The sequence below is a fragment of the Bombina bombina genome, chromosome 3, assembly GCF_027579735.1.
Source record: "Bombina bombina isolate aBomBom1 chromosome 3, aBomBom1.pri, whole genome shotgun sequence".
NCBI lineage: Eukaryota > Metazoa > Chordata > Amphibia > Anura > Bombinatoridae > Bombina > Bombina bombina.
The window spans coordinates 456,116,355-456,260,533 of NC_069501.1; positions in this window are offsets into that span (position 1 = coordinate 456,116,355).

Genomic DNA, 144,179 nt, shown 5'->3' on the forward strand with positions numbered 1-144,179 from the left:
TTTACAGACCAGGTATCAGTGGTCAGATGGACCCTTGCCCCAACACTGTGTGCCAGACATGCCATTACTTCCTTTCGCACAATCGAGTACAGGTTGGGGATTGCCTTTTGTGCACAGAAATTTCGACCGGGTACCTTCCACTGCGGTGTCCCAATAGTTACAAATTTTTTGAACGCCTCAGACTCCACCAGCTTGTATGGTAAAAGCTGGCGGGCTAAGAGTTCAGACAAGCCAGATGTCAGATGCCGGGCAAGGGGGTGACTTTGTGACATTGACTTCTTACGCTCAAACATGTCCTTGACAGACACCTGACTGTGGGCTGATTAGCAGGAACTGCTCAAGGCGAGAGACGGAGTGGCGGATGGTTGAGAGGGGGAAAGGAGTACAGCAGTGGTTGACGTGGCTGAAGATGCTGGACCAGGAGGAGGATGGCGGCTTTGAGATTGTGTGCTGCTTCTACTCATGTGTTGATCCCATAGGCGTTTGTGATGTGCGATCATGTGCCTTCGCAAAGCAGTTGTACCTAGGTGGGTGTTGGACTTCCCACGACTCAGTTTCTTTTGGCACAGGTTGCAAATGGCATTGCTGTTGTCAGAGGCAGACACACACAAAAATGCCACACTGCTGAGCTCTGCGATGACGGCATTCTGGTTGTGGCAACAGCATGCGTTGATTGGCGTGCTGTCTGGCTGACCCCGGGTGCCAATGCATGCTGTCTGACTGTGCCACTAGCTCCTTGCGACGACCTCCCCCTGCTTCCAACTCGTCTCCTCCTCCTCCTCTCTGTCTCCCCATCTGAACTTTCCCCCTGTTCTTCTTCTCTTCTAGCGGGCACCCACGTGACATCAATGGAGTCCACGGACGCATCGTCATCATCAACCGCTTCACTTGTATCTGACAACTCAACAAAGGAAGCAGCAGCGGGTACAACATCATCATCATCATCACACCGTACGTCCATGTCTGTAATGCTGCCTGACTGAGACATATCACTGTTATCTACATCCTCTGTCAATGATGGTTGCACATCACTCATTTCTTCACACTGAGGTGTAAATAACTCCTCTGTTTGTAGAAGAGATACTCAAAGCGCAAACAAACACCTATAAGCCTGGAGAAGATGAAACCTAGCTCTCACCTAAAAATGAACTACAAAGAAAAGGGGTCCCAGGCGCCAACTGACGGAGGCTAGGTGTAGTGCAATAAGGGGATTTATTATTACAATAAGATTAAAACAATTAATTTAAAACAATTAAAAACAGTGTGTTCTCATGGATCCATGGTACAAATGCAATGTGATAAAAATAAAAATAAAATACAATGCAAGGAACAAAAAGGAATAACAAATATTAAAATGCTAAACCAATGAAAGGAAGTATCAAGAATTCATAAGAAACGGTACGCTACAGTAGGTCAAGGTAGGTTATCCACTCCGGTGGATATTATGATACCGAGTGGGTAGCAGACCCTTAAGTGTCCAGGTTGGAAAAAATTCTGGTGATGAAAAATGAGGAAAAAATAAATAAAAAGGTGTCCAAAAAGATAAGTAAAAAATGTGGATAGCACAAAAATTATATGAAAAATATATAAAAAATAACGATATGCACAAATAAAATAACTCCAAATGTCACAGAATTCACTATGCTCCAAAGGTTAATAAACAATAAACAGTTGTAGTCCACAAATGGATAATAGTCTGTGTAAAGATTTAAAATGCAGAAATTCTGTGCGAAAAATGCGTGAAAAAACAAGGATAATCCAAAGTGTGTGTTAGTGCTTAGAACTTAGAGCAAACAGGCTCCATTGGTGCGAGGTAATCAATTCTGGCAGTGTTATGGGATTCGAGACAACGGTCTCCTTGGTGTAGGGGATTCACTTCTAGTGTAGGAGAAAGAAACTTCAAAACAAACCTGTGAAAAAACAAACAAAATACAATGTGCAGCAAATTCTAAATGATCAACCTTAAATGAAATTAGACTCACCAGTACAGGTCTACGCGTTTCAGCCCTTATAGGCCTTTATCAAGACTGGTTATTTATGTGTATTGGCAGCCTTTTATAGTGTTTATTCTATCAGGACCCGGATGTAGGGATTACTTATCACTTCCGGTAATCTGTTTTCAGTACGATATGAAACAAACCTTAATAATAGTGTATGCTCCTCTATTTGGAACGTTATAATAATCTTAACTCATATATCTATATGTTGTTTAAAATTATGTTGTTTAAAATTATATCGATGGTGACTGAAATGATCGAGAATAGCCTCCGTCTGTTTAGTGACGTCACTTCCGGTCGGCAAAAAACTGCCGTGATTTGCAGCTCTTTCTAGTATTATAATTTGTGATCTTTACTGTCTCATTACTAGATATTGCTATTTTAATAAGATTGATTCCGAAAACTTGATAAAATTATATATAGAGAGAAGGTCACTTTACTCTAAAAACCTGCGCTAACTTACTGATTCAATAATAGGCTTAAAAGCACACTAAAGAAGTACAATTTCTTTCACAAATATGAATTGATATTTGTTCTCTTTATTGTCTTTTAATATTAAAAAATCTGTGATTTACTTTTCTTTAATATTATTTACTCATATATTTGTTATATATAATTTAATTTGGTATCTATTGTCACTAGTTAATCTATTAGTAGCCTTGAGACTTAAAACAAGTTAATATTTTCTTACTAAAAGTGTTATACATATAAAATCAATTCCATAAAAATAATAATCATCATCTCTTGTGTATATACTGATATAATCTCACCTTAGTGTCTCTGGGAGTATGGTAGAAGTTGAATATGCACTCTTTGTGTCTTTAACTTATATCCGGATCTCCCAACTTCCTTTTGAGTGTGGTGCAGCTTCACGGTTCACTGAACTTTGCAGAGTGTTTCAGAATCGGTAGAACAATAAAACAAAAAGAAGAGAGAGCGCAACCACGACTCAAGGTAAAAGTATTTAATTCCACTTTGCGCTTATGAATATACTGCACTTACAGGATTATAAAGTTAACAAGCGTCTCTAAAGATCACATACAGTCCTCGATTCTCCGGTCTCTCTCAGTTGTAGCTGTGTCTTTGTTCGTTTCCGTTTCCGGCTTGAGGGCTTGATTATTAATTTCTATACCCAATGCAGGAGAAAATTCAACCTTTCCTTTCCAGATATTGTTTTCTAACTGGATCTACTTGCGTCTACGCGTTTCGTCCGTCTTCTGCGGACTTTCTCAAGACTTCTGGTAAGTGTATCTTTTTCGCGGGGATCCTCCGTTTAAGAACTGTATGCTCCTCCTACCTCTCTGTCCCAATGCAATCCGTTACAGGGTAATTATCACACCCTCTTTCACCATATGTTGCATGTATTAACGTCAAAAGAGAGAGGGAAGGAAACAAAGTATAACGCTCAATTATTACGTATATTCACCTCCTAGTGTTCTCATTTTCCATTCTCTAATAGTCCAATCTGTGTTGCCACAGTTTCTCACATTAAAATTCATATACATTCTTTATTTATATACATTCTTTAAAATCATTCTTAATGATTAAAACTTTAATACATATTCTGCCGTTAGTGTTCGACTAACACCTAAACTGATACAATACAAATACTGTTATATTTGCATATTATTAAAATTGCATATACACATTTCAAAATAAAACAAATTTTTTTTATTTTACAACACCCATATACACATAATCATAAGGATCTATGTATTCATATTTTATCCATATTTTAATGGGATCAAAAATAGATCACTTTAAATTCATATTATCCACACTCTCAACTTTACTCAATACTTGAAACAACACTGATTATCTTAACCTATATGTATAATTCATCTGTGACTAATACCTCTAGATATTCTACCTGTTTACTTAGAGCATAAACGCCTGCAGGTCAATATCTATATTTAACCCTTTAGGAGTCAGGCTTTCTAATTGTTGGATCCATTTGGTTTCTTTTTTTCTTAAAGAGATAAGTCTCTGATGGGGATTTGAACCTGCTGGTACTATTTCTAGGATACTTATTCGTAAGCTGCTGGGATCTTTATTGTGATAAATTCTAAAGTGCTCTGACACACTATGGCCTAGATTTGGAGTTCGGCGGTAGATGGGCTGTTAACGCTCCGCAGGCTTTTTTCTAGCCGCACCATAAATTTAACTCTTGTATCGAGAGTTCAAACAAATGCTGCGTTAGGCTCCAAAAAAGGAGCGTAGAGCATTTTTACCGCAAATGCAACTCTCGATACCAGAGTTGCTTACGGACGCGGCCAGCCTCAAAAACGTGCTCGTGCACGATATCCCCATAGGAAACAATGGGGCTGTTTGAGCTGAAAAAAAACCTAACACCTGCAAAAAAGCAGCGTTCAGCTCCTAACGCAGCCCCATTGTTTCCTATGGGGAAACACTTCCTACGTCTGCACCTAACACTCTAACATGTACCCCGAGTCTAAACACCCCTAACCTTACACTTATTAACCCCTAATCTGCCGCTCCCGCTATCGCTGACCCCTGCATATTTTTTTTGACCCCTAATCTGCCGCTCCGTAAACCGCCGCAACCTATGTTATCCCTATGTACCCCTAATCTGCTGCCCTAACATCGCCGACCCCTATATTATATTTATTAACCCCTAATCTGCCCCCCACAACGTCGCCGACACCTGCCTACACTTATTAACCCCTAATCTGCCGAGCGGACCACACCGCTACTATAATAAAGTTCTTAACCCCTAACCCGCCTCACTAACCCTATCATAAATAGTATTAACCCCTAATCTGCCCTCCCTAACATCGCCGACACCTAACTTCAATTATTAACCCCTAATCTGACCACCGGAGCTCATCGCTACTATAATGAATGGATTAACCCCTAAAGCTAAGTCTAACCCTAACACTAACACCCCCCTAACTTAAATATAATTTACATCTAACGAAATTAATTAACTCTTATTAAATAAATTATTCCTATTTAAAGATAAATACTTACCTGTAAAATAAATCCTAATATAGCTACAATATAAATTATAATTATATTATAGCTATTTTAGGATTAATATTTATTTTACAGGTAACTTTGTAATTATTTTAACCAGGTACAATAGCTATTAAATAGTTAAGAACTATTTAATAGTTACCTAGTTAAAATAATAACAAATTTACCTGTAAAATAAATCCTAACCTAAGATATAATTAAACCTAACACTACCCTATCAATAAATTAATTAAATAAACTACCTATAATTACCTACAATTAACCTAACACTACACTATCAATAAATTAATTAAACACAATTCCTACAAATAAATACAATTAAATAAACTAGCTAAAGTACAAAAAATAAAAAAGAACTAAGTTACAAAAAATAAAAAAATATTTACAAACATCAGAAAATTATTACAACAATTTTAAACTAATTACACCTACTCTAAGCCCCCTAATAAAATAACAAAGACCCCCAAAATAAAAAATTCCCTACCCTATTCTAAATTAAAAAAGTTAAAAGCTCTTTTACCTTACCAGCCCTGAACAGGGCCCTTTGCGGGGCATGCCCCAAGAATTTCAGCTCTTTTGCCTGTAAAAAAAACACATACAATACCCCCCCCCCAACATTACAACCCACCACCCACATACCCCTAATCTAACCCAAACCCCCCTTAAATAAACCTAACACTAAGCCCCTGAAGATCTTCCTACCTTGTCTTCACCATCCAGGTATCACCGATCCGTCCTGGCTCCAACATCTTCATCCAACCCAAGCGGGGGTTGGCGATCCATCATCCGGTGGCTGAAGAGGTCCAGAAGAGGCTCCAAAGTCTTCCTCCTATCCGGCAAGAAGAGGACATCCGGACCGGCAAACATCTTCTCCAAGCGGCATCTTCGATCTTCTTGCATCCGGTGCGGAGCGGGTCCATCTTGAAGCAGGCGACGCGGATCCATCCTCTTCTTCCGTTGTCTCCCGACGAATGACGGTTCCTTTAAGGGACGTCATCCAAGATGGCGTCCCTTGAATTCCGATTGGCTGATAGGATTCTATCAGCCAATCGGAATTAAGGTAGGAATATTCTGATTGGCTGATGGAATCAGCCAATCAGAATCAAGTTCAATCCGATTGGCTGATCCAATCAGCCAATCAGATTGAGCTCGCATTCTATTGGCTGTTCCGATCAGCCAATAGAATGCGAGCTCAATCTGATTGGCTGATTGGATCAGCCAATAGGATTGAACTTGATTCTGATTGGCTGATTCCATCAGCCAATCAGAATATTCCTACCTTAATTCCGATTGGCTGATAGAATCCTATCAGCCAATCGGAATTCAAGGGACGCCATCTTGGATGACGTCCCTTAAAGGAACCGTCATTCGTCGGGAGACAACGGAAGAAGAGGATGGATCCGCGTCGCCTGCTTCAAGATGGACCCGCTCCGCACCGGATGCAAGAAGATCGAAGATGCCGCTTGGAGAAGATGTTTGCCGGTCCGGATGTCCTCTTCTTGCCGGATAGGAGGAAGACTTTGGAGCCTCTTCTGGACCTCTTCAGCCACCGGATGATGGATCGCCAACCCCCGCTTGGGTTGGATGAAGATGTTGGAGCCAGGACGGATCGGTGATACCTGGATGGTGAAGACAAGGTAGGAAGATCTTCAGGGGCTTAGTGTTAGGTTTATTTAAGGGGGGTTTGGGTTAGATTAGGGGTATGTGGGTGGTGGGTTGTAATGTTGGGGGGGGGGTATTGTATGTGTTTTTTTTACAGGCAAAAGAGCTGAAATTCTTGGGGCATGCCCCGCAAAGGGCCCTGTTCAGGGCTGGTATGGTAAAAGAGCTTTTAACTTTTTTAATTTAGAATAGGGTAGGGAATTTTTTATTTTGGGGGTCTTTGTTATTTTATTAGGGGGCTTAGAGTAGGTGTAATTAGTTTAAAATTGTTGTAATAATTTTCTGATGTTTGTAAATATTTTTTTATTTTTTGTAACTTAGTTCTTTTTTATTTTTTGTACTTTAGCTAGTTTATTTAATTGTATTTATTTGTAGGAATTGTGTTTAATTAATTTATTGATAGTGTAGTGTTAGTTTAATTGTAGGTAATTGTAGGTAGTTTATTTAATTAATTTATTGATAGGGTAGTGTTAGGTTTAATTATATCTTAGGTTAGGATTTATTTTACAGGTAAATTTGTTATTATTTTAACTAGGTAACTATTAAATAGTTCTTAACTATTTAATAGCTATTGTACCTGGTTAAAATAATTACAAAGTTGCCTGTAAAATAAATATTAATCCTAAAATAGCTATAATATAATTATAATTTATATTGTAGCTATATTAGGATTTATTTTACAGGTAAGTATTTAGCTTTAAATAGGAATAAGTTATTTAATAAGAGTTAATTAATTTCGTTAGATGTAAATTATATTTAAGTTAGGGGGGTGTTAGTGTTAGGGTTAGACTTAGCTTTAGGGGTTAATCCATTTATTATAGTAGCGATGAGCTCCGGTCGTCAGATTAGGGGTTAATAATTGAAGGTAGGTGTCGGCGATGTTAGGGAGGGCAGATTAGGGGTTAATACTATTTATGATAGGGTTAGTGAGGCGGATTAGGGGTTAATAACTTTATTATAGTAGCGCTCAGGTCCGCTCGGCAGATTAGGGGTTAATAAGTGTAGGCAGGTGTCGGCGACGTTGAGGGGGGCAGATTAGGGGTTAATAAATATAATATAGGGGTCGGCGGTGTTAGGGGCAGCAGATTAGGGGTACATAAGGATAACGTAGGTGGCGGTGCTTTGCGGTCGGGAGATTAGAGGTTAATTATTGTAAGTAGCTGGCGGCGACGTTGTGGGGGGCAGGTTAGGGGTTAATAAATGTAATACAGGGGTCGGCGGGGTTAGGGGCAGCAGATTAGGGGTACATAAGGATAACGTAGGTGGCGGTCGGCAGATTAGGGGTTAAAAAATTTAAATCGAGTGGCGGCGATGTGGGGGGACCTCGGTTTAGGGGTACATAGGTAGTTTATGGGTGTTAGTGTACTTTAGGGTACAGTAGTTAAGAGCTTTATGAACCGGTGTTAGCCCAGAAAGCTCTTAACTCCTGCTATTTTCCGGCGGCTGGAGTTTTGTCGTTAGAGCTCTAACGCTCACTTCAGAAACGACTCTAAATACCAGCGTTAGAAAGATCCCATTGAAAAGATAGGATACGCAATTGACGTAAGGGGATCTGCGGTATGGAAAAGTCGCGGCTGAAAAGTGAGCGTTAGACCCTTTAATCACTGACTCCAAATACCGGCGGTAGCCTAAAACCAGCGTTAGGAGCCTCTAACGCTGGTTTTCACGGCTAACGCCAAACTCCAAATCTAGGCCTATGGGTTTTAAGACCTAACTCAATATTGTTAATGTGTTCGTAACATCTCTGTTTCACTTTTCTCTTTGTTCTTCCTATATAAATACTCCCACATTTGCATGTCAAACTGTATACTGCATATGTAGACTGACATGTGCCTCTGGATTTGATTGGTACTGTTTTAGTGTTATTCCAATTTGAAATTGAATCTTTGTTCCAAATAATTGGACACATGCAGCAATTCTTTCTCCCACATTTATATGTTCCCGGTTTCCCTGCAACCCATCTATCTAAAGTGCCTGTTCTAATGTCTGTCATTCCCTTTTGATCTATAAGTTTTGATGGAGCTAGAAGATTTTTGAGATTCCTATTCTTTTTGAATACCACATTTGGTTTGTTCTCCAAACTATCTTTTAGGAATGGGTCTGACTTTAGGATGGCCCAATGTTTATGTAATACTTTTTTAATGAATCCTGACCCTTCATTAAATGTTGTAATGAACCTCACTTTGTTGTCTCCCTTATTGTGATTATCTAGACCCTGTTCTTTAGGAAATAAAAGTTCTTGTCTGTTACATATAGCATTCTTTTCTCTTAAAGTGATCTATTTTTGATCCCATTAAAATATGGATAAAATATGAATACATAGATCCTTATGATTATGTGTATATGGGTGTTGTAAAATAAAAAAAAATTGTTTTATTTTGAAATGTGTATATGCAATTTTAATAATATGCAAATATAACAGTATTTGTATTGTATCAGTTTAGGTGTTAGTCGAACACTAACGGCAGAATATGTATTAAAGTTTTAATCATTAAGAATGATTTTAAAGAATGTATATAAATAAAGAATGTATATGAATTTTAATGTGAGAAACTGTGGCAACACAGATTGGACTATTAGAGAATGGAAAATGAGAACACTAGGAGGTGAATATACGTAATAATTGAGCGTTATACTTTGTTTCCTTCCCTCTCTCTTTTGACGTTAATACATGCAACATATGGTGAAAGAGGGTGTGATAATTACCCTGTAACGGATTGGATTGGGACAGAGAGGTAGGAGGAGCATACAGTTCTTAAACGGAGGATCCCCGCGAAAAAGATACACTTACCAGAAGTCTTGAGAAAGTCCGCAGAAGACGGACGAAACGCGTAGACGCAAGTAGATCCAGTTAGAAAACAATATCTGGAAAGGAAAGGTTGAATTTTCTCCTGCATTGGGTAAAGAAATTAATAATCAAGCCCTCAAGCCGGAAACGGAAACGAACAAAGACACAGCTACAACTGAGAGAGACCGGAGAATCGAGGACTGTATGTGATCTTTAGAGACGCTTGTTAACTTTATAATCCTGTAAGTGCAGTATATTCATAAGCGCAAAGTGGAATTAAATACTTTTACCTTGAGTCATGGTTGCGCTCTCTCTTCTTTTTGTTTTATAGAGAGAAGGTCATTAGACCTTTTTCGCGATCATAGTCAAAATTTTCTTAGTGATCCGATTGGTCATGACGTCACTCTTGGCCATTGCTATAGTAAGATGTAATCTTTTAGAAATGTCCATTTTTTAGTGGAGAGGAGTTAGTTAAGTGTACCCTTTGATATATGTTACATGCTTATGTGTCATTATACGTCTTCAAGAAGATCGCGGTTTCATGCGATCCAGTAATTATATTTGTTACATGCTTATGTGTCATTATACGTCTTCAAGAAGATCGCGGTTTCATGCGATCCAGTAATTATGTTTGGTAACAGTACCCATAGAGCACATTCTATTGTTGGTGAAATCATCGTCATCCCCTGTCCTAATAGGATGTGTATAAAGGCATATGTCACCAAATTTAGTGGTGAGAGAGAGAATGTGTATGTTACAAACCTGATTACATACCTTATTAAAAAATGTACCTTATTCAAAAAAATGTATGCAAAGATGTAAGATACTTAATATGATGATAAGAAAGAGAGAGAGTATATGTTCCATGTGTATTGCATACCTTAATTTAGGATATGTCTTGTTTAAACAGAGGATAATTATTTATTTTGCTGTGCTTAACGATCTAGTAGATATATTAAATTTCAGGTATCAATAAAACTCAAGAGATTCCTTAATGTCAGTTTTACTTTTCTTACGCTAACGACGTTCTCAGTTTTTTTGGGGTGTATTGTGGGTATGATGTCTAAGATTTATTATAATACCAGTATTGTCAACCCTAGACATACCAGTGCTGATGATTAACTGGAGAATCAACTAGTAGTTCTACTCTATATCCCTAAAGAATATATAATAATAGAGCGCCCTAAAAAGTATTTTGTCATTATCCGTATCAAATGATAGTCAATCTGTAAGCTGTATCTAAAGCTGTTTTGGACTTATGGGTGTTAGGAGGGTCCGTTATCTTGGAGATTCTTTACAAGCTGTAGAAAACCTCCATCTATGTGCTATTCTGATTTAGACAAAAGGACAGCTATTCATCAACCAATGCATCTGCAATTATTCGTGTTGCAGATGCATGTGTCAGTTATAGTATACTTTACTAAAACCAGGCTTATTGCAACCCTAACCTATGTGTTCATATGGCAAAAGTATGTGTGTAAATTATAGCTTACTTCAATAGATTGGGTATAACCTATCTCAAATCGGTGAAAATCTTCTATGTGGCCTTTGGTAGCACTTCTAGCCTAAGTATAGGAAAAGACAATGATACTGTTCTTGGTTTCCTAATTTGGAGATCTAGTAACTTTATAGTCTTTTACATCTCGATGAAGTGGTCTCTTACACTAGGGGATGGGTCTCCTTGGGATCTAATATTAGATCCTTGGTGTTCCTAAGGGTATAGGCCTAGTCACCATGTTTAAGGACATTGTGGATAAGAGGTGGAGTAGATAAAGGGGAGATTGACACTTATAAATTAAAATAATAGTCGGAGTGATTTTTTAGAGAGAGGATTTTGTGTTTTGGTATATAATTTTTTAAAAAAATTTAAAACTTTAAAATATTGGACTTATGATTTTCTGGGTCCAAAAATAGCGGAAGAATCTACACTTCACTATATAACTGGGAAGAGGCTTTATCATGTAATAGAAGAAGGAAAAGGAAGGGACATCTATATTGATTTTTTGTATTCCCCTTGGATTGGGACTGGTGATACATTCTTGCTGAATCTCATTAATGACTTTCTCATATGTGTTTTCTGTGTTTTTTTGAACCCAAACAATTCGTTGATGCGCTTACTTTCTCATTATATGATCTGTGAGAGTTAGTACAATCTATGTTTAGATCAATTTTATTGGATCAATTTTTTAGATCAGTTTTTTAGACTACCAGTATACTGACTATAACATTTTAGAGTCGGGATACTAAGATAGAGATTTCTGACGGTTTAGACAGGATGGATCAGCCATGTGCTTAATTTCTGATGGTTAATATCATCAAGTAGTTCAGTGGGTTTGATAGGGTAGGTCAGCCATGTGCTTCATTCATGATTATTAATACCATCTGGTAATTAAAGTTACAAGGATGGTTAGATGTATAAACAGGAATTGGAGGCCTTCTTGTTGCTTTATAGCTGGTCCTTCTTGGTGTCAACTGATGTTAAATAGATGGGAGAGGTCCTCTTTGTTATTTAATCCTTTTGGAAAAAGGCAATCGAGATCAAAAATCCAATTTGATTCCATAATGCGCATTTTGTTGGTATAGTTTCCGCCTCTCCAGCATTTTGTTACTTTTTGAATACCCATAAAGGATAGATCCTTTATATTCCCTTGATGTTTGGTTGAGAAATGTCGGTAGAGTGCTGTATCCATATTTAATTTCTCAATGAGGAGTAAATGTTCCCGGATTCTATCCCTTAGGGTCCGGGACGTTTGGCCCACATATTGGAGTCCGCAGGTACATTCTAGCAGGTAGATTACTCCGCTATCCCGGCATCTAATCAAGTCATGGATCTTATACTTTTCATTCGTATGATGACAACTAAAGGTTGCGGATTTTGTACCATGTTTGCATGCCTTGCATGATGGGCAAGGAAAAAATCCTTTTATCTCATTCCCATAGACATCCTTGACACCTGATATCTTCTTTTTCTGTAGACTAGGGGCTAGCTTGCTTTTCAGGTTCCTCGTCTTCCTATAGATGAACCTTGGTTTTGAAGGAAGTTTCTCACCGATGATGTCATCGTCCTTCAACAGTGACCAATGTTTTTGAATTATCCTCTCAATAATACTCTTATTCCCACTGTATTCAGTGATCATATTTATGTTAAGCATATCGTCTTCTGGTTGTTTCTCTTTTCTTTTATATTTCATCAACTCTGTTCTTTCGATATGGCTGATTTCCTGTACTTTTTGTTCCTATTCATTCTCATTATATCCTCTGTCTAAGAACTTGTTCTTAATAATTTCTGCTTGTTGTTCCCATTTTTCCTTGGTGGAACGATTCTTCCTTATTCTTAATAATTGTCCTGTCGGGATATTATCCTTCCAGGACTTATGATGACAACTCATTCTGTGGATAAAGTTATTGCTATCCACTTTCTTGAAAAACGTGGAAGTTTCTATTTTGTCATCTATTATTTCTATTTTGAGATCCAGAAAAACCAAATTGGTCCTACTCCAGATGTATGTATTTCAGGTTTTCAGTACTCCTGTTCATCACCTCAAAGGTGTAGTCCAGATCCTCTTGTGTCCCCTTCCATATGATGATGATGTTGTCTATGTATCGGCGATAGAGGACCAGGTCCGCACTCGCTGGGCATGACTCCCAGAAGATGTGTTCCCACTTTCCCATATACAGGTTAGCGTAGCTCGATGCAAACCTGGTCCCCATCGCCGTACCACATATCTGTTGGTAGTACTTCCCTTCATCGCAGAAGTAGTTATGACTCAAGATATATCGAATCCCCTCTAGGATAAACTCCTTTTGTTCACCTTGGAGTTCCCCATCTTTATCCAAGAAAAATTCCACTGCTTTCAGACCATCTTCGTGGGGGATGCATGTGTACAAGGACGTAACGTCGCATGTAGCTAAAATATATCCGTCTTCCCAAGTAATTTCATCTAGGAGATTGAGTACCTGTGTGGAATCCTTTAGGTAGGATGGTAGCTGCCTCACATACTTTTGAAGGTTCAGATCGATATACTCAGATAGATTTGAGCTCAGGGACCCAATACCCGAGATGATAGGTCTTCCCGGTGGTTTCTTCAGCGATTTGTGGATCTTCGGTAGGTGGTAAATGATAGGGGTTATTGGATGACTGATGTTGATGTATTCATACTCTTTATTATTGAGTATCCCCTGTTCCTTGGCTTGATCCAACATCATCAACAACTCCTTTTTATACGTGATTACTGGATTTCCTGGCAATCTCATGTAGGTCTCTTTATCACTTAAAATCCTTGCATTCTCCAAATTGTAGTCCACCTTATCCATGATGACAATCCCCCCTCCCTTATCGGCAGGTTTAATCGTTAGATTATGGTTATCCTCCAGAATCCTGATGGTTCTTATCTGTTGGTTAGAGAGATTATGTCTCTTAATATTCAATTTGTCAGATTGTATCTCTCTGATCTCTTTACACACTATAGTCTCAAATGACTCTATAGCTGTTCCCTTACTGTTTGTGGGGAAAAAAGTCGACCTTGGTTTCAGATCTGTGCGTTTGTAACCATCATCCACCTCACGTGGGACATAGACTGATCTCTCTAGGGCTGATTTAGCAAAGAATCTTTTTAGAGTGAGTTTCCTCACAAACTCCTTTACATTGACGAATGTCTGAAATTTATTTAGACTTCTTGTAGGGGCAAAGGAGAGGCCATATTTAAGAACGGAGGTTTCATCTTTAGAGAGGACATGGGAGCTCAAATTAAAAATACCTTCAGGTTTCTCTTCCCCTACCAGATTGGGATCTGTAGTCTTGTTTTTGTTTTTATTTACTTTGGCTCCACCTCTTCTACCCCGATGGGCTTTTTTCTTCATGATGTTATTCTTTCTGGTCTCGTTTCTCTTTGCGGTCTTGGTTCCCTCTCCTGTTGTGTATATGATCCACCTCTAAAAAAGAAGGTGACCCAATCTCAATGTTGTTTGTCAAGGTTTGAGGTTCTTCTCGTGACTCTGTCTGTTTACTGCCTTGTTGTGTTCTCCATTCATCATGTCCATGACCATTCCTTTGGTCCTTCCTTGATGGAGTATGTCATTCTCTTCTTCGCTGTGTCCTGTAATCTTCTCCTGGGGTCCGATAGATATCATTTCTCCTCATCTGCTTATCATAGTAAGGGAAATCTCTCTCATCCTCATATCTCGACTCAAATCTGTTATGTCTGTACTGATATGGTCGTTCCTCAGCATAGCCTCTGTGCTGATATTCTCTCCTCTCAAAATCTCCTCTTGGTGCATTTCTAAAATTACTCCTATTGTATGGGGTTCTGTTATAGTTATTCTCCCATTTATCTTCCCAGATCTCTCTCCTCCTATCTGGTGAATGTGCCCCTCTCAGATTCATAGTCCTATTGTTAGTCCTGTTAGTATCATAATATCGATTGTATTGGTTATCATATCTTCTGTTATCATAATGGATTTTATTTTGTCTACATGGTGCTCGTGCATAATGATTTGGTCGATAATTTTTTTTCCAGGGGGGTCTCTATTGATTAGATCTCTGGGTAGTGTGGTAGTCGTGTCTATAAGTATGTCCCCTAGGCTCACGAAACACTTCTGAGGGGTATTGAATTCCTTGATGATTATTAGACTTGGTGTGTGGGCCTTTATTCAATATAGTGGTTCTCTCTTTTTCTATATTTAATTCCTGGTTAGTACTAGTTCCATTATTTTCAGGTCTTTCGACTATTACCTCTTTATTCTCTATTTCTCTCATGAGTTTCTTGGTTTTCTTTTGAATTACTTCATCCCTCACTTTCTTTACCTTTTTAAACAGATTATCTTTTCTCTCTGATATATCTTTTGATTCTGGTCCTGAGTGTTCTAGATTAACTAGAATCTCTTCATTTTCTTTGATTTTAGAATATATGTCAAGTGCTAGAAATTCTCTGTACTCAATAATAAGTTAAATAAGTTGCCTTGATGTATTAATCAGAACCCTTTTCCATCTATCAGAGATAGAGTCGGATAAAGGGAAGGCACAATCTTTATGAGTTATAAGGCCTTTTGGGATGATGTCTAGTTTGAGACATTTTTTAAGAAAAGAAATCTCGGCTTTGTACTTAACCTCAGAGGTGAGGAGTTTCTCCAAATCTCTGAATATGAACTGTATATCTACAGTATCATCTTCCTCTGGTCCAATATTAATTGGTTTGGTTTGTTTGTTAATATCTATAAGTACCTCCTGCCGTAATGATGCAAGAGACTCCATACGTGTAAATGAAGAAAAAATGAAGGACTGGAAAAGATGAGAAAAAAAAGTGGCTGCTAGAGTAGTGCTAGGTGTATATAAAAGACTGTTTGTAGAAGAGATACTCAAAGCGCAAACACCTATAAGCCTGGAGAAGATGAAACCTAGCTCTCACCTAAAAATGAACTATAAAGAAAAGGGGTCCCAGGCGCCAACTGACGGAGGCTAGGTGTAGTGCAATAAGGGGATTTATTATTACAATAAGATTAAAACAATTAAAAACAGTGTGTTCTCATGGATCCATGGTACAAATGCAATGTGATATAAATAAAAATAAAATACAATGCAAGGAACAAAAAGGAATAACAAATATTAAAATGCTAAACCAATGAAAGGAAGTATCAAGAATTCATAAGAAACGGTACGCTACAGTAGGTCAAGGTAGGTTATCCACTCCAGTGGATATTATGATACCGAGTGGGTAGCAGACCCTTAAGTGTCCAGGTTGGAAAAAATTCTGGTGATGAAAAATGAGGAAAAAATAAATAAAAAGGTGTCCAAAAAGATAAGTAAAAAATGTGGATAGCACAAAAATTATATGAAAAATATATAAAAAATGACGATATGCACAAATAAAAAAACTCCAAATGTCACAGAATTGTAATAATAAATCCCCTTATTGCACTACACCTAGCCTCCATCAGTTGGCGCCTGGGACCCCTTTTCTTTGTAGTTCATTTTTAGGTGAGAGCTAGGTTTCATCTTCTCCAGGCTTATAGGTGTTTGTTGGCGCTTTGAGTATCTCTTCTACAAACAGTCTTTTATATACACCTAGCACTACTCTAGTAGCCACTTTTTTTTCTCATCTTTTCCAGTCCTTCATTTTTTCTTCATTTACACATATGGAGTCTCTTGCATCATTACGGCAGGAGGTACTTATAGATATTAACAAACAAACCAAACCAATTAATATTGGACCAGAGGAAGATGATACTGTAGATATACAGTTCATATTCAGAGATTTGGAGAAACTCCTCACCTCTGAGGTTAAGTACAAAGCCGAGATTTCTTTTCTTAAAAAATGTCTCAAAGTAGACATCATCCCAAAAGGCCTTATAACTCATAAAGATTGTGCCTTCCCTTTATCCGACTCTATCTCTGATAGATGGAAAAGGGTTCTGATTAATACATCAAGGCAACTTATTAAACTTATTATTGAGTACAGAGAATCTCTAGCACTTGACATAGATTCTAAAATCAAAGAAAATGAAGAGATTCTAGTTAATCTAGAACACTCAGGACAAGAATCAAAAGATATATCAGAGAGAAAAGATAATCTGTTTAAAAAGGTAAAGAAAGTGAGGGATGAAGTAATTCAAAAGAAAACCAAGAAACTCATGAGAGAAATAGAGAATAAAGAGGTAATAGTCGAAAGACCTGAAAATAATGGAACTAGTACTAACCAGGAATTAAATATAGAAAAAGAAAGAACCACTATATTGAATAAAGGCCCACACACCAAGTCTAATAATCATCAAGGAATTCAATACCCCTCAGAAGTGTTTCGTGAGCCTAGGGGACATACTTATAGACACGACTACCACACTACCCAGAGATCTAATCAATAGAGACCCCCCCTGGAAAAAAATATATCAACCAAATCATTATGCACGAGCACCATATAGACAAAATAGAATCCATTATGATAACAGAAGATATGATAACCAAGACAATCGATATTATGATACTAACAGGACTAACGATAGGACTATGAATCTGAGAGGGGCACATTCACCAGATAGGAGGAGAGAGATCTGGGAAGATAAATGGGAGAATAACTATAACAGAACCCCATACAATAGGAGTAATTTTAGAAATGCACCAAGAGGAGATTTTGAGAGGAGAGAATACAGCACAGAGGCTATGCTGAGGAACGACCATATCAGTACAGACATAACAGATTTGAATCGAGATATGAGGATGAGAGAGATTTCCCTTACTATGATAAGCAGATGAGGAGAAATGATATCTATCGGACCCCAGGAGAAGATTACAGGACACAGCGAAGAAGAGAAGTACATACTCCATCAAGGAAGGACCAAAGGAATGGTCATGGACATGATGAATGGAGAACACAACAAGGCAGTAAACAGACGGAGTCACGAGAAGAACCTCAAACCTCGACAAACAACATTGAGATTGGGTCACCTTCTTTTTTAGAGGTGGATCGTATACACAACAGGGAGAAGGAGAGGGAACCAAGACCGCAAAGAGAAACGAGACCAGAAAGAATAACATCATGAAGAAAAAAGCCCATCGGGGTAGAAGAGGTGGAGCCAAAATAAATAAAAACAAAAACAAGACTACAGATCCCAATCTGGTAGGGGAAGAGAAACCTGAAGGTATTTTTAATTTGAGCTCCCATGTCCTCTCTAAAGATGAAACCTCCGTTCTTAAATATGGCCTCTCCTTCGCCCCTACAAGAAGTCTAAATAAATTCCAGACATTCGTCAATGTAAAGGAGTTTGTGAGGAAACTCACTCTAAAAAGATTCTTTGCTAAATCAGCCCTAGAGAGATCAGTCTATGTCCCACGTGAGTTGGATGATGGTTACAAACACACAGATCTGAAACCAAGGTCGACTTTTTACCCCACAAACAGTAAGGGAACAGCTATAGAGTCATTTGAGACTATAGTGTGTAAAGAGGTCAGAGAGATACAATCTGACAAATTGAAGATTAAGAGACATAATATCTCTAACAAACAGATAAGAACCATCAGGTTTCTGGAGGATAACCATAATCTAACGATTAAACCTGCTGATAAGGGAGGGGGGATTGTCATCATGGATAAGGTGGACTACAATTTGGAGAATGCAAGGATTTTAAGTGATAAAGAGACCTACATGAGATTGCCAGGAAATCCAGTAATCACGTATAAAAAGGAGTTGTTGATGATGTTGGATCAAGCCAAGGAACAGGGGATACTCAATAATAAAGAGTATGAATACATCAACATCAGTCATCCAATAACCCCTATCATTTACCACCTACCGAAGATCCACAAATCACTGAAGAAACCACCGGGAAGACTTATCATCTCGGGTATTGGGTCCCTGAGCTCAAATCTATCTGAGTATATCGATCTGAACCTTCAAAAGTATGTGAGGCAGCTACCATCCTACCTAAAGGATTCCACACAGGTACTCAATCTCCTAGATGAATTTACGTGGGAAGACGGATATATTTTAGCTACATGCGACGTTACGTCCTTGTACACATGCATCCCCCACGAAGATGGTCTGAAAGCAGTGGAATTTTTCTTGGATAAAGATGGGGAACTCCAAGGTGAACAAAAGGAGTTTATCCTAGAGGGGATTCGATATATCTTGAGTCATAACTACTTCTGCGATGAAGGGAATTACTACCAATAGATATGTGGTACGGCGATGGGGACCAGGTTCGCACCGAGCTACGCTAACCTGTATATGGGAAAGTGGGAACACATCTTCTGGGAGTCATGCCCAGCGAGTGCGGACCTGGTCCTCTATCGCCGATACATAGACGACATCATCATCATATGGAAGGGGACACAAGAGGATCTGGACTACACCTTTGAGGTGATGAACAGGAGTACTGAAAACCTGAAATTTACATACATCTGGAGTAGGACCGATTTGGTTTTTCTGGATCTCAAAATAGAAATAATAGATGACAAAATAGAAACCTCCACGTTTTTCAAGAAAGTGGATAGCAATAACTTTATCCACAGAATGAGTTGTCATCATAAGTCCTGGAAGGATAATATCCCGACAGGACAATTATTAAGAATAAGGAAGAATTGTTCCACCAAGGAAAAATGGGAACAACAAGTAGAACTTATTAAGAACAAGTTATTAGACAGAGGATATAATGAGAATGAATTGGAACAAAAAGTACAGGAAATCAGCCATATCGAAAGAACAGAGTTGATGAAATATTAAAGAAAAGAGAAACAACCAGAAGACGATATGCTTAACATAAATATGATCACTGAATACAGTGGGAATAAGAGTATTATTGAGAGGATAATTCAAAAACATTGGTCACTGTTGAAGGACGATGACATCATCGGTGAGAAACTTCCTTCAAAACCAAGGTTCATCTATAGGAAGACGAGGAACCTGAAAAGCAAGCTAGCCCCTAGTCTACAGAAAAAGAAGATATCAGGTGTCAAGGATGTCTATGGGAATGAGATAAAAGGATTTTTTCCTTGCCCATCATGCAAGGCATGCAAACATGGTACAAAATCTGCAACCTTTAGTTGTCATCATACGAATGAAAAGTATAAGATCCATGACTTGATTAGATGCCGGGATAGTGGAGTAATCTACCTGCTAGAATGTACCTGCGGACTCCAATATGTGGGCCAAACGTCCCGGACCCTAAGGGATAGAATCCCGGAACATTTACTCCTCATTGAGAAATTAAATATGGATACAGCACTCTACCGACATTTCTCAACCAAACATCAAGGGAATATAAAAGATCTATCCTTTATGGGTATTCAAAAAGTAACAAAATGCTGGAGAGGCGGAAACTATACCAACAAAATGCGCATTATGGAATCAAAGTGGATTTTTGATCTCGATTGCCTTTTTCCAAAAGGATTAAATAACAAAGAGGACCTCTCCCATCTATTTAACATCAGTTGACACCAAGAAGGACCAGCTATAAAGCAACAAGAAGGCCTCCAATTCCTGTTTATACATCTAACCATCCTTGCAACTTTAATTACCAGATGGTATTAATAATCATGAATGAAGCACATGGCTGACCTACCCTATCAAACCCACTGAACTACTTGATGATATTAACCATCAGAAATTAAGCACATGGCTGATCCATCCTGTCTAAACCATCAGAAATCTCTATCTTAGTATCCCGACTCTAAAATGTTATAGTCAATATACTGGTAGTCTAAAAAACTGATCTAAAAAATTGATCCAATAAAATTGATCTAAACATAGATTGTACTAACTCTCACAGATCATATAATGAGAAAGTAAGCGCATCAACGAATTGTTTGGGTTAAAAAAAAACCAGAAAACACATATGAGAAAGTCATTAATGAGATTCAGCAAGAATGTATCACCAGTCCCAATCCAAGGGGAATACAAAAAAATCAATATAGATGTCCCTTCCTTTTCCTTCTTCTATTACATGATAAAGCCTCTTCCCAGTTATATGGTGAAGTGTAGATTCTTCCGCTATTTTTGGACCCAGAAAATCATAAGTCCAATATTTTAAAGTTTTAAATTTTTTTTAAAAATTATATACCAAAACACAAAATCCTCTCTCTAAAAAATCACTCCGAAAATTATTTTAATTTATAAGTGTCAATCTCCCCTTTATCTACTCCACCTCTTATCCACAATGTCCTTAAACATGGTGACTAGGCCTATACCCTTAGGAACACCAAGGATCTAATATTAGATCCCAAGGAGACCCATCCCCTAGTGTAAGAGACCACTTCATCGAGATGTAAAAGACTATAAAGTTACTAGATCTCCAAATTAGGAAACCAAGAACAGTATCATTGTCTTTTCCTATACTTAGGCTAGAAGTGCTACCAAAGGCCACATAGAAGATTTTCACCGATTTAAGATAGGTTATACCCAATCTATTGAAGTAAGCTATAATTTACACACATACTTTTGCCATATGAACACATAGGTTAGGGTTGCAATAAGCCTGGTTTTAGTAAAGTATACTATAACTGACACATGCATCTGCAACACGAATAATTGCAGATGCATTGGTTGATGAATAGCTGTCCTTTTGTCTAAATCAGAATAGCACATAGATGGAGGTTTTCTACAGCTTGTAAAGAATCTCCAAGATAACGGACCCTCCTAACACCCATAAGTCCAAAACAGCTTTAGATACAGCTTACAGATTGACTATCATTTGATACGGATAATGACAAAATACTTTTTAGGGCGCTCTATTATTATATATTCTTTAGGGATATAGAGTAGAACTACTAGTTGATTCTCCAGTTAATCATCAGCACTGGTATGTCTAGGGTTGACAATACTGGTATTATAATAAATCTTAGACATCATACCCACAATACACCCCAAAAAAACTGAGAACGTCGTTAACGTAAGAAAAGTAAAACTGACATTAAGGAATCTCTTGAGTTTTATTGATACCTGAAATTTAATATATCTACTAGATCGTTAAGCACAGGAAAATAAATAATTATCCTCTGTTTAAACAAGACATATCCTAAATTAAGGTATGCAATACACATGGAACATATACTCTCTCTCTCTTTCTTATCATCATATTAAGTATCTTACATCTTTGCATACATTTTTTTGAATAAGGTACATTTTTTAATAAGGTATGTAATCAGGTTTGTAACATACACATTCTGTCTCTCACCACTAAATTTGGTTACATATGCCTTTATACACATCCTATTAGGACAGGGGATGACGATGATGTCACCAACAATAGAATGTGCTCTATGGGTACTGTTACCAAATATAATTACTGGATCGCATGAAACCGCGATCTTCTTGAAGACGTATAATGATACATAAGCTTGTAACAAATATAATTACTGGATCGCATGAAACCGCAATCTTCTTGAAGACGTATAATGACACATAAGCATGTAACATATATCAAAGGGTACACTTAACTAACTCCTCTCCACTAAAAAATGGACATTTCTAAAAGATTACATCTTACTATAGCAATGGCCAAGAGTGACGTCATGACCAATCGGATCACTAAGAAAATTTTGGCTATGATCGCGAAAAAGGTCTAATGACCTTCTCTCTATATATAATTTTATCAAGTTTTCGGAATCAATCTTATTAAAATAGCAATATCTAGTAATGAGACAGTAAAGATCACAAATTATAATACTGGAAAGAGCTGCAAATCACGGCAGTTTTTTGCCGACCGGAAGTGACGTCACTAAACAGACGGAGGCTATTCTCGATCATTTCAGTCACCATCGATATAATTTTAAACAACATAATTTTAAATTTTCAAATCCCATAACACTGCCAGAATTGAATACCTCACACCAATGGAGCCTGTTTGCTCTAAGTTCTAAGCACTGACAGACACTTTGGATTATCCTTGTTTTTTCACGCATTTTTCGCACAGAATTTCTGCATTTTAAATCTTTACGCAGACTATTATCCATTTGTGGACTACCACTGTTTATTGTTTATTAACTTTTGGAGCATAGTGAATTCTGTGACATTTGGAGTTTTTTTATTTGTGCATATCGTCATTTTTTATATATTTTTCATATAATTTTTGTGCTATCCACATTTTTTACTTATCTTTTTGGACACCTTTTTATTTATTTTTTCCTCATTTTTCATCACCAGAATTTTTTCCAACCTGGACACTTAAGGGTCTGCTACCCACTCGGTATCATAATATCCACCGGAGTGGATAACCTACCTTGACCTACTGTAGCGTACCGTTTCTTATGAATTCTTGATACTTCCTTTCATTGGTTTAGCATTTTAATATTTGTTATTCCTTTTTGGCCTTGCATTGTATTTTATTTTTATTTATATCACATTGCATTTGTACCATGGATCCATGAGAACACACTGTTTTCTTATTGTAATAATAAATCCCCTTATTGCACTACACCTAGCCTCTGTCAGTTGACGCCTGGGACCCCTTTTCTTTGTAAATAACTCCTCTGACAGATCAAGTGAAGCGGCTGTGGTGCTAGTGTTGGTGGTGGCGGCAGGCGGGCGAGTGGTAAATTGAGAGGTGCCCGAAGCTAAGCTGGAGGAGGATGGTTCGTCAAGGTTCCAAGCGGAAGCTGTAGAAGATTGGGTGTCCTGTGTTAGCCTGTCAACTATGTCCTCAGAACTTTTCGAGTTCATGGTACGTGGCCTCTGAACACATTATTCTAGGGCCAAAGGGAATCACAGCACCACGACCACGACGGCACCTGCGTGGTGGTCTGCCTCTGCCTGTCATTTTTTTTAAATGTACACTTACATTACTATTAAACAAGATATGAGTGGTGGCACTGGGCAAGTGGGCAGAGTATACGCTGTGAGTCTGACGCAAAAAAGCAGACTGATGTTTCATAGTCAAAAAAGTTTTTTGTTTTTTTTTAAATGTACACTTACACTACTATTTAACAAGATATGAGTGGTGGCACTGGGCAAGTGGGCACAGTATACGCTGTGAGCCTGACACAAAAAGCAGACTGATGTTTCACAGTCCAAAAAGTTTTTTTTTTTTTTTAAATGTACACTTACACTACTATTAAACAAGATATGAGTGGTGGGGGGGCGGAGCTAGCCATTGCAAGGGACAGACGCATATTTTGAGAGCTCCTGCTTATAGTTGATCATTAGACCCAAATCATAGTATATTTTGCCCAAACTACTATCTAAAACCACTGAAAACCTACTAGAATCCAACTTGATGCTAGAATTTGTAAAGATTCGTAACCTATACTGAACATTTGACTGCCTGCACTCTGGTTAAAGCCATGTGGAGGATCTTGCTATAAGACGGGCCTGAGAGCTGATCTGAATCTCTTTGAATGAGTGTACTGCTAGCAATTCAGACTGAGACCTCGCAGTTTTATTATACACCAAGTATGGAGGATATTTTAACAAATATCTCTCTCCTATTCGATGACTTTACATCATTGCTGCAACAACTGGTAGTTTCTGCCCTACAGCGGGCCCAACTTGCGGAGTCGACTCGACAGATGCTGCCACAGGTGGAGGAATTGCCGCAGGGTCAAAGAGCTACATCGACGCTGGAATCCTTATTGTCTACTTCATTTGTTCCTCCGCCAGAGGTGGCGGCCGGACCCCGGCGGGGAGATTTGATTACACGAGAAAATTTCCTTCAGACAGCTGATGAACTCGGATGTGCGACAGGAGATAAGCTTACCGGGGTCTTTGATATGCGGTCTGTAGAACGCATACTAGTGGGGACACTACTATGTGGTGATTTACAGAAGCCTACCTTTTCAAATAGTGTGGCTACAGGCCCAGGAGATTGTACCATAACCCAGCTGGCTGCTATACTACTGTGGTTAGAACGAGACCTTTGGACAGGAGAGCCGCGAAGTTGGTGCCTACAGCAGTTGACAAAAGACATTACCATGCTGCTCAGATTTGACTTTGGATAAGTCCTCTTATAATATCTTCTATCCCCTGGCAACTGCAGGGTTGGACAATGTGGAGCCCTGTAATGCAAGAAGTTTGACAGGATTGACATAGGTCCCTCTGTTTAATAGACGCTAGTTGTATTAGCTCAATATATCTTAACGATTCGTAATTATAGTATTTTCCCGAACCTACTAGGCTGTTTTTAGTGATACCTTGCCCCATAGGCTTAGAGTTTCTATACTATGGACAATGCTCATACAGTTATAGTGGTTGCTACATAGATTGCTTCACTATTAGATATAAGTTCAGATATGTACGATGTGTGCTGGGTTATTCCTAACATATTTACTATTACAGGATTTGCAACTCAGCGATTGCATGCTATATAATATGCTTCATGGAAATTATTAAAGCTCATAAGATATACCTATATGTATATTTGTTTTAAGCCATAACAGTACCCACTAGACTGTAGCGATAATATAGTATTTTAATGGTCCTTCTGCTAACCTCATAATTTTCCTTTACCAGTTAAAGTTTTACAATGATTATTGGGAAGATTTAGGTTGTGTCCTCGGCCTAGGTGTATAGGGCCCGTGCTCCTGGGTAGGGGATATAGTGTACTTTTTGATATATATGACCCTAATCGCTGAAATAATAATATACAATGCTATTAGGTAGTAACTTGCAAGTTTAGTTATAAGGATGTTTCTTTTTGCTTTTCATCTACATTTCTGGGTGTGTATAAACAATAGAAATCAAATTGTGTTGTTCATATAGACAGATACGCTTTATATTGTATATATGGAAATGTTATCCTACATTTTGTGTATTGTATGTTTCTATATGTCTTAGTTACTGGCTTTATGTTTGAATACCATTGCTAGTTGAGCCCTTGAATCCTGTCTATTGGTAGAGACTACATCCCTTAGTGTATTTCAACAAAACAGCCTATCCCATCTTATAGCCGAGAATACTCACTCCAACAAATGCATTGGATTAAATGATGGCACTGTCAGATCAAGCGGTTAGTTAAACATGTTAAGTTGTCCTGTCTTACTCTGATATAGCGTTATATGTGTTAGGTTACACAAATGGGATATAAGGATAGTCCACTGAGAAATGTCTGCAATAACTTTGTGACTATATTTGTATCTCATTAATAGTCAAGGGACGTTAAAGTTTAGTATGAGTGCTAATATATAGTTCTTTCAAAGCTAATTGTATGCACATATATATATTTCTGTAAACCATCAAGGATAGTCCTTAACTGCTTTTACATGGGCATTTATTAGTTATGTTCATGGGTTAGTTGAGAACCTTTTCCCCTCACAGTTCTATTTGTATAGTCTTATAATATTGGCTGTCTGCCTCCGATTTCCCCCCTAAGGGTTTTTCCTTAGTATTTGTTTAACAATTAAACATAGGAACACAGATTCCATTTAATTTCCCTGCTGTTTTACATATGGCTAACACAACGTCGCGGCTAGTAATATTACCATTCCTATAATATATAATGTTAGTCTTACTCTCCTCCCTTTTGATATGCTTATTCTAGTGGTTAGAGATTAGAGTGTGGTCTCTCTAGTTTAAGGAGTGTGCTAGATATAAGGGCTTAAAGGTGGCCCTATATGCTATATATTTGAAAGTTCTACATACATATGGACATTTATAGACCCAAGGGCTTAAAAGTGGCCCTATATGTTAATTTGAAACTCTGAGGTTACTTTCTTTTTTGGCTCTAATAATCATACAGGTAGAATTTCAATACTAGCATATCCTTTAACTTTAGATATTTAACTGTATGTTTTTATCTATGTTTTATGATATTGCGATAATGTTTGATTTATATGCGGTACTGTATACTATTCTTGTTTGCCCTTATGGGTTGAGGGCCTGTGTAAGTGTGTATTTTGTACTGCTCTATATGTTACCTCAATAAAAATTATATTAAAAAAAAAAAAGATATGAGTGGTGGCACTGGGCACAGTATACGCTGTGAGCCTGACACAAGAAAGCAGACTGATGTTTCACAGTCAAAAAAGTTTTTTTTTTTTAAATGTACACTTACACTACTATTAAACAAGATATGAGTGGTGGCACTGGGCAAGTGGGCACAGTATAGGCTGTGAGCCTGACACAAAAAAGCAGACTGATGTTTCACAGTCCAAAAAGTTTTTTTTTTAAATGTACACTTACACTAGTATTAAACAAGATATGAGTGGTACCACTGGGCAAGTGGACACAGTATATGCTGTGAGCCTGACACAAAAAAGCAGACTGATGTTTCACAGTCCAAAAAGTTTTTTTAAAATGTACACTTACACTACTATTAAACAAGATATGAGTGGTGGCACTGGGCAAGTGGGCACAGTTTACGCAGTGAGCCTGACACAAAAAAGCAAACAGACTGATGTTTCACAGTCAAAAAAGTTTTTTTTTTTTAAATGTACACTTACACTACTATTAAACAAGATATGAGTGGTGGCACTGGGCAAGTGGGCACAGTATACGCTGTGAGCCTGACACAAAAAAGCAGACTGATGTTTCACAGTCCAAAAAGTTTTTTTTTAAAATGTACACTTACACTACTATTAAAAAAGATATGAGTGGTGGCACTGGGCAAGTGGGCACAGTATACGCTGTGAGCCTGACACAAAAAGGCAGACTGATGTTTCACATTCCAAAAAGTTTTTTTTTTTAAATGTACACTTACACTACTATTAAGCAAAATATGAGTGGTGCCACTGGGCAAGTGGGCACAGTATACTCTGTGAGCCTGACACAAAAAAGCAGACTGATGTTTCACAGTCCAAAAAGTTTTTTGTTTTTTAAATGTACTCTTACACTACTATTAAACAAGATATGAGTGGTGCCACTGGGCAAGTGGGCACAGTATACGCTGTGAGCCTGACACAAAAAAGCAGACTGATGTTTCACAGTCCAAAAAGTTTTGTTTTTTTTAAATGTACTCTTACACTACTATTAAACAAGATATGAGTGGTGACACTGGGCAAGTGGGCACAGTATACGCTGTGAGCCTGACACAAAAAAGCAGACTGATGTTTCACAGTCCAAAAAGTTTTTTGTTTTTTTAAAATGTACACTTACACTACTATTAAACAAGATATGAGTGGTGGCACTGGGCAAGTGGGCACAGTATACGCTGTGAGCCTGACACAAAAAAGCAGACTGATGTTTCACAGTCAAAAAAGTTTTTTGTTTTTTTTTAAATGTACACTTACACTACTATTAAACAAGATATGAGTGGTGGCACAGGGCAAGTGGGCCCAGTATACGCTGTGAGCCTGACACACACGCTGGCAGGCAGGCAACTGCAATTAGATTACACAAGCAGACTGATGTTTCACAGTCCAAAAAGTTTTTTTTAAATGTACACTTACACTACTATTAAACAAGATATGAGTGGTGGCACTGGGCAAGTGGGCACAGTATACGCTGTGAGCCTGACACAAAGTTTTTTTTTCTTTTAAATTTACACTACTGTTACACCAGATATGAGTGGTGGCACTGGGCAAGTGGGCACATTATACGCTGTGAGCCTGGCACACACGCTGGCAGGTAGGTAACTGCAATTAGATTACACAAGCAGACTGATGTTTCACAGTCACAAAAGTTTTTTATTTTAAATTTACACTACTGTTACACCAGATATGAGTGGTGGCACTGGGCAAGTGGGCACAGTATACACTGTGAGCCTGGCACACATGCTGGCAGGCAGGCAACTGCAATTAGATTACACAGGGGGGAAAAAAAAGCAGCCCTAAAAAGGGCTTTTTGGGGTGCTGTCCTTACAGCAGAGATCAGATGAGTCCTTCAGGACTGTAGTGGACACTGAATACACTAGCCTAGCTATAGATTTCCCTACTAAATCAGCAGCAGCTACACTGTCCCTCCTCTCACTAACAATGCAGCTTCCGAATGAATCTAAAATGGATGCTGTCCAGGAGGTAGGAGTGTCTGGGAGGGAGGGTCTGCTGCTGATTGGCTGGAATGTGCCTGCTGACTGTGAGGTACAGGGTCAAAGTATTACTCAATGATGACGAATAGGGGGCGGATCGAACATCGCATATGTTCGCCCGCCGCAGCGAACGCGAACATGCTATGTTCGCCGGGAACTATTCGCCGGCGAACAATTCGCGACATCACTACTAATACATTATTTTTAAAGCTTTGAAATGAAGACTTTAAATACTAAACAGCATTATAAACCTAATAAAATAATCACACAACACAGAATATATAATTAAACTAAGTTAAATGAACAAAAACATATGCTCAACAGCATTATAAACCTAATAAATAATCACACAACACAGACTTTACTTGCATTTTTTTGCAAACAGTTCTTTCTATGCATTCCAATCTGGACTGATTTATAGACAGGAAGATATTGTTCCTTTGAAAGCTGCTCGATAGCTCAGGTCTAGCTAGCTACACTAATTAATTTCAGCCTGCTTGTGTGCTTGGCTTGCATATCTTTGCTGCAACACAAGTGGACAGCTCCACCTACTGGCTATTTTAATCAATGCACTGCTTCTCAATGCTTTTCAATAGCAGTCACATGACTGAAAAAAAAGGTTGTTATTCCGAAACATTGCAAATTGAACTGTTGTAAACCGAGGGCCACCTGTATTCATTGTAAATGGTTATAGACACACTGGCCTGTTGTGCATTTTAGTAGGAGGGTACTGATGGGTTCTAGGAAAGTAGGTGTTCTGTTTTTTGTTGTTGTTTTTTTGCTCAAAAGGTTTTTGAGTGGAATAGCCACTTTTATATGGATTCTCTCTCCTTCCTAGCAATATAGAACAGGACACTTTGATTGATGTATGTTATTGTATCTCCTAGACCTATTAAAGTGGGGAATTTAATTGTTTTGACTAATTGGGAAGTGGCCATTCTGGACTTATTTTGCACAAATTTATTTTTGGCCAGAACACCCAGTTTTATGTGGATTCTTTGGTGGGTGGGTGTCTCTCCCACCTTGTCTTGTAGAGTATTGCATTTAGTTGGTGTGGCTACTTGGCATTCCTTTGAGCAAAATGTTAAAACTTTGAAAACAAGTATTTCGGATTGTGTGGACAAAACAGTACAGATTCTAGTAAGATTTATTTTTACATTTCTGAGTTGCTGAGCCCTATCTCTAAGATATAGGACCTGATTACGAGTGAACCGCAAATTAATGTTGAGTTGAAAGTAAACTTTTTCGCTCTCGTGCTAACTGGACAAGCTCAAAAAAAAGAAGTTAGAATAGTATGTGCACAGTCACGTGTTCCCCATAGTAGTCAATGGAGAAAAAAAGTGTGAAAACACCCCACTCTTGATCACATATTCAAGTGCTCTAACTCAACATGAAAATATAAATAGTTCACATTCTAATGCTTTTCAAATAACAGAATATGTTCTATATATTCCTAAATACATATTTCTACATATAACTGAAGGTATTTTGGTATAATATATGTATATATACCTATATGAATATACATGATTATATAAAGGTATTGGTATATAAAAATGTATATAGGAATAACTATTTAAAAATACATAAACATATTCTGCTGAGTGCAGAACATTGGAATGTCAAATATTTACAGTATTTATATATATATATATATATATATATATACTGTATAACACTTTATTAAATATGAATATTGCATAAATATAAAACATGTTTTCATCTACTTAATTGTAAACAGCTCCAATGCACTTCTATATATGTCTATGGGGCCCATTTAACAAGCTCTGTAGGGAGCTTGTAGGCCTGTGTTTCTGGCGAGTCTTCAGACTCACCAGAAACACCAGTTATGAAGCATCGGTCTAAAGACCGCTGCTCCATAACCCTGTCCGCCTGCTCTGATGAGGCGGACAGACATCGCCGCAATTCAACCTGATCGAGTATGATCGGGTTGATTGTCAGCAGGGGGCGGCGTTGCACCAGCAGCTCTTGTGAGCTGCTGGTGCAATGCTGAATACGGAGAGCGTATTGCTCTCCGTATTCAGCGAGGTCTGGCGGACCTGATCCGCACTGTCGGATCAGGTCCGCCAGACCTTGTTAAATATAGGCCATTATATGTTTTTATGTGTTTATATGTGTATATATGTCTGTAAATACATATATACACATTTTAATACATAAATACATATGTTTTTATATATATATATATATATATATATATATATATATATATATATATATAGGCTTACCATAATTTTTAGAGGTGAAACTGGGACCACCTGGTGAGGTGCCAGTGGGGGTGTGGTCAGAAGCGTGGTCAAGGGGGCGTGGCAATTACCGGTCCTTTTAAAGTAGTAGCTTTTATGTGTGTAATGTTTCGTGGATACTCTACCCTTCCTCAGTCAAACAAGTGAATCACACAGTTTAAATAGGCCATAACACCACCCCCTAGTGAAAAAGGCACCATTACGTTGTCATGGCAAATAATTCATTAATCTAAATCTCAGATTCTAAATAATGCCAAACATCAAGCATAATTATCAATTTCACAATTTATTATCTGCAGTGTAATATGTGTTTTATGTGTCTAATTAAGGAACAGAGCCAAATACTGATAAGGCATAAATACAACATTGAATGAAAGTAAAAAAGAAACGCGTACCTGCTAAAGCTGTTTAAGAGGCTACTCTATACCATAATGCAGGAAGATTATAGCCAAAATACTATCCTGCATGAAGTAAAGCAAGATCCAGGCCAAAAATCCTGCCTGTCTGTACTTCCTAGCAATACCCATATGATTCCCCTAAAGGTGTATTACCGGCAATGTCACCAGGGGTCGGGGGGTGTTAAATTCTTAGAAAAATAAACCAAGTAGTACAACAAAATTAAAAAAACCCTATGCTGCTTACTCAGCCTGTATTACTAAATGTAAACTTTGAAGGACACGAACGTTAAGCTAAGCAGCGCTGAATGTAACAAAGTACCAGCATCCAACTATGCTGGAGAGCCACAGTCCAGTCATTTTGAATAATGTGTCTGGGTTTCAGGTGGGCTGAAACCCAGACACATGATTTGAAACCTGGAGGTGGCAACCCTACTGGGACAGAATGAACAACTGGGTGGGACTCTGGGACAGTGCCTCCAAACCGGGACAATCCCAGTAAAAGTGGGACTTCTGGTAAGCCTATATATATATATATATATATATATATATATATATTAATATATAAGCAAAGATGGGTGTATGTGCACTCTCACCAACGTTCCACAACTATCAGGGTGCTATACGGTGAACTGTAGAGATGCAAAAAGGAAGCACTCACTGAATTTTCTTCAAAATTTGACAAATTATTTTAACTGCATTAAAATCATTTGTCACATTTTGAAGAAAATTCAGTGAGTGCTTCCTTTTTGAATCTCTATATTAATATATATATATATATATATATATATATATATATATATATATATACATACATGCATAAATACATACATGTTATTTTGCATGTGCCTGCCTTTCTTTTCCTATAACACCTAAGACCTCATATCTTTGAGCCCTTATAACTTTTGTGTGCAATTTTTTATTATTATTCATTTTTAATATATAGAGTTATTATGAATGTAGCTGTACTCTGTAATGTATATTTTTTTTGTGTTTTTTTGCAACTTTTGTGTTTTGCAAAACAGATAACTCAAGGTCTGAAGTTGCAGTAATCATTCTAGCGTAAATTGCGATTGCACTCAAGTGATCTCGTTTACTTTCAACCTGTTATACCAGTGGTAAGCCTGATGAACGCAAACCCCCGCGATAAACTACTTATCGCTCGTGCTCCCCTCGTAATCTGGTTCATTATCTGTAATTGATATTATAATATTCAAATTGCCTGATATATTATGGCTGTATACAAGTTCAAATGAGCATTCTTTGTTAAAGGAATAGTCAAGTCAAAATTAAACTTTCATGATTCAGATAAAGCAGGAAATTTTAAGCAACTTTCTAATTTACTCCTGTTATCATTTTTTCTTCATTCTCTTGGTATCTTTATTTGAAAAAGCAATAATGTAAGCTTAGCAGCCTGCCCATTTTTGGTTCAGCACCTGGGCAGTGCTTTCTGATTAGTGTCTAAATGTAACCACCAATCAGCAAGCGCTGCCCAGGTGCTGAACCAAAAATGGGACGGCTCACAAGCTTACATTCAAATAAAGATACCAAGAGAACGAAGAAAAATTGATAATAGGAGTAAATTAGAAAGTTGCTTAAAATTGCATGCTCTATCTGAATCATGAAAGTTTAATTTTGACTAGACTATTTCTTTAAACCTTGTGCAAAGCCAATACGTGCCCAGTGTCTGGAGGAGCAAACACAAGCTGGTGACAGATTTATCTTGTTAATGTTCATATGTAGTGATCTTGGCAAGTGAAATTATTCCAGCCAATGTCAGAGTCTGCAGTCGACAACCAGATCGGATAACATGTTGAAGTTGCAATACACAGTTAAAGGGAGCTGAGTAGAGAGCTAAATATATATATGTTCAGGTGTTAAGAAGTTTAAGGATTAAATTACTTCTATTAACCCTTCCTTTACTTAACCATTATAAATAAATCAGACAAACAACAGATTAGGAAAAGACTTATTGGGTTGTATTTATTAAATTATAACAGTAACATCAGATATAACTTAAGTGGCAGCAATCAGGTCATATTAACCCATGCACAGATGGTCAGTGGCTATTTGTTGTCACTTAACTGTCCTCTTTCCATTCTTGAGATGTTATCTTTTACAATCTTCCTTAATTTGAAATATCTGTACCTGCAGAGAAGTATGATAGTTTTATTGTTTTTATAGAGAGATTGCCATAAAAAAATACTAGAGATGTCTTTATATAATTAATATTTTTCCCCGTTTCTGAGCACTGACACCACAAAGCAAATAATTCCCTCCCTTTGTAATTTCCCAACTTGATTACTACAATAACCTACTGACTGTCCTTCCTCTCTTCCGTCTCTCCCCCTTCAATCCATCCTAAATGCCTCTACCAGGCTAATTCACATTTCCCATAAATCTGTATCTGCTGTCCCTTCACTGGTTCCACATTCACAGCAGAATTAAATTCAGTATTCCCACTCTGACCCTACAAAGCCCTTACCAATGCTGCCCCCCACTACCTGTCCTCACTAATCAACAAATATACTCCAGCCTGCCCACTAAGATCCAACAATTACCTGCTCCTTTCATCTTTGATTATCACCTCTTCCCACTCTAGACTTCAGGACTTCTCTCCTGTGGCACCTACCCTCTGGAACACTCTCCCCCATGCTGTCAGACTTTCCCCTAATCTGCCTTCTTAAAATTCTCCATAAAGATATTTTTGTTCAGGGAAACATATTACCCTACTCAGTAACAAATTAATCCCACTTACCTAATATTTGCCCTAATCTAACTCTCTAGTAACAACACTCTTACCCTTGAAGTCCTCACCTCCTGTTTCTCACCCTCCTACCCTTCTAGATTGTAAATTTCCATGGGAATAGGCCCTCAGATCCTCCTGGATTTGTCAATATTTGTATTGTCCCTTACAAGTTTTGTATAATTGTTTTATGTAAATAAATTGTACCCATGGACAGTGCTGTGCTTTATAAATAACGTATTATAAGAATCATATAGATTCTTATTTTTTTCTTATTGTTTTTGCTTAAATGTATAGCTTTAACTTACCCAAAATATACTCCTAACACAGTTACTTCTATGACGATGATAATGGGAAGTCCACAAGAAACCAGTAATATGTTTATTCTAGAACTTTTCTTCAATTGCTGGTAAAGTTTTACCAAAGGAAATCTGTGGTCAGAACATCACCATTACCTGGTTGTCTGGCCCTGGACTCCACTAGTTTACTTTCCATATGTACTTTGATGTCATCGTCTGTAATTTTCTGATGAAGTTCTGCAGCAGAAATAAACGGCTAGATTACGAGTTTTTGTCGGTAAGGCTTGCGGTGTTAACGAGCATTTTGTTCTCACCGCTCACTTAAGACAACGCTGGTATTACAGGTTTTTTTAAACCCGGCGTTAGCCGCAAAAAAGTGAGCGGAGAGCAAAATTTAGCTCCACATCTCACCTCAATACCAGCGCTGTTTACTGTAGTGGTGAGCTGGCAAAACGTGCTCGTGCACGATTTCCCCATAGGAATCAATGGGGCAGATTCGGCTGAAAAAAACCTAACACCTGCAAAAAAGCAGCGTTCAGCATCTAACACAGCCCTATTGATTCCTATGGGGAAATACTTTTTATGTCTACACCTAACACCCTAACATGAACCCCGAGTCTAAACACCCCGGCCTAGATTTAGAGTTGGGCGGTAGCCGTCAAAACCATCGTTAGAGGCTCCTAACGCTGGTTTTTACCGCCCGCTGGTATTTGGAGTCAGTCAGGAAAGGGTCTAACGCTCACTTTGCAGCCGCAACTTTTCCATACCCCAGATCCCCCTACGCCATTTGCGTATCCTATCTTTGGGATCTTCCTAACGTCGGTATTTAGAGTCTTGGCTGAAGTGAACGACAAAACTCCAGCCGCAGAAAAAAGTCAGTAGTTAAGAGCTTTCTGGGCTAACGCCGGTTTATAAAGCTCTTAACTACTGTGCTCTAAAGTACACTAACACCCATAAACTACCTATGTACCCCTAAACCGAGGTCCCCCCACATCGTCACCACTCTATTAAAATTTTGTAACCCCTAATCTGCCGCTCCGTACACCGCCGCCAGCTACGTTATCCCTATGTACCCCTAATCTGCTGCCCCTAATATCGCCGACCCCTACATAATATTTATTAACTCCTAATCTGCCGCCCCCGCTATCGCTGACACCTGCATATTTATTAACCCCTAATCTGCCGCCCCCAACGTCGCCTCCACCTACCTACAATTATTAACCCCTAATCTGCCGACCGGACCACACCGCTACTATAATAAATGTATTAACCCCTAAAGCTAAGTCTAACCCTAACACTAACACCCCCTAAATTAAATATAATTTAAATCTAACAAAATAAATTAACTCTTATTAAATAAATTATTCCTATTTAAAGCTAAATACTTACCTGTAAAATAAACCCTAATATAGCTACAATATAAATTATAATTATATTGTAGCTATTATAGGATTAATATTTATTTTACAGGCAACTTTGTAATTATTTTAACCAGGTACAATAGCTAAAATAGTTAAAATAATTACAAAATTACCTGTAAAATAAATCCTAACCTAAGTTACAATTAAACCTAACACTACACTATCAATAAATTAATTAAATACAATACCTACAAATAACTACAATTAAAAAAACTAACTAAAGTACAAAAAATAAAAAAGAACTAAGTTACAAAAAATAAAAAAATATTTACAAACATTAGAAAAATATTACAACAATTTTAAACTAATTACACCTACTCTAAGCCCCCTAATAAAATAACAAAGACCCCCAAAATAAAAAAATGCCCTACCCTATTCTAAATTAAAAAAGTTCAAAGCTCTTTTACCTTACCAGCCCTGAAAAGGGCCATTTGCGGGGCATGCCCCAAATAATTCAGCTCTTTTGCCTGTAAAAACCCCCCCCCAACATTACAACCCACCACCCACATACCCCTAATCTAACCCAAACCCCCCTTAAATAAACCTAACACTAAGCCCCTGAAGATCTTCCTACCTTATCTTCACCTCGCCGGGTTCACCGATCCGTCCACCGAAGTCTTGATCCAAGCCTCCGAAGTCTTGATCCAAGCCCAAGCGGGGGCTGGCGATCCATAATCCGTCTGAAGTCATCTATCAAGCGGTGGCTGAAGTGGTCCAGAAGAGGCTCCAAAGTCTTCATCCTATCCGGGAAGAAGAGGAGATCCGGACCGGCAACCATCTTGATCCAAGCGGCATCTTCTATCTTCATCCGATGACGAACGGCTCCATCTTGAAGACCTCCAGCGCGGATCCATCTTCTTCTTCCGACGTCCAACTGAAGAATGAAGGTTCCTTTAAGGGACGTCATCCAAGATGGCGTCCCTCGAATTCCGATTGGCTGATAGGATTCTATCAGCCAATCGGAATTAAGGTAGGAAAATTCTGATTGGCTGATGGAATCAGCCAATCAGATTCAAGTTCAATCCGATTGGCTGATTGGATCAGCCAATCAGATTGAGCTCGTATTCTATTGGCTGTTCTGATCAAGACTTCGGTGGACGGATCGGTGAACCCGGCGAGGTGAAGATAAGGTAGGAAGATCTTCAGGGGCTTAGTGTTAGGTTTATTTAAGGGGAGTTTGGGTTAGATTAGGGGTATGTGGGTGGTGGATTGTAATGTTGGGGGGGGTATTGTATGTTTTTTTTTTACAGGCAAAAGAGCTGAATTATTTGGGGCATGCCCCGCAAATAGCCCTTTTCAGGGCTGGTAAGGTAAAAGAGCTTTGAACTTTTTTAATTTAGAATAGGGTAGGGCATTTTTTTATTTTGGGGGTCTTTGTTATTTTATTAGGGGGCTTAGAGTAGGTGTAATTAGTTTAAAATTGTTGTAATATTTTTCTAATGTTTGTAAATATTTTTTTATTTTTTGTAACAGTTCTTTTTTATTTTTTGTACTTTAGTTAGTTTATTTAATTGTAGTTATGTGTAGGTATTGTATTTAATTAATTTATTGATAGTGTAGTGTTAGGTTTAATTGTAACTTAGGTTAGGATTTATTTTACAGGTAATTTTGTAATTATTTTAACTATTTTAGCTATTAAATAGTTAATAACTATTTAATAGCTATTGTAACTGGTTAAAATAAATACAAAGTTGCCTGTAAAATAAATATAAATGCTAAAATAGCTACAATATAATTATAATTTATATTGTAGCTATATTAGGGTTTATTTTACAGGTATGGTAGTGAAAGGTATATTTGTGCATGTAACGTCTTAAGGGTTATGCTGCCTGACTGGAATGTAAAGCTGTGCAGTGTGTGAGTTTGCAACAATTGTTGCAATATGTGGGGTGGGGACTCTTACCTGTTATAAAAGTGCATGGATGCTGGAACACTTCCTCTTTCTTGTCTGCAACTGCTGGAGAAAGGTTTTTTCTGTTTTTGCTTGCAAGATGGTGTCAGTCGGTTCCTCCAAAGCGGATGAGGGAATCTTCGCCAGTGACACGGCGAGTATCTGTGAGGGGGAGTGGTGGCAGTTTAGTTAGTGAGGTAGTAGGCCCTAGCCCTTCTCAGGGGGTGGGCCTCACCCCTTCCCGGGATTCTGGGGAGCCCTCGGGTGTGTCTTCCTCCCCTTCCCTTTTCCCGGGGTCCCAGGAGGAGGATCTGGAGGATTCTGGGTTGGTTTCAGGGGGTGGCAGAGGTGATGAGGGGGTGGATAGGTCTCCGGTTGGCTCGATCGGCCTCCCGTAGGTGTTTAGGGCCGGGCAGCTTGAGTCGGGCGGGGGGCCTATTCGGGGCGGGTAGGCCCGGATCGGGGGCGTGTGGCGCAGGGCCGTGGGCCAGTAAGCGGGCCAGTTTTTGGGCCTACAGGGACGCTACTCGCCCGGGAACGTGAGGGCCTAGTCAGGCAGGGTGAGCATGTTGGCCTGACTTCGAGCGGGGGGCCTTCGGGCCTACACCGCGTTTTGCAGGGCGAGCAGGAGGGCCTAACTTTGAGCGGTGGGCCTTCGAGCCTACACCGCGTGGTCGCACCTGGTGGCCCAGTGGTTTCCCCCCCTACCCCGGTGGCTTTAGGTGGCGGAGATTACGGCCTGCAGGGTGCCCCCTCTGTCAGTGGTGGCCCCGGTGGGTCTGCGGCCCCTCCTTGGGACGGGTACTTACCTAACTTACCTGTCCCAGAGGCGGCACGGGCGGCGGTCGTGGCCTTAATCCAGGCCCTTTCGGCGGGAGCGGGTCCGGGTGTCACGGCGGGTGTGGAGCAGTCCGGCATCGTCTACGGTGGTCCGGCGGGGGTTCCGGCGGTCGGCGGCGTGGTCCAGGCTGGAGCGGCGGGCAAGGCTTCTTCCCTCGGTGGAGGCCTTCGGTCGGTGGTAGGCGTGAGTGACGTCACTTCCGGTAGTCGCGCTAGTGACGTCACTTCCGGGCGCCGCGCGTGTGACGGCATTTCCGGTTTCGGGCGTGGCGGAGTACGGGCGACGGATGGAGGTGCGGGAGGTGAGTCGGGAGCCCGGGGATCCGGGAGGGGCAACACCGGACATGCTGCGGCGGTGAGCGGGCATGTGGGGTCAGGCACTTGGCAGTTGGAGACACTTGTGGGGGTGCATGGTAGGCATATGGGTGCTGGCATTAGCGGGCCCGAGCCGCGCGCTGGGACTTCCATGGGCCTTGGGGTTTTTGGTACTAGGGGACCTGTTGGTGCGGGGCACTGGGGTGGGGAGGGCCAGGCAGCTATGGCAATGCCGGGTGTGAGTGGAAGTGGTGGGCCGGAGTTTGGCCCTGCTGTGGGCAGTAACCAGGTGGTTGGCGGGCCGCAAGTTGGGCATGAGCCTCTGGAGAGAGGACAACAGGATGTGATGGGGGAAATTTTCAGGCTGGCCTCGATATTGGCCCAAGGGGCGCACGCGGGTTCTTCTGGGGTGGGGGGGGGGCAGCAGCATACAGTTCAGGTCAGCGCTGGGGGGGTGGATCCTGGTCATGTGGGAGTTGTGGGCAGAGGGAGGGCGGTTGGACACGGGTCAGTGGTTGGAAACGCAGGGGCAGGTGGAACGGGGCAGTTGGGAGCCGGGGTCCAGGTGGGTGGCCAGCAAGGTAGTTCTGTAGTGGGTGGGGGTGGTGCCCGTTTCTTGATCCCTGGTGCTCCCGATTCTGTTTTGTTTCCGCAGGTTAGCGGGGATGCTGTGGTGGCAGTTTGCCAGGATTCTAGGCGAGAGGTGACTCAGAGGACCGGTCCAAGCCAGGAGGCTCTTCCCCCGGCGGCGGCAGGAGCAGGTGAGATTGCATTGTGTGGGGTGCTGGGGGAGGGTGCGGGTGGGTCATCTAGTGACACTGGCTCTGAGAGTGACGACTCCTTAGGGCCAGTGTCTAAACCTCAAAAACAGGTATTGAAATTTCTTTGCAGGTTGGTAGCTGGGCAACAGAGACAGGAGTCGAGGCTAGCTCCGGGTGGGGGAGCGCAGATGGGGGACTCAGTGTGTGTTGGTCAGCAGGTAGGGCCAAGGGCTGTGAGCTTGGCGGTGGCAGACAGGAAAGTGGCGCTGCAAGGAGATGCCTACCCCTGCAATGTGCACTCATTGCATTCTCACCTTAAAGCTAAGACGATCAAAAAAATTAGAGATGGCAAATATGTGCACATTTTCGATCTGTTGCTGGAGGCCCATAAGGCCAAGGAGAGGAGCGAGGACGGCTCAGGTCCAAAAAAGGTCAAGAGACCAGAGACAATGGACGAGTGGCGCACGTGTTTTAGAGTTTTGGCTTCCTGCCTGGTGGAGGTGAAGCCTGAGCTGCGGGTTGACGTGTTAAAATACATGGAAACTATCGAGTTCGACCATAAGACGTATAAGGAAGGGGTGTGGCGGTCTTATTACGCGGATTATAGGCGTAAGATGGTGGGGAACCCTTTGCTGACCTTTGGCACCATGGATGTGCATTTATGGCAGTGTTTGGGTGCGGAGTGCTCTCCCTCCCCCCCTTCAGGTGCAAGGGCCGGGGGGAGTAGGCAGATGGGGGGAGTCAAAAGAAAAGGGCGGGAGTGTTGGAAGTTTAACGACGGGAAGTGTGACCGGGGAGCGAACTGCTCCTTTCGACACTCCTGCATATACTGCGGAGCTGGTCACCCAGGGACCGAATGTGCTAGACGGAAAGAGACAGGGGGCCGCGGAGCCGGCAGAGGGGCTGCTGGGGCGAAGGGCACCAACGCCGTTGAGGGTGGCCGCCCTTGAGCCATGGCTCAGGGCATACCCGGACAGGAGGGCGGGGGAGCTCCTCCTGGCCGGGCTGCGGGAGGGTTTCCTCATTCCAGTGGTAGGTCTGGTGGTCGGGGCGCGTCAGAAGTGGAACCTCAAGTCAGCGTATGACTACCCTGACGTAGTGAGGGATAAACTGGGCAAAGAACTGAGTTTAGGTCGCATGGTGGGCCCCTTTCGGGAGCCACCCATGGAGGGTTTGGTGTTTTCCCCACTGGGGGTTGTGCCGAAGAAGGAAGCGGGGAAATTCCGGTTGATTCAGCATTTATCATACCCGAAAGGTAATTCGGTCAATGATGCAATCAACCCGGAGGTTAGCTCAGTTTTTTATCAGTCGTTTGACCAAGCAATGGTTTTGGTGCAACAGGCTGGTGTTGGGGCACTCTTGGCAAAGCTTGACATTGAGTCGGCCTTCCGCTTGTTGCCTATTCATCCGGCATCCTTTCGGTTGATGGGGTGCTGGTTCGAGGGTGCTTACTATGTGGATCGTTGTCTCCCAATGGGTTGCTCGGTCTCATGCACTTTTTTCGAGATGTTCAGCACATTCTTGCACTGGGCGGTGTTTTCAGAAGCGCGGGGTGGGCTTATAGCCCATTACTTGGACGATTTTCTGCTGATAGGCAGAGCTGGGTCGCTCGAGTGCGAGCGGCTCATGTCGGTGATGAGAACACTATTTGCGCATTTTGGGGTCCCATTGGCAGAGGACAAGACCCAGGGGCCATGCACTTGCCTGACGTTTCTGGGTATCGAGATTGATACTGTAGAAAGGCAGTGCAGGTTGCCAAACGATAAGGTAGTTCGAATGCTGGCCGCGGTTTCTTCGGCCGCAGCGGCTGACCGGCTCTCGATAAAGGAGTTGCAGTCTTTACTGGGTTTGCTCAATTTCGCGTGCAAAGTTATCCCGATGGGCAGAGTATTCAACAGGAGGTTGGAGGGCCCTCTAAAAGGGGATAGCGGGAGCCGCAAGTCATGTGCGGTGTCTCCAGATATGAAGGAGGACTTGAGAATCTGGGAGTTGTTCCTGAAGGATTTCAATGGGGTCTTGTTATGGAGGTAAGTGAGGACATCTAGCCAGGCTCTGCATCTGTTCACGGATGCGGCGAGTGCAAAGGGTTATGGGGCTTACTTCAACGGCGCCTGGAGTGCCGGGGAGTGGCCTGTGGCCTGGATGGAGAGGGGATGGACCAGGAACCTTACCCTCCTGGAATTGTTCCCTATTGTCGTAGCCATTGAGTTATGGGGGCGACAATTAGCAAACCAGAATGTAATATTCTGGTGCGATAATCTGAGCGTTGTGTTTGCTATCAACAATCTTTCAGCCTCTTCCCCTATTGTGGTGCGTTACCTTCGTTGGGTGGTGCTGCGGTGCTTGCAGCACAACATTGACTTTACGGCGCGGCATGTGCCTGGGGTCGATCATGTATTGGCAGATGCGTTGTCGCGAGGCCAATGGGAGGCATTCACAAAGCTGGCACCAAGGGCAGCAAAGGTTGGTACTCCTTGTCCTTCCTTTCTTTGGCAGGTGGCGGAAGGGGGGACGTGTTGACTTCAATGGTTCAGGCGTCGCTGGCACCTGCTACCTGGAAGGCCTACGGCAAGTACAAGTTTTCCTCAAGGGTAAGGGCGTTCCGGTGGAATCCGGATCGCCAGCTTTGTTGCTTGAGTGGATGGTGTGTTTGAAGGAAAGTGGCTGTAGAAAAGGATCCATGCAAGGAAGGCTAGCTGCCTTATCCTTTTTTGCTAAATGGAGGGGGATCCAGGATGGGACGAATGCGCTTCTGGTTAGGCAGGTAATGAAAGGTTGGGGTAGGATAGAGGCTAAGTCGGCAGATCGGCGAGAGCCCATTACAATTCAGCGGCTGGGGGCCTTATTGGCAGCGCTGCCAGAAGTGTGCGCAGACGAGTATGAGGTTGCTTTGTTTAGGGCGGCGTTTGCGGTTGCTTTCTTTGGGGCCCTGAGAGTAGGTGAGATAGTTAGTCCAACCAGGTCAGCGGTAGGTTGTGGTATCCAAGCGCAGCATGTCAGGTTTGACTTGCAAGCGCTATTGTTATTTATCCCTAGATCTAAGACGGATCAAGAAAGGAAAGGTGTATGGTTATCCATACAGCAGCAGGACTCTGTGGGGTGTTGCCCCGTCCGACTCGCTTCTGAGTTTTCGGCGAAAAGGCCAGGGAGTTCAAGGCAGTTTTTTATTCATGCGGATGGGTCTAACCTGTCCAGATTCCAGTTTCGAAGGGTGTTGGAGGAAGCAGCTAAGAGGGTCGGCTTGGACCCTGGGCTCATCGCTCCCCACTCCTTTCGCATTGGAGCGGCCACCAGCGCAGCTGCGGCGGGGGCGGCGGAGCGAGAAATTAAGAAATTGGGAAGGTGGAGTTCCAAACGGTATAGGACATACATTAGACCCCTTCAGAGTAAAGTGTAGATAGTTGAAAAAGGGGGGGGGGGGGTATTAAAAAATGGACGGGGACTTAGTAATGGAAATTTTTGTTGATTTTAGGTGTAAGAGCCCCTCCGTGTAGAGCGTGGATAGTCGGCCACTCGTACGTTCACTGGGCGGCCATTCACGCTTTGAAGCGCCCGGGCGGCCAGCAGCTGGGATTTCATCCAGATGCAGTTTCAATTAGATGGCTGGGAAAAAGGGGAATGTTGTGGAGTGATTTGCCAGGTCGTCTGGAGGAGGCCTTCCTTCGTTGGGGACGGCCTTCATTGATAGTGCTGCATCTGGGTGGAAATGATGTGGGGAGTTTGCCTGTGCTGGAGTTGGTGAACATCATTCAATCAGATGTACGTTGGTTGAAAGTGCGTTTCCCAGGGGTACGAGTGGCTTGGTCAAATGTGATTGCGCGCTTGCAGTGGCGGCATGTGAGAGTGCACCGTTCAGCCTACCGTATTCGGAAAAAGTTGAACAGAGATGTGGGGAGGTTGATCGTGGAGGAAGGTGGTTTTGTAATCAGGCATGATAACATCTTGGGGGACTGCAAGCGGCTGTACAGGCCAGACGGGGTTCATTTAACAGAAGAGGGGTTAGAGATATTTTTGGCTAATCTAGCTGGGGCGTTGAGGCGGCATGTCGGTTAGCTATCCCTAGGTGTGGCGGCAAGAGCTCCATTATGGGAGGCAGATGTGGTATCTCTTGTGGCGGGGTCCCGGCCGAATAATTTTTATGGTTTCCGCGAGGGTGTGGTCGAGCTAATGGGAGGGGCATGATGTTGCAAGTCGCAGCTTGTAACGCCTCTCCCCGCGGGCCTGCTGACCTAGAAACCCCTTGTGGATGATGCCAGCCTCTGAAGGGCAATGCTTGGCAGGAGCATTGCAACAACCAATCCGGGCCGGTGACCTCACTACGCTGGTTGTATATATATATATATATATATATATATATATACTAAATTATGGATAGGCTTAGAATATAGTTTAGCCTCAGATGCCGCCACCCGTAGATAAGCCTTAAGCTTCTCAAGTTAATAAGTTTAGAGTTTGCCTGGTTTGGTTTTAATAAACGTGACCTTGCTTCACGGTCTTATACCTCCAAATATGTGTCTGTGTCTTTATTGGGTAAGGTGGGAATGAAGTCATGGCGATTTGACCCTTATGGTAGTGAAAGGCATATTTGTGCATGTAACGTCTTAAGGGTTATGCTGCCTGACTGGAATGTAAAGCTGTGCAGTGTGTGAGTTTGCAACAATTGTTGCAATATGTGGGGTGGGGACTCTTACCTGTTATAAAAGTGCATGGATGCTGGAACACTTCCTCTTTCTTGTCTGCAACTGCTGGAGAAAGGTTTTTTCCCCGCCCATCCCTCCCTTGTTGTTAACATGTTTGATATTTTGTTGCAGGAAAGGGGGGCGGCACTGAGGGAACAGCTGCCATTAGGGTGGTTTTGTTAGGACTTTGGCAGGGGCATGCCTACTCAGGCTAGCTGATCTTAAGTCCAAAGTGTTAATTTTTGGCTTCACATCATGGGTGTTTGTTGTGCGTCTTGCGTCTAAATGATGACCCTTAAGGGTATGGAGCAATTTGCTAGCATAAGAGTAGAAATTATCGGCTGGCGTGGCGGGGTCCCGGACGAATAATTTTTATGGTTTCCGCGAGGGTGTGGTCGAGCTAATGGGAGGGGCATGATGTTGCAAGTCGCAGCTTGTAACGCCTCTCCCCGCGGGCCTGCTGACCTAGAAACCCCTTGTGGATGATGCAAGCCTCTGAAGGGCAATGCTCGGCAGGAGCATTGCAACAACCAATCCGGGCTGTTGACCTCACTACGCTGGTTGTATATATATATATATATACTAAATTATGGATAGTCTTAGAATATAGTTTAGCCTCAGATGCCGCCACCCGTAGATAAGCCTTAAGCTTCTCAAGTTAATAAGTTTAGAGTTTGCCTGGTTTGGTTTTAATAAACGCGACCTTGCTTCACGGTCTTATACCTCCAAATATGTGTCTGTGTCTTTATTGGGTAAGGTGGGAATGAAGTCATGGCGATTGGACCCTTAAGTATTTAGTTTTAAATAGGAATAATTTATTTAATAAGAGTTAATTTATTTCGTTAGATTTAAATTATATTTAACTTAGGGGGGTGTTAGTGTTAGGGTTAGACTTAGCTTTAGGGGTTAATACATTTATTAGAGTAGCGGCGAGATCCGGTCGGCAGATTAGGGGTTAATTATTGTAGGTAGCTGGCGGCGACGTTGTGGGGGGCAGATTAGGGGTTAATAAATATAATGTAGGTGTCAGCGGTGTTAGGGGCACCAGATTAGAGGTACATAGGGATAACGTAGGTTGCGGCGGTGTACGGAGCGGCAGATTAGGGGTTAATAATAATATGCAGGGGTCAGCGATAGCGGGGGCGGCAGATTAGGGGTTAATAAGTGTAAGGTTAGGGGTGTTTAGACTTGGGGTACATGTTAGGGTGTTAGGTGCAGACTTAGGAAGTGTTTCCCCATAGGAAACAATGTAGCTGCGTTAGGAGCTGAACGCTTCTTTTTTGCAGGTGTTAGGTTTTTTTTCAGCTCAAACAGCCACATTGTTTTCTATGGGGGAATCGTGCACGAGCACGTTTTTGAAGCTGGCCTCGTCCGTAAGCACCGCTGGTATCGAGAGTTGCAGTGGCGTTAAATATGCTCTACGCTCCCTTTTTTGGAGCCTAACGCAGCCCTTCTGTGAACTCTAAATACCAGCGGTATTTAAAAGGTGCGGGAGAAAAAAAGCCAGCGTAGCTAACGCACCCCTTTGGCCGCAGAACTCTAAATCTAGCCGCCCTAATCTTACACTTATTAACCCCTAATCTGCCGATCCCGACATCGTCGCCACCTGCATAATATTATTAACCCATAATCTTCTGCTCCGGACAACGCTGCCACCTACATTATACTTATGAACCCCTAATCTGCTGCCCCCAACATCGCTGACACCTACATTATAGTTATTAACCCCTAATCTGCTGCCCCCAATGTCGTTGCAACCTACCTACAATTATTAACCCCTAATCTGCTGCCCCCAACGTCGCCACCACTATAATAAAGTTATTAACCCCTAAATCTAAGTCTAACCTTAACACCCCCCTAGCTTAAATATAATTTAAATAAATCTAAATAAAATTACTATTATTAAATAAATTATTCCTATTTAAAACTGAATACCTATAAAATAAAACCTAAGATAGCTACAATATAACTAATAGTTACATTTGTATCTATTTTAGGATTTATTTTTATTTTACAGGCAAGTTTGTATTTATTTTAACTAGGTACAATAGTTATTAAATAGTTATTAACTATTTAATAACTTCCTAGTTAAACTAAATACAAATATACCTGTAAAATAAAACCTAACCTAAGTTACAATTACACCTAATACTACACTATCATTAAATAAATTAACTAAATGAACTACAATTAATTAAATTAAATTAAATAAACTAAAAAGTACAACCCCCCCCACTAAATTACAAAAAATAATAAAATAATTACAATTTTTTTACACCTACTTTAATCCCCCTAATAAAATAAAAAAGCCCCCCTAAAATAATAAAAATTCCTACCCTACACTAAATTACAAATAGCCCTTAAAAGGGCCTTTTGTGGGGCATTGCCCCAAAGTAATCAGCTTTTTTACCTGTAAAAAAAAATACAATACCCCCCCAACATTACAACCCACCACCCACACACCCTACCCTACTCTAAAACCCACCCAATCCCCCCTTAATAAAACCTAACACTACCCCCTTGAAGATCACCCTACCTTGAGATGTCTTCACCCAACCGGGCAGAAGTGGTCCTCCAGACAGGCAGAAGTCTTCATCCTATCCGGGAAGAAGAGGTCTTCCAGACGGACAGAAGTCTTCATCCAGGGGGCATCTTCTATCTTCATCCATCCGGAGCAGAGTTCTTCAAGACATCCGACGCGGAGTATCCTCTTTGTTCAATGGCTACTGGAACAATGACGGTCCTTTAAATGACGTCATCCAAGATGGCGTCCCTTCAATTCCGATTGTCTGATAGAATTCTATCAGCCAATCGGAATTAAGGTAGAAAAAATCCTATTGGCTGATCCAATCAGCCAATAGGATTGAGCTTGCATTCTATTGGCTGTTCCAATCAGCCAATAGTATGCGAGCTCAATCCTATTGGCTGTTCTAATCAGCCAATAGGATTGAACTTCAATCCTATTGCCTGATTGGATCAGCCAATAGGATTTTTTCTACCTTAATTCCGATTCTATCAGCCAATTGGAATTGAAGGGACGCCATCTTGGATGACGTCATTTAAAGGACCCGTCATTGTTCCAGTCGCCGTCGAACAAAGAGGATGCTCCTCGTCGGATGTCTTGAAGATGGACCCGCTCCGCTCCGGATGGATGAAAATAGAAGATGCCGCCTGGATGAAGACTTCTGGCCGTCTGGAGGACCTCTTCTGCCCGGATAGGATGAAGACTTCTGCCTGTCTGGAGGACCACTTCTGCCCCGGTTGGGTGAAGACGTCTCAAGGTAGGGTGATCTTCAAGGGGGTAGTGTTAGGTTATTAAGGGGGGATTGGGTGGGTTTTAGAGTAGTATTGGGTGTGTGGGTGGTGGGTTGTAATGTTGGGGGGTATTGTATTTTTTTTTACAGGTAAAAGAGCTGATTACTTTGGGGCAATGCCCTGCAAAAGGCCCTTTTAAGTGCTATTTGTAATTTAGTGTAGGGTAGGGATATTTATTATTTGGGGGGGGGGTTATTTTATTAGGGGGATTAGAGCAGGTGTAATTAGTTTAAAAAAAATAATTATTTTATTATCTTCTGTAATTTAGTGGTTTTTTTTTTCCGTACTTTAGTTTATTTAAAGGGACACTGTACCCAAACATTTTCTTTCGTGATTCAGATTGAGCATGAAATTTTAAGCAACTTTATAATTTACTCCTATTATCAAATTTTCTTCATTCTCTTGGTATCTTTATTTGAAATGCAAGAATGTAAGTTATAGATGCCGGCCCATTTTTGGTGAACAACCTGGGTTGTCCTTGCTGATTGGTGGATAAATTCATCCACCAATAAAAAAGTGCTGTCCAGAGTACTGAAACCCCAAAAAAGCTTAGATGCCTTCTTTTTCAAATAATGATAGCAAGAGAATGAAGAAAAATTGATAATAGGAGTAAATTAGAAATTTGCTTAAAATTGCATGCTCTTTCTGAATTACAAAAGAAAATTTTTTGGGTACAGTGTCCCTTTAATTTAGTTGTAATTAATTGTAGTTAATTTAGTTAATTTATTTAATGATAGCGTAGTGTTAGGTGTAATTGTTACTTAGGTTAGGTTTTATTTTACAGGTATATTTGTATTTATTTTAACTAGGAAGTTATTAAATAGTTAATAACTATTTAATAACTATTGTACCTAGTTAAAATAAATACAAACTTACTAAACCACTCACTTTTTCCAAGACTCGTAATACCGGCGTTTGGAAAATCCCATTGAAAAGATAGGATACACAATTTACATAAGGGGATTTGCGGTATGCTCGAGTCACTGAAAAAAAGTGAGCGGTACACCTGTACCTGCCAGACTCGTAATCGTAATCGTACCGGCGTTTGGAAAAACCCATTGAAAAGATAGGATACACAATTTACACTCTGACCCTACAAAGCCCTTACCAATGCTGCCCCCCACTACCTGTCCTAACTAATCAACAAATATACTCCAGCCTGCCCACTAAGTTCCAAAAATGAACTGCTCCTTTCATCTTTGATTATCACCTCTTCCCACTCTAGACTGCAGGACTTCTCTCCTGTGGCCCCTACCCTCTGGAACACTCTCCCCCATGCTGTCAGACTTTCCCCTAATCTGCCTTCTTAAAATTCTCCATAAAGACATTTTTGTTCAGGGAAACCTATTACCCTACTCAGTAACAAATTAATCCCACTTACCTAATATTTGCCCTAATCTAACTCTCTAGTAACAACACTCTTACCCTTGCAGTCCTCACCTCCTGTTTCTCACCCTCCTACCCTTCTGGATTGTAAGTTTCCATGGGAATAGGCCCTCAAATCCTCCTGAATTTGTCAATATTTGTATTGTCTCTTACAAGTTTTGTATAATTGTTTTATGTAAATAAATTGTACCCATGGACAGTGCTGTGCTTTATAAATAACGTATTATAAGAATCATATAGATTCTTATTTTTTTCTTATTTTTTTTGCTTAAATGTATAGCTTTAACTTACCCAAAATATACTCCTAACACAGTTACTTCTATGACGATGATAATGGGAAGTCCACAAGAAACCAGTAATATGTTTATTCTGGAACTTTTCTTCAATTGCTGGTAAAGTTTTACCAAAGGAAATCTGCGGTCAGAACATCACCATTACCTGGTTGTCTGGCCCTGGACGCCACTAGTTTACTTTCCATATGTACTTTGATGTCATCGTTTGTAATTTTCTGATGAAGTTCTGCAGCAGAAATAAATGGCTAGATTACGAGTTTTTGTCGGTAAGGCTTGCAGTGTTAACGAGCATTTTTTTCTCACCGCTCACTTAAGACAACGCTGGTATTACAGGTTTTTTTAAACCCAGCGTTAGCCGCAAAAAAGTGAGCGGAGAGCAAAATTTTGCTCCACATCTCACCTCAATACCAGCGCTGTTTAGATAGTGGTGAGCTGCAATAAAGCAGCGTTCAGCTCCTAACACAGCCCCATTGATTCCTATGGGGAAATACTTTTTATGTCTGCACCTAACACCCTAACATGAACCCCGAGTCTAAACACCCCTAATCTTACACTTATTAACCCCTAATCTGCCGATCCCGACATCGTCGCCACCTGCATAATATTATTAACCCCTATTCTTCTGCTCCGGACACCGTTGCCACCTACCCTACACTAAATTACAAATAGCCCTTAAAAGGGCCTTTTGTGGGGCATTGCCCCAAAGTAATCAGCTTTTTTACCTGTAAAAAAAAATACAATACCCCCCAACATTACAACCCACCACCCACACACCCTACCCTACTCTAAAACCCACCCAATCCCCCCTTAATAAAACCTAACACTACCCCCTTGAAGATCACCCTACCTTGAGATGTCTTCACCCAACCGGGCAGAAGTGGTCCTCCAGACAGGCAGAAGTCTTCATCCTATCCGGAAAGAAGAGGTCTTCCAGACGGACAGAAGTCTTCATCCAGGGGGCATCTTCTATCTTCATCCATCTGGAGCAGAGTGGGTCCATCTTCAAGATATCCGACGCGGAGTATCCTCTTCGTTCAATGGCGACTAGAACAATGACGGTCCTTTAAATGACGTCATCCAAGATGGCGTCCCTTCAATTCCGATTGTCTGATAGAATTCTATCAGCCAATCGGAATTAAGGTACAAAAAATCCTATTGGCTGATCCAATCAGCCAATAGGATTGAGCTTGCATTCTATTGGCTGTTCCAATCAGCCAATAGTATGCAAGCTCAATCCTATTGGCTGTTCTAATCAGCCAATAGGATTGAACTTCAATCCTATTGCCTGATTGGATCAGCCAATAGGATTTTTTCTACCTTAATTCCGATTGTATCAGCCAATTGGAATTGAAGGGACGCCATCTTGGATGACGTCATTTAAAGGACCCGTCATTGTTCCAGTCGCCGGCGAACAAAGAGGATGCTCCACGTCGGATGTCTTGAAGATGGACCCGCTCCGCTCTGGATGGATGAAGATAGAAGATGCCGCCTGGATGAAGACTTCTGGCCGACTGGAGGACCTCTTCTGCCCGGATAGGATGAAGACTTCTGCCCGTCTGGAGGACCACTTCTGCCCTGGTTAGGTGAAGACGTCTCAAGGTAGGGTGATCTTAAAGGGGGTAGTGTTAGGTTATTAAGGGGGGATTGGGTGGGTTTTAGAGTAGTATTGGGTGTGTGGGTGGTGGGTTGTAATGTTGGGGGGTATTGTATTTTTTTTACAGGTAAAAGAGCTGATTATTTTGGGGCAATGCCCGGCAAAAGGCCCTTTGAAGTGCTATTTGTAATTTAGTGTAGGGTAGGGATTTTTATTATTTGGGGGGGGGGGGGGGGGGTTATTTTATTAGGGGGATTAGAGTAGGTGTAATTAGTTTAAAAAAAAATAATTATTTTATTATCTTCTGTAATTTAGTGGGGTTTTTTTTCGTACTTTAGGTTATTTAATTTAGTTGTAATTAATTGTAGTTAATTTAGTTAATTTATTTAATGATAGTGTAGTGTTAGGTTTAATAGTAACTTAGGTTAGGTTTTATTTTACAGGTATATTTGTATTTATTTTAACTAGGAAGTTATTAAATAGTTAATAACTATTTAATAACTATTGTACATAGTTAAAATAAATACAAACTTGCTAAACCACTCACTTTTTCCAAGACTCGTAATACCGGCGTTTGGAAAATCCCATTGAAAAGATAGGATACACAATTTACATAAGGGGATTTGCGGTATGCTCGAGTCACTGAAAAAAAGTGAGCGGTACACCTGTACCTGCCAGACTCGTAATACCAGCGGGCGTTAAAAAGCAGTGTTGGGACCTCTCAACGCTGCTTTTTAAGGCTAACGCAAGACTCGTAATCTAGGCGAAAGATTGTTAGATTAAATAACCCTGCAGGGTATCTGGCTGTCCCTATATACACACATTAGAAAAGGTCCAAGGTTAAAGGCCCATGAAACTCAAAATTTTTCCTTAATGTTTCAGATAGAATGAACAATTTTAAAACATTCCCATTTATCCTTTGATGAAATTTTTAAATAGATTTATATTTCTAAGTTTGGCTTTTTGTGCGCAAAAATCTTACTTCTAGTGGAGTTAGCGCTTCACTTGTAATCTGGCACAAAACAGGTATTTGTTAGATTTTTTAACGCACAGATGTTTAGTGTATTTATGTTTGCTTGCTGATTTTTTTTTCTAAAGAGAAATTTTGCCTATAAACAATTTTATAGATACCCATAGAGCAAATATATACAGATAGCGTTTGTCCTGTATGTGACTCGTATTTGTTTTGTTGCTCATTATCTGTGTTATATTGTGCAGCCGCTGCCAGTAGTATATAATAGCAAGGTATAATTTTTACATACATGCCAGTGCCTAACTGTGCACCCATACCGAGATTTCCCTGATTAACTTTTTCTTTTAATGTTTGTCCATTTGACACTGTAATGACTGAATAAATTAATAAAATATATACATTTGGGTACTAATGAGAATATAGATAGCAGAAGAGCATTAGAGTCAAATCCATATTTGTATTAGTGTCCTACATAAAACTTATAATACAATTAACTTGCATCGCTATATATCTCCTAATCCTTATAAAATAATCTGGTAATTTTGTTAATTATCTTAATAATTGCATCTCTAGAACATACCTTTAGGTAGAACTTTAAGGGTGATATTTAAGGATCCTATAAAAGGTACCTCATCGGAAATCAGGCGCACCCCATAAGTGCCGAATCATTGAGTTACACAGGATCAATCACCAAAGAGCAGTTTCCATCAGTAAGTAGCGACTCAAACATATGAGCACTTTTATTCGGTGTCATCATCTGCTCCGTCATGGTGGTATATAATATCAGAACTGGCGTGGAGATGTTACTGTCCTCTGGGGTAAATTCTCATGCCACAAAGATAGATTTGGGCAGTTCAGTTGAGTTGTTCATGGGAAATGAACAAGGGATCATAATCCCTGATCCAGAAAGAACAACCATCTGCGTCTGCAGCAGGGTCAAGTTTGTAATCACCAGCGCTAGAAGAAAGAACAAAAAGGGCATTTACTTTGAGTACATGCAAACTCTGTTTTATGGGTTAGAAAAAAAATCTCACTTTATCACTATTTACCCTTTCATTAGCAAAGATTAAAAAAAAAAACAATATTGGGCTAAATTATGAGTGGAGTGCCAATTAGCGCTCCAGCTCGGGCGTTATCTTGTTAGATGAAAGCTTTTTTCATATGTCAGGTAGCACGCATATTACATGTTTAAAACTAAAATGTTTTTTGCACAAGCACTAACTCAACACTCGCAGATAGCCGAACTTCAAATAGCGTGACTGCATTAACATATTTCCGCATAGACTTCAATGGAAAGCAAAAAGTGGGGGGAAAAACATCCTTACTCATAAGCAAACCCGATCATGTTTACTCAACGGCGAATGTTGTTCACATAGAAGAATACGTTATTTCTAAACACATATTTTTATATAGATCTGATGTTGTTTTGGTGAAATATAAATCTATACCTATAATTATATATGTATAACTATGCATTTATGTGATTATATGTGTATATATGTCTGTAAAAACGTATATACACATATAAATACATTTGTACACACATATAAACACACATATATATATAAGCATACATATATACTGTATATATAATTAATATTATTCTTTATTTATAAAGCGCCAACAGATTCCGCAGTACTGCCCATGGGTACAAGGATAAAAGTACAATGGAGAAACAATACAATAAGACAAAATTTTACAGACAAATACAGGGGGAATTCAGGGCCCTATTCCCATGGCAACTTACGATCTAGATCTATTTATCTATCTATCTATCTATCTATCTATCTATTACACTCACAAATATAGATATACATTTTTAATACATACAGTATATGTATGTTTCTCTATGGTAAATCCCTTTGCATGCAATTTTTTTTCTAGCACCTGAGACCTCATATCTTGAGCCCTTATAACTTTATATACATTTTTTTTTCAATAATTTTTATCAGCTAGTGTTAATATGAGTGTATCTGTACTATTAAATGTTCTTTTGATGTTTTTTGTGCAACTTTGTTTGACTTGCATAACAGTTAACCAGAGCTCTGAAGTCACGCTAACCTACCACGTGTTACATTTCGCTCAAAGAGCCGTGATAAACCCCTTATCCATCGCAACAATTAGCGCAGTACTCGTAATCTAGCCCATTGTTTGATTCTAGACAAACAAACACTAACATACACTCATTATACATCATTGTTTAACCCCCAAAAAGTTTTTTATAATATTTAAAAAAGAGAAATTATAAAAAAACTTTTCTTTTTAATAGGGACAACTGATGTGTGATCATATCCTATATGAATCACCTATTAACCAAACAGACAAAAAATCAGCCTGGATTAATTTGACCAGAGTGACTGACAGGCCCTACTGTCACGCTATTGGTTGCGTGAGGGTAGGGTTGTGGCATTGCACAAGTGTTCCCTCATGCAATGATAAAAATGGGCAACATATCTGCCTCACAATTTGCGGAAAGGTTCATAACTTGTGAATCCTGTCCACTAGTAAATTTATCAATCTTGCCCATGGTATTTCTTTGTACTGTCATTATTTAGTTTGAGACTTTCTTTTGCCTACCCCTGAAAAAAAGCCCAATGGAAAACAAGAATAGCTCCAAATGACTTACCTGATGCTAGCTGCACACACAGAAGTTCACACAGGATTATGAACAATGTACCAAATCTCCCCTAGACTATAACTAGACCCACAGTAAAAGCAACTCTTTCCAAGCAGGGAAAAAAAAAGAATAAGGAGCTTTTGGGTGTTGTCACAGATAGCATTATCCATTCAAGGAAAGATTCATCTGAGAATAATAAGTAGATGTATTTTAAACTTTTTTTAGCTGTTTAAATATTGACAAAATAAGTGTAAAGTTTTAGTGTCTATAAAACAATGGGAGCTGCCATGTTGTAACTTAGGGACAGTTATAAATAGGTCACTAGAGTGTGCAGCCAATGGCTGTGTGGAACATAATAGTGTTGTGCACCATTTCTAACAGGAACTGAAAAGCTCATGATTTCAGAATGGAATTACAGGAAGAGGGGACAAAATAAATAATGAAAGTATATTGTTTTTTTTAAATATATACGATGTATCATTTTATATTATCATCTCAAAGTGTTCAATGTTCCTTTAACGTACAAAAAGTACCTTTAATTTCCCTCAATTGCCACCAAATTTTCCATATTACTATACTCTGTTACACATGTCACAGAAAATGTTAGACCTTTAGGTGGAATACACTCAAAGTCATACACATTTTAATCTTGACCCTATATGGCTATTGTTCATAATAAAAGACATTAACAACAAGTATGGGTTATAAAGGCCACAGCTCAAACTTTATTTATAAACATATCAAAATCATAAGAACCATAAATATTCATAAATAATTACTACCCGTAAACAGGGAACCCAATACGCCATTGGTGCTTGCCCACCATCTTGCCTCGATTAATCCCACTCAGCCTCATCCCTGAATGCCTCTGGAAACTCAGGAGGTACACCCCTTGAACTTCAAGTTAATAATCCCCAGCAAGCAACCCCTCCCAACACGCTTCAACAATAACATAATTTGGAAGGATGAAGGAGAAACTTCACTTCCTGGTCCTAACCTATATATCCTTTTACTGAGGGCCCACCCCTACCTACCACTCAGCTTCACTCACCGTCTAATGAGGGTCAAAAGCCCTCCGCATGTAGGCACATGTCACAGGCTACCTTGACCCTATATGGCTACTGTTCATAATAAAAGACATCAACACCAAGCATGGGTTATAAAGGCGGCAGCTCAAACTTTATTTATATACATATCAAAAACATAAGAGCCATAAATATTAATAAATAATTACTACCCATAAATTGGGAACCCAATACACAAGCGGTGCTTGCCAACCATCCTCGATTAAACCCACGCAGCCCCATCACTGAACTCAATGTCTCCTGGAAACCCAGGAGGTACACCCCTTGAACCTCAAGTGTTAATAATCCCCAGCAATCACTCCCATCACAGGCAAGGCCCTTACGGCCGAGCCTCGCCACACAAATCACAGGCCTTTATAACCACTTTATGCAAATTGAACCCTATCAGATATAAAACAAAAAATCTGCTGTACTTTCTTTCAAACTCAACATTGTGAATAGCAATGCCCCCAGACTGCCTCACAAAACTGTTCACCATCCTATTCACTTTGCGCCAGAAAGAATCAAACCTCTTGAAGTCCCATGATGCCCTCCAGGATAATCAAGGCTCAACCTCAGACCAGATCACAATCAAGCATAGAAACAACTCCAACTATCTCCCAACATCTCTCTTAATACATTCAACAAAATTATTTTGAGAGAGGAAACCTAAATCATTCCCACTGCATAAATTAGTAACATATCTAGAGGGTGGAACAGACGAGCATATTCGACAACCTTAACAAAAACTTGTCCCACCTTAAAATCTGAACCAGCTTAACACTGCTATCCTTGAATCAATGACTAACTGGGAACCATTCTTTCTGATCAAAGCCCCCTTCCTTGCCCAATATATATGTACGAATGACCAATAACCCAACAAGACACAGGACCTATAAAACAAAAAATTAAATAACACTAAACAACCAATTCAGGATGAGCATATGACCTAAACCTCCTAGAAGACCATATCCCAATCTGCCTAATACCATTTTCCCCCCAGTCCCAAAGAACTAGCTTCTGTTTCTGCACCAATTCTAAAGGAATCAGAGAAAAATTCAGCAGAAACCAAAACCCGCTACAGATAAAGTCTTCCTAAAAACTGATATAAATTGAAATAGAGACAAGAAGGACCCATCCTGATGAACCAGAAACAGCACACACCAATGCCGTGAACATCAATATACCTACACACTGACAACACAGGACAACACTCGCCCCCGATAGCACACAAACTAATCAACCACCCTTTCCCTGCCTGATATGTCTTTGAACGCCTCAACCATACAAACACTCAGCCCTCAGTACACCACACATCAGCAAACTGGATCCCATTAGAGTCTCTTTTTTTCCCCAACCAATTCCAATACTCAAAACCCCTCAGAAATGCTAAGATAAACGCCACATGGAACAAACTCACCTGGTAGCTCGACTTACAGTCTTGAGGAGGAACAGACACAATTTTATTTAGGATGGAAAACACTACTGGCCTCCTCCTATCAGGGGAATATAGCCTCTTGGCCCAACCAGATTTGGTGACGTCCTCCCTATCCAACAACTGAAACAAGAAGGCCATGGCCGATAGTCCTGAAACTACCACCCGCTGCCATTTCTGCATCTATGGTTACAAGGCTTGCTGCCCCCCAGTAGACCATCCTCCAAACCTCTGCGGCCCAAAAATTGTACCCATCCCTTCTATACCTGTACATAGGTTCTCCAAGTTCTATGAACTGACGCTCTCCTCACAAACCTCACTATGTCGGAAAAAACATTTTCCAGAGCTCTTACGGGCACTCCACTCCCACATCTTCTGCCACTGCGGGCTCAAGATAAATTAGCGCTCCACTTGTAATCTAGCCCTAGACTTTTAGAAAGTCCCACTTTTTTTCACAAAACCTTATTTTTTTAAAAAGAAACGCCAACTGAATTTGGATTCTGAGGGAGGTGTATTGCGTGTTCTTGTGGAATGGGAAATTTGATTGGTGTAGCTACTTGGGAAGTAGGCATTCCAGGCTTATTTTGAAAAACTTTTTTTGACCTGAACAGCTACCTTAATGTGGATTCTGTAGCAGGTATGGGGCATATTGCCCCTTTTCCGCCTAACCAAGTGGAACAGGTGAATTTTGTTAGTGTGACTACATGACCAAAACAGCAACTTTGATGTTGATTCTGTGATAAATCAGTTGCTTATTTACTTTCTCCCACCTAGCCTTGTGGAATCTTTGAATTTGGTTAGTGTGGCTACTGACATGAAAGTATAATTGTCAGGTGTCCAGTGTTCAACCAGTCAGTCAAGTATTTTAGCAATCTGTCCAGTAGAATTTATACAAAAATACTGAACACTTAAATGTACAGTTTTTTTTTTTTAAAGTAATCTGAGTGACAAATACTCAGGAGATACTAGGAGCCACCGATGATTTTAAAAAATCTCTGTCTTATGTGTTACTGGCAGTCTCTAGGGTTGTACAACACTGCTCTGGCTGTGTGTGTGAAATAGAACCACTGTGGTAAAAATAAATTCTCTATGTTTACCTGGAGCTTTTGAACTTAAAAAACAATACAAAAAACTGCTCTGTGAGTGCTAATGAAAGTCAAAGGGGAGTCAAATCAATGCAGTTTTCATTACTGGCAGACAAAAAGATGAAATAACTAGTTTGTGCGTTACTGGCAGACAAAGGGATAAGATCACTGCTCAGTTTGTGAAAGATATAATAAGGTGCAGTTTAGGTTGAGGACTTAGATATAGCTTTGGGGGAAGTATTTTATGGCCCCGCCTACCACCTGTGTTCAGCTGTCCAGTATTTTTTGTATATTTGTATATTCTTGGGGATTTCCTGGTAACTGTTACAGTCTAATTTTTTTCTTTTTTTTTTTTTAGTAAAAAAATACCATAATTTGTTATCTATTATAAAAAGAGAATGCATTTAGATTAAAAAAAGATATACATTTTTAAAATAATAATACATTTGCATGCTTCCTTACATATAAAGCAAATATATGGCTTATTTCTGATAACAATTGGAAAATTGTATAGATACTCCAGTATGCCAATTTAGGAAAAGGTACTTTATACTTTTCTCTAGTTAAGCAAATACACTTTATACTCTGAGGATGGGTAACAGTTGGCAGCATTTGGTTTACATCAGGTAAATATGGATTTAATACTGCTGAATTGTTCTTTACAGGGACATGAACCCAAATTTTTTCTTCTATGATTTAGAAAAGCATGCAATTTTAAACAACTTTCCAATGTACTTCTATTATATAATTTGCTTTATCCTTTGCTGAAAAGCATATCTAAATAGGCTCAGTAACTGCTGTTTGGTGGCTGCACATAGATGCCTCGTGTGATTGGCTCACCCATGTGCATTATTATTTCTTCAGCAAAGGATATCTAAAGAATCAAGCAACTTAGACAATAGAAGTAAACAGGGATGTTGTTTAGAATTGTATTCTCTATTTGAATCATGAAAGGAAAAAAAAATGGGTTTCATGTCCCTTTAAGGAAAAAAAAAAGATAAATTCATAAATGTGTAGCACCAACTAAATACATATTTGCATGATCATTTGAGCTATAGCATAAGCCAAGGATAATCTTTAATAAAAATGACAAAACAAATAGACACATCACTATAGGAAATTTTAAGAATAGTATAATTATGTACCGAAGTGGCAAACACTTAAACACTAATCAAAAGTGGTGATAAGAAATACATTTTAAAGCTGCAATTGAAGTGAGAATTGTAAATGATTGTATAATAATGCACATAGAATATCATTTTAGCATCATTAAGCACCAATGCTGCATATTTGAAAGCTAATTGCCTTGGGTAAGGAGCGTTAAAAGTCTAATTTTGTTTTTGTTTCCATGTATTATGTGCCTTCATTTTGTGTCCCTCACCCATATACAGATATCATTTAAATTGCATTGTTGAAGTCAATATTGTGTTTTATAAACAGTTATGGTTTACAGGGACATACCATTTTTCTTCCATGGTTCAGATAAAACATACATTTTTAAACAACTTTCCAATTTACTATTAATTTTGCTTTATTGTTTTGGTATCCTTTATTGAAAGAGCAGCATTCCCCTACTGGGAGCGAACTGAACACATCAGTAAGCCAATACAAAGAGATATATATGTGTAGCTGCCATTTAGCAGCTAGCTTCCCAACTCCTGAACCTATCTAAGTATTATTATTATTATTATTATTATCATCAGGTATTTGTAGAGCGCCAACACATTCTGCATCGCTATGAACATAAGCGGAACAAGATAACATTTATAGGGATCAAGTGGGTAGAGGGCCCTGCCGAGAGTTGCACTATTGTAGTCAGGTCTTATGAAGGTGATCTACAAATAGCTGGGCTCACAGGCTTACATGCTAAGGGGTTCAAGGGGAAAGGGGGAAGTGATACAAAGATTCTACACTCAGACTCCTTGCTGATCCCGAAGGTGGGGTAACCTCTAAACACTGACACCTAAATGTAATATAGAAGAAAGAGAAGGGGGGTTGGGATAGCGCTTAAACAGCTTGAGTCTTGTGAAATAAGTGAAAGTATGTGATCTTAGATTAGTCAGTAATTACAGAAATGAGGGTATCCCTGATTTTTATTCTCGATTGTGAGGCTAGCTGCCTAGGTATATTAAATGGGAGTATCTGTATTTTTGTGTTTTTTTTGTCATGTGACCAGAATTTATGCAGATAGTTCCTATATCTCAGATAGTGCCTATATCTCAAAAAATGTAAACTACCCTTATATCTTATGATTTTATATCATACATATGTTGTAAAATATGTTTGTAGTATTGTGTTTTTATAAAAAACCAAAGAGAGGAGTATTGTATTTACAAATAAGTTTTATTCTAATACAGATGAGAGTCCTAACGTAAATAGAGAAACAATAAAATCTAACACTTGGATGCCGGCATCTGATTCTATTTCTTAAAACATCGCTAAAATTACAGTAGCATTAAAAATAAATTAAATTCCTATATATATAAAAAAATTGCTGCTATTCTCTGGCAGCAATTGTAATTTCTAAGAAGCGACTTATGCTTGTATACAAGTCTTATGGTTACTTTATCTAGTACACATGTATCATAAGATCTTAATTGTATCTTTCTATCGGTATCCTTTGTATATCGTTACGGATACAGGTTAGCAATATATTTGCTTGATGTATATTTGTGCTCATAACATAGATGTTCCAGGTCTACGGTGGTTATCACAGTTGCGAATAGTTGTGTAGAAAAGAGTGTCTCTTATTTTAAAAATGTGTCTCTTATTATAAAAACCTTGATTTATTGTCTATATTCTGGGTTCCTCATTAAAGTGGTGACCGGCCGGTCTTTTGTTTGTGAAGTGGTTCCTTGTATTCTCCTTTGCTGTTTTTCTCAGGGTTTAGATCCGGGTCCTTAAAGTTTTCCAGAAATGTTGTTGTAATTCTCTTCTTGTCTATGTAACCCTTAGCTAGGTGATTGGGGCTGGAACGACTACTGGGTCCTGGGGCAGGGATTAAACATATAGAGTCTGTCCCTGAGAAGTGGGATATGGCTCAATGTACCTGCCCTAGCCAGTTTGAACTCAAAAGAAGCCTCTCAACCTGCTGGGTTCTTGTGCTTGTATATCCGGTAACTGTCAGCAATCTCTACGCGTTTCAGCCTGGGGCCTTTATCAAGATGCTTGTGTGCTGTTCAGTCTGGATTTATATATCGTGTCTCTCCTCCTGATTGGATCCTTTCCTTGGCCAATCGATGACGTCTATTTTCTGTTCCTCCTCCTGGAGGGTTGTCTCTTATCACTCTTCATTGCACCGCTGGTATATGCTCAGCTTTACATTTAGACCTGATATTATTTCACTTATGATACTTGCAATTTATTTGTGAACACATATCTGTTTTAGTACAATATTTTTTGAAATTAGCGTAATACCTAAGTTTTTACTCCATTCTTTGTTTACATGATTGAGTGTTTTGAAAAAAATTGTTGTGTTTTTTGTATTCCTTTATGTTCCAAGTTTTTTCAAGTCCTTTCTTTACTTAAGTGATATTTAATTGTGATATACATCGTGTGAAACTGTGTTCTAACTAAAATTTCAGCTCAAGAAAAGGGAGGGGGGGGAAAATTGTGATTGTGCTCTATTCAAATCTATTAGATTCTGTAGAAATAATTTTGGGGATCATTACTTTATCTATGTGTTTAGTGTGTTCTTTTAAAGATTTTGATAATAGAATGGAATATTAGTTCACCTTATGTGTCTGATAGTGCCTTTGAGAAAAGTGTGAAACCATTGTGAAAAAGACTTTTGTTTAAAGATTAGTTACTTTAACTATGTGTTTATTGTGTATAAATATAACTTAAAAAGCGTTTTATGTGTGTGCTATAATTTCTTTAAAAAGAAAGTTTTGTTATAGATTGTATATCTATGGGAAAATGTGAATAGTTTGTGAAAAAAGACTTTTTTTAAAAAAATTCGTTACTTTAACTATGTGTTTAATTTGTGGGTTTATAGATATTATTTCGAATTTTTTTTTTATGTATATTATAGTTTCTTTAAAAATAGTGTATTAATATGAATTATATATTTATGGGACCCCTCTTACAAATTTACTTGATTTAATTAGTGAGTTGTTTTGCTGATTTTATGTGTCTATTTTTGTAGTCGTTATTTTATCCTAGTTTTTTATTTCGATTACGATTTTATTTGTTTTTGTCAGATGCTATAATTTCTTTCTCTTTTATCAGTCTTATGCTTTCTCATATGGGTATTCGCGGTATTTTTGTCTCTATATATGTTGTATGTCCTCATTTTCACTGTGTATTTATATATACAGTTCAGTCTATATCTTCCATCGTCTGGGTTATACTAATGTATTTAAATCCATTTCAGAATTTAATCCAAATGGGTGTAATGTTTTGAAGTTGAATATACATTCTGCCTATTTTTTGAGAAGGAGTGTGTTCATATTCCCCCCCCCCTTATTTCCAAATGTAATTTTTTGATACCCCAGTACTTAAAGTCTTTTAAGTTGCTGGAATGTTTTTCTTTAAAAAGTGAGTATAGTATTGTCTCTGTTGATTCGTGCTCTATCTTTAGAATATGTTCTCGTATTCTATCTTTTATAGTTCTACTTGTTTGTCCAAAATATAATAAATTACATGTACATCTTATACAGTAGATGGCATTTCTGTCAGTACATCTTATTAGTTGGTTGATTTTTAAGCAGAAGTCTGAGTTTGATGATCTTATCTCCTTACTTTTTTCACTGTATTTGCATGATTTACAGGATATACAGGGGAAGAAACCTTTTAGTTTATTTCCGTTCAAATCTCCATCAACTATGTTTGTTCTTACTCTGTATTCACTGGGTGATAGTATCATTTTAAGGTTTTTGGCTCGTTTAAAAATTATGTCTGGTTGGTTTCTTACCCTTTTCCCTAAGATATGGTCTTGTTTTATCAGGTGCCAATTTCTTTTCAGAATTTTCTTTATTTCAAAGTGTTGGTTACTATATTCAGTTATAAAAGGTATAAAGAATTCATCACATTCTCTTTCTTTTTTGGTTTTCTTTGTTAATAGGGACTCCCTGTCTACTGTTGATACTTCCTGTCTTATCTTTTCTACAGTGTCTTTATTGTATCCTTTCTCTATAAATCTAGATGTTAATATGTTAGATTGGGATTGGTAACTTTCAAGTGTGGAGCAGTTCTTCCTTACTCGTAGATATTGTCCTTTTGGGATATTAGATTTCCATTGTTTGAGATGACAGCTTTCTGCGTGTATGTAATTGTTTGCGTCTATCGTTTTAAAGTAGTTTTTGGTACTTATTTGTAGGTTGTTAATTTCAATTTCTATATCCAAAAAGTGTATTTTCCGTCTACTGTATTCATGCGTGAATGTAATACCAAGACTATTGGTGTTAAGATCTATGATGAAGGTGTCCAGTAATTCTATGTCTCCTTGCCAGATGATAAATATATCATCTATATATCTGCAATAGAGCACAAGGTTCGCCCCCCATGGGCCATTATGTATGTGTTCGTCTTCAAAGTGGCCCATGAATAAATTGGCATAACTGGAGGCGAACCTTGTGCCCATTGCCGTACCTTTGATCTGTAGGTACACCTCATTATTAAAGTAAAAACTGTTGTTTTGTAGGATGAAGTCTATACATTCCATAATGAATCTATTCTGATGATCAGGTAATTCCTCATCTTTGTCTAGTATTTTCTTCACAGCTTTCTGTCCTAATTCATGTGATATATTAGTGTATAAGGAGTTAACGTCGCATGTCACTAATGTGTAATTTTCCTTCCATGTTATTTCTTTAATTTTATTAATGAAATGTGTTGAGTCTCTGAGGTACGCCAGTAATTCAATAACATATTTCTGTAGATAGAAGTCCACGTATTGTGATAAGTTTGATGTTAGACTGTTTATTCCAGAGATAATGGGACGACCTGGTGGTTTCTCTACATTTTTACGCACTTTTGGCAGAAAGTAGAATGTGGGGGTTTTGGGATATGTTATGGAGATGAATTCTGATTCTGAGTCGTTTATTATCCCTTTATCTTTCGCTTTTTTGAGTATATTGCTAAGTTTATCTTTTTGTGTTTTAATAGGGTTACATTTCAGTTTCTCATATGTAGATTTGTCCTGCAATATTCTATTTGATTCCTCTACATAATATGTCCTGTCCATAATGACCAGACCCCCACCCTTGTCGGCCGGTTTAATAATGATTTCTTTGTTGTTCTGAAGTTCTTTTAGTGTTTGGATCTCTTTCCTGTTCAGATTTTTCTTAATAGGTTTAGTTTGGTCTAGGGCCTCTAGTTCTTTTTTAATGTTCTGTTCAAACAGTTTTATATGCTCACTTTTTTCCTGAGTTGGATAGAATGAAGATTTTGCTCTTAGATTTGTGTGTATGTATTGGTTATTCTCATTTTTGTTCCTATCCTGGATTGGGTTTTTTAGGAAGTATCTTTTTAGCGTAAGTTTGCGGATATATTGGTTTATGTTAATGAGGGTCTCAAACTTATTAAGTTTTCATGAGGGGGCAAAGGCCCTTATTAAGAACTCTTTCTTGATCTCTATTTAGGGGGATTTTACTTATATTAAATATACCGATTTTCTCTTTCTCTATATTTTGGATTATCTCCTCACTGTTTTGTTTTGGGGTTCCTCTCCCTCTTCTACCTCTAACCTTCTTTTCCCCTGTTGTATTCTTTGTGGTTTTGCTTCCTCTAATAGGTTTCTTGATGTCCCCGCTCTGGCGGGGGTTTCTTCTAAAAAATGTACATTGGAGGAGGCTGTGTTTGATTTTGTGTTATCAGATTTATTTACATAATCTCTCCTTGGGCTATGTTCTTGTCTTAGTGGCGTGAATCTGTTTTGTATTGGTACTCTCCAGTTTTCTTGTCTATTAAATGAATCATCCCTATCGATGGGTCTAAAGTCTCTATCTCTATTTCTATTACTCTGAAAATGTTCGTTATAATATCTATCATGATAATTGTCTCTGGAATCTTGATAGTAATGTTCCCTCCCTTTATATTGGTAATTTTGGTATGGTTCTCTATATTGATAATTTTGGTATTGGTCTCTGCTCCTGTTCCAGTTTGGATATGTTCTATTACTATTAGGGTTCCTATAAGGTTTTTCCCAGTATCTACCTTGATTACTATTTACTTGGTCATCGTCATTTCTAGGATATGTTTTAGGTTGTTCTTTGTTAAACCAGGTGTTGTTTCTGTGTGGTTTGTCTGGTGTGTACTGTTCATCTCTCCAATTTCTATTTGTATAGTTGTTTCTCCATCCCCTCCCATCATGTTGTTGTATTGTGTTATATGTCCTATGTGAGTTTTTAGGTATATTTTTCTTATTATTGCTAGAAAAGATTAGTGTTGGTTGTATGCATCCCTGAATAGTAGAGTCTTTAGGGAACGCTTGAAGCTGTTAAAACTAGGGGAGAGTCTTGTGGAGCGAGGCAGGGAGTTCCACAAGATGGGAGCCAGTCTGGAGAAGTCCTGTAAACGGGAATGTGAGGAAGTAACAAGAGAGGAGGAGAGTAGGAGATTGTGAGCAGAGCGATGTGGATGGGAGGAAGATTATCTGGAGACAAGGTCTGAGATATAGAGGGGAAGCAGTGCAGTTGAGGGCTCTGCATGTCAGAATTTTGTGTTTAATCCCGGAGGCTAGAGGAAGTCAGTGAAGGGATTGGCAGCAGAAGAGGAACAGCGACGTGTAAGGAAGATGAGCTTGGCAGAGGCGTTCATTATGGATTGTAAAGGAGATAGCAAAATATGATAAAATATGATGAAAAGTGAATTGGAAAGTTTTTTTTTTTTTTTTTTTTAATTGAATGCTCTATCTGAGTCATGAAAGACAAATGTTGGTTTTCCTGTCACTTTAAACAAAATATATAGTTTGATGATCATTTGGTGATTAGATGAGCCCATTTTATGTTGTTGTTTTGTTAGCGGAAAAATATTTTTTTATCAAAGAGACATTGAACCCAAATTTTTTCTTTTGTGATTCAGATAGAGCATGCAATTTTAAGCAACTTTCTAATTTACTCCTATTATCAATTTTTCTTCAATCTCTTGCTATCTTTATTTGAAAAAGAAGGCATCTAAGTTTAGGAGCCAGCCAATTTTTGGTTCAGAACCCTGGACAGCTCTTGTTTATTGGTGGGTGAATTTATCCACCAATCAGCAAGAACAACCCAGGTTGTTCACCAAAAAAGGGCCAAAAATGTAAACTTACATTTTTGCTTTTCAAATAAAAATACCAAGAAAATGAAGAAAATTTGTTAATATGAGTAAATTAGAAAGTTGCTTAAAATTGCATGCTGTATCTGAATCACAAAAGAAAAAATGTGGGATTCAGTGTCCCTTTAATGATTTAATAAAATATTACCCTATATATAACATGTTCCAGTCCTGTTTTGACTGATCATAATCCAAATTGTTGATACTCAAAAACCCATCTACAGGGCCTATGTTTTTTTTATTTTTTTATTAATTTTTATTTTTATTGAGGTCATACAGCTTTGAACATAAACAAGCTTACAGGACAATAACAGACATAGGCATATGTCTCAACAATAATATGGTTATTAAACAAAGCTCACAACTGACACACAAAGGAGAGGAACATTTTCACAGATAAACTCATGTGGTTGGAAATATATAAACAGGTCCTGTGTATTGGAATACTAACCTCTTTTCTAACTATGACATTACTTCCCAAACCAATAGGTTGTAACTCATGGACAAGTAGAGAGAAATATGGGGAATATAGAAAATTTAAGAATAGCATTGTTTAGATCAGTTATGTCATAGAAAGTGATGAAGGGTGGGGGATATCCTTAGCCGCTATATTGCAACAAGTAAGTAAAATAAAATAGGGGAAATTACTAGGGAATCTGCGTTCCTTTGTTTACTTGGTAAACTAACCCCGGGGGAGGGGGGAGGACGGAGCCAGAGCATCAATACCTCTGAACCTATAACTATCGGGTAGGCAATGTGCCTGGGGCAGTGTCTATAGAATAGAGTTAAGAAAGTTCTAGAGTGCAGAAAAATGAGGTGTAAGCATAGAGCTTATTATGTCTCAGAAGGAGTTCATTGTACCTAAATATGGACTAGTACAAATTATATTCTATAATGTCATGGAGCTGTGAAGCTAATTATCGTGTGAACCAACATATACATGGAAATCATTCAACCTATCACATGAAGACTTTAAAACAAAACACCAACATGAGATATGCAATAACAACAGTGCACTTTACAGTGCTAGCTAACTAACTCCCTGCGTTGCTCTGTTAGACATATCGCCTGTCTATAATTTCGGCCCCACTAACCTAATACGGGTCATAATACATGAGGGGGGTAATAGCTTAAGTATGCTGGGAATCAGATTATTATGAGTGAGAGAAAGGGTAATGGAATGGCTGTATTAAGTGTTATTGGAATAAGGCTGCACAGCTTATCGTCTCATTATTGGGTCTAAGATGGGCCGGGCTTGGAGGGATATATATACTTGACTAATGCTAAATCCTAGGAGGAGCAAATGTGTAAGAAAAAGGGGTTAGTCTGAAATGAGGACTATTCCAGCCTCCACCTAGACCCACATGACCATAATTTTAAGTAGCAAAAATCCATTAAAGTAGATTATACGACTAGGGAATATGAGATTACTGCATATTTAAGCAAAATCTCTTCATATCCTACGAGCATATAGTAAACATGAAAGCAAGAGAAAATGATGGCGAAATACATATGATACAATGTACTATGGGTATTTTCCTTTATAGTCAATTATGTAATTAAACAATGTCAAACTGTTCCTATACATGGCTATGTAATTAAATGTAATAATTAACCCAAACAGCAAATAGAAGCTTTTGAGATATATGTGAGAACGTCTTTCCGTGTGGGCACGGGCCCTATACCCCACGGCAAGATATAGTTATATAGATAATCCATGCCACTGATAAGATGCTATAATCAGCGCCTTACAGCTAACATTATATTCCAACTTATATCAGTATATTATTCTTTTACCCTTTATATTTAGTGCCTGCCATAATTTTTAAAATATAAAACCCTGTAAGATATCTGAGGGTTACAATTCAATAACAAGTTTCAACTTTAGCTGGTGTCCTCGTCCTACAATCATATAAATCTGCAGAAATAATACATCAGGTAACATATGGGTTAGAAAACATAATGGATAAAATGGTTTACTTCAAGTCTCTCTGTCTCTTCTGTCCCCATTGCATAATACATCAGACAGCCTGGCTATAATATAAGGAGGAGGCGTACAAACAATAACACTCAAATACAACCTGGAAATGTGGTAAACATCAAAATATTTAAGTGGAGAAATAGATCAGCTACTACAGGATATTTAGCATATGCAATAAAATGATAAAATGTCATATAGAGTATAAGGTACAACTTTTAAGTGAATCGGTATAAATGGAGGTCTTAACACAGAACAGTTTTGAACCTTTAAATAACGCGTGCCAAACAGAGAGGTTAGCTGATTACAGCCGATTTAAAGACCTACTTGAGCAAGTGTTACTATGGGATAGTAAATGAACATATCGTCCATACTAAGTTTCCAGAGGTACACCTAAGACTTGTCTCAAGTATTGGGTACATTCGAGTCTCCATAAGTCTAACCAACTCCATCTTTATGGCGCATCTGGGATAGAGCGGATCGCACTACCATGCACACAGAATTTTCACCTGCGCTCCTATAGTGTGTAATGTCCGCTTCAGGGAGATCCAAAAAGTGCACTCTATGGCGTAGAGGGACTGAATAGCATGTAAGCCCAATGAGAGTAGTTACCAGTCCATGAGGGCCCTCTTCTGTCGCTGTCGTCCGGAATGGCTGCTTAGCACCGGCACATAGCTGTTCAAACGGTACAGCGGGTAACTCCGCCAGCTCATCTTCGGTCGGCCATTTCCCCATAGGCATCTTCACCATTATCTCTTGAGGTAACCCATGCGGCGAGTTCACTTCTGCAGTATGGTCACCTTGAACATAGTGTGTTCCGACAGCTGCCGGATCTTTAGCGGTTAAAGTGTTTTCTTCCACTTGTACACACTTGGCAGTGTCAGTAGCTATCTGCTCTAGATCCATCGTCTCCGCCGCATCTACAGTTGTCCCCTCGTGTGGCTTCCATTTACAAATAGCACCCCATTCAGATGTGAGGCTGTCCAATAAGCGGCTATGGTGGGTGTTTAGTAGATGAAAGATAGCGGTTGTTAAGTCAATGCTGCAGGTAGACATAATATCGTCGTAATGGCAATCTCAATAACCTTATGTTGGCAGACACAAACACTGTGCAAAAGAGAAGGTTCTTGCTTCACTCGGGAGCCTTTACATCAGTGAAAAGATGGCCGCTTCTAGTTCATCCCGGCATTAGGCAGACCATAAAAACATTGACTCTCTCCTCCTTAAAGTTGCTATCAAACAATCTATGTAGTCCTCTTTTCCTCTCAGGAGTCAGGTGTACTTATACATATAGATTTGAACTGGGCTGAATGGTCGAAAAGATGAAATTATTTATTATAGCAGCAGAGCTGAAGAAAAGTAAGACCGCTCAGTACCCAGGCTTGCTCCGCCCTACAGGGCCTATTTTTAATTACTGTATTTAAAGGAATTGATAAACCCCTGACAACACTCCTAGATTATTAACAAGCACCTCAAAAAGTTTTTGAATGTAACATTGGTTTTGTGCATGAGCAAAGCAAACTGAAACTACTTATTGGATGATATTTGGAAGCAGGTCACAAAACAGATACCAACATTACCTGCTCAATCAAAGAAGTTAAAAAATAATAATAATCACTTTTACCGATAATGACCCTGTTTATTTGCACAGATGCCCCCTATTAGCATTGCTGAACATTATTAAAATGAATCAATCAACATTAAGTCCCTTCAACCTGTGATATAATTGCTAAACCCCTGAAATCACCACTTTATTTATCTTTAATCTTGCACATTTTTTTTTTTTAAACAAAATGGGGAGATTTGCGGCAAAGATAATGGCCCATATATGTATTAAAAGGCAGAATAGGTTTGTTTGCTGCCCTTATGGGCTCGATTTATCAAATGCTTCACTCACTACGACTGCAGATCCTCACAAGAGAACCTGCAGTCCGTATTTATGAAGCAGTGGTCATCAGCATGTAAATCCCGCCCCTCATTTGTGACCAATTATATGAGAGAAGGACATGTCAATCACCCCAAACTCAGAGGTGGAAAAGAGTGTAAGAATCAGCGGCCTGATGACTGCTGCTTTTACCAATGATTTTGTGTTGTTTTCAGTAGATTTTGATTTCCAACTACTTGTGAATTAATAGAAGAAGAAGCACAATTGTGATCAACTCGATGTTATATTAAAAAATATTCTCAAAACATATTTTACTAAAGAACAAGTTACAACATTTAATTTTCATACATAGTGAACATAAAGGCTTTCCTTGGGAGTATGGTGGCAAGATGAGCAATTTAAAGATTGTTAAACAGTAAATACATGCTACACATCTCAATGTATTCAAAGCAAATATTAGCCTCAGAATAATGTGCAGATACATTTTTACAATTATTGGCTATATTTTACGAATGGCGTACTGTTCCCCGCGAGCAAAAAGGGGTATATCATTGCTCTTTGCACGTGTCAGAAGTAGCGTACGTATTACGAGTTGAAAGATAACACGTTTCGCTTGAGCACAATTGAATTCAACGGGCTTCAGGATAGCACAACTTCAGAGCTCTACTTATCTGTTAAGCTCGACTAAAAAGTAGGGAACAAACATCAAAAATACATTTAAAAGCACAGTTACAATCATCATAACACTGTCTAATAATTTTTTTTTTTTAAATTGCATAAAAAAAGTTATAAGGGCTCAAAGATATGAGGTCTCATGTGTTAGGGAAAAAAAGGAATGCAAAGGGCTTTAACTTACACTGCATCCCGGTGGATTCCGAAGATGGCAGGGTGGTGAAAGAATCCATTTTTGGAATCCACCAGGATGCAGCAAACCTATTAACCTATTAACCCCTTAAACCGCCAAAACCCACAATACAAATAACTAATTAATGACTAGATTTAGAGTTTTGTCAGTAAAGACCCGTGTAGCTAATGCTCCTTTTTTTCCCCCCGCACCTTTTAAACAACGCTGGTATTGAGAGTTCTCTGAAGGGCTGCGTTAGGCTCCAAAAAGGGAGCGTAAAGGCATATTTACCGCCACTTCAACTCTCAATACCAGCGTTGCTTACGGTAGTAGTGGCTAGCTGGAAAAACGTGCTCGTGCACAATTCCATAGGAAACAATGGGGCAGTTTGGGCTGAAAAAAAACCTAACACCTGCAAAAAAGCAGCGTTAAGCTCCTAACGCAGCCCCATTGTTTCCTATGGGGAAACACTTTCTAAGTCTGCACCTAACACCCTAACATGAACCCCTAGTCTAAACACCCCTAATCTTACACTTATTAACCCCTAATCTGCCGCCCCCGCTATCGCTGACACCTGCATTACACAATTAACCCCTAATCTGCCGCTCTGTACACCGCCGCAACCTACATTATCCCTATGTACCCCTAATCTGCTGCCCCTAACATCGCCGACACCTATAATATATTTATTAACCCCTAATCTGCCCCCCCCCAACTACCTACCTACACTTATTAACCCCTAATCTGCCGACCGGAGCTCGCCGTTACTCTAATAAATGTATTATACCTAAACCGCCTCAATCCCGCCTCAAAAACCCTATAATAAATAGTATTAACCCCTAATCTGCTCTCCCTAACATCGCAGACACCTAACTTCAAGTATTAACCCCTAATCGGCCGACCAGACCTCGCCACTACTCTAATAAATGTATTAACCCCTAAAGCTAAGTCTAACCCTAACCCTAACACCCCCCTAAATTAAATATAATTTTAATCTAACGAAATAAATTAACTCTTATTAAATAAAGTATTCCTATTTAAAACTAAATACTTACCTGTAAAATAAACCCTAATATAGCTACAATATAACGAATAATTACATTGTAGCTATTTTAGGATTTATATTTATTTTACAGGCAACTTTGTATTTATTTTAACTAGGTACAATAGCTATTAAATAGTTAATTACTATTTAATAGCTACCTAATTAAAATAATTACAAAATTACCTGTAAAATAAATCCTAACCTAAGTTACAATTAAACCTAACACTACACTATCAATAAATAAATTAAATCAATTAACTACAAGTACCTACAATTAAATAAACTAAACTAAATTACATAAAAAAACAAACACTAAATTACAAAAAATAAACAAAGATTACAAGAATTTTAAGCTAATTACACCTACTCTAAGCCCCCTAATAAAATAACAAAGCCCCCCAAAATAAAAAATGTCCCTACCCTAATCTAAATTAAAAAAGTTAACAGCTCAATTACATTAACAGCTCTTAAAAGGGCTTTTTGCCAGGCATGCCCCAAAGAAATCAGCTCTTTTGCCTTTAAAAAAAACACAATACCACCCCCCAACATTACAACCCACCACCCTACTCTAACCCAAACCCCCTGAAGATCTTCCTACCTTGAGTCGTCTTCACCCAACTGGGCACCGATTGACCAAAAGAAGACATCTGGAGCGGCAGAAGTCTTCATCCTATCCGGGCAGAAGAGGACATCCGGACCGGTAGACATCTTCATCCAAGCGGCATCTTCTATCTTCATCCATCCAGAGCGGAGCGGAGCCATCTTCTTCCAGCCGACATGGATCCATCCTCTTCTACCGACGCCTACTTGCCGAATGAAGGTTCCTTTAAATGACGTCATCCAAGATGGCGTCCCTCAAATTCCGATTGGCTGATAGGATTCTATCAGCCAATCGGAATTAAGGTAGGAAAAATCATATTATATACCGTTTTTCTCGCCATTCAATGGACTTTCTAAAGATATCCTTATTTTCATCATATTTTATAATTTACTATAATAAATTTTATAAAATATGAGGAAAAAATGGAAAAAAACACACTTTTCCAACTTTGACCCCCAAAATCTGTTACACATCTACAACCACCAAAAAACACCCATGCTAAATAGTTTCTAAATTTTGTCCTGAGTTTAGAAATACCCAATGTTTACATGTTCTTTGCTTTTTTTTCAAGTTATAGGGCAATAATTACAAGTAGCACTTTGCTATTTCAAAACTATTTGACATGTATATAAATTTTTTTAGAAGACATCCCAAAGTATTGATCTATGCCCATTTTGGTATATTTCATAAATTTCACTGCCAAATGAGATCAAATAAAAAAAATTGTTCACTTTTTCACAAATTTTTTCACAAATTTTTTCACAAATTTTTTCACAAACTTTAGGTTTCTCACTGAAATTATTTACAAACAGCTTGTGCAATTATGGCACAAATGGTTGTAAAAGCTTCTCTGGGATCCCCTTTGTTCAGAAATAGCAGACATATATGGCTTTGGCGTAGCTTCTTGGTAATTAGAAGGCCGCTAAATGCAGCTGCGCACCTCACGTGTATTATGTCCAGCAGTGATGGGGTTAATTATGGAGATTGTAGGGTTAATTTTAGCTTTAGTGTAGTGTAGTAGACAACCCAAAGTATTGATCTAGGCCCATTTTGGTATATTTCATGCCACCATTTCCCTGCCAAATGCTATCAAATAAAAACAAAACGTTCACTTTTTCACAATTTTTTTTACAAACTTTAGGTTTCTCACTGAAATTGTTTACAAACAGCTTGTGCAATTATGGCACACATGGTTGTAAATGCTTCTCTGGGATCCCCTTTGTTCAGAAAGTGTGCCAGTACAGCATAGTTAGTTAAGTGTGGGTGGCATTAAACAGGAGTTTTGGGCATTTCTTTTAAGTCTAGTACAGACTAGAGAGTGTTGTTAACCCTTGCACCCACTGAACTAAGTCATAAGCTTGCCTGACATGGCTAGATTGTGACATATTAGTTACAGTAGAAGGGTCTGATAACCTTTTCTGTGCCAAACAAGTGACTGGCACAGGGTTGGTTAACCTTGGTCGTCACACTTACCTTCTTCTCCTAAAACACCGGATCACCCAGCCTGCTTCTTCCTGCTGTACTAACACAGTAATGACAAAACCGGCTTCCTCCAATCATGGGTGGCCTCACCAGATGAATGCTCCTTGGGGGGAAGCGGTGATTGAAGAGAGCTGATTTAATCATTGCTGACGAAGTATAGAGGAGCTTCAGGCATGGGATCGGCGATCTGGTGTTTCAGGAGAAGAAGATAAGCATTTCTAAAATCTGGTGCAATGTAAACTTTCATGAATAAAAGTGCCCCTGTTTTTAATATTTTTCTTAAAAAACAAGGAACTGATTCATGAAAGTTAACATTCACTTTAAGCAGCCAATCAGGATACTAGTCCCAGGACTTGCAAGGGAGTGTGCATCTGGCATGTACAGGCACAGTCATGTTATTTTCCTTTTCAGTTTAAGAAAGATTTTTATGAAATTTTATGAGATTTTAGTGAAAGTGAGTTTTTCTTTTTCAACTTGCAGCTGGACAGTAGCTGAAGTATAACTATTCACAGAGCACTTACTCTTGTGAGCTGAAGACATTTTGAGGTAAAATACCTTCCCTTTTTACATAGAGATGTTCAGGTGATATTTTTATGTAATTTAGCTGCATCATTTTCAATTGATTTAGAATATGATAATTATGTCCCTTTAATAGCTATAAAGGCATTAAACCACGTATTTGAATGGGAGACCATCTTTTTTAAATGAGAGTTCTTATACATTTATCTGGTTAAATGGTGAAAAAGGCTTCTCAATAAAACATTCAGCACTACACGTGACATTTTTTATATTTGCATGGAAGCAATATGAAGGGTTGATTCTATAAATACAAACCCCATAACAAATTTGTCATAAATTCAGGGGTTTTTTTTAGAAAAAAATATTATTTACAATTGCTCCCTTTTATGCTATAATTACATTTAATTGTTGCTGGTTGCGCTGATGATGAACAATCTGTGCATCAAAACCTATTTAGAAACTTTGGATGTCTGTGCTGCTGTCTTGGCTCTTTTACGCTCACCAGCAAACAGAAAGATAATTTTTGTCGCGTGATTAAAGGGACATGAAACAACAAAATATTTATTTCATGTTTCAGATAGAGCATACAATTTAAAAACAAATTTCTAATTTATTTCTATTATCAAATTATCTTCATTCTCTTGATATCTTTTGCTGAAAAGACGGGATATGAGCAGAGGAGCGTGAATGTGTCTGGAGAACTATATAGCAGGAGTTTTGTAAGAATGATATCCATTTCCACGAGCTCTAGATGGCAGCACTATTTACTGTCATGTAGTACTACAGACACTTACCTAGTTATCTCTTCAACAAAGGATACTATGAGCACAAACAACATTTAATAATAGAAGTAAATTGGAAAAAAGAGAACATTTTTGGGTTTCATATCCCTTTAAGCTTAGAGGTGTGTGCCTGCGATAGGTCCACATGGTATTGAATTATTAATTCCAGAAAATATGGTTGACTGAGATCTTAAAGGGAAAGTAAAGTCATAATTAGAGATTGATGATTTAGACAAATCATACAATTTTAAACAACTTTCCAATTTACTTACTATTATTTAATTTGCTTCCTTCTCTTGTTGTCCTTTGTTAAAAGGTTTATGTAAGCTCAGGAGCAGCAAATAACCTATGTTCTAACTGCTGATTGGTGGATGTATATATATATATATATATATATATATATATATATATATATATATACTGATTGTCATTGGCTCACCCATGTATTCATTAAAGGGACACTGAACCCAATTTTTTTCTTTCGTGATTCAGATAGAGCATGCAATTTTAACCCCTTAATGACCACATCACTTTTCCATTTTCTGTCCGTTTGGGACCAAGGCTATTTTTACATTTTTGAGGTGTTTGTGTTTAGCTGTAATTTTCCTCTTACTCATTTACTGTACCCACACATATTATATACTGTTTTTCTCGCCATTAAATGGACTTTCTAAAGATACCATTATTTTCATCATATCTTATAATTTACTATAAAAAAAATTATAAAATATGAGGAAAAAATGGAAAAAAACACACTTTTTCTAACTTTGACCCCCAAAATCTGTTACACATCTACAACCACCAAAAAACACCCATGCTAAATAGTTTCTAAATTTTGTCCTGAGTTTAGAAATACCCAATGTTTACATGTTCTTTGCTTTTTTTGTAAACTATAGGGCCATAAATACAAGTAGCACTTTGCTATTTCCAAACCATTTCTTTTCAAAATTAGCGATAGTTACATTAGAGCACTGATATCTTTCAGGAATCTCTGAATATCCATTGACATGTATATATTTTTTTTTAGTAGACAACCCAAAGTATTGATCTAGGCCCATTTTGGTATATTTCATGCCACCATTTCACCGCCAAATGCAATCAAATAGAAAAAATTGTTCACTTTTCACAAATTTTTTCACAAACTTTTGGTTTCTAACTTAAATTATTTACAAACAGCTTGTGCAATTATGGCATAAATGGTTGTAAATTCTTCTCTGGGATCCCCTTTGTTCAGAAATAGCAGACATATATGACTTTGGTGTTGCTTTTTGGTAATTAGAAGGCCGCTAAATGCCACTGCGCACCACACGTGTATTATGCCCAGCAGTGAAGGGGTTAATTAGGGAGCATGTAGGGAGCTTTTTGGGGTAGTTTTAGCTTTAGTGTAGTGTAGTAGACAACCCCAAGTATTGATCTAGGCCAATTTTGGTATATTTCATGCCACCATTTCACCGCTAAATGCGATCAAATTAAAAGAAACGTTAATTTTTTCTCAATTTTAGGTTTCTCACTGAAATTATTTACAAACACCTTCTGCAATTATGGCACAAATGGTTGTAAATGCTTCTCTGGGATCCCCTTTGTTCAGAAATAGCAGACATATATGGCTTTGGCATTGCTTTTTGGTAATTAGAAGGCCTCTAAATGCCGCTGCGCATCACACGTGTATTATGGCTAGCAGTGAAGGGGTTAATTATGTAGCTTGTAGGGAGCTTGCAGGGTTAATTTTAGCTTTAGTGTAGAGCTCAGCCTCCCACCTGAAACATCAGACCCCCTGATCCCTCCCAAACAGCTCTCTTCCCTCCCCCACCCCACAATTGTCCCCGCCATCTTAAGTACTGGCAGAAACTCTGCCAGTACTAAAATAAAAGGTATTTGGCCCTTTTTTTTTAAAAAAAAAAAGCATATTTACATATGCTGATGTGTAGGATCCCCCCTTAGACCCCAACCTCACTGATCCCCCACCATACTGCTCTCTAACCCTTCCCCTCTGCAATAATGGGCGCCATCTTGGGTACTGGCAGCTGTCTGCCAGTACCCAGTTTTGTAACAAAATGAGCCTTTTTTTTTTTTAAATTCCCTTTTCTGTAGTGTAGCTTTCCCCCCCCACCGAGACCAACCCCCAACCCCTTCCAAAACCCTTAGATTGCATTTAAGTTTTTTTTTTTTTTACTTTTTAACTTTTTTTTTTCTGTAGTGTAGCGGTTCCCACCCGCTCCCGCCCCGTGCACGCGCCCGCCCACCACCCCCGTGCACGCGCGCGCTCCCGTGCGCGCCCCCGTAGCTCCCGCCCCCCCGATCCCGCCCCCCTCCACTCCACATAGCGCACCGATGGCCGCCACCCCGCCTCCCACGTAAGCTCCCACCCACCAACGATACCGGCCATCGATGTCCGGTGCAGAGAGGGCCACAGAGTGGCTCTCTCTGCATCGGATGGCCAAGGGGGGTTATTGCAGGATGCCTCCATATCGAGGCATCACTGCAATAACCGGAAAGCAGCTGGAAGCGAGCAGGATCGCTTCCAGCTGCTTTCCACACCGAGGACGTGCAGGGTACGTTCTCAGGCATTAACTGCCTTTTTTTTGAGGACGTACCCTGCACGTCCTCGGTCGTTAAGGGGTTAAGCAACTTTCTAATTTACTCCTATTATCAATTTTTCTATCTTTATTTGAAAAAGAAGGCATCTAAGCTTTTTTTTTTAGTTCAAAACTCTGGGCAGCATTTTTTATTGGTGGATGAATGTATCCACCAATCAGCAAGGACAACCCAGGTTGTTCACCAAAAATGGGCCGGCATCTAAACTTCCATTCTTGCATTTCAAATAAAGATACCAAGAGAATAAATAAAATTTGATAATAGGAGTAAATTAGAAAGTTGCTTAAAATTTCATGCTCTATCTGAATCACGAAAGAAAAAAATTGGCTTCAGTGTCCCTTTAAAAAATCAGTAGTGCAATGCTGCTCCTTCAACAAATGATACCAAGAGAATGAAACAAATTTGATAATAGAAGTAAACTGGAAAATTGTTTAATATTGTATGTTCTACCTAAATCATGAAAACTAATTTTTGGGTTTCATGTCCCTTTAAAAAAGGTCAAGCCCATATTACTTTTTTTAATTAAAGTGCCTGATTATGAATATCAGTTTCTCATATTTCATGTGCTTTTGCCTCCATGGATGTCCAGAGGGCAGAGGCAACTGGAATGTTGCCTATTTTTCTTGACTTGAAGAGCACAATAGGGTTAAAGCAAAACAGAACCTTGTACAGAATGTCACTGCCAACAGACCACATCTAATAGCATTTCTCTCTGCCATTTATTCCATTCTCGGCTGTTTAGAATATATATTTTTTTCCCTGGAAATAAATCTTTAGACACTGTTTTGCTTCTACCTTTGAATTTGAAATGACCTGTAAGTATTTGTTGTGGATGACAGATTTTCTATGAGAACATAATAGACACAGCACATTTGAAAGCCTATGAATATATGAAACATGTTTTTAGGTATTCACTGTTTTCAGTTTTATAATAAAAAAAAAAAAATTAAACTCACATATATTTTTTCTTCAACACAATGGGGTCCATTTATGAAGCAGCGGATACTGCTTTCGACCCACTCTGGTTCAGGTCTGCTTCAGGCCTCTGAGGTAGCAGACAGCAGATCGAATATGATCGGGTTGATTGACACCCCTTGCTAGCGGCCGATTGGCCGTGAATCTGCAGGAGGCGGTATTGAACCAGCAGTTCACCAGAATTGCTGGTTCAATGATAAATGCCCACAGCATATGCTGTCGGCATTTATCGATGTGCGGCAGACATTATTCGCTATAGCGGATCATGTCTGTCTGCATCATGGTAAATATACCCCAATATGTGATATTAAAAGTGTCTGAGTGAAGCGCTGTCCTTGTTCTCTTATTTGACATTTGTCTTTTCATTAAAAAACTAGCAACTTTAATTAAAGCATATTCTTTATATTAAGCCCAGCCTCAGTTTTTTTTTCTGACTGTGTATCTCTTTTTATCATTTTCTTTTCTTGTTTGTGTTGCTTTTAGTCATATTTATTTTCTATTTTGTATTGTAAACGAGTAAGTCACGGCATGGGCAATAACAGTGCAGTCATACTGCTGTAGTCTGAGTAGCATCGGTAGTTGCTTCTTCTGGGCCTTTTATAATATTTTCTATTTAATATTCTCCAGGGACTGATCGGAGTGAACCACTACCAGCCAGCCATATATTTACAGAGAAAGGGCTAGATTATGAGTGGAGCGCTACCGTTAGCGTGAGGAGCGTAAACGTGATTGCAAGATTGCAGTGTGTTTTATGTTCAAATCCATATCACAAGTGGCGCGATGTTTAAATTACTCTCCTCATATTTTCTATGTGCGGTTATGAGAGGCAATGTCCTCTCTTATTACAAGTTAAAATTAAATACGAACTTGAATTAAATTGATCGAACGCAATCTCATCTAATATTCAAACATTTTACGCAACTTAAAAGTTTGTGTAAAGAGTTTGGCAGGAGGAAATATTCACATTAAACTATTCTATTAACCCCAAAACTGCCACACCCCACATCGCAAACAACTCCTCTACACTATTAACACCTAAACCTCCAAACCTCTACATAGCAAAGTACCCGCTACACTTTTAACCCCTAAATCACCACACCCCTCATATTGCAAAGTACCCGCTACACTATTAACCCCTAAACCACCACACCCCTCACATTGCAAAGTACCCGCTACACTATTAACCTCTAAACCACCGCAACCCCATTGCAAAATACCCCTCTACACTTTTAACCCCTAAACCACTGCAACCCCATCGCAAACTTCCCCTGTACACTATTAACCCTTAAACTGCCATAACCTGTATCACAAACTACCCATCTACACTATTAACCCCTAATCCACCACAACCCCCATCGCAAAATACCCACTAACATCTAAACCCCTAACCAGCTAACCACCCTGGCCTAACACCCCTTAAGTTATCAAAAAAAAAAACTAACCTTACCTGAAATTTCTTTTTCCTATTTAGTGTGAAGGGACATTAAACACATCAAGATATTAATATAAATTGTTTAATTAAATGTAGTAAAACAACTTTGCAACATATTTTCATTATTTATTTTGTTTTCCTTTCCTTTAATTTAATTTAATTCTGAATATTGTTGGGTTTACAATTCCTGTTAAACATGGCAGTGTTCAGCCAATCAGATTTTTCTACCTTTTTCTACCTTTTCTATACTGAATTCGATGGACGCCATCTTGGATGACGTCATTTAAAGGTACCTCATTCCTCGTTCAGTCTTCATGCAGGATGGATGCTCCGCAGCGGAGGAGCGAAGAAAGAAGATTGAAGATGCCGCTTTGCTTGAAGACATCGCCGGATGGAAGAAGACTTCACTGCCGCTTGATTGAAGACATCACCCGGATGGAAGAAGACTTCACTTCCACTTGATTGAAGACATCGCCCGGATGGAAGAAGACTTCACTGCTGCTAGATTGAAGACATCGCCCGGATGGAAGAAGATTTCTCTGCCGCTTGATTGGACATCGCCCGGATCGAATGAAGAGTTCTGCCCGGCTGGGTGAAGACAAGGTAGGGAGATCTTCAGGGGGGTAGTGTTAGGTTTTTTTAAGGGGGGTTTGGGTGGGTTTAGAATAGGGGTATGTGGGTGGTGGGTTGTAATGTTGGGGGGTGGTATTGTGGGGGTTTTTTTACAGGCAAAAGAGCTGTTTTCTTTGGGGCATGCCCCGCAAAAGGCCCTTTTAAGGGCTGGTAAGGTAAAAGAGCTTTGAACTTTTTTAATTTAGAATAAGGTAGGGAAATTTTTTTATTTTGGGGGGCTTTATTATTTTATTAGGGGGCTTAGAATAGGTGCAATTAGCTTAAAAATCTTGTAATATTTTGTTTATTTTTTGTAATTTAGTGTTTTTTTTTTTTTTTAATTTAGTTTAGTTTATTTTATTGTATTTTAGTTTAGATATTTGTAGTTTATTTAATTTATTGATAGTGTAGGTGTATTTGTAACTTAGGTTAGGATTTATTTTACAGGTAAATTGGTAATTATTTTAACTAGGTAGCTATTAACTAGTTATTAACTATTTAATAGCTATTGTACCTAGTTAAAATAAATATAAACCCTTAAATAGCTACAATGTAATTATTAATTACATTGTAGATATCTTAGGGTTTATTTTATAGGTAAGTATTTAGATTTAAATAGGAATATTTTAATTAATAATATTAATATTAATTAGATTTATTTTAATAAGAATTTAGTTAGGGATGTTAGAGTTAGATAGGGTTATTATACTTAATATATATATATAATAACGATATTAACTATATTAACCCAAATATAATTAGGGTTAATATAGTTAAGATATATATAATATAATAACTATATTAACTATATTAACCCTAATATAATTAGAGTTAATATAGTTAATATATATAATATAATAACTATATTAACTATATTAACCCTAATATAATTAGGGTTAATATAGTTAATATAGCTGGTGGTGGTATAGGGGGATTAGATTAGGGGTTAATGTGTTTAATATAGGCGGCGGCGGTGTAGGGGGATTAAATTAGGGGTTAATATTTATAAAATAGATGGCGGCGATGTAAGGGGCTTATTTTAGGGGGTAGGTAAGGTAGATGGAGGCGGGGTAGGGGCTCACTTTAGGGGGTAGGTAAGGTAGATGGTGGCGGGGTAGGGGCTCACTTTAGGGGGTAGGTAAGGTAGATGGCGGCGGTGTAAGGGGCTCACATTAGGGGGTAGGTAAGGTAGATGGCGGCGGTGTAAGGGGCTCACATTAGGGGGTATGTAATGTAGCTGGTGACGGTGTAGGGGGATCACATTAGGGGGTTATACTTTTAATGTAGGTGGCGGTGGGGTCCGGGAGCGGCGGTTTAGAGGTTAAATACTTTATTAGGGATTGCGGCGGGGGATCGCGGTTGACAGGTAGATAGACATTGCACATGCGTTAGGTGTTAGGTTTTATTTAGCAGGTAGTTTAGGGAGTTACGGGGCTCCAATAGACAGCGTAAGGCTTACTACGGCTGCATTTTGTGGCGAGGTGAAAATGGAGTTTCTCCATTTTCGCCACGTAAGTGCTTACGCTGTATATTGGATACAAAACTGCGCTGGTTTGGTATACCTGCCTATGGCCCAAAAAACTACGGGCGAAGGCATAAATATACGAGCGTAACTTCTAGATTACGCCGTATATGTGATACCAAACCAGCGCAAATTTCGGCGTCACCGGCTTTTGCGGGCGACGCTGCATATCGGCTCGGGCCCCATGAATGTAACACGTAACCTATCAGACAGTGGGTGAGCACTCCATCCAGCACATTCAGAGATGTTGTACAATATAGGGAGGCTGAGCTCAATACTCTCTCTCTCCCTGAATTTTGCAGCAACGTTTAGAAAATGTTGTGTTTTTTTTTCTCCAGTTTATTTTAAAATTAATTTATTTTTTCTTTTCTTGATAGATGAGACTCTGTCCTCCTTCCATCCCCTAAAATCACATCCCTGATAGAGTTAAAGGGATATTCCAGCCAAAATTGGAATCCACATGGATGTATTTCAGTTTTTAATTGAAGCATTTTTGCAATATACATGTATTAGGAAAAAATGCTTCTAATAAAAGCTATAGTTGTTTCAAAATTGTATTTAAGTATGCACCGTGCACTAGCATTTTAAACATAGCGCTTGATCAAAGAGCCTAAAGTGCTTGTACCATCTGGTAATGACTCAATTTGTTAATTGCTGAGATAATGCAAGCCCCACTGGCACTCTGAGCAGTTTCAGTATTTAAAATGTTGGTGCTCTGAGAATATCTAGCTATGCTTTACATGCACGTGCAGAGAAAAATGTTAACATTAATACAATGATAACTTTTACTTGAAACATTTTTGCCAATACATGTATATTGCAAATATGTTTCTATACAAAGATGTAATTCATCTATGTGCATTTAAATTTTAACCGGAATGTACGTTTAAGTTTTTGAATTTGAATTAAATACCATATAAAACTGCTACTTAGAATAGCAATTGAAATATGCACATTTTGTACTTCTAAAAATGCCATTTATATTCTGCAAGATTGGTATTTAAGTTAGAACATTTGTTCATTCAATGTATATAATGACAAAGTGTCAAAATGTTATTAAATTATTTGCAAATGTTTAAAATTGGTTTCTTTCCAACAATAATTAAATGCAGATCCAAAGTTTTATGACAAGCAGCATTTATTGTAGTATAGAAAATTATTTTATTCAAATACTAGCATATACTGTATATATACACACACACACACACACACACACACATCACACACACACATATTCAATTCCAGAATTAACATTTTTTACCATTAAACGTTCACATTTTTCTATTTCACAAACTATAAATGTGTGAATGTACAGTATATGATGTGTTTGTGTTGTGTGTATATTGGTAGTGTCTGTGTGTCTATTTATGTGTGTGTGTGTGTATTTGTGTGTTTTAGCATGAGTATGTGTGTGTGTGTACTTTATGTATAACTGTGTGTAGTGTGTAATATCTGTATGTCTAGTGTGTACTATCTGTATGTGTTGTGTATGTAGTCTGACATATACTAAAAACTATTAAATCATTATTTGTGATTTACATGTTATTTTGTAAAGACATTTTCAATAGTAATTGTACATTATTATACATTGTAATATGGTGTAATATGGTTTTCTGTAGACTGTATACATTTAAGACTCATGATACAATGGCACCTATTCTAGTTCAATTAAATATTTCCAGGTGCCTATTAGGCAATGTATATCCTAATCAAGCTGAGTTTCTTTTAAAGGGATATTAACCGCTTAACGACCGACGACGTACAGGGTACGTCTTTGGTCGTTAACAACCATTTTTTGTAGGACGTACCCTCTAATAGTACTGCAGCGATGCCTCGATGTTGAGGCATCCTGGAATACTGTTCCCGACTACCGGGCCATGAGGGATCACTTCCGGTTTTGCTCCATGTGGATCACGACAGTCTAGCAGAGCATCAGAAGCGGTTGGACAGGCTTCCGATGCTCTGCTTGTGTGTCGAGTGCCTCGGTGGGTTGAGGCACTCAGTATCTATTAAAATAATATAGAAAATTAAATCATTTTTTTTAATATTATAAGCCCCATATAGACCCCCCACCCCATTAGGCTTCAAAGATGGTGATACCCAGTGCATCATGGGGCTTCTGGGGGTGCAGGCTAGGGTCATCTAATCTGAGCTTACTTTAATTTATTTTTTTAATTTACTTTATTTTTTAATAATAAGATTTCCCATTTGTCTGATCATGTCAAAATTTCTAAATATTGAGGGATCTTGCATTTTTGTGGGGGAGAGAGAGAGAGATTTGTATTTAGGTGAGAGATTTATCTAACAAATTTGTTAGAAATTGTGAGACCCAAAGGTTCATTTTAGAGCCATTAACCTCTAGCGTGCCAGTGATCACTATAAATCACTGGCAGTAGCACAGCTGCACTTTTTTGTCTGTGCATTTTTTAGAGGTTCATTTTTTTTTATTAATTTTTTTGTGAGACCCAAAGGCTTTTTCAGAGCCATTTAGCTAGTTTAAGTTAATTTTAGTAAAAATTGTGAGACCCAAAGGCTCTTTTCAGAGCCATTAACCCCTAGTTTGCCAGTGATCACTATAAATAACTGGCAGTAGCATAGCACAGCTGCACTTTTTTGCTGTCTGTGCATTTTTTTAGGGGTTCATTTTTTTTAGTAATTTTTTTGTGAGAACCAAAGGCTCTTTTCAAATTTGCAAAAAAAAAATTCTGTGACAGATAAAATAAATAATGTCACAGAGAATATATAGTGCTGAGGAGGCGTATGCGATCCTTGCATCAGAATCAGACACCTCTATGGGGGATATTTATCAAAGCCTGAACCGCAAATACGCCGGAATTCTGCAGTGTAATTGTTGCGAGCTTGATCCGACTTAGTTATCAAAGCCTACAGACTGGCAAAAGTTGAAATCTGTGACGCAACATACGATGCAGATTGATGCTTACGTCATTACATATGTTCTGAATACACATTCGGCTCTATCTGACCCTTTTTCAAAGTCATCAAATAGTTAACAGGTACGCTTGCGGCTATTCTGGACCAGCATACCTGGTTTTCAATCCGCCACCCTGGAGGCCGTGGATGCCATAGGAATCAATGGGAGTCTGAAAGTAGCAAAAGTTTATGTTCGATGCTGCCAGATATCCCATTGATTTACATGGTAGAAAACAAGTGACGTTTACACCTACACCCTAACATAAACCCTGAGTCTAAACACCCCTAATCTTCCACCCGACATCGCTGCAACCTAACTAAAATGTATTAACCCCTATTCCGCCGCTCCCCGCCCCCGCCACAAACTAAATAAAAGTATTAACCCTTATCCCGCCGCTCCCGGACCCCGCCGCCACTAAATAAACATATTAACCCCTGTCCCGCTGCTCCCGGACCCCGCCGCCACGAATTAAACATATTAACCCCTATCCTGCTGCTCCCGGACCCCACCACCACTAAATAAACATATTAACCCCTAAACCTCTGGCCTCCCACGTCACTACCACCAACTAAACTTATTTACCCCTAAACCGCCAGCCCCCCACATCGACATAAACTAAATTAAGCTATTAACCCCTAAACCTAACAACCCGCTAACTTTAAATTAAAATTACAACATCCCTATCTTAAAATAAATTTAAACTTAGCTGTAGAATTAAAATAAACTATTTTTAAACTATTAATTAACCTACCCTAACTATTATCCTACAATTAAATTAACTAAATTACTTATTAAAAAAACCTAACCTAAAAACCTACTATTTAACCTTATTAAAAATTACTAAATTAAATAAAAAAAATAAACGCTGTTCCAAAAAATAAAAAACACTAAATTACGAAAAATAACAAACTACATTATCAAAAATAAAAAAGAATTACACCAAATCTAATAGCCCTATCAAAATAAAAAAGCCCCCCAAAATAAAAAACCCCTAGCCTACAAAAAACTACCAATGGCCCTTAAAAGGGCCTTTTGTGGGGCATTGCCCTAAAGAAATCAGCTCTTTTACCTGTAAAAAAAAATGCAAACACCCCCCAACAGTAAAACCCACCACCCAACCAACCAATCCCCCTAAATAAAAACCCTATCTAAAATAACCTAAGCTCCCCATTGCCCTGAAAAGGGCATTTGTATGGGCATTGCACCTTAAAAGGGCATTTAGCTCTTTTACCTGCCCAGACCCTACTCTAAAAATAAAACCCACCCAAAAAACCCTTAAATAAACCTAACACTAACCACCAACGATCCACTTACAGTTAGTGAAGACCCGCTTGAAGGATCCATGCACCCGGCAAGAAGTCTTCATCCGGGCGGCCTCTTCCATCTTCATCCAGCCGGCGAAGTCTTCATCTAGACGGCATCTTCTATCTTCATCCATTCGGCGTGGAGCGGGTCCACCCTGAAGACATCCGGCGTGGAGCTCCTCTTCAATACGGTCTCCGCCATAAACTGGAACGTGAATGCAAGTGACGTCATCCAGATGGAGTCCCGTGCATTCCTATTGGCTGAAAGGTTCCAATCAGCCAATAGGATTAGAGTTGCTAAAATCCTATTGGCTGTCCCAATCAGCCAATAGGATTTGAGCAGCTCTCATCCTATTGACTGTTCCGATCAGCCAATAGGATGAGAGCTTAACTTTATTTTTGTAATTTAGTAATTTTTAATAAGGTTAAATAGTATATTTAAATAATTTGAGTAGAGTTAGGTTTTTTTTAATATGTAATTTAGTTAATTTAATTGCTGGTTTAATTTAATTGTAGTAGGTTTAGGGGTTAATATCTTAATTTAGTTTATGGCAATGTGGGGGGCTGGCGGTTTAGGCATTAATAGATTTAGCTGGTGGTAGTGATGTGGGAGGCCAGAGGTTTAGGGGTTAATACATTTATTTAGTGGCGGCGGGGTCCGGGAGTGGCAGGATAGGGGTTAATACGTTTGTTTAGTGGCGGCAGGGTCGGGGAGCGGCGGGATAGGGGTTAATATGTTTATTTAGTGGCAGCGGGGTCCGGGAGTGGCGATATAGGGGTTAATACATTTATTTAGGTTGCGGCGGGGTCCGGGAGTGGAGGGATAGGGGTTAAACATTTTAGTATAGTGGCAGCGTTTAGTGACAGGGTATAAATAAAGTTGGCAAAAAGCCGAATAGACGCGAGATCGATGACTATTAGTTAACAACAGCCAATGCTCATTGCCCTGTACTTGGTGCGCGTCTTTTTGCCGGCTATTTTTATAAATATGGAGATTGTATTCAGGTCTGCTGCCGCGATGTTAGGCGATGTTAGGGGTCCGGGAGTGGCGGGATAGGGGTTAATACGTTTATTTAGTGGCGGCAGGGTCAGAGAGCGGTGGGATAGGGGTTAATACGTTTATTTAGTGGCGGCGGGGTCCGAGAGTGGCGGAATAGGGGTTAATACATTTGTTTAGTGGTGGCATGGTCTTGGAGCGGTGGGATAGGGGTTAATACATTTGTTTAGTGGCGGCGGGGTCCGGGAGTGGCAGGATAGGGGTTAATACATTTGTTTAATGGCGGCAGGGTCGGGGAGCGTCAGGATAGGGGTTAATACATTTATTTCATGGCGGCGGGGTCCGGGAGTGGCGGGATAGGGGTTCATACATTTATTTAGGTTGCGGCGGGGTGTGGGAGCGGCGGGATAGGGGTTAAACACTTTAGTATAGTGGCGGCGTTTAGTGACAGGGTATAAATAAAGTTGGTAAAAAGCCAAATAGACACGAGATCGATGACTGTTAGTTAACAACAGTCCGATGTTCATCGCCCCGTACTTGGTGCGCATCTTTTTGCCGGCTTTTTTTATAAATATGGAGATCGTATTCAGGTCTGCTGCCGCGATGTTAAGCGAGCATATTAGTGCTGTCAAATTCAACAAAGTTGATGGCTTGATAAATATCCCCTTGGTCTGACTCAGACCCCAATTTTGTCCCTGCCATATGCTCAGATACATCATTAGATACAGTCTCAACTGATAGTGATGTATCTGTGGCTGCTAGCCCCCCTGCCTGAAGGAGACGTGTTGCTACCACTGCCGCTGAAGAGTGGGTAACGCCTCATCAGGAAGAGGTATGAAATGATTCTACATTTCATGCACTTCAGCGACAACAGCCTGTACCCCACATCCAGAATTTGACAGGCTGTATAAAATCTGCCCCTGATTACCCACTTTGTTGCCAGGTTTGCAGAGGCTTATACACCTGGAATGAATATATGCATGGATGAATCCCTGATGAAGTATAAGGGAAGGCTGGGATTCAAGCAGTATATTCCTTCCAAGCGCTCCAGGTATGGGGTAAAGGTGTATAAGCTCTTTGAGAGCGAGACTGGGTATACTCAAGCCTTCCGGGTGTATGAGGGAAAAGATAGCCACCTTGACCCTCCAGGTTGCCCAGAACATATGGAAACCACTGGCAAGATTGTATGGGAACTGATATTACCCCGGATGAACAAAGGGTACCACTTGTATTAAGATAATTTCTATACAAGTTTCCTTTTGTTCAAGCTACTGTACTGATTTGATACAGTAACTTGCGGTACAGTTAAAAAGAACTGCGCAGGTTTCCCAGGACAACTTGCACACACCCAGCTCTACACCAAGAGGAGCTGCTGGTAGTTAAGTACAGATACAAGAAGGATGTATACCTTCTTACCACCATCCACACAGAGAGGACTGTGGAGGTCTGGCAGAGTTGAGAGCATAATGAAGCCAGTGTGCATCAAGGCTCATAACCGGCATATGGATAGGGTTGATCTGGCAGATCAGCTGCTGCAGCCCTACCTAATCATGCAGAAGACAAGGGCCTGGTACAAAAAGGTTGCAATTTACCTAATGCATATTGCAACCCACAACGCTTTTTTGTTGTTCAAAAAAGCAAACCCCAGATTGAAACAGACTTTTTTTTACAGTTTCAGTTCCAGATCATTTTGAGGATTTTGTACCAAGATGCACCTGCTCCCAGGACGGTGATGGGAAAGAGCAGAGTTGGGACTACCCATTTTATTTTTAAAATTCCCCCTACAGCCGCAAAGCAGAAACCTAAAACAAAATGCAGGGGCAGAGAAAGGAAACCATATATTACTGTCCTGATTGCCCTGGACACCCTGGACATTGCATTGGGGGACTGCTTCAAGCAGTATCATACAATGGTTCATTTTTTTTTTTTTGTATTTGCTGGGGTCTTCAGTTCTAGGGTCACCGGTCTTCAGATCCACTGTCATCGGTCTTCAGCTCCGCTCTGCTTTGGATGTTCCTGGAAGAAGAAAGAAGAGGTCGCCGCTTGGAAGAAGACTTCACCGCCTGGAACAGAACCTTCTCCGCCGGACTTCAGGAATGGTGAGTACCAACCTGGGGGTTAGACTTAGGGTTTTTTAAGGGTACTTTGGGGGGGTTTGTTTTATTTAGATTAGGGTGGGCAGTAAAAGAGCTAAATGCCCTTTTAAGGGCAATGCCCAACAAATGCCCTTTTCAGGGCAATGGGTAGTTTAGATTTTTTAGTGTTGGGTTCTTTTATTTTGGGGGGTTTAGTGGGTGGGGGGTTTACTGTTAGGGGGTACTTTGTGTATTTTGTTGCAAAAGGGCTACTGGTAGTTTATTCTTAGAGTAGGGGGTGTTTTTATTTTGGGGGGGCTTTTTTATTTTCTTAGGGATTAGGTATAATTTTTAAAAATTTGGTAATTTTGCTTTTTATTTTATGTAATCTTAGCTTTTTTTATTTTCTGTAATTGTAGCTTAAAGGGACAGTATACACCGGAATTTTAATTTTTATTAGACTGTCCCTTTAATTTATACTTAGTTTATTTTTATTTTTAAAGTAGTGTTAGTTTTTTTTTATTTTCATGGTAACTTTAGTATTTTGTAATTTAGGTAATTTGGGTTCATTTAGGGGGTGTTAGGTTAGGGGGTGTTAGGTTAGGGGTTAGGTTTATTGCTTTGTGGGCTTTGGCGGTTTAGGGGTTAATACTTTGATAGGTTTATTGCATTGTGGGCTTTGGTGGTTTAGGGGGTTAATAATTTGATAGGTTTATTGTGTTGTGGGCTTTGGCGGTTTAGGGGCTAATACTTTGATAGGTTTATTGCGTTGTGGGCTTTGGTGGTTTAGGGGTTAATACTTTAATAGGTAATTTGCGATGTTGGGGTTGGTGGATTTAGGGGTTAATAATTTAGTTATTACTTGCAGTGTGGGTTTGATGGTGGATATAGGGGTTAACAGTTTAATTAGGATTATTGCGTTGTGGGGGGTTGTCGGTTTAGGGGTTAATACTTTTTTTAGTTATGGTGTGGGTTTGATGGGGGATATATGAGTTAATACACTTTCACCTAGATTTAGAGTTCTGCGTTAGCCGTCAAAAGCAGCGTTAAGGGGTCCTAACGCTGCTTTGGGCCGCCCGCTGGTATTTAGAGTCAGCCAGGAAAGGGTCTAACGCTCACTTCCTCACCGCGACTCCAGGCTACCGCAGATCCCCTTACGCCAATTGCGTATCCTATCTTTTCAATGGGATCTGCCTAACGCCGGTATTTGGAGTCTTGGAAGAAGTGAGCGGTAGACCCTCTACCGACAAGGCTCCTACCGCCAAAAAAAGTCAGTAGTTAAGAGCTTTATGGGCTAACGCCGGAATATAAAGCTCTTAACTACTGTGCTACAAAGTACACTAACACCCATAAACTACCTATGTACCCCTAAACCGCGGCCCCCCACATCCCCGCCACTCTAATAAAAAATTTAACCCCTAATCTGCCGACCGGACACCGCCGCCACCTACATTATAGCTATGAACCCTAATCTGCTGCTCCTAACATCGCCGACCCCTATATTATATTTATTAACCCCTAATCTGCCCCCCCCAACGTCGCCGCTACTTAACTACAATTATTAACCCCTAATCTGCCGACCGCCGCCACTATAATAAATGTATTAACCCCTAAACCGCCGCACTCCCGCCTCGCAAACACTAGAATAAATAGTATTAACCCCTAATCTGCCCTCCCTAACATCGCCGCCACCTACCTACAATTATTAACCCCTAATCTCCCGCCCACACCATCACCGCTACTATAATAAAGTTATTAACCCCTAAACCTAACTCTAACCCTAACCCTAACACCCCCTAACATAAATATAATTTAAATGAAACAAAATAATATTCCTAAAATTAACTAAATTAATCCTATTTAAAACTAAATACTTACCTATCAAATAAACCCTAATATAGCTACAATATAACTAATAATTACATTCTAGCTATTTTAGGATTATATTTATTTTACAGGCAACTTTGTATTTATTTTAACTAGGTACAATAGGTATTAAATAGTTAATAACTATTTAATAGCTACCTAGTTAAATAATTACAAAATTACCTGTAAAATAAATCCTAACCTAAGTTACAAATACACCTAACACTACACTATTATTAAATTAATTAAATAAATTACCTACAATTAGCTAAATTAAAATACAATAAAATAAACTATTCTATAATACAAAAAAAACAAACACTAAATTACAAAAAATAAAAAAGAATTACAAGAAGTTTAAACTAATTACACCTAATCTTAGCCCCCTAATAAAATAAAAAATCCCCCAAAAATAAAAAAATGCCCTACCCTATTCTAAACTACCAAAGTAATCAGCTCTATTACCAGCCCTTAAAAGAGCTTTTTGCTGGGGAATTGCCCCAAAGCAATCAGCTCTTTTACCTGAAAATAAAAATACAATACCCCCCCAACATTACAACCCACCACCCACATACCCCTACTCTAACCCACCCAAACCCCCCTTAAAAAAAACTATCGCTAACCCCATGAAGATCTCCCTACCTTGAGTCGTCTTCACCCAGCCGAGCTGAATTCTTCATCCAAGGTGCGCAGAGGAGGTCCTTGATCCGGTAGAAGTCTTCATCCAACCCGGGCAAGCAGAGGTCCTCCATCCAGTAGAAGTGTTCATCCAGGCGACGTCTTCAATCTTCATCCATCCAGAGCGGAGCGGAGCCATTTTCAAAGGAGCCACACGGAGCCATCCTCTTCAACCGACGACTTCCCGATGAATGAAGGTTCCTTTAAGGGACGTCATCCAAGATGGCGCCCTTCAATTCCGATTGGCTGATAGAATTCTATCAGCCAATCGGAATTAAGGTAGAAAAAATCTGATTGGCTGATGCAATCAGCCAATCAGATTGAAGTTCAATCCGATTGGCTTTTCCTATCAGCCAATCGTATTGAACTTGCATTCTATTGGCTGATCAGAACAGCCAATAGAATGCAAGTTCAATACGATTGGCTGATTGGATCAGCCAATCGGATTTAACTTTAATCTGATTGGCTGATTGCATCAGCCAATCAGATTTTTTCTACTTTAATTCCGATTGGCTGATAGAATTCTATCAGCCAATCGGAATTGAAGGAATGCCATCTTGGATGACGTCCCTTAAAGGAACCTTCATTCGTTGGGAAGTCGTTGGTTGAAGAGGATGGCTCCGTGTCGGCTCCTTTGAAGATGGCTCCGCTCCACTCCGGATGGATGAAGATTGAAGACGCCGCCTGAATGAACACTTCTACCGCATGGAGGACCTCTTGTTTCCTATGGGGATATCGTGCGCAAGCACGTTTTTCCAGCTTACCGCTACCGTAAGCAATGCTGGTATTGAGGGTTGAAGTGGAGCTAAATTATGCTCAACGCTCCCTTTTCTGAGCCTAACGCAACCCCTCAGAAAACTCTCAATACCAGCGTTGTCTTAAGGGTACGCTGGGAAAAAAAGCAGCGTTAGCTACGCGGGTCTTTACCGACAAAACTCTAAATCTAGCCGTTTATTAGTTATTGCGGTGGGGGATTGTGGTTGACAGGTAGATAGATATTGCGCATGCGTTAGATGTTAGTTTATTTTTGAAGGCATTTTCGGGAGTTACGGTGCTCCCATACTCAGTGCAAGGCCTGCTGCGGCTGCCTTGTATGGCGAGGTGAAAATGGAGTAAGATTTCTCCATTTTCTCCATGTAAGTCCTTGCGTTGAATATTGGATACCGATTTGCGACCCGGTCCCATGTTAGGTTATGACAGGAAAAATTGCGGGCGACGGGTGAAATATATGTGCGCAACTTGCATGCTACACCGTATATGTAATACCAAAATGGTATAAATAGTAAATACCCACATACCCCTACTCTAACCCACCCAAACCCCCCTTAAAAAAAACTATCGCTAACCCCCTGAAGATCTCCCTACCTTGAGTCGTCTTCACCCAGCCGAGCTGAATTCTTCATCCAAGGTGCGCAGAGGAGGTCCTTGATCCGGTAGAAGTCTTCATCCAAGTGGGGCAAGAAGAGGTCCTCCATCCAGTAGAAGGGTTCATCCAGGCGGCGTCTTCAATCTTCATCCATCCGGAGCGGAGCGGAGCCATCTTCAAAGGAGCCAACATGGAGCCATCCTCTTCAACCGATGACTTCCCGACGAATGAAGGTTCCTTTAAGGGACGTCATCCAAGATGGCGCCCTTCAATTCCGATTGGCTGATAGAATTCTATCAGCCAATCGGAATTAAGGTAGAAAAAATCTGATTGGCTGATGCAATCAGCCAATCAGATTGAAGTTCAATCCGATTGGCTTTTCCTATCAGCCAATCGTATTAAACTTGCATTCTATTGGCTGATCAGAACAGCCAATAGAATGCGAGTTCAATACGATTGGCTGATTGGATCAGCCATTCGGATTTAACTTTAATCTGATTGGCTGATTGCATCAGCCAATCAGATTTTTTCTACTTTAATTCCGATTGGCTGATAGAATTCTATCAGCCAATCGGAATTGAAGGAATTCAATCTTGGATGACGTCCCTTAAAGGAACCTTCATTCATTGGGAAGTCGTTGGTTGAAGAGGATGGCTCCGTGTCGGCTCCTTTGAAGATGGCTCCGCTCCACTCCGGATGGATGAAGATTGAAGACGCCGCCTGGATGAACACTTCTACCACATGGAGGACCTCTTGTTGCCCCGCTTGGATGAAGACTTCTACCGGATCAAGGACCTCCTCTGCGCACCTTGGATGAAGAATTCGGCTCGGCTGGGTGAAGACGACTCAAGGTAGGGAGATCTTCAGGGGGTTAGCGATAGGTTTTTTTAAGGGGGTTTGGGTGGGTTAGAGTAGGGGTATGTGGGTGGTGGGTTGTAATGTTGGGGGGGTATTGTATTTTTATTTTCAGGTAAAAGAGCTGATTAGTTTGGGGCCATGCCCCGCAAAAAGCCCTTTTAAGGGCTGGTAATAGAGCTGATTACTTTGGTAGTTTAGAATAGGGTAGGGCATTTTTTTATTTTGGGGGGATTTTTTATTTTATTAGGAGGCTTAGATTAGGTGTAATTAGTTTAAACTTCTTGTAATTCTTTTTTTTTTTTTTGTAATTTAGTGTTTGTTTGTTTTTGTATTATAAAATAGTTTATTTTATTGTATTTTAATTTATCTAATTGTAGGTAATTTATTTAATTAAAATAAATACAAAGTTGACTGTAAAATAAATATAAATCCTAAAATAGCTACAATGTAATTATTAGTTATATTGTAGCTATATTAGGGTTTATTTGATAGGTAAGTATTTAGTTTTAAATAGGATTCATTTAGTTAATTTTAGGAATATTATTTTGTTTCATTTAAATTATATTTATGTTAGGGGGGTGTTAGGGTTAGGGTTAGAGTTAGGTTTAGGGGTTAATAACTTTATTATAGTAGCGGCGACAGTGTGGCCGGGAGATTAGGGGTTAATAATTGTAGGTAGGTGGTGGCGATATTAGTGAGGGCAGATTAGGGGTTAATACTATTTATTTTAGTGTTTGCAAGGCGGGAGTGCGGCGGTTTAGAGGTTAATACATTTATTATAGTGGCTGCTAGGTCCGGTCGGCAAATTAGGGGTTAATAAGTGTAGGTAAGGTAGTGGCAATGTTGGGGGGGCAAATTAGGGGTTAATAAATATAATATAGGGGTCGGCGGTGTTAGGGGAAGCAGATTAGGGCGGGGTTCATAGGGATAATGTAGGTTGCGCCGGTGTCCGGTCGGCAGATTAGGGGTTAATAATATAATGCAGGTGTCAGCGATAGCAGGGGGCGGCAGATTAGGGGTTAATAAGTGTAAGTTTAGGGGTGTTTAGACTTGGGTTCATGTTAGGGTGTTAGGTGTAGACTTAGAGAGTGTTTCCCCATAGGAAACAATGGGGCTGCGTTAGGAGCTGAATGCTGCTTTTTTGCAGGTGTTAGGTTTTTTTTTCAGCCCAAACTGTCCCATTGTTTCCTATGGGGATATCGTGCACAAGCACGTTTTTCCAGCTTACCGCTACCGTAAGCAATGCTGGTATTGAGGGTTGAAGTGGAGCTAAATTATGCTCAACGCTCCCTTTTCTGAGCCTAACGCAACCCCTCAGAAAACTCTCAATACCAGCGTTGTCTTAAGGGTACGCTGGGAAAAAAAGCAGCGTTAGCTACGCGGGTCTTTACCGACAAAACTCTAAATCTAGCCGTTTATTAGTTATTGCGGTGGGGGATTGTGGTTGACAGGTAGATAGATATTGCGCATGCGTTAGATGTTAGTTTATTTTTGAAGGCATTTTCGGGAGTTACGGTGCTCCCATACTCAGTGCAAGGCCTGCTGCGGCTGCCTTGTATGGCGAGGTGAAAATGGAGTAAGATTTCTCCATTTTCTCCATGTAAGTCCTTGCATTGAATATTGGATAGCGATTTGCGACCCGGTCCCATGTTAGCTTATGACAGGAAAAATTGCGGGCGACGGGTGAAATATATGTGCGCAACTTGCATGCTACACCGTATATGTAATACCAAAATAGTAAATACCCACATACCCCTACTCTAACCCACCCAAATCCCCCTTAAAAAAAACTATCGCTAACCCGCTGAAGATCTCCCTACCTTGAGTTGTCTTCACCCAGCCGAGCTGAATTCTTCATCCAAGGTGCGCAGAGGAGGTCCTTGATCCGGTAGAAGTCTTCATCCAAGTGGGGCAAGAAGAGGTCCTCCATCCAGTAGAAGTGTTCATCCAATCTTCATCCATCCGGAGCGGAGCGGAGCCATCTTCAAAGGAGCCAACACGGAGCCATCCTCTTCAACCGACGACTTCCCGACGAATTTGCCAACACGGAGCCATCCTCTTCAACCGACGACTTCCCGACGAATGAAGGTTCCTTTAAGGGACGTCATCCAAGATGGCGCCCTTCAATTCCAATTGGCTGATAGAATTCTATCAGCCAATCGGAATTAAGGTAGAAAAAATCTGATTGGCTGATGCAATCAGCCAATCAGATTGAAGTTCAATCCGATTGGCTTTTCCTATCAGCCAATCGTATTGAACTTGCATTCTATTGGCTGTTCTGATCAGCCAATAGAATGCGAGTTCAATACGATTGGCTGATTGGATCAGCCAATCGGATTTAACTTTAATCTGATTGGCTGATTGCATCAGCCAATCAGATTTTTTCTACTTTAATTCCGATTGGCTGATAGAATTCTATCAGCCAATCGGAATTGAAGGGCGCCATCTTGGATGACGTCCCTTAAAGGAACCTTCATTCGTCGGGAAGTCGTCGGTTGAAGAGGATGGCTCCGTGTTGGCTCCTTTGAAGATGGCTCCGCTCTGCTCCGGATGCATGAAGATTGAAGATGCCGCCTGGATGAACACTTCTACTGGATGGAGGCGTATTGCTCGCCGTATTCAGTGATGTCTGTCGGACCTGATCCGCACTGTTGGATCAGGTCCGACAGACATTGATAACTAGAGGCCTAGGGGTTAATCTTCCCTTTATTAGGACGTTTTTCCTCTTTGGGCTAATTTTGTTGAAATACTTTATTAGTCTGTGTGTGTGGCTTATGTTTTATACAGGGATTTATGTATAACTTAAAATTTGGCAGTTGGTTTTCTTTTGCTTGCTTACCTAGAACAGGCTAACTGACAGACTGCTTGAGCGTTTGTGTAAATTTAGCTCCGGTGTTGTAGGCAGAGGGAACAACACCGGAGCTAAATTGTAAATGTACACATTTACTTGCTGTGTAGTTTACTCTCTCTGCTGGTCATGTGACTTCTCTCTGCTGTCGGATATTCATGGAGCGCCGTGAATTTCAGTCTCTTCAGTGTCGATCTACTATACAATCGTTTTAGAGATTTCTGGCAGCCAAATTGTGTATAAGTGTTACGGTAAGGCACCTCAGCCTGTCTGAGGTGTAGGGGGCCTGATTGGTTTATTATTTTAAATAATTTTTGCATAATGTTAAGCAGCTGTGGTATTAAAAATTGTATTTAAAAAATTTCTACAATTTGGGGATTGTTTTATTTAGTATTATGGACATGGAAGACTGTGTCTTTTGACAAATGCTTGTTATGCCTAAAGGCACAAAATGTTTTGCCTATGCAATTCTGTGCTGCATGCTTAGCTAGAACACTTTTATTTAAAGATAAATTGTTGCCCGCTGAGCCCAATGTCTCTCAGGATGATGCTGTTCAGGCAATGCCACAGCTTTCTCCTCAAACGTCCCAAACCTTTATGGCGCCACATACAGTGCCCTGCGGTTCCTCTCAGCCTCCTGGAGGAGTTTATTTGCCTGCAAATTTTGTTGCACAGGTATCTTCTGTGGTATCTGCAACATTATCTGCTTTTCTTATGCTGGAAAAATGCAAGAGGAAAATAAGACATTCCAATAGTAAGGTTTAGGTTCCACCTACTGCTACTCAGGTTGCCCTCTCTCATAAGTCTGATAAGGAGGATACGTCAGTAGCCTCTGAGGGTGAAATCTCAGATTCGGACAGTATTATTCCTTCATCTGATACTGAAGAAGTAAACTTTAGATTTAAGCTTGATCACCTTCGTGTACTGTTAAAGGAGGTATTGGCTACTTTGGACGAATGCGATACTTCTGTCGTTGTGAACCCTAAGAACTCTAGTAAAATTAATAAATACTATGATATTCCTTCCTCTGTGGAAGTTTTTCCTGTCCCAGACCGTGTGACAGAGATTGTTTCACAGGAATGGGAGAAGCCAGGGATTCCTTTCTCCCTGTCTCCAGTATTTAAAAATATGTTTCCTGTTGCTGACTCCTTTAAAGATTCTTGGTGCACAGTGCATAAAGTAGAAGGGCCTATTTCTACTATGACTAAGAGAACTACAATCCCTATAGAGGATAGCTGCTCCTGTAAGATCCCATGGACAAAAAGCTGGAAGCTTATTTGAAGAAGATGTATGTTCATCAAGGTCTTCAATGGCAGCATGCAGTTTGTATTTCCACAGTAGCAAGTGCGGCATCTTATTGGTGCAACGCCTTGTCTGAATCAATTTTAGTAGAGACTCCGTTGGAGGAGATACAAGATAGGATTAAGGCTCTCAAACTAGCCAATTCCTTTATTTCTGATGCTAACATGAAAGTTATTAAACTGGGAGCCAAGATGTCTGTCTTCACTGTCCTAGCTTGCAGGGCATTGTGGCTTAAACCCTGGTCAGCTGATGTTACCTCTAAGTCCAAGCTTCTGGCGCTTCCTTACAAGGGTAAGACCTTGTTCGGACCTGGTCTGGCAGAAATAATTTCTGATATTACGGGTGGAAAAGGGTCTTTTCTACCGGAAGACAAGAAGAACAGACTCAAAAGATGTCAAAGTGATTTTTGTTCCTTTCATAACTTCAAAGCTCAAAAGTCTTCATCTCCCTCTTCCAAGCAGAGGCAGTCAAAGTTATTGGTAGTTTAGTATTAGATTAGGGGGTGTTTTTATTTTTGGGGGGATTTTTTTATAGGGGAATTAGTTTAGGTTTAACATTTTTATTTTGGATAGCTTTGTTTATATTTTTTCTGTAATTTTACATTTTTTTTATTTTGTTTAATTTTAGCTTTGGGGTTTGTAGTTTTATTTTTAAATAGACTGCCCTCTGGTCAAGCTCATCGCCTAAGATATATATATATAAATATTTATTATTCAATAAACATATTCTTCTATGTGAAAAACATTGGAAAGTGAAATATTCATATTTTCATGTCTGGTTAGTGCACATGAGAATAAGCGATCATGTTTGCAAGAGAGTGGGGTGTTAAGTTTTTTCACCCCACTTTTTTTGCTCCATTTACTTATATGGGGAAATACGTCAACGCAAACACTATATTGTAACTTCGGCTTTTTCATGCTCGTCGGGTTAGCATGCGAGCAAAAACAGTTTGCTTTGAAATCATAATACAAGTGTAAAACGACAAGCGCAAAAAACTGAACTTCTAGTGCAGTTAACGCTCAAATGGGAGCGCTAATTAGTGCTCCACTTGTAATCTGGACCATAATTGTTTTTAGTAAAAAAATACCTATACCTATATATCTAAATGATTACATCAAATTTATACATAACATTAATTTCCTATTCAGAGATTTCCAATGCAGTGCTTGATTGCTAAGGGACATACGTGTGCACCAGTCAAATGCTAAATGCTTAAAAAATTGTATTATTGCACTATTGCTTGCCTATAGCTATGTGTTTAATCTTTTCAAAAGGGTTACATACATTGTTAAAGTCCACTAGTCACCTGCTAGCTCCAGGTAAAGAATTACTGCTCCTTAGCCTACCTAGATATGCTTTTCCACAACGGATACCAAGAGAGTGAAAGGTCTCTTAAACCTGTATGCTTTATCTGAACCATGAATGTTTAAAGGGACACTGAACTCAAATATTTTCTTTTGTGATTCAGATAGAGTATGCAATTTTAAGCAACTTTCTAATTTACTCTTATTATCAAATTTTCTTCATTCTCTTGGTGTCTTTAATTGAAAAGCAAGAATGTAAGTTTAGATGCCGGCCCATTTTTGGTGAACAACCTGGGTTGTTCTTGCTGATTGGTGGATACATTCACCTACCAATAAACAAGTGCTGCCCAGTGTCCTCAACCAAAAATTGTCTGGCTCCTTAGCTTAGATGCCTTCTTTTTCAAATAAAGATAGAAAGAGAATGAAGAAAATTTGATAATAGGAGTAAATTAGAAAGTTGCTTAATTTTGTATGCTTTATCTTAATCACAAATGAAAAAAATTGGGTTCAGTGTCCCTTTAACCCCTTAATGACCGAGGACGTGCAGGGTACGTCCTCAAAAAAAAGGCAGTTAACGTCTGAGGACGTACCCTGCACGTCCTCGGTGTGCAAAGCAGCTGGAAGCGATCCTGCTCGCTTCCAGCTGCTTTCCGGTTATTGCAGTGATGCCTCGATATGGAAGCATCCTGCAATAACCTTACATGGCCTTCCAGTGCAGAGAGAGCCACTCTGTGGCCCTCTCTACACCGGACATCGATGGCCGGCATCGTTGGTGGGTGGGAGCCGGCTTGGGAGGCGGGTGGGCGGCCATCGGTGTGCGCTGTGATGTCAAGGGGGGCGGGATCGGGGGCGGGACCGTTAGGGGGCGCGCACGGGCACACGCGCATGCACGGAGGGTGGCGGGCGCGTGCACGGGCGGGAGCGGGTGGGAACCGCTATACTACGGAAAATATTTTTAGTAAGAAATGCCCAAATCTTGTTTGTGCAAAAGCACAAAAAGAGATCGTGAAGGGGTGGGGGGTTGGTTTTGTGTGGGGGGAAGCTACACTACAGAAAAGTTTAGTAAAAATGAAAAAAAAGCATGTTTTCTTCTAAACTGGGTACTGGCAGATAGCTGCCAGTACCCAAGATGGCGCAGATTAAGTTAGAGTGGGAGGGTTATAGAGCTGTTTGGGGGGGATCAGTGAGGTTGGGGGCTAAGGGGGGATAGTACACAGCAGCATATGTAAATATGCTTTTTTTAAAAACACAAAAAAAAAACAAATATAGCTTTTATTTTAGTACTGGCAGACTTTCTGCCAGTACTTAAGATGGCGGGGACAATTGTGGGGTGGGGGAGGGAAGAGAGCTGTTTGGGAGGGATCAGGGGGTCTGATGTTTCAGGTGGGAGGCTGAGCTCTACACTAAATGTGATATTAACCCTGCAAGCTCCCTACAAGCTACCTAATTAACCCCTTCACTGCTAGCCATAATACACGTGTGATGCGCAGCGGCATTTAGCGGCCTTCTAAATACCAAAAAGCAACGCCAAAGCCATATATGTCTGCTATTTCTGAACAAAGGGGATCCCAGAGAAGCATTTACAACCATTTGTGCCATAACTGCACAAGCTGTTTGTAAATGATTTCAGTGAGAAACCTAAAATTGTGAAAAATGTTACTTTTTTTTAATTTGATCGCATTTGGCGGTGAAATGGTGGCATGAAATATACCAAAATGGGCCTAGATCAATACTTGGGGTTGTCTACTACACTACACTAAAGCTAAAATTACCCCAAAAAGCTCCCTACATGCTCCCTAATTAACCCCTTCACTGCTGGGCATAATACATGTGTGGTGCGCAGTGGCATTTAGTGGCATTCTAATTACCAAAAAGCAACACCAAAGCCATATACAGGGAGTGCAGAATTATTAGGCAAGTTGTATTTTTGAGGATTAATTTTATTATTGAACAACAACCATGTTCTCAATGAACCCAAAAAACTCATTAATATCAAAGCTGAATAGTTTTGGAAGTAGTTTTTAGTTTGTTTTTAGTTCTAGCTATTTTAGGGGGATATCTGTGTGTGCAGGTGACTATTACTGTGCATAATTATTAGGCAACTTAACAAAAAACAAATATATACCCATTTCAATTATTTATTTTTACCAGTGAAACCATCTCAACATTCACAAATATACATTCCTGACATTCAAAAACAAAACAAAAACAAATCAGTGACCAATATAGCCACCTTTCTTTGCAAGGACACTCAAAAGCCTGCCATCCATGGATTCTGTCAGTGTTTTGATCTGTTCACCATCAACATTGCGTGCAGCAGCAACCACAGCCTCCCAGACACTGTTCAGAGAGGTGTACTGTTTTCCCTCCTTGTAAATCTCACATTTGATGATGGACCACAGGTTCTCAATGGGGTTCAGATCAGGTGAACAAGGAGGCCATGTCATTAGATTTTCTTCTTTTATACCCTTTCTTGCCAGCCACGCTGTGGAGTACTTGGACGCGTGTGATGGAGCATTGTCCTGCATGAAAATCATGTTTTTCTTGAAGGATGCAGACTTCTTCCTGTACCACTGCTTGAAGAAGGTGTCTTCCAGAAACTGGCAGTAGGACTGGGAGTTGAGCTTGACTCCATCCTCAACCCGAAAAGGCCCCACAAGCTCATCTTTGATGATACCAGCCCAAACCAGTACTCCACCTCCACCTTGCTGGCGTCTGAGACGGACTGGAGCTCTCTGCCCTTTACCAATCCAGCCACGGGCCCATCCATCTGGCCCATCAAGACTCACTCTCATTTCATCAGTCCATAAAACCTTAGAAAAATCAGTCTTGAGATATTTCTTGGCCCAGTCTTGACGTTTCAGCTTGTGTGTCTTGTTCAGTGGTGGTCGTCTTTCAGCCTTTCTTACCTTGGCCATGTCTCTGAGTATTGCACACCTTGTGCTTTTGTGCACTCCAATGATGTTGCAGCTCTGAAATATGGCCAAACTGGTGGCAAGTGGCATCTTGGCAGCTGCACGCTTGACTTTTCTCAGTTCATGGGCAGTTATTTTTGCGCCTTGGTTTTTCCACACGCTTCTTGCGACCCTGTTGACTATTTTGAATGAAACGCTTGATTGTTCGATGATCACGCTTCAGAAGCTTTGCAATTTTAAGAGGTCTGCATCCGTCTGCAAGATATCTCACTATTTTTGACTTTTCTGAGCCTGTCAAGTCCTTCTTTTGACCCATTTTGCCAAAGGAAAGGAAGTTGCCTAATAATTATGCACACTTAATATAGGGTGTTGATGTCATTAGACCACACCCCTTCTCATTACAGAGATGCACATCACCTAATATGCTTAATTGGTAGTAGGCTTTCGAGCCTATACAGCTTGGAGTAAGACAACATGCATAAAGAGGATGATGTGGTCAAAATACTCATTTGCCTAATAATTCTGCACTCCCTGTAAGTCTGCTATTTCTGAACAAAGGGGATCCCAGAGAACAATTTACAACCATTTGTGCCATAATTGCACAAGCTGTTTGTAAATAATTTCAGTGAGAAACCTAAAGTTTGTGAAAAAATTTGTGAAAAAGTGAACAATTTTTTGGCGGTGAAATGGTGGCATGAAATATACCAAAATGGGCCTAGATCAATACTTTGGGTTGTCTACTAAAAAAAAAATATATACATGTCAATGGATATTCAGAGATTCCTGAAAGATAGCAGTGTTCTAATGTAACTAGCGCTAATTTTGAAAAAAAAAAAAAGTGGTTTGGAAATAGCAAAGTGCTACTTGTATTTATGGCCCTATAACTTGCAAAAAAAGCAAAGAACATGTAAACATTGGGTATTTATAAACTCAGGACAAAATTTAGAAACTATTTAGCATGGGTGTTTTTTGGTGGTTGTAGATATGTATCAGATTTTGGGGGTCAAAGTTAGAAAAAGTGTATTTTTTTCAATTTTTCCTCATATTTTATAATTATTTTTATAGTAAATTATAAGATATGATGAAAATAATGGTATCTTTAGAAAGTCCATTTAATGGCGAGAAAAACGGTATATAATATGTGTGGGTACAGTAAATGAGTAAGAGAAAAATTACAGCTAAACACAAACACTGCAAAAATGTAAAAATAGCCTTGGTCCCAAACGTACAGAAAATGGAAAAGTGCTGTGGTCATTAAGGGGTTAATTTTGCTTTTCATGTCCCTTTAATGACTGTAATGTCCCTTTAACTCTATAAAATCTTAAAAACCCAGGTTAACCAAAGGACTCAGGAACTGAATCACATGAAAACACACCCCTTACATACATTTTTCCTTGGGTATTATTTAACATGTTAATATGAATATGTTAATTAAAGGGAAACAATTCAAGGTAAGACGTAGGTATGGTGCACAGTGGACAAGCTGGCGACCTCCAGCCCACCATATAGCAATTCAATATTCCACAGCACCATATGTCTTGATAAAAAGTATTTTATTGAAGCATAACAACAGCACAAGTATGCAAAGTTTCGGGATCACAATCCCTTAATCATGCATACATAGCCATGCACCTGTGTCTTGTTTAAAGGTACAAAACAACCAATCAGAAACACTTAGAACATTTAACCATATCACGGGAAACAGCTTTTTACTGGCAATAAGTATACTGTCATCTGTTGATCACACTCAATATTTATTTACGTTACACAAAATCTTTTTAAAAAAATCTTTTTTTTTAAAAAGACACAACGAAGTGCCAGAGAGCATATATACATATCTTGGAAAACAATGTCAAAAAGTCTTTTTATATATAACCTTAAATATATTAACTATATTAACAACATGAAAACCCAATTTAACAGGATATACTTAAGCTTAGTTGATGTATCTAGAGGAAAACGGATAGATACAATTCTTTATTTAATTAAAGGGACATAATACCCAGATTTTGAAGCGCTTGAAAAGTGATGCAGTATATCTGCAAAAAGCTGAGTAGTAAATATCACATGAACATCGCTACATAAAAATGAAGACATTTTACCTCACAAAATGGACTTTAAGCAGCCAATCAGGATGCTAGTCCTGGGCCGATACTTGCAAGGCATGTTATTTCCTTCCTAAGTTAAAGGAAGTTTACTATGAAATGTGTAGAGATGTATGTGAAAGATCACAGTAAAACAAAGTGTGACATCAACACTGATGAAGCTGATTGTCTGTAAGGTAATTGTTCACAGGGCACTTACTCTTGTGAACTGGATACATTTTGAGATAAAATATATTTTTGGAGATGTTCAAGTGATATTTTCTTGTCAGCTTTTTATAGTTATGCTGCATCACTTTTAAGTGATTTAGCAAATGGGTATTTTGTCTCTTTAAATATTAAAGGCTAGATTAGAAATGGAGTGCAATATTTGCGCTCCACTTGTAATAACAGCGAACGCAAATGTTCGCTGGTATATGAAGTCCCCCGCAATGCGAACACGAGCTCGCATTTGCATTGCATGGAGGATTTGCGCTCAATAGAGCCTTCTTCCAACGGCTTCAATGGAAGCCTTGTTTTTATACCGTGAAACATGGCGTTAGAACCAAGAGAGTCGTGCAGAGATGAGCAACAGTTTTAAATATATATTAATATATAAATATATATTTATGTGTTTATATGATTATATACACATACTAACAAATACATAACATAAATATATATGTATATAAGCATATTCATATATATTTCCTGGGAATACACAATTCCACATAGATCTCTGGTTAATGTTCAGTGAGCTAATTGTTACCACAATCTCACTGTAGCAATAACCAGCCACTTATAATGGCTGGTTATGTATTGTGCGCCGTAAATTCGCAGATCTGCCCTTTTATGGACGTTCTCCACTTTTAATGTAGCCCTAAATGTAATAGATCATTTAAACCTTCTTTAGTATCAATATAGGATATACAGTTAAGACTTGCCAAATGAATGCTTCATCTTTATTGTTTGCTTTTTTATGACTGATTTCAGTATGTGACTAGTATATGATTCTGATAAATGTTTATACATGTATAATTTACAGTAAGGTGAAACTTTCCAGCCTCTCTGAGATCTCAGCTGTTTTTAGTGCAGAGTACAGAAATGAATCTGTGTTTCCTGCCATAGCTCACGCCAGAGAAATCAAAAATTACCTTTTAAAGGGGATCAATCTTTTTACCCTTTCACCTCTCCCAGCAGAGCAGGAAAATCAATCCTGGCATGCAGACTAGAAAGGCCAAGACACAGGAGAGAAAAATGTGAGCTGTGTAAAAATAGTCTACATTGGTTTTATTTTTTATTGGGTTAACTCTTTCAGTTTAAAATGCATTAATGGACCCACTAGTTACAAAGGTAATCTAACAATTTATTTACTTCATTGGATAAACCTGTAAACCTTTCATTTCTACAAGGGGTTGCCAGTCAATTCTAGGACCTCATATTTTTAAATGATTCACTGTAGGTATAGATCATAAAACATGTTCTGTATAACTATGAGGTATTTTTTAATGAATCATACATATGTTTTTTAAAATTATTATCATTTTATGCTCCTGTCTGATCCCTTCTTCACCTGACCTATACATGATTCCTCTCAATATAGGATTTACATCTCTAATACATTTAGGCCCAATTTGCTCATATCCTCTGGAGATATTTCTTGCTCTAGTTGTGCACAGATTTACATCAGTTGAGCAATTAAAAAGTAAAAAGGAGGGCTAGTATATATGTAAAAAAACAATACTTTATTAGATACACATATTAAAATATTTTAGTACAAAATGAAGGGGTTCAGCATATCCCATAATCTAAAGTATTTTGTTAGACACTACATCAATGCCAAACTCCTTTAGAGACTTTAATTTAGTGAAGGCCTTGGGCCATACTCCCATCTACATTAGCTGGATACTACCTTGGGTGGGAGCCTTGTGGTCAAGTCATGGAACCCATGGGATAAGTAATGAATATTCAAAAGGCAGGGGATGGGTCACGTGTTCCACGAGCAATGCTGAGTGATTGAAGTAGTAGCTAGTCAGTGTATTTGGTTTCACTTTGTGAAACCAGTACATTTAAAGGAAAGAGAGTGGTGATATTGATATCGGGACAGATCTTCAAAATTGTGACTATCCCACAAAATGTAGGAAAATCGAGGCTCTGCCTACTGACTCTACTTAGAGTGTTAATAAAAAGCCCTCAAATTTATCCACACACATGCTAGATAAATATATATGAATTTCTTCTAACAATTGCATAAAATGGTGGTGCAGGTATTTTGATTAATAATATTACATAACTAGAAATATTTTGTTGTTTAAATCTAGGTCCAAGAGCTTTGGGGCAGAATGGGGAAATATAGTGGCATAGCAATATGACACGAACAATATTGGTGTGGTTTATGTATGTTGCTTGGGTGGTTCATCGGTAGAGTTAAAGGGACAGTCTACACCAGAATTGTTATTGTTTTAAAAGATAGATAATCCCTTTATTACCCATTCCCCAGTTTTGCATAACCAACACAGTTATAATAATATACTTTTAACCTCTGTGATTATCTTGTATCTAAGCCTATGCAAACTGCCCCTTTATTTCAGTTCTTTTGACAGACTTGCAGTTTAGCCAATCAGTGCCTGCTCCCAGATAACTTCACGTGCACGAGCACAGTGTTATCTATATGAAACACATGAACTAACACCCTCTAGTGGTGAAAAACTGTTAAAATGCATTCTGAAAAGAGGTGGCCTTCAAGGTCTAAGAAATTAGCATATGAACCTCCTAGGTTAAGCTTTCAACTAAGAATACCAAGAGAACAAAGCAAAATTTGTGATAAAAGTAAATTGGAAAATTGTTTAAAATTACATGCTCTATCTGAATCATGAAAGTTTATTTTGGCCTAGACTGTCCCTTTAAGGTCCACTGGCGTGGTGGCAGAGTAAGGGTTGGTTAATGTGGGTTTAGATGGTTCTCAAATTTACCATATGCATATGCAAATTTGTTAAACAAATGCAACAGTTAAAGGGATATAAAACCCAACATTTTTCGCTCATGATTCTTTGTTTTCTTGTTATACTTTGTTGAAATGGAGGAAGATAAGTTTAGGAGTGTTAATGTATCTGCAGCACTATATGGCAGCAGTTTTGCAACAATGTTGTACGTTAGCAAGAGCACTAGATGGCAGCACTTTTTCCTATCATGCAGTGCTTCAGGCATGGGCACGCTACCTATCTAGATATCTCTTCAACAAAGAATAACAAGAGAATGAACCAAATTTGGTAATATAAGTAAATTGGAAACTTTTTAAAATGGTATTCTCTATCTGAATAATGAAAGAACAGGTATGGAAAGATATTATACATCAGAGTAACTTTGCTTGAATAACCTTGTAACTTTTTTCATAAAAATCATATAAAAGTTAGTAACTTTACTTGAAAACCACAAGCTTATCTCTTAATAGTTATCTATAATGTGTTGGTTATTTCAGGGTGCTGTTATTAAGGGGACAGTCTAGTCCAAAATAAGCTTTCATGATTTAGATAGGGGATGTAAATTTAAACAACTTTCCAATTTATTTTTATCACCAATTTTGCTTTGTTCTTTTGGTATTCTTAGTTGAAAGCTAAACCTAGGAGGTTTATATGCTAATTTCTTAGACCTTGAAGGCCACGGGGCTGATTTCTCAAGCTCCGTATGGAGCTTGATGTCCCTTTTATTCTGGTGAGCTCCATAACTTGTCCGCCTGCTCTGAAGCCGCGGACAGAAATCAACCCGATCTTATATGATCGGGCTGATTGACACCCTTTGGTTGCAAATCTGCAGGGGGCGGCATTGCACCAGCAATTCACAAGAACTGCTGGTGCAATGATAAATGTCGACAACGTATGCATACATCGTATCATGTCAGCTTGCACATTAATAAATATACCCCCACCTCTTACCTGAAGGCATTTTGACAGTTTTTCACCAGTAGAGGGTGTTAGTTCATGTGTGTCATATAGATAACACTGTGCTCACGCACGTGGAGTTACCTAGGAGTCAGCACTAATTGTCTAAAATGCAAGTCTGTCAAAAGAACTGAAATAAGGGGACAGTTTGCAGAAGCTTAGCTACAAGGTAACCAATGAGGTAAAAAGTGTATTAATATAACTGTGCTGGTTATGCAAAACTAGGGATCGGGTAATAAAGGGATTATCTATCTTTTAAAACAATAACAATTCTGGTGTAGACTATCTCTTTAAGAATTAGTGCCTACAAACATGTCTGTGTGTGCATCTATCTTGGCTCCATTTTCCCCATTGCTTACAGATTGAGTACCTGAGCAAGCAGCTAGAGAATATTTGTAGCATGTGTTGGTTTTTAATTGCAATTCTAAACAATCCTGTTGCGTTAGGTGTGAACATTGCATGTTAAAGTTGATTTTTAGGGGCATATTTATCAAGCTGCGTATGGAGCTTGATGCCCCTTGTTTCCAGTGAGCCTTCAGGCTTGCCGGAAACAAAAGTTATGAAGCTAGACCGCTGCTCCATAACTTGTCCGCCTGCTCTGAGGCGGCGGACAGAAATCAACCCGATCAAATACGATCGGGTTGATTGACACCCCCTGCTAGCAGCCGATTGGCTGCGAATCTGCAGGGAGCGGCATTGCACAAAAACTGCAGGTGCAATAATAAATGCAGACAGCGTATGCAGTCAGCATTTATTGATGTGCAGCGGACATGATACGCTACTTCATATCATGTCTGCTCGCACATTGATAAATATGCCCCTTAATGTTTCCTAAAACAATACAGGTCTTTTTTGACAGTAGGGGCTGCGCGCATGACTACATACATCTTTTATTTCTGCCTTAAAGTTTGAATTTGAATATTAGGTGCATGTAATTCACAAGCAAGAATACATGGTAGATGTGGCATGACTAAGGACAAAGTCATGGGCATTAAAATCATGCAACCACTTTTTAAAACATGCTATGTCATAGATTTGTGCATTTGGATTCTGACTCCCCCTTTAATTAACAGACTAATGCCTGCGAGACATAAAAGTTATTTATTCATGTGGTCCAAACTGGTACTCTGAAGGCACAGTTGATTGATTCATGCGTCAGCCAATAAGTATGTAAGCTTCAGTTTCTGATAATTCTACTACTGTATATATAAAAAAGGAATTGCATTGCCACTGGCTTGTAGCTGGTCTACTGCTTCCTTGAAGACATTCTCCATAGAAAACAAGAGATTAAAGCGACTACCAAGTCAAAATTAAATTTTCATGATTCAGATAAGGCATGCAATTTTAGACATCTTTCCAATTTACTTTTATTATTAAACTTGTTTTGTTCTCTTGTTATTCTTTGTTTAAAGCTAAACCTAAATTGGCTCATTCATTTTTAGGCCGTTGAAGGCTGCCTCTTATCTTAGTGCATTTTGGCAGTTATCACAGTTAGACAGTGCTGGTTCATGTGCGCCATATTGATAACATAGTGCTCACTCCCGTAGAGTTATTTATAAGTCAGCACTGATTGGCTAATATGCAAGTCTGTCAAAAGAACTTAGATAAGGGGGCAGTCTGTAGCAGCTTAAAATACAAGATATTCACAAAGGTAAAAAGTGTATTAATACAACAGTGTTATGTAAAACAGGGGAATGGGTAATAAAGGGATTATCTATCCTTTTAAACAATAACACATTTCAAGTAGACTGTCCCTTTAACAAATTTCTGTTAATGAACAAATTATGGGGTTGATCACAATCATTTAGAAAAAAAATACCATTTAAAACAGATATAGGGGCCTATCTATCAAGCTCCGAAAGGAGCTTGACGGCCCGTGTTTCTGGCGAGTCTTCAGATTCGCCAGAAGCAGCAGTTATGAAGCAGCGGTCACAAAGACCGCTGCTCCATAACCTGTATGCCTGCTCTGAGCAGGCGGACAGACATCGCCGGAAATCAACCCTATCGAGTACGATCGGGTTGATTGACACCCCCCTGCTGGCGGACCATTGGCCGCGAGTCTGCAGGGGGCGGCGTTGCACCAGCAGCTCTTGTGAGCTGCTGGTGCAATGCTGAATACGGAGAGCTCCGTATTCAGCGAGGTCTGGCGGACCTGATCCGCAGTGTCGGATCAGGTCCGCCAGACCTTGTTAAATAGAGGCCATATAATGGATGTTTCTTAGCATAAAACTTTTTTCTGAATTTAATATCACTAAAAGAATAAGGCAGCTGCCTAGGGCCTGCATGGCTGTTCAAATCCACATTTCCATACTAGCAAGAGCTCACATTAAAAGATGTTTTATTTCAGTGAAGATATGCGTATACCAACCGGTTAGTATTGATGTCACTGTGAACAAGAGGGTCAAAGAGGCATGCAGGCTTCTGAATTTCTTTACCAAGGATATTGCTAAAGATATAAATCCAGCCTTGCACATCTGCTTCATGTAGAGGTCATGCAAAGCTTCTCAACATCTTTCCAAGTCTTTATATATGCGGCTGAAGTACACAACAGCCAAAGTTTAAGTCTGCAAACAAAAGAAAAATCAGTAGTACTTCCAAGCACGTACCTTCATCATACTTCTGACCGCTGACCCTAAGAAGAAAGCCATTCAATTTCCTGGCAGGGAAATGTCAAGAGCAACTCAAAATACATAGTGGGGGAGATGGATTGCAGACCTTGTGAAAACCTCTCAGCTGGATAAACAAAAAAATATATAAAAGAAGAATGTGGAAAGTGGACATATAATTTTATGACCTGTGAAATTGAATTTGCCATTGCAAGATTTTAGGAGGACTAAGTTTCAATGTCTGTCATTCTTTAGGAAGACAGGAGTTAGATGGCCTTTGGGCCAGAAGATTCACCAAGCTGATTAAAAGCCCTATGTATGCGACAATCTTTCCAAAAAACCATTCTATTTTTACATTTTATGTCCACATAGACTGAAAGTAGTATGTGCTGAATTTGTTTTATCAGTGCTTGCTGGATACCTTAAGCAAATAAATTATATACATAGCACTGATAAAAAAAAAAAATCACTTTTATTGCTTTTACACAAGTACTTGCCCATATTTGGTCAAAATATTTCTACTCTGATATCAATCAGTGAAATGATTATAGATCGTTAAATGTTATATTATTTTGCAACTAAGAATATTATTTTATTAATATTAAAACTGTTCTTGTCAGTTAACATTATATACATTTTTGTTTTTAGATGTATTGATGGCTTTCTTCAATTCATATTAAGTAACTACAACAACTTTGATGCAATGAAACGTGTACATTAAATCAAATACCAAGTACCCAAGTCTTTATCATATGTTTTACAGTCAGTTCACTGTTAAAATGGGAATCCAATAGATACTGAAGTGCTGAAGCAGAGAGTACATAATTACAATTAAAAAATTTGACTGTAAATAGAGATGGTAGTGCTGAAATTACAATGTACACAAAAAAAGAGAATTCCTGGTATTGCAATGCTGAACTCTCTCTCTCACACACACACACTAGGTCACAGTGCTGAGCAGTGCTAGGTCAGTGTAAGGAGCTTCAGAGATCCTACATCACAACAAGAAGCAAAGTGCTGATAGTTTGCATGAGTTTCCCATCTCACTATCACTGTACCTTTCTTGCACTTGGTCAGCTGGATTGTAATATTGTTATGTATGTACTTATGGCAGATTATCCTTTGTCATTTCTATATGCAATAAAAACTCTGCCGCTCAATTAAGTAAAGGAAAGAGGAAGTAGGTGTCAGGGTTTCATCTTGACTTCGCTAGTTATTTGCAGCTTTTTATGTTGGCTGCCATTTTAGACTCACTTGTGTTTTCTCCTTGCCTGTAGTGTGTAATGCTGCTCACTACTCCCAGGCTCACTCTTATGGCAAAATTGGAGAACATCATCAGTAAGAGACAGATTGCAGTACCAGAATGATGATGTCATCACTTCCTATTTAACTGCCTCAGTCCAGTTTGCCTGTGTCCTTGCGTTCTTGGACTTCACTGTGAGTTTTTGTGTTCCTGACTCTGTGTATAACCTGGCATGTTTGCCGGACCTTCTGGTTCCTGATCCCTGGCTTATTCCTGACTTCACTGATCTGTGTGTTACTGACCCTAGCTCGTCTGACTACTCGCTTTGGTTCCTGACCTGGCTCGTCTGACTACCTGCTCTGGCTTTTGTTATTGTGTAATAAAGTTGTTGTGATTAATTTAACATTTCACATTTCTTTCTGATTTCTGGTACCCGGACAGTAGGACTGCAATTAGAGGGCATAATTTAAAGTTCCTTTCCAGCTATCTACTAGGTTGTCTACAGTATACGTAAGATAGGTTTCCTTCCCAAGCACTTCACAGGAATCTCTGATTCATCAAGAGCGGCTTCCATTTAAGCTGTAAGATATACAAAGAAAGCAAGATGCAGAAAATCTTTAATAATAGGCACATGCCTCTAACATAACTGCCACTAAGCATCAGATCTACCCAGCATTACTCTGAATTCAGGAAAAATACTCAGGACTTGGCTCTCTGCTTTCCAGAGCAGCCACTAATGCTCTTTTCTTGTTACCTCTCAATATCTGTTACCCACCTTCTTTTTTCTTTTCAGATCATTTTTGTTTGTTGACTTTGTATGTATGTTATCTTTTCTCCTAAAATGGCAAGTGATTCTATGTAATATAGATAACTTGGTAGATAAACAGAGAGATGATAGATAGATAGATAGATAGATAGATAGACAGATACAGTAGCGGACCTATTCAACAGAGGGCCCTAGTGCAAATATTTTTTTGGCCCCCCCAAAAGATAACGCTGAATAATGATTTTGAGGATAGATAGATAGATAAATAGGTAGCTGCACCTGCACTAATAAAAGGCTTGCCTGTATTAAGATTGTACACATTTTGCACAAACCTATTTATAGACTGACTGTTATGGGTCCCCCCCACATCCCTTGGGCCCCGCTGCCACTGCACCTGCTGCACCAATGGTAGTTCCGCGCCTGGATAGATAGATAGATAGATAGATAGATGATAGATAGATAGATAGACTGAATACCCTGCCCATGGTAACTGTGAGTCTTCTGGAAAAAGCATTAAAACATAATTTATGCTTACCTGATAAATTTATTTCTCTTGTAGTGTATCCAGTCCACGGATCATCCATTACTTATGGGATATTAACTCCTCCCCAACAGGAAGTGCAAGAGGATTCACCCAGCAGAGCTGCTATATAGCTCCTCCCCTAACTGCCATTACCAGTCATTCGACCGAAAACATGCAGAGAAAGGAAAACCATAGGGTGCAGTGGTGACTGTAGTTTAATGGAAAAATTACCTGCCTTAAAGTGACAGGGCGGGCCGTGGACTGGATACACTACAAGAGAAATAAATTTATCAGGTAAGCATAAATTATGTTTTCTCTTGTTAAGTGTATCCAGTCCACGGATCATCCATTACTTATGGGATACCAATACCAAAGCTAAAGTACACGGATGACGGGAGGGACAGGCAGGCTCTTTATACGGAAGGAACCACTGCCTGAAGAACCTTTCTCCCAAAAACAGCCTCCGAAGAAGCAAAAGTGTCAAATTTGTAAAATTTGGAAAAAGTATGAAGAGAAGACCAAGTTGCAGCCTTGCAAATCTGTTCAACAGAAGCCTCATTCCTAAAGGCCCAAGTGGAAGCCACAGCTCTAGTAGAATGTGCTGTAATTCTTTCAGGAGGCTGCTGTCCAGCAGTCTCATAGGCTAACCGTATTATGCTACGAAGCCAAAAGGAGAGAGAGGTAGCCGAAGCTTTTTGACCTCTCCTCTGACCAGAATAAACGACAAACAGGGAAGACGTTTGTCGAAAATCCTTAGTTGCCTGTAGATAAAATTTCAGGGCACGGACTACATCTAGATTGTGTAGCAGACGTTCCTTTTTCGAAGAAGGATTAGGACACAAAGATGGAACCACAATCTCTTGATTGATATTCCTGTTAGTGACCACCTTAGGTAGGAACCCAGGTTTAGTACGCAGAACTACCTTGTCTGAATGAAAAATCAGATAAGGAGAATCACAATGTAAGGCAGATAACTCAGAGACTCTTCGAGCCGAGGAAATCGCCATTAAAAACAGAACTTTCCAAGATAACAACTTGATATCAATGGAATGAAGGGGTTCAAACGGAACCCCCTGTAAAACATTAAGAACTAAGTTCAAACTCCATGGTGGAGCAACAGTTTTAAACACAGGCTTGATCCTAGCTAAAGTCTGACAAAAAGCTTGAACGTCCGGAACTTCTGACAGACGTTTGTGTAAAAGAATGGACAGAGCTGAAATCTGTCCCTTTAAGGAACTAGCGGATAAACCCTTTTCTAAACCTTCTTGTAGAAAAGACAATATCCTCGGAATCCTAACCTTACTCCATGAGTAACTCTTGGATTCGCACCAATATAAGTATTTGCGCCATATCTTATGGTAAATCTTTCTGGTAACAGGCTTCCTAGCCTGTATTAAGGTATCAATAACTGACTCAGAAAAAACACGTTTTGATAAAATCAAGCGTTCAATTTCCAAGCAGTCAGCTTCAGAGAAATTAGATTTTGATGTTTGAAGGGACCCTGGATCAGAAGGTCCTGTTTCAGAGGTAGCGACCAAGGTGGACAGGATGACATGTCCACTAGATCTGCATACCAAGTCCTGCGTGGCCATGCAGGCGCTATTAGAATCACTGATGCTCTCTCCTGTTTGATTCTGGCAATCAATCGAGGAAGCATCGGGAAGGGTGGAAACACATAAGCCATCCCGAAGGTCCAAGGTGCTGTCAAAGCATCTATCAGAACCGCTCCCGGATCCCTGGATCTGGACCCGTAACGAGGAAGCTTGGCGTTCTGTCGAGACGCCATGAGATCTATCTCTGGTTTGCCCCAACGTCGAAGTATTTGGGCAAAGACCTCCGGATGAAGTTCCCACTCCCCCGGATGAAAAGTCTGACGACTTAAGAAATCCGCCTCCCAGTTCTCCACTCCCGGGATGTGGATTGCTGACAGGTGGCAAGAGTGAGACTCTGCCCAGCGAATTATCTTTGATACTTCCATCATTGCTAGGGAGCTTCTTGTTCCTCCCTGATGGTTGATGTAAGCTACAGTCGTGATGTTGTCCGACTGAAACCTGATGAACCCCCGAGTTGTTAACTGGGGCCAAGCCAGAAGGGCATTGAGAACTGCTCTCAATTCCAGAATGTTTATTGGTAGGAGACTCTCCTCCTGATTCCATTGTCCCTGAGCCTTCAGAGAATTCCAGACAGCGCCCCAACCTAGTAGGCTGGCGTCTGTTGTTACAATTGTCCAGTCCGGCCTGCTGAATGGCATCCCCCTGGACAGATGTGGCCGAGAAAGCCACCATAGAAGAGAATTTCTGGTCTCTTGATCCAGATTCAGAGTAGGGGACAAGTCTGAGTAATCCCCATTCCACTGACTTAGCATGCACAATTGCAGCGGTCTGAGATGTAGGCGTGCAAAGGGTACTATGTCCATTGCTGCTACCATTAAGCCGATCACCTCCATGCATTGAGCTACTGACGGGTGTTGAATGGAATGAAGGACACGGCATGCATTTTGAAGCTTTGTTAACCTGTCTTCTGTCAGGTAAATCTTCATTTCTACAGAATCTATAAGAGTCCCCAAGAAGGGAACTCTTGTGAGTGGAAAGAGAGAACTCTTCTTTTCGTTCACCTTCCATCCATGCGACCTTAGAAATGCCAGTACTAACTCTGTATGAGACTTGGCAGTTTGAAAGCTTGAAGCTTGTATCAGAATGTCGTCTAGGTACGGAGCTACCGCAATTCCTCGCGGTCTTAGTACCGCCAGAAGAGCACCCAGAACCTTTGTGAAGATTCTCGGAGCCGTAGCCAATCCGAATGGAAGAGCTACAAACTGGTAATGCCTGTCTAGAAAGGCAAACCTTAGATACCGGTAATGATCTTTGTGAATCGGTATGTGAAGGTAAGCATCCTTTAAATCCACTGTGGTCATGTACTGACCCTTTTGGATCATGGGTAAAATTGTCCGAATAGACTCCATTTTGAACGATGGAACTCTTAGGAATTTGTTTAGGATCTTTAAATCCAGGATTGGCCTGAAAGTTCCCTCTTTTTTGGGAACCACAAACAGATTTGAGTAAAACCCTTGTCCCTGTTCCGACTGTGGAACTGGATGGATTACTCCCATTAATAAAAGCTCTTGTACGCAGCGTAGAAACGCCTCTTTCTTTATTTGGTTTGTTGACAACCTTGACAGATGAAATCTCTCTCTTGGGGGAGAGTATTTGAAGTCCAGAAGGTATCCCTGAGATATTATCTCTAGCGCCCAGGGATCCTGGACATCTCTTGCCCAAGCCTGGGCGAAGAGAGAAAGTCTGCCCCCCACTAGATCCGTTCCCGGATCGGGGGCCCTCAATTCATGCTGTTTTAGGGGCACCAGCAGGTTTCCTGGCCTGCTTGCCCTTGTTCCAGGACTGGTTAGGTCTCCAGCCTTGTCTGTAGCGAGCAACAGATCCTTCTTGTTTTGGAGCAGAGGAAGTTGATGCTGCTCCTGCTTTGAAATTCCGAAAGGAACGAAAATTAGATTGTCTAGCCTTAGGTTTGGCTCTGTCTTGAGGCAGGGCATGGCCTTTACCTCCTGTAATGTCAGCGATAATTTCTTTCAATCCGGGCCCGAATAAGGTCTGCCCTTTGAAAGGTATATTAAGAAATTTAGACTTAGAAGTAACGTCAGCTGACCAGGATTTTAGCCACAGTGCTCTGCGCGCCTGAATGGCGAATCCGGAATTCTTAGCCGTAAGCTTAGTTAAATGTACTACGGCATCTGAAATAAATGAGTTAGCTAACTTAAGAGCTTTAAGCCTGTGTGTAATCTCATCTAATGGAGCTGATTCAAGTGTCCCTTCCAGAGACTCAAACCAAAATGCTGCTGCAGCCGTGACAGGCGCAATGCATGCAAGGGGTTGCAATATAAAACCTTGTTGAACAAACATTTTCTTAAGGTAACCCTCTAACTTTTTATCCATTGGATCTGAAAAGGCACAGCTATCCTCCACCGGGATAGTGGTACGCTTAGCTAAAGTAGAAACTGCTCCCTCCACCTTAGGGATCGTTTGCCATAAGTCCCGTGTGGTGGTGTCTATTGGAAACATCTTTCTAAATATCGGAGGGGGTGAGAACGGCACACCGGGTCTATCCCACTCCTTAGTAACAATTTCAGTAAGTCTCTTAGGTATAGGAAAAACGTCAGTACTCGACGGTACCGCAAAATATTTATCCAACCTACACATTTTTTCTGGTATTGCAACTGTGTTACAATCATTCAGAGCCGCTAACACCTCCCCTAGTAATACACGGAGGTTTTCCAGTTTAAATTTAAAATTTGAAATATCTGAATCCAGTCTGTTTGGATCAGAACCGTCACCCACAGAATGAAGTTCTCCGTCCTCATGTTCTGCCACCTGTGACGCAGTGTCTGACATGGCCCTAATATTATCAGCGCACTCTGTTCTCACCCCAGAGTGATCACGCTTACCTTTTAGTTCTGGTAATTTAGCCAAAACTTCAGTCATAACAGTAGCCATATCCTGTAATGTGATTTGTAATGGCCGCCCAGCTGTACTCGGCGCTACAATATCACGCACCTCCCTCTGAGCGGGAGATGTAGGTACTGACACGTGAGGCGAGTTAGTCGGCATAACTCTCCCCTCGTTGTTTGGTGAAATTTGTTCAATTTGTACAGATTGATTTTTATTTAAAGTAGCATCAATACAGTTAGTACATAAATTTCTATTGGGCTCCACTTTGGCATTGCAACAAATGACACAGGTATCATCTTCTGAATCAGACATGTTTAACACACTAGCAAATAAACTTGCAACTTGGAAATACAATTCAAATAGAATAATATTAAAACGTACTGTGCCTTTAAGAAGCACAGAAGATCTATGACAGTTAAAAATTAATAAATTGAAACAGTTATAGCCTCAATCCTTGTAAACAACACAACTTTAGCAAAGGTTTAATCCCATTAGCAAAGATAACAATTTCTGAAAGCAGGAAACAAATTACAGAATAAAAGTTTTTATTTCAGTCAAACTATAATTCTCACAGCTCTGCTGAGAGAAATTACCTCCCTCAAAATAAGTTTTGAAGACCCCTGAGCTCTGTAGAGATGAACCAGATCATGCAGGGAATACAATGAGTTGCTGACTGAAATATTTGATGCATAGTAAAAGCGCCCCTCCCCCACACACACAGCAGTGAGGGAGAACAGAAACTGACAGAAAAAACAGATTTAAGCAACTGCCAAGTGGAAAAATGGTGCCCAAACATTTATTCACTCAGTACCTCAGCAAATGAAAACGATTTTACATTCCAGCAAAAACGTTAAACATAATCTCTAGTTATTAAACAGCTTTATGTCTTTCTTACAGTGTAATTCTAGTGAAGTACCATTCTCCCAGAATACTGAAGTGTAAAGTATACATACATGACATTATATCGGTATGGCAGGATTTTCTCATCAATTCCATTGTCAGAAAATAAAAACTGCTACATACCTCTATGCAGATTCATCTGCCCGCTGTCCCCTGATCTGAAGTTTACCTCACTCCTCAGATGGCCGAGAACAGCAATATGATCTTAACTACTCCGGCTAAAATCATAGCAAAACTCTGGTAGATTCTTCTTCAAACTCTGCCAGAGAGGTAATAACACACTCCGGTGCTATTTTAAAATAACAAACTTTTGATTGAAGATATAAAACTAAGTATAATCACCATAGTCCTCTCACACGACCTATCTAGTTGCTGGGTGCAAGAGAATGACTGGTAATGGCAGTTAGGGGAGGAGCTTTATAGCAGCTCTGCTGGGTGAATCCTCTTGCACTTCCTGTTGGGGAGGAGTTAATATCCCATAAGTAATGGATGATCCGTGGACTGGATACACTTAACAAGAGAAAAAGTTAACTAATAAAAGGCTTTCCACCACACACTAATTTCCCAACCTGGAACACCTTCAACAAACAAAGGATTGAAAGGATTGAGTTGTTGCTGTGCAAACTCTAATTTAAGCTGTATCATACTAGAAGGTTCTTCATAAAGGGAGATGAAATCCACATACTTCTTTTCGTGTTTCCTATAGAGCATGACATTTTACATCCTGGTTTCTCAACAGTACCGGGCCATGACAGCCCTGCTGGTGTGCCGCGACTTGTTATACCCCTGCTGCGCACTCTGAACCCACTCATGCCCTCACTGTGCACAAAGTTCAGACTGAGACCAATCAGGGCTCCTGGCTAAAATTAGGGAAGGGCCCCCACTGTCTCACACTGACCAAATTCATGTAAATTAACATGTTAGCCTCCCTGCCCTGCCCTGCCCCCACTAGGCCCCCCAACCTCCAGAGCCAGGATCCCAAATGTCAAGGGCCAGAGACAGGACCACCAACCTTCATGGTCCTCACAGCGACAGGCTCCTGGCAGGACCTCCAACACACTAGTTTCCCATAGTAACAAACCCCACATCCAGGCACAAGGCGCCCACTCTGGGGCCAGGGCCCCTACTAAACCCACACTTAATTGCTTAGTTACTAATAGGGCAGCTGAAAACCCCAGCTTAAGCAACACACCAGGAGCCATGGAGATCCCATTTGTAGGCCCCCCTACTTGCTGGTCCCTGGGTCCAGGTCCATTTGCCAGGCTTATCAGTCTGCCCCTGCTGTGCACTATGTAAAACTACTGGGCCCTGGACTTGTACGGCTAAAATGTACTGGGCCTTGAGGTCACTTTGGTTGAGAACCACTGTTTTACATAACTTTCTAATTTACTTCTCATATTAAATTACTTTTCTTGGTATCCTTTGTTGAAGAAGCAGTAATACAGTACTGGGAGCCTGCTGAACACATTGGGTGAGCCAATGATAAGAGGCATATATGTTCAGCTAGCTAGCTACATTGCTGTTTTTGGGCAACTGGGAACTAGCTGCCTATTGGTGGTTGCACATATTTGCTTCTTGAAATTGGCTCACCCAATGTGTTCAGCTAGCTCCCAGTAGTGCATTGCTGCTGCTTCAAAAAAAGATACCAAGAAAAAAAAAAGAATTAGATACTAGAAGTATTTTTTTTATTTTTATAAAATTGTATGCTGTATCTGTATGATGAATGCTTCATTTTGACTAAACTTTAAGGATCTTGTACTCTTCTCAAGACCATGAACCTTCCTTACCCATAAAATGTATATTTATAGTTCACTGTCATTTTTTTCTTCATTCTTGCACCTGCCTCAGACTACGCTTGTGCCAAAGACCAAGGGAAAATAGATAAAAGTTGATCATATTGAGGGGGGTGTATATAAAAGGGACAGCAACCAAATCTAGCAGACCTAAAGAGGTAAAAAAAAAACTAAATATACCTCTATATAGAACACTGTTATGTTAATAATTAGGATTTTTATATACTGCTTATACAAAAATTAAAAAAAAACTCTTCCATATCTTATGAGAAAAAAGGATTATTTCATCTGTGTTCATTTCTAGGGGCCAGATTATTATTATTATTATTATTATTAATCTTTATTTATAAAGCGATTCTGCAGCGCTGTCCATGGGTACAAAGATAAAAGTACAGTACAATACAATATGAAAGACACCAGACAAAGTTTAACAAAAAAATACAGGGGGAATTGAGGGCCCTGTTCCCGTGGGAACTTACAGTCTAAATGGGTAGGAGGGTGAGAAACAAGAGGTGGGGACTGCAAAGGTGGGAATGATGTTAGTGTGGAGTTAGATGAGGGCAGCTATTAGGCAAGTTGAATTCATTTGTTACTGATTTGGATCCCCAAGGCAGAACATAGAGCGATCTGAGATGTCATCGCAGAAAATGCAGCATGTCTGCAGAAAGAACAGCACTTGAACTTTTCAGCACTGCTCCACATTAGGCTGTTCTTTTTAAACAAAGCTGCACTCTGGCTGCATTGTATAAGTTTTCCTTAACACAGTGCATCCAGAGCAAAGTGCTGTTTGAAGACAACAGTCAAATATGCAGAAGTGCTGCAAAGCAGCAGTGCATTATTTGTTTGGCTCTCAGATTTTTGCAAGCTCGTTCCCTAGCTTTTCACAGTCTGCAAAGCTGTTTTTCTCTGACTGTAAGATGTTCGTATGAGCAATGCACCTTTTTTATTACTACATTTCTATGTTAGACTAAGAGAAAAGGAAACAAATTAATTCAAGAGACATTTTACAATTACTTTTTTTGTCTGCAGCTAATTTGCAATGCACTTTTCAACTACTGCACTAGATTATAAAACTTTAAATTTTGCTTTATTCTCCAGTTAACCAACACATTGCAATTGATCTGGTGCTTTAGTGTAACTGACAAATTTACAATTTTATTTCATTTAAAAATGACCTGCAGAAAAAATTTCACTAAAAAAATCTCATCGCAGAAAGGGAAAAAAAGTTCTGCCTCTGGGATTTGGATATAGGCTTCCCTGAACAAAAAGGTCTTTAGGGAGTGTTTAAAGGAGGAAAGGTTAGGGGAAAGTCTGACAGATCGAGGAAGTGCATTCCAGATGGTTGGTGCCGCACAAGAGAAGTCCTGTAGTCTAGCATGGGAGGAGGTGATTGTAGAGGATGCAAGGAGCAGGTCATTGTTGGATCTTAGGGGGTGGTCTGGAGTATATTTGTTGATGAGTGAGGACAGGTAGGAGGGAGCTGTGTTGGTAAGGGCTTTGTACATCAAGGTGAGAATTTTGAATGTAATTCTGCTGTAAATGGGGAGCCAGTGAAGGGACTTGCAGAGAGGTGCAGCAGACACAGAGCATCGGGAGAGGTGGATTAACCTAGCAGAGGAATTTAGGATGGTTTAAGAGGGGAGAGGTGGGAGAGAGGGAGGCCAGTTAGTAGGTTATTACAGTAGTCAAGTCAGGAAATGACCAGGGAGTGGATTAGCTCTTTAGTAGTTGGATGTGGGGTATGAAGGACAGATTGGAGTCAAGTGTAACTCCTAGGCAGCAGACTTGGGGTGATGGTGATGGAGATATTGGTGTCACAAAAAGTGATTGAAAAGTTAGAAATCGGGGTAGAATTAGAGGGGGGGATTAGAAGGAGCTCAGTCTTGGACATGTTGATTTTTAGGTGGTGAGAGTCCATCCAAGAAGAAATGCCAGATAAGCAGACACTGATGTGAGAAAGGACAGAAGGAGAGAATGCAGGGGTGGATAGGTAGATCTAAGTATCAGCAGCATAGAGGTGATAGTTGAAGCCATAGCTACTGATAAGTTTACCCAGTGAGGAAGTATTAATAGAGAAGAGTAGAGGACCCAGAACAGAGCGTTTAGGTACTCCAACAGACAGAGGCAATGGAGAGGAGGAGTTGCCAGCAAAGATTACGAGTGTTGGGCTATTTATCACTCGCGTCGGGTAGCACTGGTATTACAAGTTGAAAGTAAAAATGTTTTTGTTTGTGTGCTAAGCTGATGCGCGTAAAAAGCCAAACTTTGAACATCGCACACGTGTTAATGTATTCCCCCAAAGAAGTCAATAGAGCAAAAAAGTGAAACATAAAAATAAAACACCCTACTCACGCGCAAAAACCCGATCACATATTGTTATGTTATTTTGGTACAATTTATATCTATCCATCTATATATATAGATGATTATATATAGGTATATATTTATACAGATATATATATATATATATATATAGGACTATCTATTTATAAGTACATAGAACATATTCTGCTATGTGCATAGCATTGGAATATAAAATATTTACAGTAAATACATAGTTAAAACCTTTATTAAATATGAATATTGCATAAATATACTTTAACATGTTTTCATCTACTTGACTGCAAATGGCTCCAATGCATATATATATATATATATATATATATATATATATATATATATATATATATACCTATATATGTGTGCATATTTATTTATGTGTTTATATACTTTATATATCTGTAAATATATATATATATATATATATATATATATACATATACATATAAATACATAAATGCATCTGTACACACATATAAACACACACACATATATATCTATATCTATATATTTCTATATCTATCTATACATCTATCTATCTATCTATCTATCTATCTATCTATCTATAGATATAGATATAGATATAGATATAGAGATATATATAATATATATACATTCATATTTAGACATGTATATGTTAAGGCCCTTCATCTGCTTTTTTTATTTCTAACACCTAAAATTTTATATCTTTGAGCCCTTATAACTTTTTTGTGAAAACATTTTTTTAAAGTGTTATTATGAGTGTAACTGTACTGTACTTTTCAATGTATGTTTGATGTGTGACACTTTTTTCGTTTTGTGAAACAGTTAACAAGATCTCTGTAGTTGCTTTATCCCAACACACGTTAAATTAACCCTTTAAGGGCTAAGCACTTTCCCACCTGGGTGCTAAGATTTTTTAATGTTTTTTTTATTTTTTTTAACAATTTGTTTTAACTTTTTTTCAGAGCCCCAGGACACTGTTAGAAAGGTTAGGCGATTACCTTTCCAATGGTGGGTCTTGGGGGTCTGTAGCTGCTTAGATGCCTGAGATACAGGCTTCTGAGCAGCATGCCCCCTGCTCTGATACTTAACATTGTTAAGTATAAATAAAGTTGCGCAGTGACGTCATCACGGTTTTGCACGTGACGTAACCACGCAAAACAGGAAGCCCCGGCGATGCCTGTCACTCTACAGGCATGATCGCCGGGTCGGAGCAGGTGGGAGCCCCCAGATCTCCCTCAAGGTAGGACAGTGCTAGTGACGGCTCTGAGTCGTTATTAGCACCAGAGTGGGAAACTCTGTGACGGCTCAGAGCCGTCATTAGCACTCAAAGTGTTAAAGGGACACTGAACCCAATTTTTTTTCTTTCGTGATTCAGATAGAGCATGCAATTTTAAGCAACTTTCTAATTTACTCCTATTAATTTTTCTTCGTTCTCTTGCTATCTTTATTTTTAAAAGGAAAGCATCTAAGCTAAGAAGCCAGCCAGTTTTTGGTTTAGAACCCTGGACAGCATTTGTTTATTGGTGGGTGCATTTATCAAACCAAGCTGCAAGAACAAACCAGGTTGTTCAGCAAAAATGGGCCGACATCTAAACTTACATTCTTGCTTTTCAAATAAAGATACCAAGAGAATGAAGAAAATGTGATAATAGGACTAAAATTGCATGCTCTATCTGAATCACAAAAGAAACAATTTGGGTTCAGTGTCCCTTTAAATTGCGCTCACAAAATTGTGTTTACTTTCAACTTGTAATACGAGCTATACATCCGCAAGAAAGCTGATATCACTTGCACAAAACTGTTAGTGCACCATTCGTAATCTGACCCTAAATGTTTTACATTTTCTCTGATTTTAGTGTAGTTGAAAGAATTTTAAGAATAACTCTAATACTCTACAAAGGGATAAATAAAGAGATCCCATTAAATATCTAAACAGTTTTCAGTTCTAGGTGAAAATCTTTTCAACTTTAATTGCACGCTAATGTTTGCTTTTTGAAGGTATTCACACATTTTACAGCCTGTGGAACCTATGAATGCTAAAATAAATGCATGTGTTGATTAAACTTCCAAAACTCCAACCATTACACATATTACTAACCTTTGCTTGATGTAAAAATAAAGAATTTTCACTAACAGGAACAGAGTAGAATATAATAATCTACAGAAGTATTAAAGGAACACAGTGAATAATTAACAAAGAAAGATTTTCTATGGGATTAAATGACTTAATTATTTGGAGTGTGAAGCTACTACCTCAAACTTTTTCCCCTTTCTATTTTCTAACTAAATAACCACAGGCACAGTTTTGGGAGAAAACCCACCTGGATGGCATTTATTAAATTATCATAAATGACAGGCATAACTTTTTGTAAACAATATAATTAACTATGATATTCAGGGCCTTGTATTACTATTCCAAGTCTAGATGTTCAATGGTCCAGGTATGCTGGCATATTTCAGGGCCTAGCTTCTATGCCCTTGGGAAAGGAACTTAAATTTTAGAGCAGTTCAGTCCTTTGCACCCAAGGGGGAGCAGCCCCAGGCCCAAAACTGTGAACATTGTTCCCCCTGTCAATGGACATCACTCACTCCTCTCTGCCTGATATCCAGGCCTTGAGCCATTGACACACACTAACATCCTTATAGGAGCTGTGACTGTTTACCACTAGTGATTTAAAAGAGAATGTCATCACCAATATCTTGTGTGATGTCATCAGTGATGTCATTGATGAGTCCTGCAAAGCTCTTAAGGGGGAGTGGGCCGTTAAAGTTATGAATTTCTTTACTTTTAAATGTTTTCCTTGTTTTTCCCTAAGAAATTAACCTTTTAGGCCGTTACAACATTCTATTCCTTCCTAGCTTTAGCGCCAATAGGACGGAATAGAACGTCCTAGCAATTTAGCTGTCCTGAAGCCAATGGCTCATCCAGCATGAGATCGCGATCTGGAGGGCATGAGTAGCATCACAAGGACACCCCCCTGACCCAATCCCATCATTGAAATCTCGCGATTGCATGCACGATTGCAGGATTTCAAATTGACCATGTCATGAAAGGGTTAAAAAACAAAAAATATAATCTAGAAAAAAGGCTGTTTAAGGAAAAAAAGAACCAAACAAATACAAGTATTTTCTATTTTTTTATGTGCTACTACAATTTAAATAAATAGCAAACACTTTTATTCAGCTGCAAGGGGAACTAATACAGTATAGTAAATTATATTATAATTTATTATATTGTATGTATGCATGTTTGTAGGAGGATTGTATGTGATACATATTATAACATTGGGTTGTGGCAGAGGATGGAAATGCAATATGCCTATATACATTCTTTTATTTAAAGAATATGTCAGGATAGAATGAACACAAACTGCCATTTTAAGCAAAAGGCAAGACAGTAACCAACAAAATTGTGAGGGACAGAGAAGTTGAGCTCTCTCACAACTCATTATATTCTCTAAGCATGTTACACCTGCAAGTCTCATTGATTTATCTCATCAGTTAAAATTGTTTAAAGTTCACAATACTCTTATTTAACAGACATAAAAGTAATGCTACTAAACTAGAGTGAAATGCAAGGCCATTGTAGTGAAAACATTTCATTTTGATTTGTATTTGCTGCAAACTGACCATTTATATCAGTGGCAGGTGGTCCCATGTTAACCTCACTTTCCCCTGTAAGATTCCGTATCCCAGAGAACTTTATTACTTTCTATGGGAGACAGCTCTTATCTCTCTGGGACATCCAGAGTCTGCTCTTTTGTAGAGAATTAAAGAGACATTATACCCAAATGCTGAATCACTTAAAAGTGACGCAGCTTATCTGTAAAAAGATGACTAGAAAATATCACCTGAACATTTCTATTTAATAAAGGAAGATGTTTACATCAAATTGTTTTTGTCTAGCTTTCTGTTGAGACTTTGAAGAGTCTTACAAGAGGCAACACTAACTGCAAATATGTTTTATTGCTGGATTTACACATTTGCCATCACTGGAATAAGACGCCTGACTCTTTATAGGCTGACTAGACAGAATCAACTTATACATATTATTTACATAGGACTTTCATCAGGATTTTTTTCAAGTAAGACTGTTGCTTTTTTTCCCTGCATGTTTGTTTTTTGGTCATTTTTCTGTATGTATAGTTTAATATATATTTATATCCCCCCTCTATTTTGCTCTCTCTTTCTCCCATCTCTTTTGCTCTCTCTCCCCTCTCTTTTGCTCTATCTCTCTCCCCTCCATTTTACTCTCTCTCCCCCCCTCTCTTTTACTCTCTCTCTCCCCCTCTCTATTACTCTCTCTCTCCCCCCTCTCTTTTGCTCTCTCTCCCCCCTCTCTTTTGCTCTCTCTCTCCCCCCTCTCTTTTTTTCTCTCTCTCCCCCTCTCTTTTGCTCTCTCTCTTCCCCCTCTCTTTTGCTCTCTCTCTCTCTCTCCCCCCTCTCTTTTGCTCTCTCTCTCTCACCTCTCTTTTGCTCTCTCTCTCTCCCCCTCTTTTGCTCTCCCCCCCTTCTTTTGCTGTCTCCCTATCTTTTGCTCTCTCTCTCCCTCTCTTTTGCGCTCTCTCTCCCTCTATTTTGACCTCTCCCCCTCTCTTTTGCGCTCTCCCCCCTTTTTTTTTGCGCTCTCTCCCCCCCTCTCTTTTGTGCTCTCTCCCCCCTCTCTTTTGCACTCTCTCCCCCCTCTCTTTTGCACTCTCTCCCCCCTCTCTTTTGCGCTCTCTCCCCCCTCTCTTTTCTGCTCTCTCCCCCTCTCTTTTGTGCTCTCTCCCCCTCTCTTTTGTGCTCTCTGCCCCTCTCTTTTGTGCTCTCTTCCCCCTCTCTTTGGTGCTCTCTCCCCCCTCTCTTTTGTGCTCTCTCCCCCCTCTCTTTTGCGCTCTCCCCCCCTCTCTTTTGCGCTTTCTCCTCTTCTCTTTTGCGCTCTCTCCCCCTCTCTTTTGTGCTCTCTCCCCCCTCTATTTTGTGCACTCTCCCCCCTCTCTTTTGCTGTCTCTCTCCCTCTCTTTATCCCCTCTCTTCTGCTCTCTCCCTCTCTTTATCCCCCTGTCTTTAGAGCTCTCTGTCTCAGCAGTCGGCCCCGGCATCTGGCCCCACCTGTGTCCCGCCCGGCCCCGCCCATGTCATGCATTTGCCCGCCCATGTCGCACCCACCGGCTCCGCCCACATCACACCCACCCCGGCCACGCCCATTCCACCACACACTAACACTAGATGCCAGGTCAGTTGGAAGGCCAGGTGTGTTTGTCCTCGCGAGCAGTCTCTACTGTGCATGACAGCTTTGGACAAACACACTTGGGGCGCAATCTGATATAGATCGTAGTTTGCGGCGCAAGCGAGGGAACCCCCACCGCCCGTAGTTTCAGCTCGCAACTCGAGCTATCCCATATACGGCGCCGTCAGATGCTAAAGTGCCGTAAGTCGGATAAACCAGCGATGTCCAGAAATCTGCGTAAGTACAAATTTCTGGAGTCGCCAGTGACTTACGGCACTTTAGAAACTGCCGGCGCCTACAAAACCTGACTAAGTTATAAAATCTCCAGTACTGTCTAGCACGCCTCCCAAACATAGCCCGACACGTCTAACCCTCTATCCACTATCCCCCCTCACTCTCCTAATAATAAAAAATGTATTAATCCCTAAAACACCGCTCCCGGACCCCGCCGCCACCTAATAAAGTTATTAACCCCTAAACCGCCGCTCCCGGACCCCGCCGCCACTTACATTAACTACCCTCTAATGTGAGCCCCTTACACCGCCGCCAGCTACATTACCTACCCCCTAATGTGAGCCCCTTACACTGCTGCCAGCTACATTACCTACCCCCTAATGTGAGCTCCTACCCCGCCGCCAGCTACATTACCTACCCCCTAATGTGAGCCCCTTACTCCGATTCCGATCAGCCAATAGAATGCAAGCTCAATCTGATTGGCTGATTGAATCAGCCAATCAGATTTTCTTACCTTAATTCCGATTGGCTGATAGAATCCTATCAGCATTTTTTTATTTTGGGGGGCTTTATTATTTTATTAGGGGGCTTAGAATAGGTGTAATTAGCTTTAAATTCTTGTAATCTTTTTTTATATTTTGTAATTTAGTGGTTTTTTTTTTGTAATTTAGTTTAGTGTATTTAATTGTATTTTAGTTTAGAGATTTGTAGTTTATTTAATTTATTGATAGTGTAGGTATATTTGTAACTTAGGTTAGGATTTATTTTACAGGTAAATTGGTAATTATTTTAACTAGGTAGCTATTAAATAGTTATTAACTATTTAATAGCTATTGTACCTAGTTAAAATAAATACCAAGTTACCTGTAAAATAAATATAAACCCTAAATTAGCTACAATGTAATTATTAATTATATTGTAGCTATCTTAGGGTTTATTTTATAGGTAAGTATTTAGATTTAAATAGGAATATTTTAATTAATAATATTAATATTAATTAGATTTATTTTAATAAGAATTTAGTTAGGAGTGCTAGAGTTAGATATGGTTATTATACTTAATATATATATATATATATATATATATATATATATATATATATATATATATATATATATATATATATATATATATATATATATAATATAACTATATTAACTATATTAACCCTAATATAATTAGGTTTAATATAGTTAATATATATATAATATAATAACTATATTAACTATATTAACCCTAATATAATTAGGGTTAATATAGTTAATATAGGTGGCAGCGGTATAGTGGGATTAGATTAGGGGGTAATGTATTTAATATTGGTGGCGGCGGTGTAGGGGGATTTAGATTAGATGCAAAAGAGCTGTTTACTTTGTGACAAAGCCCCGCCAAAAGCCCTTTAAAGGGCTGGTAAAAGAGCTGGTTACTTTAGGGCAATGGCCCGCAAAAAGCCCTTTGAAGGGCTGGCAATAGAGCTATTTACTTTGGGGTAATGCCACGCAAAAAGCCCTTTTCAGGGCTATTTGTAGGGTTAGACTTAGGTATAGTGGTAGGGATAGTTTAGTATTTTAGGGGTTAAATAATTTAATATAGGTGGCAGCGGTATATGGGGGATTAGATTAGGGGGTAATGTATTTAATATAGGTTGACGGCGGTGTAGGGGGATTTAGATTAGATGCAAAAGAGCTGTTTACTTTGTGACAAAGCCCCGCCAAAAGCCCTTTTAAGGGCTGGTAAAAGAGCTGGTTATTTTAGGGCAATGGCCCGCAAAAAGCCCTTTCAAGGGCTGGCAATAGAGCTGTTTACTTTGGGGTAATGCCGCGCAAAAAGCCCTTTTCAGGGCTATTTGTAGGGTTATACTTAGGTTTAGTGGTAGGGATAGTTTAGTATTTTAGGGGTTAAATAATTTAATATAGGTGGCGGCGGTATAGAGGGATTAGATTAGGGGTTAATAATTTAATATAGGTGGTGGCGGTATAGTGGGATTAGATTAGGGGTTAATAATTTAATATAGGTGGCGGCGGTATAGTGGGATTAGATTAGGGGTTAATAATTTAGATGGTGGCTGTGTAAGGGGCTCACATTAGGGGGTAGATAATGTATGTGGCGGCAGTGTAAGGGGCTCACATTAGGGGGTAGATAATGTAGATGGAGGCGGTGTAAGGGGCTCACATTAGGGGGTAGATAATGTAGATGTCGGCAGTGTAAGGGGCTCACATTAGGGGGATATGTAATGTAGATGGTGGCGGTGTAAGGGGCTTACATTAGGGGGTAGATAATGTAGATGGCAGCGGTGTAAGGGGCTCACATTATGGGGTAGATAATGTAGATGGCGGCGGTGTAAGGGGCTCACATTAGGGGGTAGATAATGTAGATGGTGGCGGTGTAAGGGGCTCACATTAGGGGGTTATACATTTAATGTAGGTGGCGGCGGGGTCCGGGAGCGGCGGTTTAGGGGTTAAATACTTTATTAGGGATTGCGGCGGGGGATCGCGGTTGACAGGTAGATAGACATTGCGCATGCGTTAGGTGTTAGGTTTTATTTAGCAGTGCAAGGCTTACTATGCCTGCAATTTGTGGCGAGGTGAAAATGGAGTAGAATTTCTCAATTTTCGCCACGTAAGTCCTTACGCTGTATATTGGATACCAAACTGCGCTGGTTTGGTATACCTGTCTAAGGGCCAAAAAACTACGGCCGAAGGCAGAAATATACGAGCGTAACTTCTAGGTTACGCCGTATATGTGATACCAAACCAGGGCAAAATTTGGCGTCGCCGGCTTTTGCGGGCGACGATTTATATCGAATCGGGCCCCAAGGGCCGATTCAATATAGATCAAAGTTTGCGGTGCAAGCGAGGGAACCTCCGCCACCCGTAGTTTCAGCTTGCAACTCGAGCTATCCCATATATGGCGCCGTCAGATGCTAAAGTGCCGTAAGTCGGATAAACCAGCGATGTCCAGAAATCTGCGTAAGTACAAATTTCTGGAGTCGCCAGTGACTTACGGCACTTTAGAAACTGCCGGCGCCTACAAAACCTGACTAAGTTATAAAATCTCCCGTACTGTCTAACACGCCTCCCAAACATAGCCCGACACGTCTAACCCTCTATCCGCTATCCCCCTCACTCTCCTAATAATAAAAAATGTATTAACCCCTAAACCGCCGCTCCCGGACCCCGCCGCCACCTACATTAACTACCCCCTAATGTGAGCCCCTTACACCGCCGCCAGCTACATTACCTACCCCCTAATGTGAGCCCCTTACACCGCCGCCAGCTACTTTACCTACACCCTAATGTGAGCTCCTACCCCGCCGCCAGCTACATTAACTACCCCCTAATGTGAGCTCCTACCTCGCCGCCAGCTATATTAAAATTATTAACCCCTAATCTAATCCCCCTACCCTGCCGCCAGCTATATTAAAATTATTAACCCCTAATTTAAATCCCCCTACCCCGCCGCCAGCTGTATTAAATTAATTAACCCCTATTCTAAATCCCCCTACACCGCCGACACCTATATTACATTTATTAACCCTAATCTAATCCCCCTATACCGCCGCCACCTATATTAAATTAATTAACCCCTAATCTAATCCCCCTATACCGCCGCCACCTATATTAAATTAATTAACCCCTAAAATACTAAACTATCCCTACCACTAAACCTAAGTCTAACCCTACAAATAGCCCTGAAAAGGGCTTTTTGCGTGGCATTACCCCAAAGTAAACAGCTCTATTGCCAGCCCTTCAAAGGGCTTTTTGCGGGCCATTGCCCTAAAGTAACCAGCTCTTTTACCAGCCCTTAAAAGGGCTTTTGGCGGGGCTTTGTCACAAAGTAAACAGCTCTTTTGCTTCTAATCTAAATCCCCCTACACCGCCGCCACCTATATTAAATACATTACCCCCTAATCTAATCCCACTATACCGCCGCCACCTATATTAACTATATTAACCCTAATTATATTAGGGTTAATATAGTTAATATAGTTATATTATATTATATATATATATATATATATTAAGTATAATAACCCTATCTAACTCTAACACCCCTAACTAAATTCTTATTAAAATAAATTTAACTAATATTAATATTATTAATTAAAATATTCCTATTTAAATCTAAATACTTACCTATAAAATAAACCCTAAGATAGCTAAAATATAAATAATAATTACATTGTAGCTATTTTAGGGTTTATATTTATTTTACAGGGAACTTGGTATTTATTTTAACTAGGTACAATAGCTATTAAATAGTTAATAACTATTTAATAGCTACCTAGTTAAAATAATTACCAATTTACCTGTAAAATAAATCCTAACCTAAGTTACAAATACACCTACACTATCAATAAATTAAATAAACTACAAATCCCTAAACTAAAATACAATTAAATACACTAAACTAAATTACAAAAAACAAACACTAAATTACAAAAAATAAAAAACGATTACAAGAATTTTAAGCTAATTACACCTATTCTAAGCCCCCTAAAATATTAAAGCCCCCCAAAATTAAAAAAATTCCCTACCTAGGATTTGTTTTTCACATTAGGGGGTAGATAATGTAGATGGCGGCGGTGGAAGGGGCTCACATTAGGGGGTAGATAATGTAGATGGCGGCGGTGTAAGGGGCTCACTTTAGGGGTAGATAATGTAGATGGCGGCGGTGTAAGGGGCTCACATTAGGGGGTAGGTAAGGTAGATGGCGGCGGTGTAAGGGGCTCACATTCAGGGGTAGATAATGTAGATGGCGGTGGTGTAAGGGGCTCACATTAGGGGGGTAGATAATGTAGATGGCGGCGGTGTAAGGGGCTCACATTAGGGGGTAGATAATGTAGATGGCGGCGGTGTAAGGGGCTCAGATTAGGGGGTAGGTAATGTAGATGGCGGCGGTGTAAGGGGCTCACCTTAGGGGGTAGATAATGTAGATGGCGGCGGTGTAAGTGGCTCACATTAGGGGGTTATACATTTAATGTAGGTGGCGGCGGGGTCCGGGAGCGGCGGTTTAGGGGTTAAATACTTTATTAGGGATTGCGGCGGGAGATCGCGGTTGCCAGGTAGATAGACATTGCGCATGCGTTAGGTGTTAGGTTTTATTTAGCAGCTAGTTTAGGGAATTACAGGGCTCCAATAGACAGCGCAAGGCTTACTACGCCTGCAATTTGTGGCGAGGTGAAAATGGAGTAGAATTTCTCCATTTTCGCCACGTAAGTCCTTACGCTGTATATTGGATACCAAACTGCGCTGGTTTGGTATACCTGTCTATGGGCCGAAAAACTACGGCCGAAGGCAAAAATATAAGAGCGTAACTTCTAGGTTACGCCGTATATGTGATACCAAACCAGCACAAAATTTGGCATCGCCGGCTTTTGCGGGCGACGATTTATATCGGATCAGGCCCTTGGCCTTTTATTATATAGAATATACATATATATATATATATATATATGATATCAGGAAGGATACATGCCCTAATACTTGCAAGGTATCTGGCATGTGCAGTATAATCACTTTATTTTCCTCCTCAGATTAAAGGGACATAATACTCATATGCTAAATCACTTGAAACTGATGCAGTATAACTGTAAAAAGCTGAGAGGAAAATATCACCTGAGCATCTCTATGTAAAAAAAGAAGATATTTTACCTTACAATCTCCTCAGCTCAGCAGAGTTAGTTCTGTGTAAAAAGTTATACTCAGCTGCTCCCAGCTGCAGGTAAAAAAAATTAAAAAAATGAAGAAATGAACAGCAGCCAATCAGCATCAGCAGTGCTGAGGTCATGAACTCTTACTGTGATCTCATGAGATTTGACTTAACTCTCATGAGATTTCATAGTAAGCTTCCTTTACCTGATTGGTAAAATAATATGAGAGTGCACGATGCTAGTCCCTTCAGATGTCCCAGGACAAACACACTAAAATGCTGCTTAGAAATCCTTTACAATGGGAGGTGGCTACTGAGGAACTTTTGAGGTAAAATATCTTTCTTTTTTACATAGAGATGTTCAGGTGATATTTTCTAATCAGCTTTTTACAGCTATACTGCATCACTTTCAAGTGTTTAAACATTTGGGTATTATGGCCCTTTAAGGAAGTTTACCATGAAGTGTCATGAGATTTCATTGAAAGCCTATGAGATCACAATAAGCAAAGTGTGAACTCAGCACTGATAATGCTGCTTTCAGGATCCACCTGCTGACAGACACTTGCATTGCAGCTAGGTTGATAATGTTCAGGAGAAGAAGCAATCTACTGAGTTTGTCAGGTGGTGACATAGCATATTAAGTTTCATAAAAATATATTCAGCCAAGTTAGCTGTAATATTGACCAAAAATACCAGCTATAATTCAATTGAATTTTCCTGCATTTTTCTCTTACATTAAATAACATAAAAATGGCTTGACCAATTGAACTTTTTTTTAATATATATAGTTTTGTAGTCACTAGTAATAGCTACAAAACTGCCCAAATTTCAGCTCAATAACATTTTTATCTCAAGGTTATGCAACTTTGAAAACTGAAATTTTGTTCAACTTACCTATTGGGTAGCTATAATGTTAGAATTCCAAAATTAGATTTGATTATAAGTAATAAGTAGATGCAGGGAACAAGAGCTCTAATCTGTATGTAGAATTAAGATTTAGGGGTGATTAACATACAAGGTATAGGGAGAATGGTTTCAGCAACAGGAAGTGACAGATGTAAATTATTTTGGTGAGATTTGTTGAGGAGAAAAGATAAGTTGCTATTTTTTCAAAGAACTCTTGAAGCTTTAAAAGTTGGGAGTAAGTTTGATAGAGTGACATCTGAGGGCCGAATTATCAAGCTGTGAATGTAGCAGTTTCCGCGCGAGCCGTTAGGCTCGCTGGAAACATAAGTTAAGAAGCAGTGTTCTTAAAACCGCTGCTCCTTATCTCGTCCGCCAGTATATATAGATATGAGGTGGTGGACAGCAACTATCCCGATCAGATACGATCGGGATGATTGACACCCCCGGCTAGCGGCCGATTGGCCACGAATCTGCAGGGGGCAGCATTGCACAAGCATTTCAGTAGAAATGCTTGTGCAATGTTAAATGTAGACAGCGTATACTTACGGCATTTAGCGATGTCGGGCGAACATTTAAGAAATCGGCCCCCTAGTGTTTAATAGAATGGGTGCAGCATAAGAAAAGTCTTGTAGCGGTGGTTTATGAACTATCATATTAGGCTTTGTATTGCTGTATATGAGAGCTGTGCAATGACAATTTTCTCCTACTTTTTCTATAGGAGCCATACTACAAAAATATAGTGATGGTATTAAATCTCCATCACTACAATGATGTGTGATGTCATATAACATAACAATGTACCAAAAAATACAAATCTACATATAACATAGTTACTGAAAAAGACAATCTGCTAGATTACGAGTCTTGCGTTAGGGTTAAAAAGCAGCGTTGAGAGGTCCCAACGCTGCTTTTTAATGCCCGCTGGTATTACGAGTCTGGCAGGTACAGGTGTACAACTCACTTTTCTTCCTCGACTCGAGCATACCGCAAATCCCCTTACGTCAATTGCGTATCCTATCTTTTCAATGGAATTTGCCTAACGCGTCTTGGAAGAAGTGAGCGGTAGACCCTCTCCTGTGTAGACTCCTACCGCATTTAAAAGTCAATAGTTAAGAGTTTTATGGGCTAATGCGTAACATAAAACTCTTAACTAAAGTGCTAAAAAGTACACCCATAAACTACATATTAACCCCTAAACCGAGCCCCCCCCCCACATCGGAAACACTTTAATAAATATATTAACCCCTAATCTGCCGACCGGACATTGCCGCCACTTTAATAAATATAATAACGCTTAAATCGCCGCACTTCCGCCTCGCAAACACTAGTTAAATTTTATTAACCCCTAATCTGCCGTCCCTAACATTGCCAACACCTACCTACATTTATTAACCCCTAATCTGCCACCCCCAACGTCGCCGCTACTATCTTAAAGGTATTAACCCCTAAACCTAAGTCTAAACCTAACCCTAACTCCCCCTAACTTAAATATAATTTAAAATAATCTAAATAAAATTACTACAATTAAATAAATGAATCCTATTTAAAACGATATACTTATAAATCTGTAGGGATATGCAATACAGAATTTTTCCTTCATGATTCAGATGGAGCATACCATTTTAAACAACTTTCCCATTTAATTCTGTTATCTAATTTGCTTACTTTTCTTGTTGAAAATCATGCCTAGATAAGATCATAAACTGGCATCTAACTGTTGATTGGTGTCTAAACTTAAATGCCTCTTGTTATTGGCTTCCTGATATGTTGAGCTAGGTCCCAGTAGTACATTGCTGCTTCTTCAACAATGGATTCTAAGAGAATGAAATAAACTTGATAATAGAAGTAAATTAGAAACTAGTTTAACCCATTAACGGCCACAATGTGCTCTGTATGTTGTTGGCTGCTAAAAATTTTTTTTTATAATAGCCGTGCTATTAAACCCTCCCGCCGTCCTGCTGGCCACAGGAGATAGCACAGTCTCGCTGCTGGTAGCAAGACTGCACTATTAAAAATGAAAACTCCATTGAAAGACCAGCGACATCATTAATGGGGAAAGTGCTAATATGTGTGTTTATATATATATATATATATATATATATATATATATATATATATATATGTTTTGTGAGTCTCAAAGGTGAAACTCACACAATAAAGGTCGTCTTTATTGATCACATCTGGAGAATACTTTTCGTTGTAGCTGATACATAAACCAAGGATACACTTGATAAAGCTTAAGTTTCCCTAAACAGACATCTGTTGTATATTATATACCTTAAACATAACATTAACCATTTTAACATGCCTGAAAATTGGGATAAACATAATATATACGGTTTATACACACAAGAGAAAACAAACTGTTTATGATGTTATATACTTGGAGCACATAAGTGCCTTGGCACGCTCCTTGAAAATGTCCCAAATATAGACACAAAACTTGGATAAAATGAAAGTAGGTATAAGGAGCACTTAGTGCAACCGCACGCTCCAATCCAGAATGGAAAAGTATACAGACAGTTCCTGTGCAGCACAGATAAAGCTTTATATTTACAACTTCTCCTGTGAATGGGCAAAGTTACCCCGTAGCCTCCTTCCTTGAGGTCTATCTTTCACAGCAGAGATTTTGGCTTATCTCCAGCGTCCATTTGCAAGTATCAGTTTCACTTGCTTAATACACAAACACTGCAAGGAGGGCTTGGTTTGCCTTCACTAAACAGCTCACAGCTCACAGGGGAGTATCAATTGCAGGGTTGATGATGCGTTTCACCCCTCCCCTCAATGGGCCTTCTTTGGGGCTTCGTCAGATAGCAATCTCATTCCATCTCTTGGCTTTTATAGCCAAATTGCAACTTGCTAAGAAGGTGAAGTTAAAATTCACATATTCTGCTGTGTAACATGGCAAATTGTGAGGGAAAAAAAACGTTACACCAGTACATTATACTTTTATACTTCTTTACATACTTTAATCTGTTTAAACAACTATATACAACAACAAAAGAATGTACATACATGATAAGATATTGGGCACTTTTCATGAATCAACAAATTAGCAACATTGTAACATATTGTTGCATAATTCTGCCTGAGTTTATGTATTGCTGCATTGTTTTAAGTGGAAGAAAATACATGTTCTCATTTGACTAGTGTCTGGCATTCACTAATAAACCCTATATTCTGGTGGGCAGGTTACAAGATTTTTCCGGGTTACAAAAAACTTGCAAACACTAGCTTCTCATTTAAACCATTTGGTGATAGCGTGTTTAACACACACAATACATCCATTTGGACTCTTTCTGAAGCCGAATTCTATCAATGTTACCTCCTCTCCTCTTGGGCTTAACTTGTTCGATGCCAATAATTGTTAACTCATCAGAGTTAGATCTAGGTCTTTCTGCGAAGTGTCTCCCTATGGGGCTGTCTATATTTACATGTTTGATATCATACCTATGTTCTCTCACGCTATCTTTTAATTCTCTTGTCGTTTTTTCCAACGTAAAAAAGCGGGCATGAACAGGACAGATGGTAAATCACCCCTGTGGAGTTGCAGTTGATCCATTGTTTTATTTTAAAAACATGGTCTACATCTGAATAGAACATTTCAGTTCGCATCATATGGCTACAGTACACACATCTCCCACAGGGCTGACTACCTGTCCCGGGCCGACTACTTGTCAACCAATTTTTGGTGGGAGTGCCTCTTATATACTCACTGTGGACAAGGGAATCTTTAAGGTTCAAAGCCCTTTTTGCTGTTATTTGGGGGTAGTCAGAGATAATCCCATCTAAGGAATTACTTGCTTGTAAGATCTACCAATTCCTTTTAATTATTGATCTAATATTTTCCCAATGGCTATTGTATCTGGGATGACCCTAACTGTGTCCCCTAACTGTGTCATCATCCTTCTTCAATTTTTTTCCAAACAGCATTTCTTGTCTTGAACTTTTTCTAGCATGTGTCCAAGCTTTTTTCACCTGCCTATTGGAGTAGCCTCTGGCTTTAAACCTGAGTGCCATATCCTCCGCATTCTTTTCAAAGGATGCCTCCGTGGCGCAGTTCCTCTTCAATCTAAGGAACTGCCCCATAGGTATGGCATCCTTGAGTACCCTGGAGTGATGGCTCTTGGCATGTAAAAGACTATTAGTCGCTGTCTCCTTTCTATAGATCTCAGTGACTAAGTTCTTTCTGTACTTCCTAATTTTTAGATCTAGAAAGGAAGTTTCCACGTCATTGATCTCACAAGTGAGATAGATATTGAGAGAATTGTCATTGAGAAGATTTACAAAGGTATTTACCTGATCTACAGTCCCTTCCCATAGAATGAACACATCGTCCACATACTTCACCAAGAGATGGAATAAGATTGCTATCTGACAAAGCCCCAAAGACAGCCCATTGAGGGGAGGGGTGAAATGCTTCATCAACCCTGCAATTGATACTCACCTGTGAGCTGTTTAGTAAAGGTGAACCAAGCCCTCCATGTGGTGTCTGTGTATTAAGCAAGTGAAACTGATACTCACAAATGGACGCTGGAGATGAGCCAAAATCGCTGCTGTGAAGTATCACACTTGTAACAAGGAAAGACACAGAGCAAGTGGTAATTACACAGTCCGGATAAGAGGGTCCCAAGATAGATCTCAAGGAAGGAGGCTACGGGGTAACTTTGCCCATTCACCGGAGAAGTTGTAAATATAAAGCTTTTTCTGTGCTGCACAGGAACTGTCTGTATACTTTTCTGTTCTGGATTGGAGCGTGCGGTTGCACTAAGTGCTCCTTATACCTTCTTTCACTTTATCCAAGTTTTCTGTCTATATTTGGGACATTTTCAAGGAGCGTGCCAAGGCACTTATGTGCTTTTCAAGTATATAACATCATACACAGTTTGTTTTCTCTTGTGTATATATACCATATATATTATGTTTGTCCCAATTTTCAGGCATGTTAAAATGGTTTATGTTATGTTTAATAACAACAGACATCTGTTTAGGGAAACTTAAGCTTTATCAAGTGTATCCTTAATTTATGTATCAGCTAGACATAAAAGTATTCTCCAGCTGTGATCAATAACGACAACCTTTATTGTGTGAGATTAACCTTTGAGACTCACGAAACATCTATCAATTTTCTTGATTTGCAGCTGAATTCAAACATTTTGAGCCACAAAGTTGAGTCCACTATTTACAGAAAACCCATATCGGGTAACACCCTACTTCATCCCCACAAAGTCCCTTATTCTATCGCTAAGGGTCAATTCATTAGGACAAAAAGGAACTGTTCCAACAATACTGATTATGTAACCCAAAGTAATGACTTAATGAAGAGGTTAGAACAAAGAGGATACAAAAAAGAAGTAATACAAAAGGCCAAATGGGAAGTTGACTGCCTAGAGAGACACACCTTATTGTTGTATAAACCAAAATCTCAAAATACCAATCGTAGGCAAAAGACCTCGGAACCAGGGACTTTTGTCACACAGTATTCATCTGATTAGGATGACATTTGTAAAATTATCTGAAAGAACTTGCCTATGCTATTGGTGGATGATGGTTTGGTTAAGACAATTGAACAAGGTTGTAGATTCTCCTACAGGAGAGGGGTTACCATTGAAAATCAGATTTCACCCAGTGTCTTACCCGCTCAAAAAGTCACAAGTTCCTGGTTAGACTATAAGGGTATGTATAGGTGTGGCAATAGCGCCTGTATACCTTATACTTTTATTCAAAGGGGTGACTCTTTTCAATCGTATTCCACAGAGAAACATTACAGTGTGACATCATGTGTAAATTGCAGAACAAAGAACGCCATATATCTAATATGGTGTACTTGCATAAATAAGCAATATGTAGAATGTAAATCAAGAGAGGTCAGGGAAAAGATAAGACAACATCTGTCAGATATCAAAAGGTCTGATCCCTGTTCTGAGATGGCTAAACACTTTATACAACAACACAATAGTTCCAACACTACTTTTAGATGGATGGTTATAGAAAAGGTTAAAGCACCCATACGGGGAGGGGATATTAATAAAATCCTCCTAAAGAGAGAAGATTATTGGATCTTTACTCTGGAGTCACGTATCCCAAAAGGCTATGGCCTCTAGGACCTCTAGTTATCAAGCCGTCAACCGCAAATATGCTAAAATTCCACAGCGTATTTGTGGCGAGGCTGATTCGCCATAGTTATCAAGCCCTACAGACCGGCAAAAGTAGAATCTAGTGACGTAGCCTACGATCTGCCGGACTCAGTCCGACACAGATCGATGGTTACGTCACTCCAGATGTTCCGAACACAAGTTCGGCACTATCTGACTACTTTTGGAAGTTATCAAAGAACAACCAGGTACGCTCGCCACTATTCTGGACCAGCGTACCTGGTGTTCAATCCGCCGCCCTGGAGGCGGCGGATCCTATAGGAATCAATGGAAGTCTGACAGCAGCAAGAGCTCATGTTTGCTGCTGCCCGATATCCCATTGATTTCTATGGGAAGTGTCTGCACCTAACACCCTAACATGTACTCCGAGTCTAAACACCCCTAATCTGCCCCCCCTACACCGTCGCCACCTACTTTATACTTATTAACCCCTAAACCGCCGCTCACTGACCCCGCCGCAACTATAATAAATATATGAACCCCTAAACTGCCGCTCCCGGACCCCGCCGCTACTATAATAAATATATGAACCCCTAAACCACCACTCCCGGACCCCACCGCCACCTACATTATACCTATTAACCCCTAATTTGCCACCCCCTATACCGCCGCCACCTACATAAAGTTATTAACCCCTATCCTGCCGATCCCGGACCCCACCGCAAATAAATTAATTGTTTAACCCCTAAACCGCCGCACTCGGAGCCCTCCGCCACCTACATTACATTTATTAACCCCTATCCTGCCCCCCCACATCGCCGCCACCTACAGTACATTGATTAACCCCTAATCTACCCCCCTACACTGCCGCCAATATATTAAATGAATTAACCCCTAAACCTAAGTCTAACCCTAACACCCCCCTAACTTAAATATTATTTAAATGAATCTAAATACATATTCCTATAATTAAATAAATTAATCCAATTTAAAACTAAATACTTACCTATAAAATAAACCCTAAGATAGCTACAATATAACTAATAGTTACATTGTAGCTATTTTAGGGTTTATTTTTTTTTTACAGACAACTTTATATTTATTTTAACTAGGTACAATAGCTATTAAATAGTTATTAACTATTTAATAGCTACCTAGCTAAAATAAATACAAAATTGCTTGTAAAATAAATCCTAACCTAAGTTACAATTACACCTAACACTACACTATCATTAAATAAATTAAATTAATTAACTACAATTACCTAACATTAAATAAAATTAACTAAAAATAACTAAAGTACAAAATAAAAAAACTTTAAATTACAGAAAATAAAAAAAGAAGTTTAAACAAATTACACCTAATCTAAGCCCCCTAATAAAATAAAAAAGCCCCCCAAAATAATAAAATTCCCTACCCTATACTAAATTACAAATAGCCCTTAAAAGGGCTTTTTGCGGGCATTGCCCCAAAGTAATCAGCTCTTTTACCTGTAAAAAAAAGAAATACAACCCCCCCAACATTAAAAGCCACCACCCACACACCCATTGGATCAGCCAATAGAATTCACCTTGCATTCTATTGGCTGATAGCATCAACCTATCAGATTTTTCCTACCTTAATTCCGATTGGCTGATAGAATCCTATCAGCCAATCGGAATTCGAGGGACGCCATCTTGGATTACATCATTTAAAGGAACCATCATTCGTCGTTAGTTCAGCGTGCTGGAAGGATGCTCTGCGCCGGATGTCTTCAAGATGGAGTCGCTCCTCGTCAGATGGATGAAGATAGAAGATGCCGCTTGGATGAAGCCTTCTCCCAGTCCGGATGTCCTCTTCTGCCCAGATAGGATGAAGACTTCTGCCGGTCTGGATGTCCTCTTCTGGCCCATCGGATGAAGACTTCTGGATGGATCTGATGACCAATGGTGCCCGGCTGGGTGAAGACGGCTCAAGGTAGGTTGATCTTCAATGGGGTAGTGTTAGGTTTTTTAAGGGGGTATTGGGTGGGTTTTATAGTAGGGGTGTGTGAGTGGTGGGTTGTAATGTTGGGGGGGTATTGTATTCTTTTTTTTACAGGTAAAAGAGCTGATTACTTTGGGGCAATGCCCCCCCAAAAGGCCCTTTTAAGGGCTATTTGTAATTTAGTATAGGGTAAGGCTTTTTATTATTTTTGGGGGGGGGGTTTAATTTATTAGGGGGCTTAGATTAGGTGTAATTAGTTTAAACTTCTTGTAATTTTTTTTATTTTCTTTAATTTATTTATTTATTTTTC